This window comes from Chiloscyllium plagiosum, unplaced genomic scaffold (genome assembly GCF_037043375.1).
Source record: "Chiloscyllium plagiosum isolate Xiang-an unplaced genomic scaffold, Cpla_swu_hap1 HiC_scaffold_7, whole genome shotgun sequence".
In the NCBI taxonomy this organism is placed as follows: domain Eukaryota; kingdom Metazoa; phylum Chordata; class Chondrichthyes; order Orectolobiformes; family Hemiscylliidae; genus Chiloscyllium; species Chiloscyllium plagiosum.
In genome coordinates, this window is record NW_028270145.1 from 72,841,067 (window position 1) to 72,985,245 (window position 144,179).

Genomic DNA, 144,179 nt, shown 5'->3' on the forward strand with positions numbered 1-144,179 from the left:
CAGTACTTGACATAATTATGAATATGTTCTATTACTTACTAAAAGTGGATCATATTAGGTGGATCTGCACTGAAGCTGCACTGAATTGATATTTAGAATACAGGCAAGAAACGTTAGACCAGTAAGAAGGTCTTGCAATACCTGTATGTTTTTAAAAAAAAGCACAAAATGGAGCAAAGGATATAATATTCCTCCACCCCTCATACAAAGATATTGAAATATTTGGTAAGGTAAGGAACGTTGTATTATAACTTCCAAAAGCAAAATCTGACTAATTTAATAATATTCAAATAGTGTAATTTTAAATGAAACATTGGCAATATTAATAAAATCTTACAATTATAATCAATATACTGCATGTTTCATTTATGGTCTTCAAAATAGAAGAAAACACAATTACTGCTCACTTATATTACAACAAGGCATTGATTTGGTTCATGTTTTATTTCATGTCAATGAAAACTTAAATAGTAAATTGTCTAATCAGGTGTAATGGTTATTATAAGAGTAATAATTATAATGCTTTCAAAAATGGATTTGTCTACTGTTCATAATATTTGACATTTATAATGCAAACATTGAGCAATGAAAATGACTTTACTTATAGACCAAATTGTACACGTTAAATTACAACATTTGTTCAATTTTTATAAATATAAAAATACATATTCATATTTTACAAACCAAGTGCAACAGCTGCTAGCCACTTGTGTTTATACAATGAACTTCCAAGCATACAATTATTAGGACACAAGCTTAGAAAAAAAACCACACTGGATATATTGCACATAATTTTACCTTCATCAGATTCATGCTGGTCAATGACATATTTGACTAGAAAAAAATCTGGTACGTTCACAGTTTAATACTGAGAAGAAAAAACTTTTATCCAGTATACTGATAAATACTGAAACAGATATGACTTCAGATATTCACAGTTAATCACCTGAGATAAGATGACTACATTCTTGAGACCTGTATCAAAAATATTCAGAGTTTAGATCAGAGTGATACTGGAAAAGCACAATAGGTCAGGCAGCATCCGAGGAGCAGGAAAATCGACGTTTCGGGCAAAAACCTTTCATCAAGAAGAGCTTTTGCCCGAAACGTCGATTTTTCTTGCTCCTGAGATGCTGCCTGACCTGCTCTGCTTTTCCAGCAACACTCTGATCTAAACTCTGGTTTCCAGCATCTGCAGTCCTCACTTTTGCCCTTAAAAATATTCACTCAATAAAATCTATTCTAAATGTGATGCCTCACCAATATGCTTCAAGTAACTGCTAAACCATATAACACTTACGTTTTTATGCATTGAACAGCATACTGTCTTCCTAAAACTAAACCAACAGATTAACAAAACGTAGCTAGGAACAGGACGCACTGCATCGTTATAAAAACGTGATAACTTTTTATTGATAGTGTCAGATAAGATTATTTGGTCTACATTGCTACCTTGTGAAATATATGACTTGGTGGAATATAGAGCTGTGATCTAATATGAAATCTGTTCCTTTTAACAGCAGTAATTTTTGATGTACAGTAATTCTTCATCCAGCTTATCTAACCGACATGTTCTGAGAGAGAACAGTTTTTGATTCACTCCCCTGTACCCAACTAATAATATTTTGCTGATTAAGCAAAATAAACCGTAACTGACTAACATTAATTAATGCTTGCAAAACATGTATTGCACAATCATAACTCTTTACTATTCAACTCTCCAATATAAATATATGAGGAGATATCCTGTGGAAACTCGATTTATCTATTCAGAGCTGTTTTTTGATTAGTATAGTTATCGCAATTCTATGATTAAATTGTATCATTAAATGATCACAATATAGATCTATTATACAAATAATTTACATGTTTTAATTTCAATTTAAATAAAATTTTAAAAGTTGACAAAAGTAAAAGCTTTTTACCAGATTTTTCTCCTCCTTTAAAAGTGCCAATTTCCTATTGGGTCAAAGGGGTTAGGCACCCATAAAAGTTACTCAAGTGACCATACTCTACTCTCAGGTCTTCCTATAAGCATTAATTCAATGTTGGGGAGTGCCACAACTCCACCTGGCTCAACTTGAGATCTATTCAGTGCTTCAATTTTTAAAATCCACTGAGCCATTAGGACAGCATAAAGGAAAAGTGGAACTGTTATCCACTTGGATTAAAATAAAATATTGAAGACATGTTACAAATCCTGCTTCTATGGTCCCCAGAATTATTGACATCTTAACATCTGATTAAAGAACCAGCAAACAGGAAAGGATTACAAGATGGACAACAGTGTGCTCCATTACTTATTGCGATACATGACATCCAAGGCAAACTTCTTGGCCGAGAACAGAACAATAATCAAAACAAATTTTTGATGCTCACATAATCATTATTATAGAAGTTCTACTAATCATTTACAATTGTGCAGGATTGCTTTTTTTGATAAAGCTGAGGCACAAACTGCAAACCAAGCAACATAAGTGCAAATAGTGACGGATTGACATGCTTGTGAATCCTATTTGACAATCTGTGCAAGTCATTACCATTTACATATAACATTCAAACTCTGAAAAATCAATGTGCATGTACAAGGGATCCATGAAGGGACTGCATTTAGCTCATTTTACTATGAAATATCTTCGAGGTAGTTCAGTATCGTTCAATGTACAAAGTACAGTAGTAGCACCCTTGTCATTTGACGTAGCCGTAGTTTCTTGGAGTGTTTAATCAACTGAGATTAAATGTTACAATCAATCCTTATACGTATCACAAAAAAAAGAGTTCAGTCTTTTCGGTAAAAGCACCTAATGTATCCTTTTGCAAAATGATGCTTAGCTGTGGCAGTGTTCAAACTGTACAACCTTAGTACATCCTTTAATGGAGTTAATTCCACACACAGAGGAAGAAGCCTACGACCAGTGGGAGGAAGTTAGCCACGAGCAACCAAAGAGTAACCACCAGTCCTGATGACCTGGAGCAGGGATCTAGGATGACAAAAAGAAAACATATGTAACAATCTTTCTAAATTGCAAAACTAAATCATACTTGAGTTAATTTTGACTTTCTGTATCTGCTTTTTACTGTTTCAAAAACAATGTTTAAATTTATCAGGTGTGTTTCATGCTTCAAATACTCATTTACAGGACTACGCACATAAAATTACATTTTCTGCTAATCATGGTAAGAAACTTTTCTATATAATAAGTTACATTAAAACAGTCCACAACTATCTCACATATGTTTCAAAGCAATTTTTCATATGGGAACTGAATAGTTTGCTATATGTTATCCCCAATGCACGAGAGCTACAATATTCTTCCAGGGTAAAATTACAAAATTAATATCCAATTACATTGTGAATTTTAGGTTATGAAACTTCTGACATCACATAGAGTCATAGAGATATACAGTGTAGAAACAGACCCTTCTGTTTGACTCGTCCATGGCACAATCATAACTCTTTACTATTCAACTCTCCAATATAAATATATGAGGAGATATCCTGTGGAAACTCGATTTATCTATTCAGAGCTGTTTTTTGACTAGTCCCATTTGGCATAAATGGATATGTCCCATTTGGTTCATATCTCTCTAAACCCCTCCTATTCATTTACCCATGCATTTGGCTGTTAAATATTGTAATCGTTCCAGCCTTCACTTCCTGGCAGTTCATTCCGTACACACAGCACCCTCTGCGTGAAAATGTTGCTCATTAGGTCCCTTTTAAATCTTTCTCCTCTCACCTTAATGCAATGCCCTCTAGTTTTGGACTTCCCCACCCTGGGGAAAAGATCTTGTCTATTTACTCTATTCATGCCCTGATACTTTTATAAACCCCTATAAGGTCACCCCTCAGCATCTGACGCTCGAGGGAAAACAGCTTCAGTTTATTCAGCTCTCCCTATAATTCAAATTCTCCAAACCCGGCAACATTCTTGTAAATCTTTTGTGAACTTTCTAGCTTCACAACATCCTTCCTATAGTAGGGAGACCAGAATTGCACACATAATTTCAATAACGGCCTGACTAATGTTCTGTGCAGCCATAACATGACCTCCCAAGTCCTATACCCAATGTACTGACCAATAAAGGCAAGCAAACAAAATGTTATTGTCATTATCCTACCTACTTGCGATTCCACTTTCAAGGAACTATGAACCTGCACTTCCAGGTCTTTGTTCAGCAACACTATCCAAATCATTTAGATAAATTAGGAAAAGCAGTGGACCCAGCACCGTTCTTTGTGGCACATCATTGGTCACAGGTTCCCAGTCTGAAAAGCAACCCTGCACCAACACCCTCTGCCTTCTACCTTTGAGCCAGTTCTGTATCCAAATAGCTAGTTCTCCCTGTATTCAATGTGAACTAATCTGGCTAACCAGTCTGCCATGAGGAACCTTGTTAAATCCCTTCCTGAAGTCCATTCAGATCATGTTCTTCAAAAATCTCAGTCAAGTTAGTGAGACATGATTTCCCACGCACAAAGCCATGTTAACAATCCCTAATCAGTCATCACCTTTCCAAATACATGTAAATCTTGTCCCTCAGGATTCCTCCAAAACTTATCCACCATCGATGATAGGCTCACCAGTCTATAGTTCCCCGGCTTTTCCTTAGCACCTTTCTTAAATAGTGGCACGTTAGCCAACCTTCCAGTTTTCTGGCACCTTGCCTGTGGCTATCGATGATACAAATATCATCAAGGGGACCAGCAATCGCTTCCCTGGCTTCCCAAAGGTTCTAGGGTACGCCTGATCAGGTCCTGGGGATTTATCCACCTTTATGCATTTTAAGAAGTCCACCACCTGCTCCTCTATAATTTGGACAATTTTCAAAGTGTCACTATCTAGTCCCCCACATTCTCTATCTTCCGTATCCTTCCTCACAGTAAACACTAATGCAACATACTGATTGTCATAGAGATGCACGGTACGGAAACAAACCCTTCAGTCCAACTCGTCCATGCCGACCAGATATCCTAACATAGTCTCGTCACATTTGCCAGCACCTGGTTCATATCCCTCTAAACCCTTCCTATTCATATACCCATCCAGATGTCTTTTAAATGCTGTAATTGTACCAGCCTCCACCACATCTTCTGGCAGCTCATTCCATACATGCAGCACATTTGTGAAAAGGTTGCCCATATATCCATTTTAAAATTTTCCCCTCTCACCCTAAACCTATGCCCTCTAGTTCTGGACTCCCTCACCCCATGGAAAATACTTTGTCTATTTATTCTATCCATGCCCTTTGTGATTTTATAAACTTTTATAAGGTCACCCCTCAGCCTCTGACGCTCCACAGAAAACAGCCCCAGCCTGTTCAGCCTCTCCCTATAGCTCAAATCCTCCAACCCTGGCAACATCCTTGTAAACATTTTCTGAACTCTATCAGGTTTCACAACATCCTTCTGATAAGAGGGAGACTGGAATTGTACACAATATTCCAAAACTAGCCTAACCAATGTCCTGTAAAGCCCAATATGACCTCCCTTCTCTTTACTCATTGCTCTGTACAATAAAGGAAAGCATACCCAACGCCTTCTTCACAAACCTATCGGCCTGCAACTCCACTTTCATGGAACTATGAACTTGCACTCCAAGGTCTCTTTGTTCAGCAACACTCCTTAGGACCTTACCATTTAGTATAAAAGTCCTGGCCTGATTTCCCATTCCAAAATGCAGCACCTCACATTTATCTGAATTAAACTCCATCTGTCACTTCTCAGCCCATTGGCCCATTTGATCAAGATACTGTTGTAATCTGAGATAACCACCTTCGCTGTCCACTACACCTTCAATTTCTGTCATCTGCAAACTTACGAACTATACCTCCTTTGTTCACATCCAAATCATTTGGTATCTCCTCCCATCTCCTGCAGTTCCACACACAGGCGGTCTTGCTGATCTTTAAGGGGTCCTATTCTCTCCATAGTTACCCTTTTGTCCTTCATGTATTTGTAGAATTCTGTTAATTCTTCTTAACACTATTTGCTAAAGCTATCTCATGTCCACTTTTTGCTCTCCTTGATTGCCCTCTTAAGCACACTCCTACTGCCTTTATAGTCTTCTAGGGATTCACTCGATCTCTGCTGCATATACCTGACATATGCTATTTCCTATTCTTATTCTTAACCAAAATGTCAAATTCTCCAGTTATTCAGCACCAGAGGGTTTACCACTTTTTTTTGATTGGATTCGATTCCCTACAGTGTGGAAATAGGCCGTTCGGCCCAACAAGTCCACATCGAACCTCCAAAGAACAACCCACCAAGACCTATTCCCCTACATTTACCCCTGACTAATCCATCTAACACTACGAGCAATTTAGCATGGCGAATTCACCTAACCTGCACATCTTTGAACTGTGGGAGGAAACTGGAGCACCCAGAAGAAACCCACGCAGACACCATGGGAAGAACGTGCAAACTCCACACAAACAGTTGTCTGAGGCGGGAATTGAACCCAGGTCCCTGGCGTTGTGAGGCAGCAGTCCTAACCACTGAGTCACCACTGCTGCCCTCAGTGTGACAACCTACATTTTCCTATTCAAGTCTTTGGGTTGGATTTGCATATGTCAGTTTCTGTACCAACCTTGTCCTTTATCCTAACAGGAACATACTGCCTCTGGACTCTGTCTCATTTTTGAAGATTTCCCATTTTCCAGCTGTCCCTTTACATGTGAACATTCACCCCCATCAACTTTTGAAAGTTCTTATCAAAACTAGCCTTCCTCCAATTTAGAACTTGAACTTTCAGATCTGGTCTATCCTTTTCAATCATTATTTTAAAACAAATAGAATTAGGGTCATTGGCTCAGTCACCTGCCCTGCCTTATTTCCCAACAGTAGGTCAGGTTTTGCACCGTCTCTGGTAGCTCCATCTATATAGCGAATCAGAAAATTTACTTCTACACACTTAACAATGTCCTCTCTATCCAAGCCTCTAATACTATGGCAGTCCCAGTCTATGTTTGGAAAGTTAAAATGACCTACCATAACCACCCTATTATTCTTACAGATTACTGTGATCTCCTTACAAATGTGTTTTTCAATTTCCTTCTGACTATAGTGGGGGGGGGTTCTGTAAAACAATCCCAATGAGCTGGTCATCGCTTTCTTATTTCTCAGTTCTACTCAAACAACTTCCCTGGATGTTTTCCCAGGAATATCCTAAGTACAGCTGTAACATTACCCCTAATGCAAGGTTTGTGAAGATTTGTAGCTCAGGTTGAGGTTTAGGGTGTAGGTTTGCTCGCTGAGCTGTAGATGTGATATCCAGACGTTTCATTACCTGGCTAGGTAACATCATCAGTGGCGACCTCCAAGTGAAGCAAAGCTGTTGTCTCCTGCTTTTTATTTATATCTTTCTCCTGGATGGGATTCCAGGGATTTGTGGTGATGTCATTTCCTGTTTGTTTTTTGAGGGGTTGATAGATCCAGGAGAAAGATATAAATAGAAAGCAGGAGACAACAGCTTCGCTTCACTTGGAGGTCGCCACTGATGATGTTACCTAGCCAGGTAATGAAACGTCTGGATATCAAACCTACAGCTCAGCGAGCAAACCTACACCCCATTACCCCTAATCAAAAGCACAACTCCCCCTCCTTTGAATTCCCCCATTTTCTATCCTTTCTATAGCATCTACACCCTAGAATATTAAGCTGCCAGTCCTGTCCATCCGTGAGCCATGTCTCAGTAATTGCTATGACATCCCAGTTCCATTTTCCCAACAAGGCCCTGAGTTCATCTGCCTTATCTGTTCAGCCTCTTGAATGAAATAAATGTAGTTTAATTACCAGACCTACCATGTTCTCTGTTTTGTTCCTGCCTGCCCTGACCTGCTCCTTTTCCCACTAGTCCCTCTCCCCTTTGAGAATATTCAGAGAGGCAATAGACCATTCTGATGTCTCGCTATCGGCTGCAGAAATGCCTGTCTCTCTGACGAGAGAGTTTCCTATCACAATTGATCGCTTGGAACTTGACATACCCCTCATTACATTAGAGCCAGTCTCGGTACCAGAAACCTGACTGCCAGTACTATATTCCCCTGAGAGACCATCACCCACTACATTTTCCAAAACAGTATACTTGTTTGAGATAGGAATAGCCACAGGAGACTCCTGCCCTAACTGCCTCCCTCTCCTACTTTTCTGGAAATCACTCATCTACCTGACTGTAAATTTGGTTTATATCCCTCCTTGCAAATACCATCCCTAGCTCCTGTAAATATTCATTGCCACTAACCGCTGTTCCATCTGATCTATGTGATCTGATAGGATTTGCAACCCAACACACTTCCTGCAGTCAAAATCCTCAGTAACATGGAAACTCTCCCTAATCTTCCACATCCAACAGGAAGAGCACATCACTCTACTAATGGCCATCTTTGCACCTTAACAATCTACAGACCCAGCAGTCTTACTGCTCTAAAAACACTGTGCCAGGCTGACTTAGTACCTTTGTTTTTATATTTTTAAAGTTTAATCAAGAGACATCTCAATAAAAACACAATCAAAAATAAAACCACTTTATTCACTATTGTAAATTTACAAAAAAGTAATAAGGTTACACTTTAAAACTAACCACTTAACTGCTTCCCTGCTGTGAGCTCCCCCATACAGGTTTCTTCAAGATCAGCTGTGAACTCCATTGTTTGTTTACTTTTCTTAGAACAAACTCCATAATCCAGAGATACTTGAAACTAAACAGTTAAGGCAGCAGCAGTGCAGATTCACTGTTTGTCTACCTCTTTTTTTAAAGTCCCACTGTCTTGATTTTTTTTCCCCCAAAGTACCAAAAATTGCAAAGCATTAATTACTGTTCTTAGAATTTGAGAAAATTAGCTCGAGCACAGAAAATACCTCAAAAAAGGAGTAGCACTTCCAGCCACAATTTTTTTTGTGCATGTGACATGAAGGCAGTGACATCAAGATAGTGCATTGGAAGCTAATCTTTCATACTTGTTCTTAAACTTATCTGACAACAGTAAATTAAAAGTAAAATTGGAGATTAAACACATATACACTGAACCAAAGTTATACTTTGAAGCTCACAGATGCTTACAATTTATTTGTTGTACGAGTATATGCAAAATACGATTAGCAGGCCTTTGGAGTGTCATTGACAGTGATTTTAGGATTTGGATGCTAAGTAACAAAGACATGCTCAAAAGAAATGTGAGGAGATTTTCCACTCAAATTCCCGTGAATCAAAATACATCATAGCACTGTTGTGGGTATCAGTATAGTGTCTACCTCCACTGCAGTTTCTAGGGTCAGCCAACACGAATTCTCTTTCTCATCACCCCACCGCACCAGTATTGTAAGAGCAATTGATGCTCCCTTTTATATTATGACTATTTTAAAGTTTGCTTACATGATGTCAGCAAACAGGAGAACAATGCAAAAAAAATTTTGCTGATGTGCAGGGTACTGAGATTACGGTAAATATGCTTATGAACTCTAAGAAACAGAAAATAACTTTATATTTTATGCTTCAGTGTTTCAAATTGAAGGAGTGTGACATGCAAACAGCACACTTATCCCTTCATTTAGTAACCAGTAACTAACTATTCATGAGGCCTAGAAAGTAATACAACTGCTCAACATTGCATATTTCATTTAAAATACAGGTGTTGCACACAGATTGCTTTAGTTATCTCACATGTATTAAAACTACTGCATTACCACAGGTGTACACTTAATTTCCAGAACATATACTAAATCCTAATAATGTGGATGGATATGAAAACACAATTCTCAATTAATTATTATTTTCAGTCCAAACTGTGGCCACTAAATAAATTAGCACAGGCTCTCAAAAGAAAAAAACTGCAAGAAAGACAAACATATTACCTATTGGAATTGTCCTTGTGAAATTACTTAACGGCGGATCACGCTCTGGTGGACATGTACTGCAGAAGTCAAAACAAGATGGACATACCAGGCTTCCCGTGTAGACCCAGTCATTCATCACAACATTAATAGAAAGTACCTGCCCTGTTCGACTGCATAAATAGAACTTATCAGAAACCCAAACGATTAGTCCCTCAATTGTACAGGAAACCTAAATAATGAAACAGAAGGTATTTCACTGATTAATTTATCCTCTAAATTATCCTCCAAATTAGAAAAGACACTCTGGAAATATACTGGTTTTGTAATAGAATATAAAACAAAGCTTTCTTTGTGGCCCTTTCCCTCTCAAGTTATTAAATGCATGCTCCCATTTAGCAAAGTCACAAAATTATTACTGCACAGCTGTAGTCACGAACATACACAAAACATCAATTTAAACATGTCTAAGTTACATGCAGGCCTTTCAACCTGGGACAGTAAATCAAATTTCAAATATCCATTTCCTTTGTTAACTTGCAAATTTCTGACACTAATTAGTGATGTTGAAATTCGATGAGGTAGTTTAATAATAAATGCAGTACTACAGTGTGGCTCAATAGATGTTTAGATAGCTGCATTGCGTGTTCAACAGAGACTTTTTCATTATTTTAATTACTCTGCATTTATATATTTTTCAGTCATGTGATTAACGGACATTTTATTTCTAACTGAATGATATATTTTAGTGGTTTTACTCTTTTGTATTTGCTATATTCCTATAACTTTATTTCTCATTCTTAAACATTCTAAATTCCTTGAATGCTACTAATTTTTAATGACAGAATCAAACATCCATCAATGGGTTTGCATCCATAGTTTTCGTGCTAAAATAAAAATACTGAAAAGCTTGACGTTAGTCAGCAGTTGTTGGCAACATATTTTTTGAATGAGATCCTTCAAATGAAACACTTTGGACAGAAAGTTTGTCCATCTTTCTTTTGTAAATGGGCCACTAGTCTCATTTACATTCTATATGTGTCTGTGTTTCAAATTGTGATCAAATTTTTAAAACATGAAATGCTATTTTAATCACATGCTCACTCCAAGATGAGCACCAATAATTAGGTGCAAATAAAGAAGAGTTTAAAAGGCTTGATTTGTAATTTTCATTTGCAATTTATAACCATTTCTTTCTCTACTCCCATAATAGTATGCTTTTCAAATTTCCAGCAGTTCTTTTATTTTATCTAGTCTATAGCTGTATTCATTTCAGACACTTTAGAGCAAATGTACTATCTGCATTAGGTTTCCTGTTAATGTTCTTGTTTGACACTGGAAAAAATTCTGTAGTGAAACAGATAACACCACTCACTCTATAACATCCACTACCCCAGTCTGGAGAGCCTGGACTCTTGTTGCATTGCTGCATTACAAAACGAGACTTCTGAGCAAGGCAGACAGAGGTTGGTCCATATTCTTCAGCACCATAGTTTCGAGAAGGCTCTGCAATGCAAACAGATTAACATATTCGCCAGTCAACCACATCTTAATATATGTAAGACACAATAAGATAGCTATCACTCAGATCAAAATTCATAACCCATTGCATAAGTCATCTGCTGCTCAAATGTTATAAAGTATTACACACAATTGGGAGGTCTATCAGTTAATCTTATCAAATAAAACTAGTGACATTCTTGAACCTCTTCCTTTCAAACTACGAAAAAATGCCAAACCAACAGTAATTTCTATTTATTTGGTATTCTTGAGTAGAACACCATTCCAAAGTGCTTCAGAAAGGTTTTCATTCAAGACACTAGCACATGTTCCATAGAAAAACCAGTTAATAGAATATTCAGGACATATAATAAAAATCTATCATGGGGACTGAATCGAGATTTACAAATTCAAGGTTGAATTTCTCTGGGTTCACAATAAATTTGAGACAACTGAAGGTCAGAGAGGTAATACTTTACAAATATCAATTAAAAGATCCTGTAAAGGGACAGCTGGAAAATACCTTCAGTGCATATTTCCCTTATAATGATCGTTCCTAGTTTAATGAACAATCCATTATAATTTTCTTGCCAGTCTACAGGAATAGTGCCAGAACACTGAAAGATAGCAAATGTTGTTCCCTTGTTCAAGAAAGGGAGTTGAGGCAACCCTGGAAATTATAGACCAGTGCGCCTTACTTCAGTTGTGGGTAAAGTGCTGGAAAGAATTATAACAGATAGAATTTATAACCACCTAAAGAAGAATAAGTTCATTAGGGATAAGTTTATTACGGTTTTGTGAGGAGTAGGTCGTGCCTCACAAACCTTACAGAGTTCTTTGAGAAAGTGACCAAACAGGTGGATGAGGGTAAAGCGGTTGATGTGGTGTATATAGATTTCAGTAAGGCGTTTGATAAGGTTCCCCACGGTAGACTGTTGCACAAAATACGGAGGTATGGGATTGAGGGTGATTTAGTGTTTTGGATCAGAAATTGGCCAGCTGAAAGAAGACAGAAGGTGGTGGCTGATGTGAAATATTCATCCTGGAGTTCAGTTGCTCTTGGGGTACCGCAAGGATCTATTTTGTGTCCACTGTTGGTTGTCATTTATATAAATAACCTGGATGAGGGCATAGAAGGATGGGTTAGTAAATTTGCAGATGACACTAAGACCAGTAGAGTTGTGGATAGTGACGAAGGGTGTTGTAGGTTAGAGAGAAATAGATAAGCCGAACAGCTGGACTGAGAGGTGGCAAATGGAGTTTAATGCTGAAAAGTGTGAGGTGATTCACTCAGAAATGCAAAGTACTGGGTAACAGGTGCTCAGGTGACAAGAATGCAAAGTACTGGGGTAATGCCAAGACTCTTGGTAGTGTAGAAGAACAGAGAGATCTTGGTGTTCAGGTACATAGATCCTTGAAAGTTGCCACCAAAGTTGATAGGGTTGTTAAGAAGGCATACAGTATGTTAGCTTTTATTAGTAGAGAGATTGAGTTTAGGATCCATGAGGTCATGATGCAACTGTGCAAAACTCTAATGTGGCCACATTTGGAGTATTGCGTTCAGTTCTCATCACCACATTATAGGAAGGATGTGGAAGCTTTGGAAAGGGTTCAGAGGATTTACTAGGATGTTGCCTGGTATGGAGGGAAGGTCGTATGAGGAAGGGCTGAGGGACTTGAGGCTGTCATTGGCTAGGCATATGGACGAGAATGGACTAGTGTGAGGTTAGACAGGCTTCAGATTGGTTCCAAAGGGCCTGTACTACGCTGTAATGTTCTATGTTTCTATGTTCTAAGTATAGAATTAGCTAACAAAATCAAAATGAGTAATCATGAATAAGAAAATAGGAGGGATAGGCCATTCAGCTGCTCAAGCCTGTTTCACCATTCTAGATATTAAAATGAGGTGCTGAAGAAACACACCAGGTCTGACAGCACCTGGAGACAGAGAGAGAAGCACACGTAACATTGAGTCCAACACGGCTCTTCTGAAGAAGTAATATCAGATTTGAAACATTGAGTGTTTCTCTCTCCACAGATGCTGCCAGACCTACTGTATTTTTCTAGTACATTGTTTTTATTTCAGATTTCCACTATCCAGTGTTTTGCTTTGAATTGCAACCTTTCTCCTTTACATCGGATTGTCTACTCTGATGCCATATTTCTGCCCATATCCCTTGATGTCAAAAGAAACAAGAAATCTGTCAACCTTTGCTTTGAACTAACTTTACTGAACTTCTACCACTTTATGTGGTAAAAAATTCTAAATATTCACCACTCTGAGTGATGAAGTTACTCCTTGTCTTTGTCTTCAATGGTTCATTCTGAAACCATTTATTCTGAAACTGTTCCTTTGGGCTCTAGACTGCACAGTCAAGCAAAACATTCATTCTGAGTCTTTTTTTTTATATCCCTAAAGAATTTTAAGTTTTTACGGGGACACCTCTCAGTCTCCTGAAATCCAGAAAAAACAGACTCAGTCTCCTTAATCTGCCCTGATGGTGAATGATCAGTCTGGTGAACCTCCATTGCACTCTTCTATGGCATATTATCCTTTGTTAGGCAAGGAGGCCAGAACTGTATACAATACTCCAGGTGCAATCTCATGCATAACTGAAACAAAACTTCTTTGCTAAGGGACAATATACCTTTGCCTTCCAAATTTCTTGCTGAATGTCCATGCTGGCTTCTGGTTACTTGTAAGCAAGGTAATTAGGTGCCTTTGTGCATTAACACTTTCCAATTGCTCACCATTCAAGAAGTACACTGCACATCCGTTCCTGCTACACAATTGGATAACCTCACTCTTATCCACACTGTATTAACTTGGCATACGTTTGCTTACTCAATTAGTTTGTCTAAATTTCCTTGAAGCATCTTTGCATCCTCCTCAAAACTCATATTTCAATAAAGTTTTAGATTATCTACAAACTCAGAAATATTGCAAATGGCCTCCACATTCAAGTTAATTATATAGATTATGATAAAACTAGCATAAAAGTATATCATCATAGTACCCACTGGTTACAGCCAGTCAACCTCAGAATGGTCCATTTACTCCTATTCTCTGCTTTCTGCATGTTAACAACCCTCAATCCATGCTAGTATGTAGTCCCAATTCCATGTGACTTCATTTTGCTTTCCAACCTCCTGCATCGAAAGCTTCCTGAAAATCCATATAGAGCATATTCTCTGGTTGCTCCTTATTAACTCTGCTACTAATATCCATAAAACCTCCCTCTGGTTTGTCAAAAACTACTTGGTCTTCATAAATCCACATTAAGACTGCCCAACCAATTATTTTCTACACATTACAAGAAAAAAAACTTATAAAATTCTGTATCTAAAATCTCAGCCTCGTTAGCCCAACATGAAGACAGAAAACAGACTTTTTGATTTTAATCAAAGTTATTCAGTGAATCAAAACCGTCAAAACATTTCCTGCTTAAGAGAACAAGAAATACATGACACTGAAATTATTGCACTCAGTGCATTTTGACATCAATAAAATCTAAATACTAAATGATCATTTTCAAGGTAAATTTCCAGATATACAGGCATGCATTGTTCATCATTATTTCTTGAAATCTTTTAAAACTTGTGCAATAACAAACTGAGGGAAAGGAGGCATGTGGATAGCAATAACAACCTAATTTCAAAGTCTCTGGAAATTTATCAGAAATTTCACAGTCCTAATACAGCAGATCACTATGTCATAGTTCAAAAACTATTCATAGAATGGACAGAGAAACCAACCTGGTTGATTTTGAGAGATTCTGCAATCAGAGCCACGCTGGAATTCACCACTTATATACCAACTGAACTCCTGACTAAAAGGGCAGTAGTCAGCTATTTCCACTGATCCACCATAGTACTGCAGCTCTCCTTCTGGTACACCATCAAGGTAGTCAAAATACTGTTAAAAATAAATACAAGCCCTCATTAACTAAATTCGAGTAATGCTGAAAAAGACATTTTGTCTAATTTTTTCATCTTGCACTTACCAGGACGTTTTATAAGAATGAAATTTCAAGATAAAAACTAATACTAATCCTATATGAGGAGAGTGCTGTTGATTGGTTGGCAAGTGATTTCTGATTGGTAGAGGCATTGAAAATGCACCAATTAATCCTGATTGACAGTTAACATCCATGCTTTGTTAAATGTTCTGATTAATGCAAGATGAAAAGCTTCAGCAGAATGTGTCTCTTTTTTCAACAATGCTCAAGTTCTAGGTAAATTATTAAAATTTTGTCTTGATAAAATTAAGGGCTGAAAGAAATACAAAATATAACAAATGACGTAAAGGCAAAATACAGCAAATGTTGGAAATCTAAAATACGAATAATGTCATCAAGAGAAGCAGAATTAACATTTAGCATAGTGGCCTTCCATCAGATCTTGAAACTATTATAGTATTAAGGTTTTCAAGCCAATTTTACACACATGATGTAAACCTGAATGTAAAAAGGAAAGTATTTTATTATACCTGATACTCTGATGGTAGATGTGCTGGGAACTTCTCTAAATTACAGACTGCTACAGCCTTCTGATCCTGCCGACATGTTAACCGTAATGGAGATGTCCTCAGTGTGTCACAATATGGAGTTATATTCTTATTCCTGGAGAAAACCATGTACAATTTCATTACTTATTGCAGTTCAATAACAATCACTTTGGACAAACTTCTACTGTCAATTTTCATTTCCTATTTATAAAGATAGAAAGTAGCAAAGCAAACTAATCTATTTTATTCTTACTTAATTTTGAAACATATTCAAGAAAATTTTTTAAGGGATAGTAATGGATATAATAACATTATTACATACCAATCATCAATTTTGCGGAATATCACTATCTAAGCAGAAGAAACCATGCTATGTAATGATGTAAAATGATGTAATATACAATCACTTTTAGATCCCATTATCTCAAGAGATAGCTGATGCATGATGTTTACAGATTAGATACCAGTCCTAATGTACTTTATTAGAATAACTGTGCTCCATGTATTTAATTATAGTTTCTCAACATTGCAGATGTTTAACCACAACATATTTAACGCTCTTGAAAGCCTTAATATTAAACTCATATATAATAGCAACAGATTTGACCTTAGGTTCTGAGGAAAGGTCACCGGGCCCAAAACATTAACTCTGAATACTCTTCACAGATGCTGCCAAATCGAGTGGGTTATTTTCCAGCAACTTCTGCTTTTCTTGTTGATATCAGGTGATACTTCCTTTCCCAGACAGTAATGAGCCAATAGACTACATTTGCAACTGGTACAGAAGATGTTGGCTCTGCATGCCTTCGAAAGCGAGGTGAACCAGTTTGTCACTAAGGTAAAGTTTACATCAGACAGAATGCATGTAAATATCCTGAAGTACAAAACACTTGGTCTATTTGAGCATTGACTGGTTTCGATTGTGAGAGTGAATCAGAGAGAAAAATTCCAGAGTATTATTTTCCATTGTTGTCCCTTTTCTACTATTTTACTGTCTCTACTAAAAATTTTCTTACTAGCAGGGAAAAGGAGAGCAGGGTTTTATAAAGAAGTGCCCAATCATGATGCTTTGACGGAACAATTATGAAATATAAGTTAAATATATCTCCTCAATGTTATCAAACAAGAAAAGAAATAACCAAAACACCCTCTTATTAGAGGATACAACCAACAAAACACACAAAAAAAGGAAAATTATAGGCAAAATAGCATTTACATTATAAATCAAATATCCCAGTCCTCACATCGTCCACCAATCACAGAAGGCCTTAAGTATACTGACAGATATGGTCTGATACTTTTCTGGGGGTCAACCAAGGTTGGACAAGGAGGAGACATGCAGCCTGATTAATTACCCCAAGGGCTTGCACCCAACTTGAACCTGTAGATGGCCAAGACATTCATTCATTCATATTGACATTAACTGTTCAAAGCAGAGCTCATCTTACTGGCTAGTAAGTGCAGAAAATGCATCTACCCAGGTTGCAGAAAGAAAAACTAAGTTGATTCTTGGAAGGGTTTGACAACATGAATGTGGAGAGTTTGTTTCCGCTTGTGGGAGAGTCCAATACCACAGTGCATAAGCTCAGAGTAATAGGTTTCTGTTCAAGACAAGAGGTAAGGAAGAATTTCTTCTCAGTGGGTCATGAACATGTGGAATTATTTCATGCAGAGGATAGTTAAGGCCAGGTCATTAAAAATCTTCAAAGGTGAGATAGGTTTTAATCAATAAGGTGATCAAAAGTTATGGGGATAAACAGGAAAATTAGAATTAAGGATTATCCAATCAGCCTTGATGTCACTGAATAGCAAACAGACTTGATGGGCAAAATAGCCTACTCTATTCCAGCATCTTATGGACCACATTTCTAGCCTTTGGCATTTTAATTAGTTTAGTCCTTTCTTGACTACACACAGTGATGTCTGTGTTCAACTAAGACCATAAGACAAAGGAGCAGAAATTAGGCCTAGAGGCCACCATCGAGTCTGCTCTGCCATTCAATCATGGCTGAGGAGCACTCATCCCATTTTCCCACTTTATCCCCATAATCCTTAATCTGCTTGATATTCAAGAACATATGTATCTCAGTCTTCAATGATCTAGCCTCCACAGCCTTCTGTGGCAATGATTCCACAGATTCATCACTTTCTGGCTGAAGAAGTTTTTCCTTATCTCTGTTCTAAAAGGTATTCCTTTTACTCTAACGCTATGCCCTTGGTCCTGGTCTCTCCAACCAATTGCACCATCTTCCCAACATCTACTCTTTACAGACCATTCAGTATACAAACCTTCACAAACCTTGCAAAAATTCAGTATTCTGTATATTTCAATTAGGTTCCCCCTCATCCTTCAAAACTCTTTCAAGTATAAACTGAAGTCCTCGAACATTCCTCATATGTTAAGCTCTTAATTCCTGGAACCTTTCTCATGACCTCCTCTGAACATGCTCCAGGACCAGTATATCCTTCCTGAGATATGGAGCCTGAACTGTGCACAATATACCAAATGTTATCTGACAAAAATTCTAGTCTCCCCTAAAATTAATAAAGTTTGCAATCAGTTATTGCATAAGGTATCCAAGTATTGTGAAAGTTAATATGAGTGACTGGTCTGTCAATAGAAATAGGCATTGCTAGTGAATCGATTAACGTTCCTTTGTGATACTCCTTTTGTATTCATCCAACATCAGATCATCTTCAATAAGAGACAATATGATATTCAATGGTATTACCATCTCTGAATCATCCACTACCAACATCCTGGGATTACAACTGACCAAAAACACAACTGGACTCGCCACATAAATACAGTGGCTAAAAGAGGCGAGAGATACCACAGCAGGAACTCACCTCCTGATTTCCTAAAGCCTGTTCACCATCTACAAAGCACAAGTAATGTGATGGAATAATCTCTAAATGCCAAGATGAGTACAGCTCCAACAAACACTCAAGAAGTTTGACACCATCCAGGGCAACTTGCTAGATTGGCACCACATCCATAAAACATCCATTACTTCTACCACAGACTCTCATTAACAGCAGTGTCTCCTATTTAAAAGATGCACTGCAGAAATTCACCAAAGAGCCTTAGACAGCACTTTCCAAACCTACAAGCATTTCCATCGAGAAGGACAAAGGCAGCAGACATATGGAAACATCATAATCTACAAGTTCCCCTCCAAGCCACTCACTATACTGACTTGGAAATATATTGCCGTTCCTTCACTGTCACGGTGTCAAAATCCTGGAATTCCCTGGGTAATGGCACTTAATGCCTACCATGGACTGCAAATGCTGAAGGTAGCAGCTCACAACCATCTTGTCAAGGGCCAACTAGGATGGGCAATAAATGCTACCAGCTAGTGAAGCCCATATTCCCATGAGTGAATAAAAATAAAAGTGTGATGTTTGAAATACCTTGCACATTGAAACTTTAATTTTCTTCTAACTGTAATGGTAGAAAGGCAAGAGGCAACAGAGTCAGTCTTTCCTATACAAATGCTTTTCTTCATAGTTATGGGATCCAAGATTATAAGATTAACAGAAATTCAAATTTAAAGTTTCACTAGAAATTTATTATAGTCTTAGCAAAACATTATTTTGTTAATCTTTACTTAACAATACTCAAACTTCATTCATGGTTTTACCTTGAATCAATTTACCAACAAGGAGTTGATGAAGGGACAGTGCAATTTCACACTAATTCACAGTTACACATTGTCCCAGTTCTTCAGCTGTAAGATCACATTTTAGATGGTTGAAATAAAAGTTTGCCTATGGAAGGGCAACAAGTATTGGGAACTCAACTAAATATTACAAATTATAGTAAATAATATTAAGAATATCTGCATAAAAACAGCTTCAATCAACACTCCAGACACTGCTCCATATATCATGTTAGACTGCTAATAGTTATTAAAGGCACCAGATCTATTAACAGCTCTGCATATAAAGTACAATACTTACACCTTCCGTTGTTGGTCAATCCAATACTTGCAGCTTTTCATTACAAAGTCACAGCCCATGCCTTCACCCCATTCCAGTCTCTCTGCCATACTATAATTGGCTTTGTACCATCTGTTGGTGGTGGTGGTGGTGGCAAATGATGTTAGAAAAAGAAAAATATTACTATTAATACTTTTAATGACTATTGCCATACATTTGTAGCAGATAAAATCTAATCCACATTGATATAATTGAGCTTCAAACTCAAATCTACCTTTCTACAAATATACTATTTTCATCAGAGGCCACTTTATTTAGGCAAGTCACAACAGCTTTTCATGCATCCTGATCACTGAATGCTCCTTTTTAATTAACATAATAGTTGGATTTTAAGATTATAACACACCAATTTGCGATAAAGCATGGCTCTGTATTAATGGATATCCATCTGACCTATGCATAAGTCATACTTGCAGATGGCGAAGAATAAGATATTAGGACAGTTATTTTCCCTTTTTGCCTCAGGTATTGATTACTTTTCGTGACAGTCTCAAAGTCTCACTCTACCTCAACAATCTTCCAACATAAAGTGGAATGACAGGAAGACGAGTCAACTCATATTCATATGCAAACTATAAACTGGTTTCAGTGGATAGATTGTCTGAAATGTTGTTGTAAACAATGCTTTTTAACTTTGCATTGAGTTAACACCACATTACATTCTCACGATAAATTAAAGTGCTTTGCAGCTAACGTTTAATAAGGAAGTAGTAGTACTATAAAAGAACCCAATCCTAATCTAATGTCAAAACCCATTAAACCCAAACAGCTTCTGGCTTGCTCCTGAAAATGATGCAGCAATTTTTTTTTAGCAGGTACAATATTTAATGTACTTGATAGGTTACTTAATTTATAATTGCAAAGACTGAATTATTAATGCAGAAAATCTGGAAATTAAAGAAGTTAATATCACTAATTGTGAAATTGTTGAATTTTCATAAAAGCCCAAGTAATGTTCCTAAGGGAAGAAAATCCTTCCATGTGCACCACAGCTAACCTCTGTGACTCAGTTCCACAAGGACATGGTTGACATTTACACGCTCCCTGAATTCATGTAAGTGGAGATTGTGCTGTAGTGATAATGTCACTAGACTTGTAATCCAGAGCTAATGTTTTGAAGACAAGAGTTCAAATTCCACCACAGCAGCCAATGGAATTTAGATTCAATTAAATTCATCTGGAACATCTCAGGAAAGGTAAGTCAGTAATAATCAGCTGTTGTACAAAAGAAAATTCTGACTCACCAATGCCCTTTAGAGAAGGAAGTCAAACATCCTTACATGGTCTGGTCTCTTGTGCAACAAGATCCGTAAGATTTACTTAGTTAAACATTACTTAACAGTTTGTAACAGCAATTAGGGATGGGCCTTTCAGTGACACACACATCCCATGAACAAATAAAAGAAGCCATTTATTTGTAAACAAATTTAAACAATGATGAATTGACAATAAGTGTAGGTTTGGAAAAGCACAACTGGTCAGGCAGCATCCGAGGAGCAGGAGAATCAACATTTCGAGCATAAGCTCTTCATCAGGAATTACTGCATTCCTTGACTCTGATCTCCAGCATCTGCAGTCCTCACTTTCTCCCAAGTGCAGGTCTTGCTAAGTGGTATAAAAGCCTGAGAATTCCTTCTCAAACTTGACTGAAACTGCATTGCAAAATGACCAGGTGATGCACTGTAACTGAAGACTTTATGAATTTAATGTTAGATAAATACAGGAACTGGATGCTCCTAAACATGCTCCAAGAAAATGGAATCAGCAAACTGAGTGAATGAACTCTGTACAGACATCCTACTCTGCCAAATCATTTGATCACTAATATGATTCAAATGTGCTAGCTGCATAACTCACTTCCTAAATTTGTGCCCAGACGCTTCAGTATGACTAATATCTGAAATACAGATGTAACAAACAAATTTAAGAAGCTAGAACTGCGCAAGATTTGGATTTTCAACTCTTTCAAGAATTAGTTAACGTGCATTTGTCTACCCATACAATCTATAAAAAATTGACACAAGCTCACCTGTCACATAAGCAAATGAGTGTAAAAGGGCATTTTCAGCAATTTACATTCTGCATAAAGCAAGTTTTCTAACACCATTTTCCATTCTAATTTTAAACACTTTCTTTAGCCAGAAAGATCCAAGATTTTAAGTGTTGCGCAAAAGCTGGAGGTCTGTTGGAATCATTGTTAGAAATGCTCTGCGCACTTTTTCTCTTTCCCAGTGTTTATAACTTTGTTTTTAATCCATACTTTTTGAAATGTTTTAAATATTTTGATTGAACTTAGAATTAAAAAACAGAAAAAGGTTTCCCAAGCCGTTCCACAATGTGAAAATCTGCTTACATGTGACCCATCTTACCCTGTATCTTCTAAAGCTGCCAAGGTTAACCTGGAGAAAACTCTGTTTTGTGTGTGAGATCCTGTCATTGCTTCATTCTGGGTAGAAACAGAAGAACAAAATATCATCAAGAACTTAAAAGGATAATCAAATCAAATAGTTCTGCCTTTCTTTTTGAATTCAGTGATTATAAAAATGAAGCAGTTATCAGGAGCCCACATTTTCCTGTTTTTCTCTTTTGGCAAAGATAAAGGTCCAACTATCTTTAAGTAGAGACTCACTAAATTCATGACAAGCTGGGAGATTCAAATCTCAATCTTGATCAATGCTTGACTGAATTCAGTCGACAGCAAATTATTTCTTCAGCCTTTCCTCATTTTGAAACACTTTAGCAAATGGAAGATTAACCTATCATCTTTTATGATGTGGAGTTGCCAGTGTTGGACAGGGGTGGACAAAGTCAGAAGTCACATTACATCAGGTTATCATTCAACAGGTTTAATTGAAATCACAAGCTTTCGGAATGCTACTCTTTTGTCAGGTGAAGCCGTGCTTTGAAAGCTTATGATTTCAAATAAACCTGTTAGACTATAACCTGACTATCATCTTTTATGGCATTGCATCACATACTGCTGCTCAGTGTAAAATACACAATCAAGTTAAAACCTACATTACTTGGTAAAAGCAAATCTACAAAGGGAAAATATTATCAGTGTTCAAATCACATGAAAACAACGGACAGAGAAAGATATTTTAATTAAATTATTCACTAAATATTGGTGATGCACACATCCTATTAACAGACAGTTAAAACTTTCCCTTCTGAAATTTGTGATGCAATTTTATTTATAAGATTGCACACACCCTAGTCTGAATTCCAGTTTATCCGATGGTTTGGAATAAATCGCCATTAATTTCATTAGGGAGGTGACGGCCTCGTGATATTATTGCAGGGCTGTTAATTCAGAGACTCAGGTAATACTCTAGGGACCTGGGCGGGAATCCTGCCATAGCAGATGTTGGAATTTGAATTCAATGAAAATATCGAATTAGAAGTCTAATGATATCCATGAATCCGTTGTCAAATGTCAGAAGAGTCCATCTGGTTGACTGGTGTCCTTTAGAGAAGCAAACTGCCATCCTTATCTGGTTGCACCGACCTGTGGTTCAGGACATAAGGTAATGTGGTAGATGGGAAATAAATGCTGGCCCAGCCAGTGGTGCCCTCATCCCGTGAATGTGTTTTTAAAAAATACTGCCCATTAACCAAAGATCTGTGATTGGGTAAACTGGGACATCGGAAATCTGGCTCACTTTATTCTCCAAGCTTACACATTATCCCAGGTTGAGAAATCTAACCTTTCAATCTGTGGTCTAAGACATTCCAGCAAAGATCTTTTAGATTTCATTAGAACTTTTGTTTTTTTAATTCACTCATGGGATGTGGGCACCCTTGACTGGGCCAACATTCATTGGTCATCCTCAGAAAGTGGTGGTGAGTTGCCTTCTTGAACTGCTAAATTCCATTCGGTTAGGTAGACCAACAATGCCATCACGGAGAGTTCCAGGATTTTGACAGTGTGCAGAAGGAATGATGATTGATTGCCAAGTCTGGAAGCACAGTGGTTTAGAAGGGAATTGATTTGATTGATTTATTACTGTCACATATACCAAGGTACAGTGCAAAGTGTTGTCTTGCATGTTTTACAGGCATATCGTACTATACAAGTGCATCAGGGTAACAGAACCAAGTGCACGATACAGCTGCTGAGAAAGTACAAGAGAAATCAACCCTAACACTTAAGAGGTCCATTCAAAAGTCTGGTAACTGCGGGAAGAAGCTGTTCTTGAATCTGGTCATATGTGTATTCAAAATTTTATACCTTCTGCCCAATGGAAGAAAATATAATCTGAATGGGAGGAGTCTTTGATTATGTTGGTTGCTTTCCCAATGCAGCAGGAAGTACAGATGAAATCAATGGTTGGAAGGTTGGCTTGCGTGATAGACTGGGCTGTGTTCACAACTCTCTGTAGTATCTTGTGGTCTTGGGAAGAGCAGCTGCCACACCATGCCACTGAGCACTCTCTCTCTTTCCTGTACTCGGTCTTGTCATTGTTTGAGATTGGTCCTACAATGGTGGTGTTGTCATATAACATGTAAATGAAGTTGGGGCAGAATTTGGCCATGTAGTCACATGTGCATAAGTGGTACAGTAGGGGGCTAAGTATGCAACCTCACGGGAATCTGGTGTTGAGGATTATCATCAAGGTGTTGTCATCGCCTATCCTTACTGACTGCTGTCTGTTGGTCAGGAAATCACAAATCCAGTTACAGAAAGAGACTTTGGCAGAACAAAAGTCAATAAGGAGGAACCTGATGTAGACATTCTTGTTATCCAGATGTTCCAGAATAAATGTAGACCAGGGAGACAGCTTCTGCCATGGACGTGTTGCGTTGGTATGTGATTTGCAAAGGATCAAGGCAACCTGGGAGGCTACAGTTAATGTAAGCCATGACCAACCTCTTGACACTTCATACTTCTGACTTTATGATGGCGAGAAAGTCTTGATGCAGTAGCTGAAGGTGGTTGGGCCAAGGTCATATTGTGAGGAACACTTGTAGAGATGTCCAAGTATTGAGATACTTCATAATTATCAATTTGTAGGTGGTGGTGTTCCCATGTCTTTGCCATCCTTGTCCTTCAAGATGGTTGGTGGTCCTGGGATTGGAAAACACTGACTAATAAGTCTCGGTGAATTTCTGCAGTGCATCTTGCAGATAGTGGACACTGTTGCTACTGAGCATCAGTGGTGGAGAAACAGAATTTTTGTTGCCAAACATGTAGGCTGCTTTGACCTGGATGGTGTCAGGTTTCTTGAGTGTGACCACAGTTGCACTGATCCAGGCAAGCGGGGAGTATTCTGTCGCACGCCTGAATTGTGCCTTTCAGACTGTGTTTAGATTTTAAGAAGTCAGGAGGTAAGTTACTTGTTGCAAAATTCCTAGCCTCTACTTATATAACTAGTCCAGTTCAGTTTCTGCTCAATGGTAACTCTCAGGATGTGGATGGGTGGGGATTCAGTGATGGTGATAATCTCTCTTCTTGCAAATGGTCGTTGTATGGCACTTATGTGACTTGATTGCTGCTTGTCATGTGTCAGCCCAGTCTCTGTTGCATTTGGGCACTAGACTGCTCCAATATCTGAGTTGTTGTGAAATATGCTGAACAGTGTGTAATTATCAGTGAACATCCCCACTTCTGCTGGTGAGAAAGTCATTGGTGAAATAGTTGAAAGTGGTTAGGCCAAGAACACCACCCTGAAGAACATTTGCAGAGACGCCCAGGCACTGGGAGGACACAATTCTAAGCACAACAATCCTTTGTGCCAGGTATAACTGTAGCTAGTGGGGTACTTTCCCCTTGATTCCCACTGATTATAGTTTTGCTAAAGACACGTTGGTCAAACGCAACCTTGAGGTCAAGGGCAGTCAGCCTCACCTCATTACTACCTTGAAATTTAAAGATCATGTTGTTCTACTAGCTTTATTCACTCTACATTTACAAATATAGTCTACATTCACAAATCATATCAGGGAAGTCTTCCTAAGTGAGTAGCATCAGATCTGAACTATTTTCAAAGCTTGGTTACAAATTCTGTAGTTTTCAACTGTAAATGATGAACAATTAAATCAGAATGTAACTTTCAAGAATAAAAAAAATCCAAAACATTAACTTCACTATCTAATTAGCCTTTGCAAAACCACATGTATGTGCCACATAGAAAGAAATGAACTATGGGACTCATTTTAACATTAACTGACATTTTAATGTAAAACCCACAAACAGGAGCTCTTAGCAGTGATTAGGCTTTGTAAAAGAAGTTGTTATAGTTTCTGCTGCTCTGCTTAAGGACAAACACAGCTGTTCACTACTAAACCAATTTCCTTCATGTCAAAATTGTTCAGCGTTTTTGTTCTATCTGAATGAGATATTTGTGAAAACTAACATTTTCACTACTATTATGAATGCAATCCTCAGCAGAAATAATTTGTATAGACTGTAGCTTCAGTGAAACATTGTTTCTTAAATTAACTTAAAAATCACAAATCAATCTTACCTCTAGCAATCTCTTTTCCCAGTGATTCAGTTCAGTACCCATTCCACCTTGATTCTCAAGTTCCATTCCTTCGAGACTTGGGCAGTTAAAGTGGTTCTGAGCTTCTTTCTGCATAAAACATAACCAGATTTAACTGTTACAGTAAAAATAAATTTTCCACCAGCTAAATAACTTTTATGAATTAACTGCAAAATAGATAGAGGCGGGGCAGTCACAGTAATGTCATTGGACCAATAATCCAGAAAGCCAGGCTAATATTCTGGGAACACAAAGCCAACCACAGCAGCTCATGAAATTTGAATTAAATAAAATCTGGAATTAATAACAAGTCTAATGACAACTATTCTAACAACTGTTGAATGCCATAAAAACCCATCTAGTTCACTAATGCCCTTTAGAAATTTGCTGCCCTTATTTAGCGTAACCTACACCTGATTCCATACTCTCAGAATATGCCTGACTGTAACAGGCCCTTTGAAATTGCCTCGTAAGCCAATTAACTGCATCAAACTATTATGAAATCTGAAGAATGGCATGAAACCAGGCAGACCACCTGGCATCAACCTTAGCACTGGAAATAATGATGATAACACTGCAAAATTTTTCTTAAACATTGGAACTCCTGGAACTTGAGCCAAAATTGGGAGTGCTCTTCCACATACTAGTTAAGCAACAGTCTGACAGTGTGATACTCTCAGAATCATATCTTAAAGATAAGGTCCAGGGCACCCAATATCACCATTCCTGAAATTCCAGCAGGACAGGACAATCAGCTGTGATGGCACAGTGGTATACTATGAAGAAAGAATTGCCCTAGGAGTCCTCAGTGTTGACTGTGGACCCTGTGAAATCTCACAGTATCAAGTCAAAACATGGGCAAAGCTATTGCCTGCTGATTATGGCCTCCTGCTCACAAAACCACCTGCAATCAGCCTCCAGTACTCCTCCAATCTGTACACCATTTGGAGGAAGCATGGGGTAGTATGAAAGAGCACATTCGGTCATATCAATACGTGAAAAATACATTTACTCTTCTGCTGTTTTCTGTCAATCAATCCTCTATTAATTCCATCATTTTGTCTCTCTCAGAACGCTTTATTGAAAAACTTCTAACGTCAATATGTCATCTACTGCAATCCCATTTTCCAACATGAAAGTTTAAAACAAAAGGTATTTTTGTTAATACTCACAACAACACGTGGTGTTACAAGGAGGAGGACCTCATGATTAAGTTTTTTGTTTCCCCTTGTATCCCATAACCTTGATGCCTTGCGTGCAACTTTGTCACTCCACTGATACAATCCAAGCCTATTCAAATAAAAATGTGCAAGCTGTGATTACAATGCGGTTCAAGGTATTTTAAAAAAAATCTAACCAGCAGTGACTACAGATGATAACTTATAGCTCTGGTAAGTATTTTGGCTTACGATTGAGCAAACAAACATGTATTCAAACTACAAGATGTATTTTAAAACACACCTTACACTAGATGACAACAAAATGTGTTCTCTCAAAGTTTAAAAAAATGTACAAAACATCCTGCTTACGATTCATTAAAAGATGGAAGACCATTTGCCTTTCTTGCAGTTAAAGGTTTTCCCTCATCATCACGGTAGAAAGCAAAAAGTCCTGCAGAGAAGCCCTGAAATGTAACAGAAAAGAAACATCTTTTCATATTTGGAATAACTGTATCTTAATAAAACTAGGCACATCATATCCCTCATGGTTTCAAAATAACATTTAATGATGAGCTTTGCAAATTGAAAATGAACATAAGTCGCAGTGAACCTACCAAAGCATGGACAATTTCATGCTTCACAGTTGACAACATGCCCTTGAACTCTTGTGGCTCAGTGGGAATCATACCTGGACACAGGTTTGCATATCCTGCAATAGGCCTGCAAAGTCAAGGGAAGTAATTCATTCATATAAATAACAATAATAAATAATATTACAAATGCTAGCTTTTCTAATGTTTCATTTTAAAATAGTTTCTATATTGAACTACTTGTTCATTAAAAAATCTATAAAACATTAATAGTACAGATGCATTTTATAGATAAAGACAATTCTTATGCTAAATAATAGTATCATTTACATACCAGAAGAACTTACTAGACTTTGTTGTGCCAAAATTCTAGGAGGTTAATAATTCAACAATTACTTTTGTGAGCAAAAAGAGATTTGGAATGGAAACAGATCAAAACATGACCACCATTATAACATCACTGCATTTTACCTTTTTATATTTTGTGGAAAAAGACTGCAACAGCTGAATCAGATTTTGAACATTTTCAATCTTCACAACTTTTCATGAGTATTCTGCTTCTAATTTCTGGCTGCAGAATAATCTAGACTGGGATCTGAATATTGAAGGGTATGTGACACTTAGGAAGGACAGGAAGCTGAAAAAGTGTGCAGAAATGACTCTGGTAATTAAAGTTGATACTAACACAATAGATGGAAATGACTTTAATTCAGGAAATCAGGATATGGAAGCAGTTTGGGTACAGATGAGGATTTTTTTCATGGGAATGAGTGGGTCGCTGGCCAAGCCAGCATTTATTCCCCATGCTTAATTGTCCAAAAGGCAGCTAAGAGAAAACCACATTGCTGTGGGTCTATAGTCACATGTAGGCCAGACCAGATAAAGATGGCAGATGCCTTCCCTAAAGGACGTTAATGAACCAGGTGGATTTTTCCAACAATTGACAATGGATTCACGATCATCATTAGGCTCTTACTTCCAGATTTTGTTGAGTTCAAACTACACCATCTGCCATGGCATGGTTCGAACCCGGGTGCCCAGAATATTATCTGGGTCTCTGGATTAACAGTCTAGCAATAATACCACTAGGCCATTGTCTCCCCTTTAATAAAGGGGAGAGGTCTTGTTTGGGAGCTGTGTACAGGCCACTAACAGTAACGACGTGGTAGGAAAGTGTATCAAGGAAGAAATAATGGGAACTTGTCAAAAGTGTACAGCAATTAGCACACGGGATTTTGACCTACACAGGGAAAAGTAGTCTAGGAAGGAATTAATTGCATGTTTTTGAGATAATTTCTTAGACCAGAATAGTATGGTACCACCCAGAGAGCAGGCTATACTAGACTTGGTTTTGACCAATGAAATAGGAATAAGTACTGATGTCATTGTGAAATGGCCCTGGGTTACAGCAACCATAATATGATTGAATTTTACATATAGTTTAGGGAAGAGAAGTGTAGGCCCAACTATTATTTTGAATGTAAATAAGAGCAATAATGAGGACATGAAAGCAGAGCTAGGGAAAGTGTACTGGGAAGTTAGGTTAAAGGGTAAGTCAATAGTGACAAACATTTATTCCAGAGAGTATAGAATAGATATTTTTCAACAAGTAAGAAAAATTCCATTGGATGGACCTACCACGTGTAGTTAACTAAACCAAAAGTCAAAGATGGGTTGAAACTCAAAGGGCACCATATAATTCGGCAAATATAGATCACAGCTGTATGAAGATGTAGGTGTACTGTACCTTTAAGAAAGTTAAAAGCTAACAGAACTACCTGACACAGTATCAAATGTTCTGAATAAGGTAACAATGTAACACTTGGTCGAAAGCTAGATTAGCTGGGTTGCCTGGAAACGACAAAAACAAATTCGAACTAGGCCAATCAGTTTAAATTATACCCTGAAAATTACCAAACTCCAATCAAGTTTGAATTTAGTATATTGACAATCTTAAAAGCCAATGAAACAATTCAATGCTTTGGGGTGTAAGACTGGGGAAAATTGAATAGTTGAGGAGAACTGCAAAGCCACCAGCATCTGCAGACTGCCCAGAGAATAGCTCTCTTAAAGGTCTCTCACAGAATAGCTCTCTCTTAGTGATTAGTGACCTGTGAAACAGAAAACCCCAACAAGAAAAGAAGACTGAGGAAGAGAAGATTTGACATCTAGCTGGTTTTGAAAACTTGAATTTTTGGTAAATCTTAATTGGGGGGGTTTATGGGACTATTATTGTAGAAAGGGAAGGTAAAGGATAGGTTAGAGGAAGGAGCTGTAAATAATTGCTAATTATTCTCTATTATACTTTAAGAAATAAAGTTGTTAATTTTTATTTTAAATAGTTCTTGGCCTCTCGAATTTTCAAAGATTACTGCATGGGATAATTATTTTCTGTGTTGCTGGTTTAAATTAAGCAGGAGGGTTTACCCAGTGTCGTAACGCAGGTCATAAGATGTGCTGCTGTGGCTTAATGGATTAAAGTGCTTGCTGTGTTCATTTCTCAGTAGTGCCTTTCTGTCTTCAGGAGAACTTTTTTATATCGACAAGTATTTGGTCTTACAAAAGATGCTACAGTGTTAGAGCTAATTCTGGGAAACGAAGCCAGATAGGTTCTCGAGGTTGCGCCATAGTGATAGCAACCACAATACAAAAAAATTTGTTATTGAAAAAGAAAAAGATGGCATGCAGATGGATTGGTTGGCGGGGGGGGGGGGGGGGGGGGGGGGAGGTAGATTATATTAAAATAAGCTCAAAGTAGACAGGGTACAGTTCCTGGAAGAAAAATCCATAGCAAAAGAGCAGGAGGCATTCAAAGAGAAACTGAGAGTACAGGTACAAGATGTTCCCATTAGGGTTGAATGTACAAGCAACAGCCTAGGAAAGACTGAATATCTAGGAATATTCAGAACAGGATACAAAGGATAACAGAGGAAACAAATCAATGGAAGACTTCGTGATGCACTGAATGTGCAGAGATGGAATTTAAGAAAGGAAGTAGAAGAGTGAAGAGAGAGAGAGAGGGCATAAAAAAAAAACATTGGTGGACAAAATTAGGGAGAATCCCAAGATATCCTAAAGTATATCATGAGGAAGAGAATAACCAATGAAGTAGTAGGGCTCTTTAGGGACTGATGGGAATCTGTGTGGAGCCAGAGGACATTGGTAGAGTATTAGTTAAGTACTTCATATCTGTTCACTAGGAAGGAGGAGGATGTAGATACAGAATAATGGCCAAAAGGCCGCTTCTGCATTGTATGATTCTAAGATTGGACAGAATATAAAGAACTATTAAAAGATTAATAAGGAGGGAAATATTAGTGGGAAGCCAGAGGATTGAGAAGCATTTAAAAACCAGCACAGGACAACTAAAAAGCAATAAGAGGGGAGAAGATGAAACATGACAGTAAACTAGCTTGTGACATAAGAGTTTTTATCAGATATATAAAAGGTAAAAGAGAGGCAAGAGAAGACATTGGACCACTGGAAAATGAGGCTGGAAATATAGTAATGGGAAAACATAAAATGGCTGAGGAAGTGACTAGATACTTTGCATCAGTCTTCACAGTGGAAGACACAGTAAAATATCAGAACTTCCAAGAGATTCATGTGCTGAGGTGAGTGTAGTGGCCATCACTAAGGACAAGGTGTGAAAGGTGGATAAGTCAGCTGGATCAGATGAACTAGCCCACAAGGTTCTGAAAGAGATAGTTGTGGAGGCATTGGTGGTAATCTTTCAGGAATTGCTGGAGTCAGAGAGAGAGTCCGAAAAGACTGGATAATGACTATTGTGACACGTCTGATAAGGGAGGGAGGGAAACAGAAAATGGAAAATTATCAGCCAGTTAGTCTGACATCGGTCACTGATCAAGTTTTAGAGTTCATTATTAGTAAAGTAGCTTTAGAGTTGAGAGTAAAGTAACTTTATTTGTTATTTCTACCATATACAGCTGGTACAATAACAACAAGACAGCATTCCTCCAGGACCAAGATGCTATATGAAAACACAGACTACACAGGGCAGCATAAAATACATGGAAAAGTGCAAAACATGCAAGACAGCACAGTAATTCCTGACAAAACAAGACAATAGGTACAGTGGTGGATAAATTACACTAATAATGAATGATCATTAAGAAAACATTGTTTTAGCAGCAATTCAAAAATTTGTCCAAGAATTGCAAAATGGAATAGAATGTGATCATATAGTGTTAAGGAGTCTGATGGCTTGGGGAAGAAATTATTGCACAGTCTGGCTGTTAAGAGATGGAATGCTCTGGTATCTTCTGCCAGATGGCAGGAGGGAGAAGAATTTGAACGAAGAATGTGTGGGGGTCGTCCACAAAGCTGTTAGCCTTGCGAATGCAGCGTGTGATGAAAATGTCTGTAATGGAGGGAAGGGAGGCCCTGTGATGTTCTCAGCTGTCCAGTCTTATGGTCCGACATGGTTCAGGAATTGCAATTCCTGAACTAGACAGTGAGACAACTACTCAGGGTATTCTCAATGAACCTTCTGTAGAATATGGTGATGATGGAGGATGGGAAATGGGCTTTTCTCTACCTATGCAGCTGAGCTTTCTTGGCTATAGAACTGGTATTGAGGGACCAGGTGAGATTCTCCGCCAGGTGGACACCAAGAAATTTTGTGCTCTTCGCGATCTCCACGGGGGAGCTGTCGATGTCCAGCAGAGAGTGAATGCTCTGTTTCCTCCTGAAGTCAACAACCATCTCTTTCATTTTGTCCACGTTCAGAAACAGGTTTTTGATGCTGCACCAGTCTGTTAGCCACTGCACCTTCTCTCTGTATGCTGACTGATCGTATTTGCTAATGAGACCCATTACCGCCATGTCATCAGCTAACTTAATAATATGATTTGAGCTGTGCATTGCCACATGGTCATGTGTCAGCAAGGTGAACAGCAGTGGACCGTGCACACAGCCCTGGAGGGCCTTGGATGGCATTGGAGATGCTGTTCCCTATCTGGACTGACTGAGGTCTCCCAGTCAAGAAGTCCGGGATCCAGTAACAGAGGGAGGTATTCAAGCCCAGCAATCTCAGCTTTCCAATCAGGTGCTGAGGAATGATAGTGTTAAATGCAGAACTGAAGTCTATGAACAGTAATCTGACATAGGTGTCCTTCTTGTCCAGGTGGGTAAGGGCCAGATGGAGGGTGATGGAGATATCATCTATTGAGCGGTTGGGATGATAGGCGAACTGCAGGGTGTCCAGTGAGGGAGACAGCAGGGTCTTGATATGCCTCATCATGAGCCTCTTGAAATACTTCATGATGATGGGTGTTAATGCAATGGGGCAGGAGTCATTAAGGCAGGACACTGAAGACTTCTTCGGCACGATGGTAGCGGCTTTGAAGCACATTGGAATTATGGCGCAATTCAGGGAGATGTAAAAAATGTCCATGAGAACGTCTGCCAGCACATCCAGAGTATCCTCTGTGCACTCTGCCAGGGATTTTACCTGGTCCAGCAGCCTTAAGTGAGTTGACTCTGCACTGAGTTTTCCTCACGTCAGCCATGGTAAGACACAACACCTGGTCATTGGGAGGGGAAATGGTCTTCCTTGCTGCCAAGTCATTTCGTGCCATAAACCATGCATAGAAGTTGTTCAACTCATCCAGGAGGGCGCGGCATGACCAGCACAAGCAGGCAATGCTGCTCTGTGGTTGGTGATGGCCTGAATACCCTTTCACATGCTCCGCATATCACTGCTGTCCTGAAAAGGGCTGCATATTCTTTGTGCGTATGCACACTTTGCCTCTTTGATGACCCGGGGCAGATTGGCCCTCACTGTTGTTAGGGCTGTCTTGTCATCTGATCTGAAGGCTGAATCACGCGTCCTCAGTGGTGCACACACTTTCGCGGTCATCAATGGCTTCTGGTTGGGAGAAGTGATGGTCTTAGACACAGTGATGTTGCCAATGCACTTGCTAATGTAGCAAATCACTGAGGCTGTGTACTCCTCTAAGCTTTGATGTAGGTTTGCTCACTGTGCTGGAAGGTTCATTTCCAGACGTTTCGTTACCCTACTAGGTAACATTTTCAGTGGGCCTCAGGCGAAATAATGCTGAAAATTCCTGCTTTCTATTTATATGTTTGGGTTTCTTTGGGATGGTGATGTCATTTCCTGTGGTGAAATAAACAGTCATGAAGAGCAGAAATAGCTCCTGCCGACCAGGAGCTTTCACCTGCTCCAGAACCGTTTTGACACATCTGACGAACACTGTATGCTGGAATTAGCAGAACAGAGATGTGGTCTGAAGAGCAAATGTGGGGGCAGGGCTGTGCCCTGAATGCATTGCGGATGTTTTTATAAACAAGATCTGGCATGTACCCCCCTCGTGTCACAAAGTCCATATGCTGATGGAATTTAGGGAGCAGTCTTGAGATTCGCATGGTTAAAATCTCCAGCAACAATAGACAGTCCACAAATTAGGGTGTACGTTCTGCAGTTCGCAAATAACCCCATACAGTTCACAGAGTGCCTCCTTAGTATTGGCACTGGGAGGAATATATACCCGATGATAAAGACAGCAGTGAATTTCCATGGCAAATAACATGGTCTGCATCTAACAATCACAAACTCCACCAGTGATGAGCAGTAATTGGAGACTAGCACAGATTCCTTACACCATTTTTGTGTTGATGTAGACACACAGATTCCCACCATGAGCCTTACTGCACAGAGCTGCATTTCTGTCAGCACGAAACAAGGCAAGCTGTCTACTTGGATGGCAGTGTCTGGAATGCTGCTGCTAAGCCAAGTTTTTGTAAAAACAAGGACACAGCAGTCTCTAACCTCACTCTGAAAAGCCTGCCACAGTCGGATGCAGTCCGGCTTGTTGTCCAAGGAGCAGACATTGGAAAGCAGAACGGAGGGGAGATCTGGCCAGTTAGGGTTTGTTTTTAGCTGAGCATGAACTCCTGCCCACTTACTGCACTTCCACCTCCTTGCACACCACTTCCGATATCTCAACACCCGGCCACCAGCATCAGACGAGGCCAAGGACTGGAGGCCTGGTCTCCTCAGCAAGCCAAGATGGCATAACTCCTTCAACAGCTCTCCATTCAGGTTTGTTTTCGGCCAGTTCCTGGACCGTAGCAGCGTTTGTCGACTGTAACACCGGGTTCACTGTTCCTGTTCCTCCTGTGGCTTAGAAAACTGATATTAAGTAACCCCATGTCGGGAGAGGCCGCAGCGAGCTGCCGCCGCACCACCATTACAGAGCACTGACTTTAACGATGAGACTGCAGAGTACTTGGAAGTGGATTGTAAAATTGGGCTGAGTTAATACAGCTTTGTCAAAGGGAAGTCATGCCTGACAAATCTGTTAGAATTCTTTGAAGAAGTAATGAGCAAGTTAAACTAAGGCAGGTCAGTGGACATGATCTATTTGGATTTTCAGATGGTGCCGCAAAGGAGGCTGCCAAATAAGACAAACCCATTGTGTTAAAGGCAGGGATAGAAGATTGGATGACTGGCAGAGTACAAATTAAGAGTCTTTTTCAGGATCACAGCCGGTGACTAGTAAAGTTCTGCAGGCATCAATGTTGGGACCACAACCATTCATGTTATACTTTAATGATTGGAACATAGGAACTGAGGACATTGTTACTAAGTTTTAAGATGACACAAATATTGGTGGAGGGCTAGGTGGTGTTAATGAAGTAGAAAGGTTGCAGAAGGACTGGAAAGGCTAGCAGGAAGGGCAAAGATGTGACAAATGGAACAGTGTCAGAAATTGAGAGGTTATGTACTTTGGCAGGAAAAAAGGTGTAGACTATTTTCTAAATAGGGAAAGGCTTTGGAAATCTGAAGCACAAAGGGACTTAGGAATCCTAGTTTAGGATTCTCTTAAGGATAGCATGTAGGTTCAGTCAGCAGTTAGGAAGGCAAATGCAATGTTATCTTTAATTTCAAGAGGACTAGAATATAAGAGGAGAGGTACTGCTGAGGCAATATAAGGCTGTGGTCAAATAACATCTGGAATATTCTGAGCACCCATATCTAAGGAAGGATGTGCCTGGCTTGGAGAAGGTCTAAAGGAGGTTTACAAGAACGATCTGTGGAATGAATGGCTTGTCATATGAGGAATGGTTGAGGATTGTGGGTCTAGTACTCGATGGAGTTTCGAAGAATGGGGGAGGGGCATCTCACTGAAACTTTTACAGCAGAGAAAGAGGCATGGTGAAAATGTTTCAATTTGCAGAAGAGAAAGAGGATCTAAGAGTGTAACCTCAGAGTGAAGGTGTGACCTTTTTGAACTGAGGTGAGGAGAAATTTCTTCAGTCAGAGGGTGGTCAAACTGTGGAGCTCATTGCCACAGAAGGTTTTGGAGGCCAAGTCAATAAGTGCATTTAAGACAAAGGTGCGTAGCTTCTTGATTACTAAAGGAATGAAAGGTTATAGGGACAGGGCAGGAGAATGGTGTTGAGAAATATGTCAGCTATGATTAAATGGCAGATCAAAGATTGATGGGCCAAAAGGCCTAAATTTGCTTTTTTATGGCTTTATCAGGCTGACAGGATATCAGAAATGCTATGCCACAGGGCTCATGACTAGGCCCTTAGCTCTTTACAATTTATGTAAAATAATTTAGATTAAGGGATTGAAGGTATGGAAGAAAACTTTGCTTATGACACAATGATAGACAGGAAAGTGAGTTATGAAGATGGCATTTGGATCTTACAAAGAAATATAGATAGGCTAAGTGTATGGACAAAGATTTGGCAAATGGAATAGATGAAAAAAATGTGAAACTGGCAAAAAAAATGAAAAAGCATATTACTTATATAATGAGAGTTTGCAGATCTCTGGTATCAGAGATCTGAGTGCCCTCATCATTGATTCACACAGTTTAGTATGCATTCAGCAAGTAATCAGGAAAGTGAATAGACTTGCTATAGAAAGGATTTTATTAAATTGGAAAGGGTTCAGAAAAGATTTACCAGGTTGTTGCAGGACTGGAAGATTTGAGCTTGTGGATAGGCTAAACACTTTTCTACTGAAGCACAGGAAGTTGAGGGATGACCTTATAGAGGTTTATAAAATTATGGGTGGCATAGAGTAGGGGAGGGTAGGGGAGTTCAAAACCAGGGGCACATTTTTAAGATGTGAGGAAAAAGATTTAAATGAGACCTGAGAGACACCTTTTTCACAAAATTCATATGTGGAATGAACTGCCAGAGGAAGTGGAAGGTGCAGGTGCAGTTACGAAATTTAAAAGACATTTAGATAGGTACATTAATAGGAAAGGTTTTAGAGGGATATGGACCAAACGCTGGCAAGTGAGACTAGTTTAATTTTGGAAACTTGGTCAGTATGGACTAGTTGAACTAAAAGGTTTATTCCCATGTTGTATGACTATCATATCATGGTTTATTGTGAGGGGAATTAATTATAAAAGCAGCGAGGTTTGGCATCAGTTATACGGGGCATTTTTGAGTCCACATTTAGAGCACTGCATAAAGCATTGATCACATTATATTTACAGAAAGATGTTAATGTGTTGGAAGCATTTGAAAAGGTTTACTAGACTAATATCCAGAATGGAGTGGAATGCCTTATGAGGAAAGGCTAGACCTACATCCTTAGAATTTAGAGTCAGACGGGATTTAATTAAAATCCTAGGGGATATGATCAGGTTGATATTGGAAACAATTTACACATGCGACAATGTAGAACTAGTGGTCATAGTTTAAAAACAAGGGGCACCCATTCAAAAGAGATGATGAAGCACTTTATCTCTCAGAGGGTTGAAAGTCTTTGGAATGTCCCACCTTAAAACAGATTTGGTGCAGAATCTTTAAATATTTTTTAAAAAGAGGTAGATATATTTTTAATTACCAAGGGGGTAAAAGATTATCGGGATATGTAAAAATATGGAGTTGAGGTCACAATGGGATCAGCGTCATTTTACTGAATAGCAGAACAGGTTCAAAAAGCTGAGTGATCTACTTTTGTTCCTTGTTTGTAATTTCCATTTTAAAATAAACTCTGCTGATAGTTTTCTCTTTCTCTACTTCTGACCTGCTAACTAACCTTCCCAAATCAATTTAGGATTTAAATTAGTACAATTTCAGTTACATGTCAGTATAACAGGAGCATTGAACAAAGTTTACTGAATGTTATTGAGATATTACAGCAATACTTTGGGCAGTTGATATAAATAAAGAGTATTGGAACAGTAGCTGAGACAGGGTTTTCCTTTGGAAAGCAATCATAACATTTTGGGATTCAGTTTGAGAGTGAAAAGCAGGAGTCAGAAACAATTCTGCTAAACCTAAATATGGGTAACTATAAAGGAATGAGGGTCACATTGGCTAGAATAGATTGGGAATGAAGTTCAGTAGAAAAATGGTTGATGAACAATAGTAGATGTCTAAGAAAATTGTTCATGGCATAGAATAAAGATATAGCGCAGTGAGGAAGGATTGTAGGAAGAGGGTAAACTGATGCGGAACACCATATGAAAGAAAAAAGACTTATGATGTGGCAAAGATTAGTAGTAGACCAGTGGATTGAGGAAGCTTAAAAAACCAACAAAAGCTGAGCAAAAAAATTAAAAAGAGTAAGAAAATAAACTATTACCATAAACTAATGAGTAATAATAAAATGCACAGCAAGAGTTTCTTTAAACGTTTAAAGAAAAAGTCATAGTTAACATAGGCTTTTCAGAGAATGAGACTGAGAAATTATAATGGAGACACAGAAAATTACAAAGGAGCTATATAAATACTTCACGAACTTTCATTGCAGAAGACATTAAAAGCAGTTCAAAAATTCTAAACCAAGAGCCAAAAAATAGGGAAGAAAATACTTGAGTACAAAGGAAACCAATGGAGTTAATGCTGATCATTCCCCTGGACCTGATAAGTTACCTCCCAGGATCCTAGTTACAATGATAGTGAATGCACTGGTTGTAATCTTCTAAGAATCCTTGGATTCTGAAAGAGTCCCAGACAACTGGTAAAATACCAGTGTAACACCCTTATTAAAAATGGAAGAGAAAGAAAACACAAAAAAACTATAAATCAGTCAGCTTAACATCAAACACTGGGAAAATGTTCAAGTCTAAAATACAGGATGCAATGGCTATGCATTTAATAATCAAGCACAGTTAGCATGTCTTTACCAAGGAGGAATCATGCCTGACAAATTTATTAGAATTCTATAAGGAGGTAACAAGCAGGATAGATAAGAAGGAACCATTAGGTGATTTCCAAAAGGCATTTGATAAGGTACTGCACATAGAAGCTTCTTAACAAGATTAAAGCCCATGGGTTTGGGGAGTGTATCAGTATGGAAGATTGGCTAATTAATAGAATGCAGATTTGGGACAAAGACAGCATTTTCAGAAAGGCAACCTGTCACTAGAGGATTGTCACAAGAATTAGTGCAGGGATCACAATGATTTATAATATTTATTCATGACTTGGATGAAGAAAGTGAATGCACTATCGCAAAGTTGGCAGATACTACAAAATGGGCACGAAGCTAAGTACTGAGGGTGACACAAACAGTGTGTACAAGAACATAAAGTCACAGATTATATAGCACAGAAACAGACCCTTTGGAATAACTCATCTGCACCAACCAGATTTCCTAAACTGATCTAGCCCCATTTGTTTGCATTTGGCCCATATCCCTCTAAACCCTTCCTATTCATGTACCCATCCAGATGCCTTTTAAATGTTGTAATTTTAGACGAGGATTAAGGATGAGATTGCAGAGTACTTGGAAGTGCATGTTAAACAGTCATGATTTGGAGATGCTGGTGTTGGACTGGGGTGTACAAAGTTAAAAATCACACAACACCAGGTTATAGTCCAACAGGTTATAGTCCACCTGATGAAGGAGCGGCATTCAGAAAGCTAGTGTGCTTCCAATTAAACCTGTTGGACTATAACCTGGTGTTGTATGATTTTTAACCATGTTAAACAGAGCTGAGACAGCAGGCTTCATCAAGGTGAGGTCATGCCTGACTAATCTATTAAAATATAAGCTGGTTATCTAACTTGGCAGATGGAATACAATGTGAGAAATTGTGACGTTTTGTACTTTGGCAGGAAAAGGAACTGAATATTACTTAATGGAGAAAGATTGCTGAAATCTACAGCACAGAGAAATTTGGGGGTCCTTATGCATCAACCACAAAAAAACTAGCATTCAAGGTCAGCAGGTAATAAAGAAGGTAAATTGACCATTGACCTTTATCAGAAAGGGAATGGAACATAAAGAAAAGGAAGCTTTGCAAAAACTACACAAGCACTAATCGAACCACAACTAGAATACAGTGAATAATTCTATCACATCCAGCCCCAGTCGACCTTGAGAAGATGGTCGAGTGTATGGTGCTGGAAAAGCATAGCAGGTCAGGCAGCATCTCAGGAGCTGAAAAATCAATGTTTCAGGCAAAAGCCCTTCATCAGGAATGATGAAGGGCTTTTGCCCGAAACGTCGATCTTCCTGCTCCTCGGATGCTGTCTGACCTGCTGTGCTTTTCCCAGCACCACAGTCGACTCGAATCTCCAGCATCTGCAGTCCTCACTTTCACCTTGAGAAGATGGTGGTGAGCTGCCATCTTGTACAACTGCAGTTCATTTGGTACAAGTAGACCTACAATGCCATTCAGGAGGGAGTTCTAGGATTTTGATACTGAAGGAACATTGATATATTTCCAAATCTAGATGGTGAGTGGCTTGAAGGGAAACATGAGGTGGCGGTTTTCCCATGTATCTGATGTTCTTGCTGTTTCAGATGATAGTAGTAGTGGGTTTGGAAGGTGCTGTTTAAAGAGTACAGCTGAACATTTTTGGTCCCCTTATTAAAAGAAAGATATACTGACATTGGTGGCAGTCCACAGAAGGTTCACTAGGTCAATCCTGGGTATGAAAAGGCTTTTTTTATGAAAAGAGATGAAGAGCTATGCTTGAAATGTCAACACGTTCCTGATGAAGAGCTTATGCTTGAAACGTTGACTCTCTTGCTCCTTAGATGCTGCCTGACCAGCCATACTTTTCTACCGCCACACTTTTTTACTTTGATCTCCAGCATCTGCAGTCCTCACTTTCTGCTAGGTCAAACCCGTACTCATTGCAGTTCAGCAGAATAACAGGCAATCTTATTAAAACATAGACTTGGACAGCACATTTCCCTCTTGCTATAGTCTAAGACCAGAGGGCAAAATCAGCGGACTGAAATAGGGGTCAAATAGCCTACTTCGGCTCTTATATCTTACGTTTTGAAGTCACTTGTGGAATTCAGAATTTTCTAGATTGCACAAAAATCTCATAATTCCTAACCCCAACTGTGAGAACTGCAAACTCTATGAAGTTAAATATTTACCTGAAGCATAAATAATGATAAAACATGATAAAACTGTAAAGAAAATAATTTACTTATTTAAATATGTATTTTCACGCTTCGACTTCCAAAGAACCATGCAATAATGACTCTGATGAGATGCTTGGATCTGCTCAGAAAATCTTTGGAAAACTGGCATTTCTGAACAACAGATTTTTGGACTGGTGAATTGGAATAATATAAATTCTCACTTGTGCTCCTGCATGCAGATGAAGTGCCTCCCTTACAGTCTAGAACAAGGATAACAAACAATGCTACCTAAATTTATTTCATAATTCTGACCAATTGAGCCAATGTCAAAAATTGTCAAATTGCTAGACATCTGATATCAATAATTTAGGACTAAAACTTAACATTTGAAGTTTAAACTTGGCAGCATTTTAAACTTGGATCATACCTGCTGTACACAAGCAATTATTGTTGAGTAGCAAATTAAGGTTCCCGTTTAGCTTTTATGAAATGTGGTTACTTAAGAATAAGCCAATTCGAAATCAAGATAGAGTTACAATTACTTACGTATTAAAGTCTAGTCATAAGCATCCCCACCTGTCCAATTCAGCTTCCAGCTGACAGTATGCTGCATAGGCTACAATATCCTCTTGTCCACAACGTTCTGTAGTCAGTGCACTCACATAAAGCAAAAAGTCAGCATCTGTGACACCTGGACCAACGGTTAACCCTGTAGACCCACAGGATTTTCCATTTTCACTACACACCCTGCATTGCTGGATAGATATCAAACAAATGTTAATAAACCAGACTATTTATACCTGAATTATATTTAGAATATAATTCTATAGAGATAAAAGATTGGTGCACACCAAATTTCATTTATTATGCCATCTAGAAAATGTTTTGGGCACAGCTGTGCTTCCTCATATTAACACCAACCTTTGAATAATAGACATATGATTTCAAAAGAAGAAATGGTCAAATAAAGAAAAATGTTCCTGATGTGTATACTATTGTGAGTGAGGAGCAAAAGCAAAATGTACCAATGATATGAAATATCAACAGGTAAAATATCAGTAAACAATGGATGCCTTCTCAACTTCCAAATTGCAGAACTCATTTCAACAAAGAGCAATGGAGGTGTGATTATTAAATACTTTTAAGCCTGAGTTACATAGATTCTTGGCTGACAATGGAATTAAAGCATATATTGGGAATTTAGAAAAGTTGAGGCCATACTCAGAACAGCCTCGACCTTATTAAATGGCACAGCAAACGTAAAGAGCCAAATTTATCTCTCCACCCTGGAGGCTTCCTGCTTCAATTCCTGACGAAGGGCTTTTGCCTGAAACGTTGATTTTCCTGCTCCTCGGATGCTGCCTGACCTGCTGTGCGTTTCCAGCATCACTGATCTAAACTTAAAGAGCCAAATGGCCTAACCCTGCTTCTAATTAGAGTTATAATGTACAGAAACAGGTTCTTTGACCCAAGTATCCAAGCTGACCAGGTTTCCTAAACTGAACTGGATCCATTTGACTATATTTGGTCCATATCCCGCAAAACCTTTCTGACCCAGTACTGCCGTAAACATCTTTTAAATGTTGAAATTGCACCCATCTCTAATTCTTAAGATCTTATGTTAAACAGAATGAGGACTTAGCAGAAAGTAGAAGAGAAAGATCATTCTAACTGTGAATAAATACCTTGCTTAACGAAAAAACATTTTGCAATTTACTGTAATATAAAGAGTTGATTGACTTAGAAATGAACACGTGAAAGAGTTGATTGACTTAGAAAATACCAACACGTGAAACAACACTGAGGATCTAGGATTTACTCATTTTAATTCAAAATCCATCAAGTCAAACGATCTATCACCATAGACCAATTTCCATAATGTTACTCATTTGAATTCAGCAATGTAACATTTTTGTTACAAAAAGAGTTACATGAATTATACTGTATACCTTGTAACTCTTCATGTCTCACTGTGAGTCTACATGAGAGAACCAGTAACATCAATGGGCTGCAAGCAATGGGAATTAGTTGTTTTACATAGAAAGCAGTAAACAGATACATATCAGAACATGAATATCATTATGGTTTCCACACCTGAGGCAAATACTGTATGGAAGAGGCTCCTACTGTAATCGGTGATACAAGCGAGCCACGAGGTGAGGATTTAAACAGGGACACAAGGTGTCTAAATGGTGTGTTTGGCACATATGTTAACATGAATGCTGATATCAAATATCCACTGAATTTAAATACAAAGCTAACTTCTGCTGCCATTGCAAATAGATTGTGAATTGAGGAAGGAAAGCCATGATGAAAGTAAGCACAAGTCCATCACTCAATCATGTGAAACCCAGGGAATATATTTAATTATAGTGCCTGTTATACCATACATGGTATTGCAATAAGGTGCTTTTAAAATGCTGTCTGGCTATGTTAGTTCTAAAACAACAGGTGCATCTTTTTTGCATTACTACCAAGTAGAAATTATGAGCGGAATTAAGAGTCATACCAGATGCAAATGTTAATGCTGTTCCTCTTTTCACAGATGTTGCCAGATCTGTTGAGTTTCATGAGATTCTCTGCATGCACTTCAGATTTCCAGCATCAGCAGTATTCTGCTTTTAGCCTGCTGTTGTTTAACCAACAGTCATGAAGGACTCACTATCGTTATTGCTCACCCAACAAACTCTGCTTCAAAAATCAGGAAAGCCCCAAGAAAAGCTACTCCCATCCTTTCTTACAAATCCTCTCACAACTCCAGACAGTGATCATTGTGGTGCCTAACATCCACCCACACTCAACAATCTAGGGATGCGTGCTTCTGCCCAGATAACTGCCTGATTACTCGGTAACTGCATAGGTTTACAAAGAGAAGCAACACAGGGTTCCAAGCAGTTTTCTAAGCAGTGGGCAAGACACCCATTGCACATATTAAATTCTGCCCTAAAATTCAGGATTCTATTAAGAGTAAATTAAGTTTGAAGAAGTGGAAAATGACCAATGTAACAGATTTTGAAAAACTGTCGATCAGGTAGATTAACATTTATAATAAAGGAGTCATAGAGATGTACAGCATGGAAACAAACCCTTTGATCTAACTCGTCCATGCTGACCAGATATCCTAACCTAATCTACTCTTATTTGCCAGCACTTGGTCCATATCGCTCCAAACCCTTTCTATTCATACACCCATCCAGATGCCTTTTAAATGCTGTAATTGTACCAGCCTCCACCACTTCCTCTGGCAGCTCATTCCATACAAACACTAACCCCTGTGTGAAAATGTTGCCACTGAGGTCCCTTTTATATCTTTTCTCTCTCACCCTAAATCTCTAGTTCTGGATTGGCCCACCCCAGGGAAAAGATTTTGTCTATTTATCCTTCCCATGCCCCTCATAACTTGATAAACCTCCATAACATCACCCCTCAGTCTCCGATGCTCCAAGGAAAACAGCCGCAGCCTATTCAGCCTCTCCCTATAGCTCAAATTCTCCAACTCTGGCAACATTCTTGTAAATCTTTTCAAGTTTCACAACATCCTTCTGATAAGGAGTCCAGAATTGCATGCAGTATTCCAAAAGTGGCTTAATCAATGTCCTGTACAGCTGCAACATGACCTCTCAACTCCTATATTCAATGCACTGACCAATAAAGGAAAGCATACCAAACGCCTTCTTTACTATCCTATCTACCTGCAACTACACTTTCAAGGAACTATGAACCTGTACTCCAAGATCTCTTTGTTCAGCAACACTCCCCAGGACCTTACCGTTAAGTGCATGAGTCCTGCTCTGATTTGCTTTTCCAAAATGCAACACTTCGCATTTATCTAAATTAAACTTCATCTGCAGCTCTTCAGCCCATTGGCCCATCTGATCAAGATCCCACTGTACTCTGAGATTACCTTCTTCGCTGTCCATTACACCTTCAATTTTGGTGTAATTTGCAAATGTACTAACTGTACGGCCTACGTTCACATCCAAATTATTTACATAAATGAGATGAATCAAAAATAATTAGAAGCACACAGCGTAGATTTCAGAAACAAATCTTTGCGTCATCTACAAACTTAGCAACGCTGCCTTTAGTTCCTTTGGCCAAATTGTTGGCAAATTGGATCAAAACGTTTTAAAAGGAAAGGAAACATAAGAATTACAGACAGTCTCTCACAATCATTAAAGAGAGCAATAGTGTCCCAGAGAAGTTGTTTGGATATAGGCAGTGAGGAAGTGATCTGATTTTGATATACATCTGACGGAAGTGGCATTCACATTTGTTGATGCGATTGAATTGGGCTGAAATGAAGTTTAAATAAACGAGGAGAGATTAAGTAGCTTAGGCCTATATCTGGCAGAGTTTATAAAGATAAGTGTAAATCTAATTGATTATTGTACAATACTAAAGGGGCAATAAGAGGTCACAGTTTTAGGCTAAAGGGCAGCATATTTAAAATAAACATGAGGAGGAATTACTTCTCTCAAAGTGTCGTGAATCTGTGGAATTCACTACCCTAGAGTGCGGTGGGCACTGAATATATTCAAGATGAAGAGAGACTGGCTTTTAATTAGTAATGAGTTGAAGGGTTATGCAGCAAACAAGAAAGTGGAGTTGGGTCAATAGTCTGAGAGGTGGGAAGGGAGTTTAATTTGGATAAATGTGAAGTGTTGCATTTTGGTACCACGAACAAGGACAGGACTTAGAACATAGAACAATACAGCGCAATATAAGCAATACAGTACTGAACAGGCCCTTCGGCCCATAATGTTGCGCTGACCTGTGAACTCATCTAAGCCCAACCCCCTACACTATCCCATCATTATCAATGTGCTTATCCAAGGATTGTTTAAATCTCACTAATGTTGCTGAGTTAACTACATTGGCAGGCAGGGTATTCCACGCTCTTACCACTCTCTAAGTAATGAACCTGCCTCTGACATCTGTCTTAAATCTATCACCCCTCAATTTGTAGCTATGCCCCTCGTATAAGCTGATGTCATCATCCCAAGAGACTTTCACTGTCTACCCGAACTAATCCTCTGACCATCTTGTAAGTCTCTATCAAATCCCCTCCTAATCTTCTTTCCAATGACAACAGACCCAAGTCTCTCAGCCTTTCCTCATAAGACCATTCCTCCAGACCAGGCAACATCCCGGTAGATCTCCTCCGCACCTTTTCCAATGCTTCCACATCCTTTCTGTAATGGGGCGATCAGAACTGTACACAATATTCCAAGTGAGGCCGCACTAGCGTTTTGTATAGTTGCAGCATGACATCACAGCTCCGTAACTCAATCCCTCTACCAATGAAACCTAACACACCATATGCCTTCTGAACAACACTATCAACCTGAGTGGCAACTTTCAGGGATCTATGTACATGGACTCCAAGATCCCTCTGCATATCCACACTACCAAGAATCTTTCCATTGACCCAGCATTCTGCCTCCCTGTTATTCTTCCCAAAGTGAATCATCTCACATTTATCTGCGCTGAACTCCATTTGCCACTTCTCAGCCCAGTTCTGCAGTTTATCCAAGTCCCCCTGTAACATTCTTCCACACTATCCACCATTCCACCAACTTCAGTGCCATCTGCAAACTTACTAACTCATCTATGCCTGTGCCCATTTATAAAAATGACAAACAGCTGTGGTCCCAAAACAGATCCTTGCAGTACACCAATAGTAACCGGACTCTAGGCTGAATATCTTCAATCAACCACCACTCGCTGCCTTCTTACAGAAAGCCAGTTTCTAATCCAAACTGCTAAATCACCCTCAATTCTATGCCTCTGCATTTTCTCCAACAGCCTATTATGTGGAACCTTATCAAAAGCTTTACTGAAGTCACATACATCACGTCAACTGCCCTACCTTCATCCACATGCTTGGTCAGCTTCTCAAAAAACCCAATGAGGTTTGTGAGACATGACCTGCCGTTGACAAAACCATGCTAGATGCTTATCAATCTTATCTCTTATAATCCTTTCCAAAACCTTTCCTACAACAGGTGTAAGGCTCACTGGTCTATAATTACCTGGGTCACCTCTCTTCTCGAACAAAGGCAGAACATTTGCAACCCTCCAGTCCTCTGGTATCAAACCTGTAGACCATGACAACTCAAAGATCAAAGCAAAATGTTCCAACACCTCCTCTCTAGCTTCCCAGAGAATCCTCAGATAAATCCCATCCAGCCAAAGGGACTTGTCTACTTTCAGTCCTTCTAGAATTGATAATATCTCTTCCTTACTAACCTCGATCCTTTCTAGTCTAATATCTCATATCCTATTCTTTTCCTCTACAATATTCTCCTTTTTCTGAGTGAAAACTGATGAAAAATATTTGTTTAGCACCTCTTCGATCTCCACAGGGTCCACACACAACTTCCCACCACTGTCTTTGACTGGCCCTATTCCTATCCTAATTATCCTTTTATTCCTCACATACCTATAGAAAGCTTTAGGGTTGTCCTTTATTCCATCTGCTAATGACTGCTCATGTTCTCTCTTTGCTCTCCTTAACTCTCTCTTTAAATCCTTCCTCGCTAATTTGTAACTCTCCATCGCCTCATTTGAACCATCTCCTCTCATCGTCACATAAGCCGCCTCCTTCCACTGAACAAGATGCAATTTCTGTCATAAACCACAGTTCCCTTACCTTATCTTTCCTCCCTGGCTGACAGGTACACACCTATCAAGGACACATATCTCTTCCTTCAATCAGCTCCACATTTCAATTGTCCCCATTCCCTGCATTTTGCTACCCCATTCTATGTCTCCTAAGTCTTGAAAAAAGCATTATAACTGCCCTTCCCCCATCGATAACTCTTACCCTGTGGTATGCACCTATCCCTTTCCATCGCTAAACTAAATGTAACCGAATTATGGTCACTTTCTCCAAAGTGTTCACCTATCACTAAATCAAACACCTGGCCTGGTTCATTACCAAGCACCAGATCCAGTGGGGCCTCCCCTCTTGTTGGCCCTTGGACATACTGTGTCAGGAGACCCTCCTGCACACAATGGACAAAAACTGATCCATCCAATGTACTAGAGTTATAGTATTTCCAGTCAGTGTTGGGGAAGTTAAAGTCCCCCATAATGACCACCCTGTTCCTTTCACTCCTACCCAGAATTATTTTGCCGATCCTCTCCTCCACAGCCCAGGAACTCTGCAGAGGCCTATAAAAAAACTCCCAGCAGTGTGACCTCTCCTCTCCAGTTTCTAATCTCAGCCCATACTACCTTAATAGATAAGTCCTTGTCAAAAGTTCTTTCAGCCACCGTTATATTGTCCTTGATTAACAAGACCACACCTCCCTCTCTTTTACCACCTTCCCTGTTCTTAATGAAAGATGCAAATCCTGGAACCTGGTCATGTATTCCTGACCCTGCTCTATCCATGTCTCTGAAATGGCCATAACATCGAAGTCCCAAGTACCTATTCATGCCACAAGCTTACCTACCTTATTTCAGATACTTCTGGCGTTGAAGTAAACACACTTCAAACCAGCTTGCTGTCTGCCAGCACATTCCTGTGACTGTGAAATCCTATCCATCTCCCTACTCTCATCCTTCTGCGGACTGGAGCTACACCTCAGGTTCCCAACCCCTTGCTGAGCTAGTTAAAACCCACCAGAATAGCACCAGCAAATTTCCCACCCAGGATATTAGTTACCCTCTGGTTCAAGTGAAGACCATCCTGTTTGTAGAGGTCCCACCTTCCCCAGAATGAGCCCCAATTATCCATGTACCTGAAACCCTCCCTCCTGCACCATTCTTGCAACCATGTGTTCAGCTGACATCTCTCCCTATTCCTTGCCTCAGTTATACAATTAATGACAGGACCCTGGGTAGTGTTATAGAACAGAGACCCAAGGGTTCAGGGTACATAATTCTTTGAAATTTGTGTCACAAGTAGACAGGGTGGTTAAGGAGACATTTAGCCCCTGTGTCTTTATTGCTCAGACCTTTGAGCAGAGGAGTTAGGACATCACATTGAGGCTGTACAGGTCATTGAGAGGCCTCTTCTGGAGTATTGCGTGCAGTTCTGGTTGCCCTATTATAGAAAGGGTATTATTAAACTGGAGATGGTTCAGAAAAGATTTACCAGGATTTTGCTGGGAATGGAGAGTATAAAAATAGACTGAAATAGATGGAAAGGTTTGCACATTTTTCACTGGAGCATACTAGACTGACGGGTGACTTTACTGAGGTTTACAAAATCATGAGAGACATAGATAAGGTTAATAGCAAGGATCCTTTCTCTATGGTGGGGGAGTTGAAAACTAGGGAGCATATTTATAAGGTGAGAGGTGAAAGATTTAAAATGGACATGAACAGCAAATGTTTTACACAGAGTGGTTTGTGCGTGAAATGAACTGCCAGAGAAAGATAGGTTGCAGATACAGAAAGGTTGCAGATACAGTTACAATGTTTAAAGGACATTTGCATAAGTTGATGAATAAGAAAGGTTTGAAGGGATATGGGCCAAGCACAGGCAGGTGGGAATATTTTAGTTTGGGAACATGGTTGGTGTGGACTGATTGGAACACTTTGTATGACTATGACTCCATGTGATTTTCCAAAATCATATTAAATGGTGAGGCAGGTTCAAGGGAGTGAATTGTCTATTCCTATTCCTGCTCGTCATATTCAACTAGGAAGCACAGTAAATAATCTTAAGGATTCACATACGGTTGCTGGGTGGAAAATGATAAGATGGTGGAATGAAGAAAATTGTTGCAGAGAGAATCCAATGACAAAATTGCAATATTTTAATGGATGAAGACTGGATTTGTAGAAAGAGAGAGAAATTCTGAGTCCAGGCTCATGTAGTTAGCACTGCTGCCTCACAGCACCAGGGACCTGGGTTCAATTCCACTCTTGGGCGACTTCCTGTGTGGAATTTGCACATTCTCCCCATGTCTGTGTGGGCTTCCTCCCACAGTCTAAACATGTGCATGTTGGGTGGATTGGCCATGAAAAATTACCCACAGTGTCCAGGGATGTATGGGTTAGGGGCATTAACCATGGGAAATGCAGGGTTATGGGAATGGGTCTGGGGGGGTGCCCTTCAGAAGGTTGATGTGACTTGTTGGGCTGAATGGCCTGTTTCCACACTTTAGTGATTCTATAGATCCTATAAAGGGTAAATAACTCATCAATGAGATAAAGCCATAAAATCTAACTGAATAATGGATGGTATGGCAAGAAGTCGAGAATAAAAAACACTAAGATGCAATTGCGGCATTAAAATGTAATAGAATCAGTTTTATTTTTATTATTTCCTTCTCTGCACCATTTTATTATTCATTCATGGATATGGAATTCACTGGTAATGCCAATATTTATTGTCCATAACTAAGTGCCCTCGGGGAAGATAGTTGCTGAGCTGCCTTCTTGAACTGTGCGCAATGTTAAGTCTTACTTTATGGGAAGAAAGTTGAGGCACAAGGTATAGTGTAAATTCATCAGGACAATGCTTGACAAGAGAAAATACAAAATGAAAGAAGATTGGGACTGGTGTCAATGAATAGAGAAAATGAATGAGTGATTTGGTAGAGAGGTTTAAAATAATGAAAGGATAGACATAGTATAGGAGTAGATTCCATTGTTTGAAGGGGTCAGAGTAGTAGATTTACATACAACTTGCAATTCAATAGAGTTAAGATAGAGGGTTTTTTTTGCCCATGAAGAACTGTTAGGCTGCAGAATCACTGGGGTTCATTATCAAGACAGCAACTGTGCATAAAGCAGAATCAAAAACAGCAAGCACATAACGTTGTACAATTCTTGCATGGTTGACAAACTCTTAACACAAATTGTTTGGGCTAAACAGTTCATTGTCTTGTCATTTTATAGCAATGAATCTGGCCTATAGCAAGGCTCCCATAAACATTTTGAGCTTGCACTGACTTAATCCCCAGTCATATTTAGTAAAGACAAACAAAAAAAAGAAAATTAAAACACATTGTAAATATTTAGTTTTCCTATAATTCTATTTCAATTCATTGCTTCCATCCTAATTAAGTAATTTTCTGTAGGATGTCCAAACGCCAAAAAACAGGGAACCTCTCCACTCAAACACAACATTAAACCCTTTGATCCTCCCTTGATAATTCAGGGTAAATTAACCCTGTTTTAGGCATCCCACTCAATGAAAGGGAAATTGATCTTTTTCCTTTGATTCCCCCTACTCTGCTTCCAAAAATCTCAGGGAGCTGTGGAAAATTGTCCCAATCATTCACGTCCTCACTTTCCCATCACACTCCAACTACTCCCCCCTTGCTATTAACTACTTCCCTCCTTCTCCATCTTCTTCACTCTCTTTCTCCTCTCCAAATTCTCTTTATCATTCTTCAAGCCATCCCTATCCACGTTGCCACACTCTTTGCACTGTTCCTATATTTAGCTTTCCCCTGATCCCAGCCTCACTAGGGTCTCTGCCTATCTATCTTCTTGTTCAACTTCTAACTGAAAAACAAAGAACTGCAGATTCTGGAAACTGGAAATAAGAACAAAAGTTGACGGAGAACTCGTTCATGAGTCACAGAAAGGTAGCATGCAGGTACAGCAGATAATAAAGAAAGTGAATGGAATGTTGGCTTTTACAGCTGAAGGAATAGAATATAAAGCATATAAGTAAACTATAGAAGGTATTGGTGAGACTGCACCTGGATTATTGCGCACAGTAATGGTCCCCTTATTTGTGGAAAGATGTAATGGCACTGGAAGCAGTTCAGAGGAGGTTCATATAACATACATCAAAAACAAAACAGTACAGCACAGTACAGGCCCTTTGGCCCTCGATATTGTGCTGACCTTTTATCCTATACTAAGATCAAACTAACGCACATACCCTTCATTTTACTGTCACCCATGTGCCTATTCAAAAGTCACTTTAATGTCCTTAACGTATCTGATTCAACCGCCACCTCTGGCAGTGCATTCCACGTACCCATCATTCTCTCTGTCAAGAACCGACCTCTGACATCACCCCTAAACCTTCTTCCAATCACTTCAAAATTATGCCCCCTTGTGTTAGCCATTTCTGCACTGGGAAAAAGCCTCTGACTATTCAATCTATCTGTGCCTCTCATCATCTTGTACACCTCTATCAAATCTCCTCTTATCCTTCTTCACTTCAATGAGAACAACCCCGCTCCCTCAGTCTTTCTTCATAAGAAATGCCCTCCAGTCCATGCAACATCCTGGTAAATCTCCTCTGCACCCTCTCTGAACCTCCACATACTTCCTATAATGAGACAACTAGAACTGCACACAATATGCCAAGTGTGGTCTAACCAGGGCTCTGTAAAGCTGAGCTCTATAGACCCCCATCACCAAACCACCATCTCCCAGACCATACACCACCTCAGGGGATCTCCCACCCTCAGCTTCCAACCTCATAGTTCGGGAACCCAGCACCGCCCAATTCTACCTCCTACCCAAGATCCACAAGTCTAACTACCTCGGCCGACCCATTGTCTCAGCCTGGTCCTGCCCCACCGAACTCATCTTCACCTACCTCAATATGGCCCTGTTCCCCCAGTCCAGGAACTCCCCACATATGTTTGGGATACCACCCATGCCCTCCATCACCTCCATGACTTCTGTTTCCCCGACCCCAAAGCCTCATCTTCACCATGGATATCCAGTCCCTCTACATCTTAATCCATCATGACCAGGGCCTCCGTTTCTTCCTCGCCTGACATCCCCACCAGTATCCTTCCACTGACATTCTCATTCATTTGGTTGAACTGGTCTACACCCTCAACAATTTCTCTTTCGAATCCTTCCATTTCCTCCAGACGATAGGGATAGGCACGGGCACTCGCGTGGGCCCCAGCTATGCATGTCTCTTTGTCGGCTACGTAGAATAGTCCATCTTCTGTAGTTACACCGGCACCGTTCCCCATCTTTTCCTCTACTATATTGATGATTGCATCAGCGCCACCTCATGCTCCCATGAGGTGGTTGAGCAGTTCATCAATTTCACCAACACATTCCACATCAACCTTAAATTCACATGGACCGTCTCTGACACCTCCCTCCTCTTCCTAGACCTCTCCATCTCCATCAATGATGACCGACGCAAGACCGACATTTTTTACAATCCTACCAACTCCCACAGCTACCTGGATTACACCTAATCCCACCCTACCTCCGGCAAAAGTGCTATCCTGTATTCCCAATTCCTCCGCCTCTGCTGTATCTGCTCACAGGAGGACCAGTTCCACTGCAGAACACACCAGATGGCCTCCTTCTTTAAAGACCATAATTTCCCTTCCCATGTGGTTGAAGGTGCCCTCTATCTTATCTCCGTCCTCAAACCCCACCCCTCCAACTGCAATAAAGACAGAACCACCCTGGTCCTCACCTTCCACCCCACCAACCTCCACATAAACTGCATCATCCGCCGACATTTCAGCCACCTCCAAACAGACCCCACTACCAGGGATATATTTCCCTCTCCACCCCTTTCCACAAAGACGCGTTCCCTCCGTGACTACCTGGTCAGGTTCACGATTCCCAACAACCCACCCTGCCCTCCTGGCACCTTCCCCACCACCGCAGGAATTGCAAAACCTGCATCCACACCTCCCCCTTCATCCTCCATCCAAGGCCCCAAAGGAGCCTTCCACATCCATCAAAGTTTCACCTGCACTTCTACACATCATTTATTGCATCGGTTGCTCCCGATGAGGTCTCCTTTACATTGGGGAGACTGGACGCCTTCTCGCACAACGCTTTAGAGAACATCTCCGGGACACCCACACCAATCAACCCCACCGCCCTGTGGCTGAATATTTCAACTCCCCCTCCCAATATGCCAAGGGTATGCAGGTCCTGGGCCACCTCCACCAGCACTCCCTCAACAGCTGACGCCTGGAGGATGAACGCCTCACCTTCCGCCTCGGAATCCTTCAACCCCAGGGCATCAATGTGGATCCTGGAACTTCACCAGTTTCCTCATTTCCCCTCCCCCCCACCTTACCCCAATTCCAACCTGCCAGCTCAGCACCATCCTCATGACCCGTCCCACCTGTCAATCTTCCTTCCCCTATCCACTCCACCCTCCTCTCCAACCTGTCACCTTTATCCCTTCCTCCATTCACCTGTTGCACTCCTTGCTACGTTCTCTCTAGCCCCACCCCCTCCCATTTATCTCTCCACCCAGAGCTTCCAGGCTCATTCCTGATAAAAGACTCCTGCCCGAAACATCGATTTTCCTGCTCCTCGCATGCAGCCTGACGTGCTGTGCATTTCCAGCACCACTCTAATCTTGACTCTAACCTCCAGCATCTGCAGTCCTCACTTTCGCCTCCTCTATAGAGCCGAAGCATGACCTCGCAGCTCTTAAATTCAATCCCCCGTAATGAAAGCCAACATTCTGAATGCCTTCTTAATAACCCTACCAGCTTGGGTGGCAACCTTGAGGGATCTGTGGACATGGACCCCAAAATCCCTCTGTTCCCCCACACTGCCAAGAATCCTGCCTTTAACTCTGTATTCAAATTCAACCCTCCAAAATGAATCACTTCACACTTTTCTAGGTTGAACTCCATCTGCCCCTTCATCCCAGTTCTGCATCCTGTCAATGTCCCGTTGCAGCCTACAACAGCCCTTCATACTATCCACCATTCCACCCAACCTTCGTGTCATCGGCAAACTTACTAACCCACCCTTTCACTTCCTCAACCAATTCATTTATAAAAATCACAAAGAGCAGAGGTCCCAGAACAGATGCCTTCAGAACACCACTGGTCACTGAGCTCCAGGCTGAATATTTTCCATCTACTACCGCCCTCTGTCTTCTATCGGCCTGCCAATTCTGTATCCAGACAGCCAGACTTCCCTGCATTCCATGCCTCCTCACGTTCTGAATAAGCCTACGATGGGGAGCCTTATCAAATGCCTTGCTAAAATACATGTACGCCACAACCACTACTCTACTTTCATCAATGTGCTTTGTGACATCCTCAAAGAATTCAATAAGGCTTGTGAGACATGACCTGCCCCCTCACAAAGCCATACTGACCATCTCTAATCAAATAATGATTTTTAAATAATCATAAATCCTGTCTCCCGGAATCCTCTCCAATAATTTGCCCACCACTAATTTAAGACTGACTGGTCTGTAACTCCCAGGATTATCCTTATTCCCTTTCTTGAAAAGGAATAACTTTGCCACCCTCCAATCATCTGGTAGTACTTCAGTGGACAGCGAGGATGCAAAGATCATTGCCAAAAGCACAGCAATCTCTTCCTTCACTTTCTATAGTAACCCTGGGTATATTTCATCTGGCTTGGAGACTTATCTATCCTTATGTTTTTCAAACTTTTCAGCATATCCTACTTCTTAACATCAACCTGTTCTAACATATCAACCTGTTTCATGCTGTCTTCACAAATGTCAAGGTCACTCTCAGTAGTGAATACTGAAGCAAAGTATTCATTGATGATCTCCCCTACCTCCTCCGACTCCAGACGCAAGTTCCCTCCACTATCCCTGATCAGCCCTACCCTCACTCTGGCCATCCTCTTGTATCTCACATAAATGTAGAGTGCCTTAGGGTTTTCCTTAATCCTCCCCACTAAAGCTTTTTTATGCCCCCTTCCAGGTCTCCTAAATCCATTCTTCAGTACCTTCCTGGCTACCTTGCAACCCTCTAGCGCCATGTCTGATCCTTGTTGACTCAACCTTAAGTAAGTTTCCTTCTTCCTCTTGACTAGATGTTCTATATCCCTTGTCACCCAAGGTGTCTTCACCCTGCCATTCCTTCCTTGTCTCAGTGAGACAAACCTATAAAGCACTATCAGCAAATGCTCCCTAAACAACCTCGACATTACTGTCATGCATGTTGCTGAGAATATCTGTTCCCAAGTTAGGCACCCCAGTTCCTGACTAATAGCATTGTAATTCCACTTCCCCCAATTAAATAATTTCCCATACTATCTGCTCCTAGCTCTCACCATAACTATAGAAAAGGTCAGGGAGTTGTGATCACTATCACCAAAATGCTCTCCCACCAAGGGATCTGACGCCTGGGCAAAGCACCAAATCCAATATGGGATCCCCTTTCATCGGCCTATCTACATATTATGTCAGGAATTTTTCCTGGCCACACCTGACAAAAACTGCTCTATCCAGGCTATTTGAACTAAGGAGGTTCCAATCGATATTGGGGAAGTTAAAGTTACCCATGACAACAACGTTGTTACTCCTGCACCTTTCCAAAATCTGCCTCCTAATCTGCTCCTGTGTCTGTGTTGCTACTGGGGGTCTGTCGAGAAGTCTCAATAAAGTGACTGTTTCTTTCCTGTTTCTACCCATACTGATTCTGTGGACAAACCCTCTTTGGAGACCTCCCTTTCTGCAGCTGTGATACTATCTCTGATTAGCAATGCCACTCTCCACCTCTCTTACGTTCCTTCCTGTTTCTTTTGAAACATCTAAATCCTGGAACATTCAACAACCATTCCTGTCCCTGTGATATCCAAGTCTCCGTAATGGCCATAACATCATAGTTCCAAGTACCACTCTATGGTCTAGGTTCATCACCCTTATACCTGATATTTCTTGCATTAAAATAGACACGCTTCAACCAATTACACTGACTGCAAATTTGTCTTATCAACTGTCTATTCTTCCTCACAGACCTTCTGCACCCTGTATCTGACTGTTCACTGGCTATTCCATCCTCAGATCCGTGGCTCCGGTTCCAATCCCCCTGCCAAACTAGTTGAAACCCTCCCAAAGAGCTCTACCAAATCTCCCACCCAGGACATTGGTGTCCCTTCAGTTCAGGTGCAACTCATCCTTCCTGTATAGGTCCCACTTCCTGAAGAAGGGCTCATGCCCGAAACGTCGATTCTCCTGCTCCTTGGATGCTGCCTAACCTGCTGCGCTTTTCCAGCAACACATTTTCAGCTAGGTCCCACTTTCCCCAGAAGGTATCCCAATGATCCACGTATCTGAAACCCTCCCTCCTACATCAGCCCTGCAGCCACGTGTTCATCTGCACTTGATCTCTGTTCCTAGCCTCACTAGCCTGTGGCACCGGTAGCAATCCCGAGATTACTACTCTGCTTGTCCTGCCTTTTAGATTCCAACTTAAATTCCTATATTTTCTTTTCAGGTGCTCCTCCCTTTCCCTACCTATGTGATTGGTAAAGACGTGTACTACGACTTCTGGCCGCTCTCCCTCCCCCTTATGAATCCTGTAGACTTGTTCTGAGACATCCATGACCCTGGTACCCAGGAGGCAACATACCATCCGGGAGTCTCGTTTGCGACCACAGAATCTCCTGTCTGTTTCTCTCACCACTGAATCTCCTATCGCTATCGCTCTCTTGTTCTCTCCCCTTCCCTTTTGAGCCACAGGTTGACTAGATTGATCCCACAGATGAGAGTTTGTTGTATGAAGAGAGATTGAACAGTTTAGGCCTATACTCCCCGGAATTGAGAAGAATGAGGGGAGATCAAGTTGAGATTTCAAGATGATAAAAGGTATGGATAAAATAGATGTGCAGTGGAATGCTCCCTCCTGTGGAGCATTCTAGGACAAGAGGATCTAGTCTTAGGATAAGGGGTAGCAAATTTAAAACAGAGTTGAGGAGAAACTACTTCTCCCAAATGGTTGTGAATCTGTCAAATTCACCACCCCAAAGTGCAGTGGATGCTGGAACAGTGAGTAAAATTGAGGAGGAGACAGATAGATTTTTAATTGGTAATGGGGTTGAAGGGATAAGGAGAGAAGGCAGGAAAATGGGAGTGTGGAGCATAACAGCTGTGATCGAATGACGGCGCAGACTCAATTGGCTGAATTGCTTAATTCTGCTCCTATATCTTATGAGTTTATGAACTTATGAGAAACTCAGCAGGTCTGGCAGCATCATGGAGAGGAAGCAAAGTCAGTGTTTCAGGTCCACTGACCTTTCTTCTGAACGGCACAATTCTGAAGGGACACTAAACCGGAAATGTCCAGTTCTTTAAAATCATTCATTCAATGACAGCGCCACTGGCTAAGCTATCATTTATTGCTCATCTCAGATGGCTGTTAAGTGTCAACCACAATGCTGTGCTTCTGGAGTCACATGCAATTTAGATCAAGTAAGGATAGTAGTTTCCTTCCATAAAGGTCATTAGTGAACTATATTGGTTTTTCCCACAATCGTGAGGCGGCATGGTGGCTCAGTTAGCACTATTGCCTCACAGTGCCAGGGACCTGGGCTAGATTCCAGCGTTGGGCAACTGTCTGTATGGAATTTGCACATTCTCCCCGTGTCTGCATGGGTTTCCTCCAGGTGCTCCGGTTTCCCCACACAGTCACAAAGATGTGCAGGTCAGGTGAACTGGCTATGCTAAGTTACCCATAGTGTTAGGTGCATTAGTCAGAGGGAAATGGGTCTGAGTGAGTTACTCTTTGGAGGGTCGGTGTGGACTTGTTGGGCTGAAGGGCCTGTTTCCACACTGTAGGGAATCTAATCTAATAATCGATAGATTCACGGTCATTGTTAGATGTTCAATTCTAAATTTTGATTGAATTCAAATTGAATCCGGATCCCTAGAACATTACCCGGGTCTCTGAATTAACAGTCCAGTGATAATACCACTAGGCTATCGCCTCCCCTATTAAGATCTGCTGAGTTTCTCCAGCAACATCTGTTTTTATCCTTGGTCAAATTCTCTTCCACCTCATCTGTTTTGGGAATTCATTTTCTGAACAAATTAAGGTTTTCCGAGTCGCTCTTTCAGTAACAACTGGCTGTTTTTGCATTGAGGAGAGAAATGTGTGATATCATTTTAACAGTAATACAACCAACCTCTCTCATCTCCTACCTTTCATTCTCAGCTCTTCCACATTATCTAGACAACATATTAATCTCAGTGACTGTCCATGAACTGCTTCCTCTGGGCATAACATTGCTCCACCACTTTTCAGCACTCTTCCAGCAGCACTCTTGCTGTCCTCTTCCTTTGTATTACTTTCATCATCTACTGGCACCAAATAGTCTTGTACTTTAACTGCTAAAAGAGGCTTGTAATCCACTTTATGTTATTCCTCTAGCCTGTTCTACTTCGGTTACCTCTACAAAATTTCATTGTGCTCTACCTTCTTACTACAGTTACCTTACTCCTCCTACCACTGCTCTTCCTTCTCCTGAATCTCTTCTAACTGAGTATTATCTCAGTTCTATTTGAATTATTCAGGCCCCGAACTTCATTTGACTGTGCAGCATTACTCTCTATATTCAACATTACTGGATATTAACTGGATTGAAAATAAATTTACTCTCAAAATACAATACTCAACTCTTGCAAACTAAGATCAATATGATGTATAAAAAGATTAAGCTGACTTCACTAATACATTTAATTCCACAACTGCAGGGGTTTTACCTGTAAATGTTCTTCCGGAACAACTACCGGGCCGCATCTTGTAATGGCAGCACAGGCACCTTGACAATACATATGTGGGTCATCCTTCTTTCTTAAGTACTGATTGGTTGCACATGGCCTTGAGAAAACATTAACAGTTTAGTTTAGAAAGGTTAATAATAAATGTTAAATACTTAATCCATACTCATATGCAGAGTCAAGGAATCTATATATTAGCAGTTATTTATTTCATCTATATATAATTTTTATTTAGCATTGCTAAATGACAGGTGGACACTGAACACAGTTAATATTATAGAACATAGAACAATACAGCGCAGAACAGGCCCTTCGGCCCTCGATGTTGCGCCGACTTGTGAACTATTCTCAGCTCGTCCCCCTACACTATCCCAAAATCATCCATGTGGTTATCCAAGGATTGTTTAAATCTCCCTAATGTGGCTGAGTTAACTACATTAGCAGGTAGGGCATTCCACGTCCTTACCACTCACTGCGTAAAGAACCTGCCTCTGACATCTATCTTAAATCTATTACCCCTCAATTTTATGCCCCCTTGTACAAGCTGACGTCATCATCCTAGGAAAAAGATTTCCACTGTCTACCCTATCTAATCCTTTGACCATCTTGTATGTCTCTATCAAATCCCCCCTTAGCCATCTTCTTTCCAATGAGAACAGACCCAAGTCTCTCAGCCTTTCCTCATAAGACCTTCCCTCCATACGAGGCAACATCCTGGTAAATCTTCCCTGTACCTTTTCTAATGCTTCCACATCCTTCCTGAAATATGGGGGCCAGAACTATACACAATATTCCAAGTGTGGCCACACCAGCATTTTGTATAGTTGCAAAGTTTGTATAGTTGAATTATTCAATTGAATTGCAGTTAATGAATCTTACATTAGTCTATGTTACAAAAATACAAAAGGAATATATTTCAACTGAGATGCATTTGTACTCATAATGGTGAGCATGTCAGCGTTGGTGAACAGAACACTGTCTACTTTGAATATACAATTCAACATTAAGCACTCACAGGTCGGGTACAGAACAATTAATTGCAGATTAAATCTCTCTTTCTGCACCCTAACAATGTGTGTTGTCCCCTCTTCAGCAGAGATGCCTGTTTCAATACATTTCCATTTGCAACACTGCTAACCTAAGAATGCAAAGTTAGCACAGTGTCACAATTACCAGTTTGACTGGAAGCATCCAAACTCATTTAATTTAAGATTTTTTCCAGCCAGTAGGACATAGAGGCTTCTCATTCTGTTAATGTGGCTTGGATGTGAACTCAGTTCTCATTAAGTGAAAAGCTAGCGTTGCACTTCATCCTGCAATCTAGTTAAAAATGAGTAATTTTCCAGATGGCAGACTATTACTAGTGGTGTACTACAAAAGTCAGTGCTTGGACCCCAGCTATTCACTATATAGGTGACCTTGCAACAGAACTAAATGTAACATTCTCCAAGTTTGCTAATGACACAAAACTAGGCTTGATTGAGAGTTGTGAGGAGGATTCAAAGAAATATCTGGGTAATCCCGGCAAGTTGAGTGTGTGGACAAACACATAAAATGTTCAGTATAACATGGATAAATGTGAAGTTATACGCATTAATGTGAAAAACTGAAAAGATTATTAAATGAAGATTATATACAGAAATATGGGTATAAAATGGGATCTGGGTGTCCTTGTGAATCAGTTAATGAAAATAAATAGACAGTTGTAGCAAACAATTAGGAAGGCCATCATCACCAGAGGAGTTTAGAAGTAGGGATGTCATACTGCAATTATAGAAGGCCTTGGTGAGACCACAACCAGAATATTGAGTGCAGTTTTGGATTTCATACCTAAGAGAGGACATCCTTGTCACAGGAATGCAGCAAAGGTTCATTAGGCTGTTATTAGGGATGGCAGGACATTCAAATGAAGGAAACATTGGTTTGAGTGCATCTGTATTCCTCAGAGTTGAGAATGATGAGAGGGGATCTGATTTTAAACATATGAAGAGTGGATGCTTGCCCCGGCTGGGGAGTCTTGAACCAAAGATCACAGCGTCAGGATAAATGACTGAGATGAAGGAACATTTCTGTAATTTCACGACCACAGAAGGATGTGGAGGCCAGATCACTGACTGAATTCAAGAAAGAGATTGATAAAAGTTTTGGATATTAAAGGGGTATTAAAGGATATGGAAGAGAAGGTGGGAATATGGCATGGAGATGAAAGATTAGCCATAATCATGTTGAATGTCAAAGAACCTTCATAGGGCCAAATGGGCCACACCTGTTTCTAATTTCTATGTTTCCAAAAATACTCATTCTTTTTCTAAAATCAAAAACTTTAAAATGGCAGATTATAAAGACCATACCTGTTAAGCAGAATTGGACCAACAACTTTACGAACTTGGAATGTTTCTTGTAAATATTTAATCGCTTTTGGGAACAGTTTATTCTAGCATGGAAAAGAAACAGCAATAAATAGTCATTTGGCAGGACAGAACTTGAGAATTGCTAAAAACAAAGACACATTTTGTTGAAGTTTTCATCTAGTGCTCAGCAGGACAATTTACAAGAATACTAACTCAAGGGCAAAGGCAATATTTATATGGAATGAAGGGAGAGTGTTGATTCGTTGGCAATTAGACTCTGATTAGTAAAGGCATGCCACGGAGAATGCACAAATTAACATCTAAAATAATCTCTATTTCCTCTTATTCCTAATACTAAACTAAAATACGGGATCTCAGACTATAAACATCAGCTCAATATTGCAACATAATTGACATTTGTTTGGCAATAGCTCAGCAATGTCCCAGATAATAATTCTGGAAAAAATGTTGAAGTAAATATCAGCTGAATATCCTTACCACCTGTAATTCTTCAATTAAAACATTGATTCTTTAATTTCAATTAGCAGTTTGGCTCAAACACTAGAAAGTAATTATAAATATGAAAAAAAAAACTCAATGTATAAAAGCTTAAAAATATTTACAAAGTTTATATAGGCTCTTATGTAATCAGCACGCATTAGTAATTTGCCTAGCAGAATTGTATTGTATGTAAAGGTCACCACCAGCAAAGATATCCAAACTTATAAACCGTCAAGAACAAATTGGGGAATAATAAATCAGGAATTTCAGGATTTAAAGTAATTTTATTGTTCTAGCATAGGAAACTGTATTTTTTGCAAATTTTTGTTGATTTTGTATTTATTAATACATTTAATCTCGGTCGTTGTATCCAAAACTTAGTAGAATATAATTATGTAGAATGCACAGAACTATATTTCCCTTTTTATTAAAAAGGTATGACAGAATAAAATAATTTAATAACAGCAAAATACACAAATTTTAAATACTGACTTTACATATCAAAACGTACTCATTTACAAATTGCATTGAGCTCAGAAAGAAATCAGTTTGCAACAAGACAGCATGAGGTAGCTACTCAATTAGAAGTTGCAACTAGCAGGTTTTTTTGGGATGTAGGTTTGCTCGCTGAGCTTGAAGGTTCATTTCCAGACATTTCGTTACCCGACTAGGTAACCTCTTCAGTAGGCCTAAGGCAAAGCATTGCTGAAAATTCCTGCTTTCTATTTATATGTTTGGGTTTCTTTGGGTTGATGATGTCATTTCCGGTGGTGTTCCTGCTCCTGTTCCTTTTCTCGTGGGGTGGTAGTTGGGTCTAACTCAATGTGTTTGTTGATAGAGTTCCGGTTGGAATGCCATGCTTCTAGCAATTCTTGTGCGGGTCTTTGTTTGGCTTGTCCTAGGATGGATATGTTGTCCCAGTCGAAGTGGTGTCCTTCCTCATCCGTATGTGAGGATACTAATGAGAGAGGGTCATGCATTTTGTGGCTAGTTGGTGTTCATGTATCCTGGTGGCAAGTTTTCTTCCTGTTTGTCCAATGTAGTATTTGTTACAGTCCTTGCACAGTATTTTGTAAATAACATTAGTTTTGCTCGTTGAATGTAGAGGGTCTTTCAAGTTAATTAGCTGTTGTTTTAGTATGTTTGTGGATTTGTGGACTACCATGATGCCAAGGGGTCTGAGTAGTCTGGCAGTCATTTCCGAGATGTCTTTGATGTAGGGGAGAGTGTTTTGTCTGCTTACTTGGGTTTGTTGCTGAGAAATCAGCAGACTGTGTTTATTGGGTACCCATTCTTTTTAAATACATGGTGTAGGTGATTTTCCTCTACTCTGGGTAGTTCCTCCGTGCTGCAGTGTGTGTTAGCTCATTGAAATAATGTTCTGATGCAGCTTTGTTTGTGGGTGTTGGGATGATTGCTTCTGTAGTTAAATATTTGGTCCGTATGTGTTGTTTTCCTGTAGACGCTGGTTTGAAGCTGGAATGAACTTGAAAGACCCTATACAGACAACGAGCAAAACTAATGTCATTTACAAGTTCATAATGTTGACATCACACTACGTCTTCCAAGTTTAGAAAAATAGCATTTATACTACAGTTTTTGACTTGGACAAGTCTTTTAGAATACAGCATGAGTGAGAAGAGGTTTTAAATGCGAAGTATAAAAAGCAAACATAAAATGTCAGTTGAGATGTACAGACATGTTTAAGGATATAAAGAAAGCAATAAAGTTAAATAAATTTGCTAGCTAACATCAAGAGTGGAAAACGTCTGTTTGCAAAAAAACGTAAGCAGTATCATGATTGAAAAACTAACTAGATGACAAGGAAATAGAGATGATAGGGAAATTTAAACAAAATCCTAATTGTTCTAGCTACATGGAATCTTTCCATGTGAGCTTTCCCTGTTTATTTGCTCACTACTCAACATTGCAGAACATGTTTCACTCATAATCCTCAAGACTGACCTTGTATGCCAATATAGTTAAATATACACTTCACCATATGAATATTTTCACAAAACATAACGATGATAAAAATGCAAATTCATTGAAACAAATGAACAAGATCTTTAATTAGCAGCCACATAATAATAAAATAAGATGGTTAACTGACAAAGGAACTGTCAGCTCTTAGAAATAGACCATATCAACACAGAGATGAGGGTAGTTTGTCCTCATCAGCTGGCAGCATTCAACCGTCGACTGTCTTCTTCAGATGGATGGTGGTTCAAAAAAGGAGGAAGGCCCAAAGAGTCCCCTAACACTTCAGCTAGATAGTAGGTTTCTGTCTTCACAAATTTAATAAAATTGATGCACTCTATGCCAACTCCTTGCTTGTGTATTGGTATCAGTGAATTATTTGGAATATTTTTTTCTGTCTAATTAACCAATGTATCGTATCTAAAATGCTGCATCTGCTTATGGATGATCTATTGCCTACATTTGGCAACTGTGGTCCCAAACTGCAAAATCTTATACTACTAATAACTTATCTTAATTACATGAAAGTTCAATGGTATCAATAGTTAATGAAAACTGAAGTGTAAATGAACCATCACAAGGAGAATATTGCTTCAAGGTGAAAATGTTATCTGCTTTTATACTTGCCACGTACATACTCTATTAAATGGTTAAACAAACTTTAATTTTTATTCCAATATTTGTATTAGGTAGATTTTAAACTTAACCACTAAAATCTCTCAGACTGGAAACAGATACTTGCCTAGGAATATTGCCTATACCACCAGACTCTCGAAAGCTAGTTTTACAAATACCGTCAATGACTTTTAGGTTCGTAAAACAAATTATTTTTACTTTAATGATCTGTTTATTAATTTTTCATTCATTTTGTTTGATTAATAATTTGACACTTTACTGCATCTAGTTGACTTGATGTGTCATTCATTGTACAATCAAAACATTTCATCCAAATTTGCAAGTAGTGACTTTGAACAATAATTTGAAAACATCAACATCTGGTCAACCCAGAAAAATAGGTGCAAATTTCACCCTTTCTTATTCTGCAGCTTTACTGAGACATAACACTTAGTTTTACGACACCTTAGAAAATGCTAAGAACACACAACACCTACAGAGACAAGGTACTATTAACACAACCCAGTTTGGCAAAGAACCATTAAGATTAAAACATTATCAATACATTTCTTTATGTTACAAAGTTAACTGCATTGTTCTTACATTGTAGTGTTATTTTCAATCTGAATGAGGCACATTTGGATTTCATTTTGTCTCTTAGAAACAATAATGCCAAATAATGGATTTAAAGTACAGCACATTACAATTTATCATTGAATATACTTTTATAGTTACATATTGTAGAATGCATGAATTTTATACATACCTTAACTAAATGTTTTTTATCCGTGGGTAAACTAGAATATAAAAAAAAATTAAAAAGCTATCAATGTTAAGAGTTAAAATCAGTAATGTTATTTAGTAAATGGCTGTCAAGATGACAAATTATAATACTTACTATTCAATGCTTAAATCATACACAATTTTTATTCTTAGATGCTGATCAATACTCCTTCTGGTAATTCGACTTGGTTCTAAATATACTTGGTAAATCACCTAAAATGATAAAGTTAGCATTGTTTTAAAAAGGGATCAATACTTTTAAACGTTACGTATAAACGTTAACAGGTAGGCCTATCAGCTCTGCACACATAGCTTCATATTTGATAAATGTTTCTTTAATGTCTAATTAAATGAGTTCATGCCCTTCAATGTATTCCATAAAAATGATGTGGATGTGCCAGTGTTGAACTGGGGTGGCCAAAGTCAAAAATCACACAACACCGGGTTATAGCCCAAAAGATTTATTTGAAACAGCAAGCTTTCAGAGCCAAAAGCTTGTACTTTCAAATAAATCTGTTGGATTATAACCCAATGTCATGTGATTTTTGACTTGATTATATTACATGGATTGACCGCCTGCATTGATTATGTGCAGGTTATGCACTTTTTGAGCAAAATAGAATGTATCTGCAAATATAATTCTGCAAATCCAAATTCACCCCATAGACTTATATGTAAGTATGCATGTATGTAGGTATGTGTGTGTGTGTGTGTGTGTGTGAGAGAGAGAGAGTGAGTGAGTGAGTGAGTGAGTGAGTGAGTGAGTGAGTGAGTGAGTGAGTGAGTGAGTGAGTGAGAGAGAGAGAGAGAACATGCATGTGAGTGAGTGCAAGTGAGTTTAAGAGTGTGTGTGTGTGTGTGTGTGTGTATGCATGCTTGGCTAAGCGTGATGGAGTATCAGCCTGTGAGAGGGTGTGTGCGTGGGTGGATGTGGGGGGTGGGGTGTATGCATGCGTGTATGAGTGTGTGTGTGCGTGCGTGCGCGCATATTACAGTGTGTGTGCATGAGAGAGTGTATAATGTTGTGGGGTCACTGTTGTGTGACATGAACCCAAGGTCCCGGTTGAGGCCAAACTCATAGGTACCGAACTTGGCTATCAGCCTCTGCTTGGCCACTCTGCATTTTGCGTATCCTGAATCCATCTTGGAGGATGGTCATTCAAAGATCCAAGGCCAAATGTCCCTGACCATTGATCTGTACCCTGACTGGGAGGGAACATCCCGGTCTAGTGGCTGTTGCATGCAAGCACACACTCTCTCATGTGCAATCACACTCATTCTCTCTCCCTCACGTGTGCACGCGCACACACCCACAGACACAGACACACACATATGTCTATGGGGTGAATTTACATTTTCAGAATTGAATTTGCAGATACATTCTATTTTTGCTCAAAAAGCACATAACCTGCAGGCAGTCAATCCATGTAACATTTATAAATTCCTAATTTGGAAATAGACCCAGTCTGACTCAAGATTGGATACAGACAGACTCTAACCTCACACCTTTACATTGTCTGAGCTGAGATGTCTCTTTTTTTGTATAAAACCTCAAGTTATCTCGAGAATGTGACTTTAAAGTAGTTCTGGGATTTACATATTAATGAACCAAAACCTGTAACCTGTCTAAAAGTTGAAAGACTTAACAGCAATCTAGTTTTGTTCAATATATAATTTCAGTTGCATGACACTACAATCTTTTGCTATAAATTCTGTGTCTTATGATCTTGTCTCACAGCTACCTGATGAAGGAGCAGAGCTCCGAAAGCTGGTGCTTCCAAATTAACCTGTTGGACTATAACCTGGCGTTGTGTGATTTTTAACCTAATCTCTGAGGCCAATCTTTCCATTTCTTTCTTAGTCTCTCTCCAATCCAGTCACATCCTTGCCTACATCAATGCTGCTGAGGTGGAGATTGTCAAAAGTGTCAAGTTCCTGGGAGTGAAAATCACCAACAATCTGTCCTGGTCCACCCATATCAACGCAACTATCAAGAAAGAACAACAACATATCTACTTCCTGAGGAGGCTAAGGAAATTCGGCATGTCTGCAAGAACGCTTCCCAATCGTTATAGATATATAACAGTAAGTATCCTTTCTGGATGCATCACAGCATGGTACAACAACTGCCCTTCTAAAGACAACAAGAAACAACAGAGTCATTGACACAGCCCAGTCCATCACACAAACCAGCCTTCCATCCACTGAATCATCTACACTTCCAACTGCCTCAGGAAAGTGAGCAATATAATCAAAGACCCATCCCAATCCGGTTATACTCTCTTCCACTCTCTTCCGTCTGGCAGAAGTATACAAATTTCAACACATGGATGATCAGATTCAAGAACAGCATCGTCCCTGCTGTTATCAGACTTTTGAACAAACCTCTCAAATCTGATTTCTCTCTCTCTGCAGCCATAACACTGTGTTCTACACTCTGTTCAGCTACCCTGATGCACTTTGTATGATATAATTTGCCTGTACATCACGCAAAAGAACATTTTTCACTGTATTGCGATACATGACGACAATAAATCAAACTCAAACCGTCCTGCTCTCCCAGTGTCTCTCTCCCTTTCTGTCCGTCTCCGGCCTAGTCTCTACCTCGTTCTCTCTCTACCTGAATTCCATGGTGGGTTTGAACCCAGAACATTATCTTCAGATTATAGTCTTGCAATAATGTCACTGGGTATCGCCTCTGCCCCCTTTTAAAAAATTTTAAATTTTTTTTAAAGTCATATTCTCCAATCAAGTTAAATCCTGGGCTTTTTATCAACATATCATAATACACCAGTGGAAAGAGGCTTCCCCTAAATAAGGAAACATAGCAAGCTAGAAAGTGGGGTACAAGTCCAATCCCAAGTCCCATTTACCTAGTTGTAGAGTACTTCTTCCACTTATGGATTCTATCACTTTTCATTCATTAGGTTAACAAAATACAATGTTACTGAATTTCATGGGAACTGTCATGATGTACTAAAATTGACTCAAAAAAAAACGAACAGATGCAAACATTAGATTGAAAATTGATTTGAAACATTTTACTCCTTGGAAACATCTACACTGAAATTTCTCAAACTTAAAAAATAGAGATGGGATTGCAATTAATGGGAAGCAACAACTTTGATACGGGGATATAAGTGATGCTGCAATTCATTAATTGATGATGCTATGACCTCACTTTTCACCTAGCATCCTGCACGGAGATGTGTCCTGTGTCCTTGAGAACAAACATTTGTAGAACTTGGGTTCTGTAAGGATGACAAATAGCTGAAGTAGGGATTGTGCAAAAATATCAGATAGGTAAAATAGTAAAAAAAAAAGCCTATGGCATGCTTGCCTTCATTGGAAGGGGCATTGAGTACAGGATAGGCACGTTATGCTGCAGCTTTATGGAAGTTTACTTAGGCCACACTTGAAATATTGTGTACAATTCTGGTCACCGCACTACCGGAAGGATGCTTTGGACAGGGTAAGAAAAGGCTTAGCAGAATGTTGCCTGGTATGGGGATTTTAGCTAAGAATAAAGGTTGGATAGACTGGGTTTGTTTTCACTTCAATGCAGGAGGTTGACAGGGCAACCTGATAGAAGTCTATAAGATTGTGAATGGCATGAATCGAGGGGATAGTATGAGGCTTTTTTCAGGGTGCAGGGGTCAATTACTAGGGGACACAGTCAGAAGTCACACAACACCAGGTTTATTTGAAATCACAAGCTTTCATAACGCTGCTCCTTCATCAGGTGAAGTGGAGGAATGCACATCGGCACAGAATTTATATGCAGACAGATAATGCCAAGATAATTCCAGGAAATTAAGAGCATCAAAAGATAAGTACAAATAGTGTGAGTGGAATGTTGACAGGCTGAATAACAAGTGTTTGCAGGTGATCAAAAATGTCAAACTGTGTGTGTAAAGTATCAACAACTGAATAACAAGTTGTGGGATGATCTATGATCAGATTAATTAAGGCACAGAGATCATTATATAAAATTCAAAAGAAGATGGTGCCAGAGACAAACCAAATGGCTGGACTAACATGATAGGTATAAGAGTCGCATTATGAGGGTCTAACCAAAATAACAAGTAATCCAAAACTGTCCAAGCTAATTAAATTAGAGAGATAATAGCAAGTTATCAAGGTGATGGTGTTAAAACAGAACCGTAAGGAAGATTTAGAACATAGAACAATACAACGAAGAAAGGCCCTTCGGTCCTCAATGTTGCGCCAACCTGTGAACTATTCTTAGCGTGTCTCCCTACACTATCCCATCATTCATGTGCTTATCCAAGGATTGTTTAAATCTCCCTAATGTGACTGAGTTGACTATATTGGCAGGTAGGGCATTCCATGCCCTTACCACTCTCGGAGTAAAGAACCTGCCTCTGACATCTGTCTTAAATCTATCACCCCTCAATTTCTAGTTATGCCCCCTCGTACACGCTGATGTCATCATCCTAGGAAAAAGACTTCCACTATCTACCCTATCTAATCCTTTGACCATATTGTATGTCTCTATCAAATTCCCTCTTAGCCTTCTTCTTTCCAATGAGAATAGACCCAAGTTTCTCAGCCTTTCCTCATAAGACCTTTCATCCAGACCAGGCAACATCCTGGTAAATCTCCTCTGCAACTTTTCCAATGCCTCCACATCCTTCCCGAAATATGGTGACCTGAACTGTACACAATATTCCAAATGTGGCCACACTAGTGTTTTGTATAGTTGCAGCATGACATTGCAGGTCCGGAAATCAATCCCTTTACCAATGAAACCTTATACACTGTATGCTTCTTAACAGCACTATCAACCTTCAGGCAACTTTCAGGGATCTATGTACATGGACTCCAAGATCCCTCTGCACATCCACACTACCAAGAATCTTTCCATTGACCCAGTACTCTGCCTTCCTGTTATATTTTACAGAGAACAGTATGGTAAAGTTACATGAAGTATGACACGAACCCACGATCATGGTTGAGGCTATCCTCATGGATAGTAAACTTGGCTATCCTGCAATGTTGTGTATCTCAAAGGAGGATGCTTACCCGAAAATTGGAGGCTGAATGTCCTTGATCTCTTAACTATGCCCCGAATGGGCGGGAACAGTTCTGCCTGGCAATTGCTGCGCTGTATCCATTCATCTGTTACCACAGCATCTGCATTGTCTCGCCAATGTATCATGCAACTCAGGACATACATTCCTACAGCATTTAAGGGAGACCGTGTCGGCCAATTCACATGCATGCGTACTGTGTATGTGGTGGGTGATGTTCCCATGTGTGATGGTCATACCCATGTCAATGATTTAACATGTCTGGCAGAAGTTATCGTGGCAGGATTGTGGTTGCTGTTGTCTTGAAGACTGGGCAGTTTGTGGTGAACTTCTGGGGAAGTACTGGAAGACGAAGGGTATTCTATTGGTCGTGTCCCTTGTCTGTCTTGAGGAGATTGTTGCGGTTTCTCGCTGTGGCACATTGGAATTGGTGATCGATGAGATCAGCATCACATCCCATTCTTATGAGGGTGTCTTTCAGTATTTGTAGGTGTGTGTTGCGTTCCTCCTTGTCTGAACAGTTCCTGTGTATAGGGCCTGTCCATAGGGGATGGCTTCTTTTAACACTTTTAGGTTGGAAACTGGAGAAATGTAGCATCGTGAGGTTATTTGTGGCTTGGAGTGGAGTGAAGTACGGAGGTGTCCATCCTTAATAGAGATGTGTGTGTCCAAGAATGAGTGTGATTCTGAAGAATCCATGTTAAGTCTGATGGTGGGATGCAACTCGTTGATATCGTCATGTAGTTGTTTCAGTGATTCCTCCTATGAGTCCAAAGAAAAAAAATGTCGTCCATGTATCTGGTGTATAATGTTGGTTGGAAGTGGAAGTCCTGTGCAGCAAAGACATCTTGCTTGAACTTGCGCATGAAGATGTTGACATATTGGGTTGCAAATTTGATCCCATGGCTGTTCTATCAGTCTGGATGAAGAGCTGTTTGTCGAAGGTGAAGATATTATGGTCAAGGATAAGGCAGATGAGTTGTAGGATGACTTTCAGGAATTGACAGTTGCTGGTGTTAATTACTGAGGCAGGTGCAGTGTTGCCATAATTGTGGGATGTGTGGCGTAGCATGCCGAAAATTCCATTGTAATGAGGAATGTTTCTGGTTTGACTAGTCTGTGGGTGCTGAGTTTGCGTAAGAAGTCTGTAATATGGCGACAGAAGCTGGGGGTTCATTGTACAATGGGTTTCAAGATGCCCTCGACATAGCCAGAGAGAATGTCACACGGTCCCAGTGCCTGATATGGACCTGTCGGCGGTACTGATTAGAGCCTTTATATAACGAGGGCCATATATGGTGGTTCAGGAAGTGTTGGTTTGTGTAACGTCAGAATGCAGTAGAAGTCTCCCACAAGAGATATAAGCGGGATGAGAGCGCACAGGATATTCTGAAGGTCTTGATTGTCTGTCGATGTTCTTTGATTGGATTAGCAGGTAATTGTCTGTAGTGTTCCTGGTTGTTCAGTTGTCAGTAGGATTCTTTGCAGTAGCCTGTTCTATTGTATATAATGATGGCTCCTCCTTTGCCTTCTGGTTTGATGACAATGTTGTGGATGGTCTTCAGACCATGGGTGGCATTGCGTTGCGCTTGGGTGACATTCTGGGCTGTCTTGCAAACGCGGCTGATAAGTCTGGCGTTGACACATCTCCTGATAACTTGATCATACATGTCAAGTCTAGGGCAACGGCCTTCTGGAGGGGTCCAAATTGACTCCTCCTTCTTTGGTTGCTGCACTGCAGCTTTCTCTGTTGACTACTCTTGTTCTTTTTTAATGTATATATTTGTTGAAAAAATGTTTCACTCTTTTACAAAAAAACCCAACAAGTTATAAAAGTACAAGGTACAGAAAAGTAGAAATAGTATCGTACTATGATATTACAGTAAGGTTAACAATAAACTGCCTTGTACTCTTCAAGACATCTCATATTTACTTAAGCCAAATTAGAATAAATTCAAATTAAATAAAATAGCATGAAATTAAATTACAATCCACTAAAATCAAACTACATTGCATTACACCACTCGCCGCACCTCCACCGAAGCTCCCATCTATGGAAGCAACAGTTATCATACCCGTATCTACTAGGCCTCTACCACCACCCCCGGACCACCATATATGGCCCTCATGGTTACATAAAGGCTCAGTACTGCCGACAGGTCCATGTCTATGTAATTTAGAAAGGGCTGCCATGATTTATAAAATTGTTCTGTGCCACGGCTCACCATACTGTCAGATAATCTTGAGGATGTACTCCATCACAAGTCTGTGCCACCCTGCAAGACCTGGAGGTTTTTCTGATATTCAATTCATTAGGATGTTCTACCTCGCAGTGTGTAAGAATATTGAATAACCTCTTCCCATGCTCACCCAAAGAGGACAGATTCAGTACTCCCAGAAGGAGGGATACCAGATCTTCCTTAACTTCCATTCCCAGGATCCTCTCCAGCTCATTCACTACGGCACCCCAGTATCCGCGAATCTTGTAGCAGGACCAAAAGCAATGTATAACAGTGCCTATACATTTGGGACATTTCGGAGAAGATCCTTTCTTAAACTTTGCTAAACTTTCTGGCATTGTATGGGCCTTGTGCAGGATCTTCACCTCCCATGTTTCTGATGACATTTCTTCCCCTAACTTCTGATCCAAATCTCATGGAGTTTCTCCATAACCTCCAAGGTGTTTCCTCTCTGCAAATGATATATGGTACTAACTGAGAGAGCGTCCCCACAACAGAGCACTCTTCTTTCTATATCTGACTTGTACGGCTGGTCCAAGAGCATGGTCTTCTTCTATTTATAATCCCTAACCTGGAAGTATCGGAAAAGGTCCCTATTAGGGAACCCGTATTTCTGACCTAATTGGTTGAAAGACATCAAGACCTCTCCCTCGAATAAATCTTCCAGACAGGAGATTCCCTTACCCTCCCATGCTCTGAAGCTGAAATCCATTGACTCTGTTCCAAATCCTGGGGTTCCCACTAATGGGGTGAATGGCGAAGTGTTAAGCAAATTGCCCTCACCCTACCACACTATCCTCCACGCTTTCACCCGTATTTATAATAAACGGACTCTCACAGTGTCCAACTCCAGATCTCAACTTATCCATAAACTGTAAGTTTATGAGGATACATCTCACCTGCAATGCCTCAACATCAAGCCATATTGTCTTCGAGTCATTACGCACCCATTCGCCAACACATGACAACAGGGCGCCCATTTGATATCTCTTCAGAACCAGGAGGTCCATCCGCGCCATATCCTGTGGAAGTTGCAGCTTGGTAAATTTAATTAGGGGACACCTACCGTATCAAATAAATGATCCAAGCCACCCAGCAAACCTCCGCAGCACCTGTTTGGGTAATAACTATGGGAGCATCCTCATGGGATATAACAACCAACGAAGAACATTCTTTTTAATCAAGGCTATACAACTTAACCATGATATGGGTATTCTCTCCCATTGCCCTAAGTCCTGCTGTATTCTCTCAAACAACCCGTACAAAGTTAGCTCCGTACAGCCGCCAAAAGGTAGGAGTAATAAACATTCCCAGATAGAGAAAACTTTCCTCTGACCATCTAAAAAGAAACTCCATTCCATCCTCCAGCTTCGGTACTTCCACCAATCCCCCCACAGGCATGACTTTTGACTTTATCCTGCATCCTGAAAAGCTGCCGAATGATTTAATTTTTTGTATTATCTGGAGTTAGCCAAACTCCATCATCCGCATAGAGAGTAATTTTGTGTTCCCTAATTCCCACCTTTGGTGCCAGTACTTCAGGGTCCTTTCGGATGGCCTCCACCAACAGTTCAAGTACCAAGGTAAACAGCAGCGGCGACATTGGACATCCCTGTCTGCTGTCCCTCCCCACACCAAACTTGCTCAATTTAACCCCATTTGTGATAACTGCCGCTTTGGGGTCTTTGTATAAAACTGCCACCCACCTGGCGAACGCCCCTCCCAGGCTAAAGTGATCTAGAACTGCAAAGAGATACGACCATTCCACCCGATCACAAGCCTTTTCTGCATCCAGGGAGACCACCAAACCTGGCATCAGTCTCTGCTGACATATTTGCATTATGTTCAGTACCCGTCTGACATTGTTGGAGGAGCTGCTGCCCTTGATAAAACCAGTTTGGTCCTCTTTTATAATAACAGGCAGCATCTTCTCCAACCTCAGAGCCAACACTTTTGATAGGATTTTAAAATCCACATTCAACAGCGAGTCGGGTCTGTATGGTGTGAAATCCTTGGGATCTTTCCCTTTCTGTAAAATAAGGGAGATATTAGCCTCCCTAAGAGAGGGCAGAAGGCAGCCCTGACTATACGAGTGACTGTACATTTCCAGAAATGGTTCAGCTAACATGTGTATAAACGCCTTGTACAATTCACTCGGGTACCCGTCTGGACCAGGTGCCTTGCTACCCTTGGAGTTGCCTTACCGCCTCTTGTGCCTCCTGTACTGTCAGAGGTATTTAAAAGGGAAGCCTGATCTGCGTTTATTTCAGGGAGGCCAAAAAAAGGTTTCCACTCTTTCAACTCCATCCCCACAGCCCTCCGACCGGTATAATACTGCATAGAATTCCCAAAATCTGGCACTGGTCTTTTTCAGTTCACGAGTGACGTTGCCAGTTCTCTCCCTGATAGACACGATGGACTGTGGGACACTTTCCTTCCTAGCCAGGTATCTACCTGACTTATCCCCATATTCAAACAGCCTTTGCTTTGCAAAGGAGATCATTCTCTTCACCACTTGTGTGAGTACTATGTTCACAGCCACCCGGAGAGTTGTGACCCGTTGTAATTTGACCACAGATAGTCTGGTATAATATGCCAATTCAGCTGCCTTCAGCAGGGCCCCAAGCATCATTCTCATTGTCAAGTATGAAATAATCAGACCCCTTAAGAACACTTTGGTGGTCTCCCAGAGCACTGATGGATTACTGGCCATACCCCAATTGATGTCCCAAAAAGCCCTGAACTCCCTTGTAATGTACTGTACAAAGCTGCCATCCTTCAACAGAAACGGATCCATACGCAGTGCCGTGTGCCTACTCCACTCTCCTTGCTCTTAACATCTAAATACAGTGCTGCATGGTCCGAAATAGTTATGCCCCGAAATAGTTATGCTCCCAGTATTGCAGGCCAGCACCAAGTCCAAACAAACCGACGAAACAAAGAACATTCCGATTCTTGAGCGGATTGGACTAAAAGATAAAATTCCACCCCCCCATTAGGGTGGAGACATCTCCATATGTCCACTAGCTCTAACTCCTCATACAAGTCCACTAACTGTCAAGACTGCAGGCATGGACCCAACAGTCCCTTTGGCGTCCTGTCTACCCCAGGGTCCATGAGATGATTAAAGTTTCCTCCTATAACTATACGGCGAACCCCAACAGCCATTACCTTAGAGACCACGTCAAGTAAAAATTTATGAGGATGCGCCGGGGGACAGTAAACTTTCAGGATACCACACTCTTCACCGTGTACCAGAGCTTTGAGAATGATAAATCGTCCATATTCATCTTTGATTTGATCTGTCACCTAAAATGGGTGGTTCTTTCGTACCAGTAAGGCCACTTGTCTGCTTTTGGAGTTAAAGGAGGAGAATACCCTATTGTACCACCACCGCACCCCCCACCCCACTCCCCATTACTTCAGATGCTCCCTATCAGTCAAATTTTGTCTTGCAACAGATTGATGTCAACCCTTTCCTTCTTAAAATTTGAAAACACCTTTTTCCTTTTAATGAGGGAATAGCTCCCCTTTATATTCTAGGTGCACCGCCTGAACAGATCCTTAGCCACGCCTGCACACAACAACCCGCTGTCCCCCCAAGAGGAAGAAGCCAACTCAATGTGCAGCGAGTGGAGAAAATACAGACTTTATCAAATCTAAAGTCTATTCCTACAAACACTACTAAAACTAAGAAACTAACCACTACCCCTAATTTGAACGAATAAACACAAAAAACACAAATCTCCAAAGATCTCCCCCCTCACATAGGGGGCATTCACTCTCAACCTTACAGCCATCCTTGCACCTTCCAGTTAAGACCGTACCCCAAACCCAAGCAATGGGGGAAAAAAAGCAATTATTTACACTCCTGCAAGTTAACAATGGACGCCCACCCCTCCCCCTCCACATCTCAACCCCACACATCTTTATATTAAAGAAGTAACCACCCCTCATCCAGCAAAACCGAACAGTAGAACAACAAATATGTACCAAACAGATATGATATAAACATACCGAATTTTACACTAAAGCAATACCAAGCTTGTAAGGCCTGAGTCCCCAAAAAGGAAAAGAACAAAGAAAGAGAAAATAAAAAAAAATTATGCCATTGCCCACACACACAGCTTTTCCTCTTTCTTCCTTGGTCAAAGTATATTATTTCAGCGAGTTCAAAAATTATTTTACTTTTTCCGCCAAGTCGAAGTTGTTGACAGCTTCCCCATAATTGAAACGTAGCACTGCCCGGTACTTCAGAGAATACGGAATGTTTAAATCTCTTAATTTTTTTATTTACATCATCAAAGGTCTTTCTTTTCTTAATTATGGCCCCAGAAAAGTCATGAAAGAACATTATCCTAGAACCTTTATAACCAAATCCTGTGGATCTCCTCCCAGTCTTCTTGTTGTTTCTATTATTAATTGCTTTTCTTTATAGTGCTGGAGTCACACTAGGATTGGGCGGGGGTGCTGAGCCAGGCCGGACCTGCGCATTGCGATCCAATGGGCCCGTTTCACACTCACCTGGCCCGACTCAATTTCCAGCTCCAGGAACTCTGGAAGTCACCTCCTGGGAAATTCAGCAAGCCTTTCGCCCTCCTTATGCTCTGGAAAACCCATGATCCATAAGTTCTTTTTCGTTGACCTTGGTTTTCGAGGTCATCTACTTGTTGCAGCAGGGCCTGAACCTGGCCTTCCAAGGTTCAGACCTGCCACTTCCAGCTCTCCATCACGGCCTCCGAGGTCGTGGTCCTTTGTTCCACTGCTTCTATGTGCCAATCCAGAGCCTGGATCTCCTGTTCATGCTTTGTCAGCATGTCAGTAATCGGTTCCAGCGCTTCTTCGAATATTTTCACAGGGTTTTGCAAACTCAGTGAGTAAATGCTGCTGTTCCACTGAACTTAAAGGCGCTGCCACAGGAGTCGAGGCAATGGCTGCTGGTGTGCCCGACATAGTAGGGGAGTGCCCTGCCTGTTGCACTCCCCTTGCTCCCTTTCCTTTAGATGTCTTCATTTCAGCTCCAGATCCAAATTTAAAGGGCCTCTAGGTGCTCTACCTACCTACTTTATACTACAAATATTCCTCAGGGATGACTAATGGGTGTGTGTGTGTGTTTGTGTAGGAGCCCAAATTGCCTGGGATATGGCACAGAGCACAACACAGCAGACTGTTCAGACTGCCGCTATCTCGACTCTCCAATTGTTCTTGTTCATTGGTTGTCTCACTGGGCTTGCTGCTAACACCTTGGGGTTTGTGGAAGAATTCCACTGTGTCTGCCGTGAGGCCAATGAGGTCCATTTTGGTAGTGAGGTAGAGGACACAGGATCAAGGTGCCGAGGCGGGCAAATTTAAAAGAGATGTGCAAGGCACATTTTTCCATACAAAGGGTGGTGAGTACCTGGAACATGCTGCCAGAGGTGGTGGTGGAGCTAACACCTGGACAAATACATGAATAGGAAGGGAATAGAGGGATCCTATAAATGAAGACAATTTTAGGATGCGTAGGTGCAGGCTTGGAGAGCCAAAGTGCCTGTTCCTATGCTGTAATGTTTTTTGTTCTTGATCTCTGTCTCCGGCCCGGTTCCCTGTATGCATCTTTCTCTCTGCCTCCTGCCCGGTCCCTGTATGCACATCTCTCTCTGCCTCCTGCCCAGTCCCTGTATGAAGATCTCTCTCTGCCTCCGGCCCGGTTCCCTGTATGCATCTCTCTCTCTGCCTCCTGCCCGGTCCCTGTATGCACATCTCTCTCTGCCTCCTGCCCGGTCCCTGTATGCACATCTCTCTCTGCCTCCTGCCCGGTCCCTGTATGCACATCTCTCTCTGCCTCCTGCCCAGTCCCTGTATGAATCTCTCTCTCTCTCTCTCTGTGGTCCAGTCTCTCTCACTCAAACAAAAACAGATTGCGGGAGAAGCTCAGCAGGTCTGGCCGCATCTGTGAAGAGGAATCAAAGATAACGTTTCGGGTACGGTGACCCTTGCTCAGAACCTGACCTGGAAACTTTAACTCTAAATTCCCTTCACAAATACTGCCAGACCTGCCGAGCTTTTCCAGCAACTTTCGTTTTTGTTTCAGGTTTACACCATCCGCAGTTATTTTCGGTTATTATCTCTCTTTCTCTATATATCTGAGTGTGTCTCTGGCCCAGTCTCTATCTGCGGTTGGACTCTGAGCCGTAACCAACCCCTTTTTTTCAGAGCTGGGATTATTTTACGGGAGTTGTCACTCACCTCTCTCCGATCCGGTACTCTGTGTTTACATGTGGAGCAGGTAGTGTTTTCAATGACAGTGCAGATGATGCCGGTAATGATGTAAAACGCCCAGCTCCTCAGTCCCGGACACGGCGCGACAACTGCCGCCATTACTGCGGCAACGCGCGTGCGCACGCCTGCCCTGGGTGGTGGGGGAGACGCGCAGAATCAGATGGACCACTTCATTCTCACAGTGCTCTCCCCCCCCCCCCCCCCAGGGAAGAGCAGCTGATAGTACAGTGTGTGTGAGTGAGGACCCCCTTCATCCTCACAGTGTGTCCCAATGGAGCTGCAGCTGATAGTACAGTGTGTGTGAGTGAGGACCCCCTTCATCCTCACAGTGTGTCCCAATGGAGCTGCAGCTGATAGTACAGTGTGTGTGAGTGAGGACCCCCTTCATCCTCACAGTGTGTCCCAATGGAGCTGCAGCTGATAGTACAGTGTGTGTGAGTGAGGACCCCCTTCATCCTCACAGTGTGTCCCAATGGAGCTGCAGCTGATAGTACAGTGTGTGTGAGTGAGGACCCCCTTCATCCTCACAGTGTGTCCCAATGGAGCTGCAGCTGATAGTACAGTGTGTGTGAGTGAGGACCCCCTTCATCCTCACAGTGTGTCCCAATGGAGCTGCAGCTGATAGTACAGTGTGTGTGAGTGAGGACTCCCTTCATCCTCACAGTGTGTCCTAATGGAGCTGCAGCTGATAGTACAGTGTGTGAGTGAGGATCTTTTTTATCCTCACGGTGTGTCCCCATGGAGCTGCAGTTGATAGTACAGTGTATATGAGTGAGGACCCCCGTCATCCTCACAGTGTGTGCCCCCAGGGAACTGCAGCAGACAGTACAGTGTGTGAGTGAGGTCTCTCTTCATCCTCATGGTGTGTCCCCATGGAGCTGCAGCTGATAGTACAGAGTGTATGAATGAGGACCCCATTCATCCTCACAGTGTGTTGCCGGGGAACTGCAGCTGATAGTACAGTGTGAGTGAGTGAGGACCCCCTTCGCACTCACAGTGTGACCCCCAGGCAACTGCAGCAGACAACACAAAGTGTGTTAGTGAGCACTCCCTTTATCCTCACTGTGTATCTCCCAGGGAACTGCAGCTAATAGTAGTGTGTGTACCCCTTCATCCTCACAGTGTCCTATCTGTGTGACACACTGTGAGGATGAATGTGGTCCTCACTCAGACACTCTGTACTCTGCACTTCCCTGGGGGACACACTGTGAGGATGAAGGAGGTCCTTACTCACACGCACTGTACTATCAACTGCATCTCCATGGGGACACGGAGTATGCGAGTGAGGACCCCATTCATCCTATCAGTGTGTCCCCCTGGGAACTGCATCTGATAGTACAGAATATGTGAGTGATGACCTACTTCATTCTCACGGTGTGTTCCCATGGAGCTGCAAGAGACAGTACAGTGTGTGTGTGTGAGGAACTCCTTCAACCTCACAGTGCATCCCCAGAGATCTGCAGCACGGCAGTGTGTGTGTGAGTGAGAACCCCCTTAATCCTCATTGTCTAGGGAACAGCAGCAGACTATACAGGGAGTGTGTGGATCCCTTTCATCCTCAATGTCCCCCGGGACCTGCAGCAGACAGTATAATGTCTGTCAGCACGTGAGTAGAGGACCCCTTCATCATCAAGGTGCATCTGAAGGCAGTGCGGCAGACAGTACCATGTGTTTGTGTGTGTGCACATGCGTCTTCCATCCTTACTGTGTCATAAGAACAAGGAACTTAGAACAGTGCAGCACAGGAACAGGCCCTTCTGCCCACCATGTCTATATCAACTATTCTAAACTATTCCCATCTGCTTGTGCATTGTCTGTATTCCTCTATTCCCTGCCTGTTCTTGTGTCTGTCAACATGCCTTGTAAACATTGCTATCATATCTGCTTTTACCTGCTACCCTGGGAATGCTTTGCAGGTACCTACCAACCTCTACATAAAAATCTTGTTTCACAATCTCTTTAAACTTCACCCCCTCACCTTTAACCCATGCCCTGTAATATTTGACAGTTCCACCCTGGGAAAGAGACTCCAACTATTCACCCCATCCATGCCCCTCATTATATTATATATTTCTATCAGGTTGCCTCAATACCTTGACACTCTAGCGAAAACAATTTAAGTTTGTTCAATTTCACAGTATTGTTAAGACAGACTTATCCAGGCAACATCCTGGTAAATCTCTTTTGCACCCGCTCCAAAGCCTCCATCTCCTTCTTCTAGCATGGTGATCAGAACTGCATACAATACACCAAATGTGGCCTAACTAAAGTTTTATAAAGTTGCAACATGAGTTGCCAACTTATAAACTCAATGGCTTGACCAATGAAGCAAGCACTTCACATGCCTTCTTTACCACCTTATCCCTTTCAGGGAGCCATGGACTTGCAACCCAAGAACCCTCTGTTTATCGATATTCCTCAGGCTTGTGTCATTTACTATATATTTTCATTTTGAATTTGACCTCCGAAAATGCCATCACCTCACAAGTGTCTGGATTAAAGCCCATCTGACCATTTCTCAGCTCAACTTTCAAACTGACCTATGTTTGGCTGCATCCTTTGACAACCTTGCTTGCTATCCACATCTCCACCAATTTTTGTGTCATCTACAAACTTACCAATCAGACCACCTACATTTTCTTCCAAATCATTTATATAAATCACAAACAACAGAGGCCCCACCACTGATTACAGTCCTCTAATCAGAAAACCACCACTCCATAATTACACTCTGTCTTCTATAACCAAGCCAAATTTGTATCCAATTTATCAATTGGTCATGGATCCCAAATGATTTATATCTTCTGGAACAGTCTATCATGAGGGACCTTGTCAAATCCTGTAGTAACGCTCATGTAGACAACATGCACTGCCCTAGCTTCGTCAGTCATCTTCATCACTTCCTCAAAAAACTTGATCAAAGTTGTGAGAAAGCCCTCCCTGCACAAAGCCATCTTGACTACCCCTAATAAGTCCATTCTTTCCCAAATTCAAGTAAATCCTGTCCCTAAGAATCTTCTCCAATAATTTTCCTTTTACTGATATAAGGCTCACTAGTCTATAATTCCTAGATTATCACTGTTGACCTTCTTAATAAAGGAACAACATTGGCTATTCTTCATTCTTCTGGAGCCTTGCCTGTGGCTAAAGAGGTCTGTGACAAAGATCTACAATTTCTGTCTATGTTTATGATTTCCAGTTCTGTTTATTGCAATGAGTGCAACTCCCAAAACACTCCCAAAGCTTGGTACCATCTAGGACAAAACATCTTGCTTGATTGGCACCACATCCACAAACATCCAGTCCCTCCACCCCAAACACTCAATATCAGCAGTGTGTACTATCTACAAAATGCATTGCAGGAACTCACCAAAGATCCTCAGACAGCACCTTTCAACCCATGACCACTTCCATCTCGGAGAACAAGATTAGCAGATACTTTGACAACCAGCACCTGCAAATTACTCTCCAAGCCACTCACCATCCTGACTTAGAACAATATCACCATTCCTTCACTGTTGCTGTATTAAAATCTTGGAATACCCTCCCTGACGACACTGTGGGTCAACCCACAATGCATGGACTGCAGCGGTTCAAGAGGCAACTTACCGTCACCTTTGTAAGGGAAACTAGGGATGGGAAATAAATGCCAGCCGGTGAATCCCACCCCCCACAAATGAATATAGAAAAAGGTTAGCATTAAATTTAAGAGGCATAAAAATTGACCAAAAAAAGCAGCAGACCTGAGATGCAGGGAACATACAAACTAAATGCAAAAGTTTCTATACATCTGTGAAGAGAAAAAAGATTAGTGAAGAGAAAAAAGATTAGTGAAGAGAAATGTAGTACCTTACAATCAGAAACAGGGAATGATATACTGGAGAACAAAGAGATGGCAGACCGCCTAAATACATATTTTGGTTTGGTCTTCACAAAAGAGGACAAAAATAACATCACATAAATGTTGTGGAGTATATAGTCTAGTGAAGAGAGATGAAGTGAAGGAAATCAGCATTTGTAGGGAAATGGTGTAAAAGGATTATGGGGAGCAGGCAGGCATTTAGGCCAAGATGAAATCATCCAGGATCATACTAAATGGTGAAGCGGATTAGACTGGCTAAATGGCATACTCTTGCTCCTGTTTCTTTTGATCTTTTGATGTTGGAGAAATTGATGGGATACCATTAAATCCCCAGAACCGGATGATCTACATTTAAGTGTGCTTAAGAAGTGACCGTACAAGTAATGGATGCATTTATGGCCATTTTTCAAGATTCTATAGATTCTGGAACAGTTCCTATGGATTGGAGGATAGCTAATGTAAACCTATTATTGAAAAAAAGAGATAGAGAGAAATCAGGGATTTATAAAATCAGTTAGCTTGACATTCATAGTAGGGAAAATGCTTAATCCATCATAAAAGATTTAACAGCAAGGCACTTGGAAAACAGTGACCAGATAGGACAAGTCAGCATGGTTTTACAAAAAGGAAATCATGCTTGACAGATCTACCATAATTTTTCAAGGATGTCATTGGTAAACTTGATGAGGGGGAGGCAGTGGATATGGTTTATTTAGATTGTCAGATGGCTTCTAATAAGGTCCCACACAAGACCTTAACATGTAAAACTAAAACTCATGGGATTGGGGGTTATGTACTAAATGGATAGAGAAAACTGTTTGACAGGAAACAAACAGTATGAATGAACAGGTCATTTTCCAACAAGGTAGGCCATTAAGGACAGTGGGGAAATTTCTTCATCCAGAAACTGGTGAGCCTGTGTAATTCTCCACCATAGAAAGCAGTTGAGGCCAAAACATTGACAATTCAAGAAGGAGATTTTATAGTGGCATATTTAGGATGGGAAGAAAGAATTTTTTTCCCTTTAACACAATAATCAATAATCCAGAGCATAGATTCAGGTTAAAGGGAGGTTAAATGGGGATGTAGGGAAGAATGCTTTCACCCAGAGTGTGGTAGGCATTTGGAAATCACTGTGTGAAAGGATGGTAGGCATGGGAACAATCACAACATTTAAGAAATATTTGGAAGTTCACTTGAAGCAATGTAACATACAAGATTGCAGTCCAAGTGCTAGAAATGGAATAAAAACAGAAGCTTCTTGAGAAACTCAGCAGTTCTGGCTGCATCTGTGCGGAGAAAGCAGAGTTAAAGTTTTGGATCCAGTGACCCTTCTTCAGAATGGGGTCACTGGACCAGAAGCATTGACTCTCTTTTCTCTCCACAGATGCTGTTGGACCTACAGTGTTTTGCTAGTAATTTCTGCTTTTTTTCAGATTTCCAGCATCTGCAGTTCTTTGGTTTTTTTTGCTTGAAAATAGGGCTAGATTTGATAGGTGCTTGATGGGACACAATGGGCCAAAATGCCTCTTTCTGCGCTGTAAATCTCTACAGTGCTATAAGATGTGATTCATGTTACCATGGGAACAGGCTTTAGGAAGGGAGAAGTCCATAGGCAGTCATTCTAGGATTGGGTTGCAGGTTTTCCTAAGAGATCAGAGTAACTCTGCAAGATTTTGTAAGAGAAAACTGAAACACAGAGGCAGCTTAGTCCTGCAATTTAAGAAGAGAAAATGTTCATTTTATTGGTCATCAGGTGAAATGTAGATGGGTGTCTACACTCAGTCTGAAGACACTAACTTAATGAAAACTTCAACAAGACTGGAACATTTCCACACTGTAAGTAATCTAATCTAATCTAATCTAATTTGTCTAGCTGAGTTAGAGGGAAGAATGTCCCAATTTATTCATCATTGTAAAAGCTAATTTTGGGATTCAAAGGGAAAAGGTAAAGAAAGGAAGCAAGCCATTGGGAGCTAAGGATCAATTGGACAGGTCCCCAGAGAATCAATTATCCACTTGAAGGACTGATTAAGTACAAATGTAATGTAGGCATTCGGATGTATGAATGGATAAGTGATGAAGTTCTTTTCTGTATTTTAAAAAAATAAGTTGGTTACAAAAATAGTGTTTAGCTAATGTTGTTTACAATTTATTACAATCTTTAAAATTGAAATCTTGTCTTTTAATCCTTCCAGTTACGAGAGTTTAAAATATCTTTTGATAGTTATTGATTACTACAAATATTGTAATAATGAGATTGACAAGTAGGTTTCATATTATGGATAGTTTAATAGACAAAATGATTTCAGGTTTGCTAACGGCAAGTAGATTTTAATTTTCAGATGTTCGTAGTTTGAATTAATTGTCTCAGGAATTGGTGGTGCTGCATTTTAACTTATTTCATCGTGAATTTATATTCAGTCAAAAGCAAAGAAGCAATACAAAAACTGACATTAATGTGGCATGACTTCAGTAAAGGACAAAGGAAATTTCATCACAACTGTGGTTATTCAAATTAATAACAAACCACTTATCAATTCAATCAAAAATAAAAGAACTGAGAACGCTGCAAGTCAGAAACAAAAACAAAAATCACTGGAAAAGCTCAGCAGGTCTAGCAGCATCTGTGGAGAGAAATCAGAGTTAAAGTTTTGAGTGAGTTCTGAGGAAAGGTTACTTAACCAAAAACATTAACTCTGATTTCTTTCCACAGATGCTACCAGATCTGCTGAGCTTTTCCAGCAATTTCTGTTTTTGTTTCTTATCAACTTAATCTTTCAGAACCTTGACTAACAGGTTGCTCTTTCTCCTCCTGTCCTCCAAGGTTATCAAGGATACTTATATTGACACAGGCCTGGAATGAGAGAAGTTTCGGCACTATATCCTCTACCTTGATGAACAAAAAAGTTAATGAATTTATTTTGGCACCACTATGAGAAACATTAGTCAATGACATAAATCAAGAAGAAAACTTTGCCAAGACACTTTGCAAATTCTAATCCTAGGAAAAATTAAAAGAAAATGTTTAGATGTTTTCACATTGCTGAGTTTTGAGAGAACAAACTAAACATTTATTCTACACTTCATTTATTATCTGCTCCTTGTTATTATCTGTAGACCTACTACACAGGAGACATTGGGACAATATTTCTATAGAATTGGATGGAAAAAAATTACAGATCACCCACAAGTTTTTATCTCTAAAGTTTTCACTTAAGAGTATGGTAGGTGGGAAATATGTCTGTTTTCCACATATGTAAACAAAATTTGGTGCATGTCGAGGAATACGCTTTTGTAGCACAGCATTTTGGTGAACAGACTGTCCAACAAGCCGAGTAGATTCATGCCTGTTAAGAGCAGATGTGATTTCTATTTTGGCCTTTAACAAGGATGCAATAAAAGGCAAAATGAATGAAAAGTACAGAGGAACTGAGTGACCTTGGACCATATGTCTACATATCCCTGAAGGTGGCTGAAAATGTGTTGCTGGAAAAGCGCAGCAGGTCAGGCAGCATCCAAGGAACAGGAGAATCGATGTTTCGGGCATAAGCCCTTCTTCAGGAAGAAGGGCTTATGCCCAAAACGTCGATTCTCCTGTTCCTTGGATGCTGCCTGACCTGCTGCGCTTTTCCAGCAACACATTTTCAGCTCTGATCTCCAGCATCTGCAGCCTTCACTTTCTCTCGAAGATATCCCTGAAGGTAGCAGGATAGGTTGATGGGTATTTAAGAAAGCTTCATTTAATTTGTGATAATGGTTGGCATGGATTGGTAGATCAAAGCATGTTTCCATACTGTATGACTCTATAGAGTCAGAGACGTACAGCACGGAAACAGACTCTTCAGTCCCACTCGTCCATGCCGACCAGATACCCCAACCCAATCAATCCCACCTGCCAGCATCTAGCCCATATCTCTCCAAACCTTCCTACTCATATACCCATCCAGATGCTTTTTAAATGTTGCAATTGTACCAGCCTCCACCATGTCCTCTGGCAGCTCATTCCATACACGTACCACCCTCTGTGTGAAAAAGCTGCCTCTTAGGTCTTTTTCATATCTTTTCCCTCTCACCCTAAACCTATGCCCTCTAGTTCTGGACTCCCACAACCCAGGGAAAAGACTTTGTCTATTTATCCTATCCATGCTCCACATAATTTTATAAATCTCTGTAAGGTCACCCCTCAGCCTCCAACGCTCCAGGGAAAATAGCCATAGCGGAATATTTTCCTTTATTTGCCAAGGCATGTAACAGGAGGAGTTGTGCTGAAGCTGTGTAAAACACTAGTTGTACACAATCTGAGTACAGTATTCAATTTTGGTCACCCCATTACAGAAAAGAATTGAAGGAGATTTGCAAGGATATTGCCAGGACAGGAAATTTGTAGGTACGAGGATAGATTGGCTAGATTTGGATTGTTTTCCTAGGACCAGAGGAGGCTAGGGAGAGATTTAGTTCAAGTGTAGAAGCTGGTGAGGGACTGAATAGAGAGGATGGGAAAGATCCATTTCCCATAGTGGAGGGGTCAGTGACTAGGGGGCAAAGATTTAGTGAGTGGAAGGGATTAGAGGAGAGATGAAAAAAAAGTTACTTTTCACTTAAATGGTGCTAAGAGTTTGGAACTCACTGCTGTAAAGGTAGTAGAAGCAGGAACCCTAACTCATTTAAAAGGCATGATTCGGAGATGCTGGTGTTGGACTGGGGTGTACAAAGTTAAAAATCATACAACACCACTAACTGCTGGCTTAAAGTGGAGAGGATCTCCAAGAAGATCGCACGTATCGACACAGACATCAAGTTTCTACACAATCACCTGATGAAGGAACGTCGCTCCGAAAGCTAGTGTGCTTCCAATTAAACCTGTTGGACTATAACCTGGTGTTGTGTGATTTTTAATCATTTAAAAGGTGTCGAGATAGGTACCTGAAATCCTGTAATCTCCAAGTTTACTCACCACGTGCTAGAAAATGTGATTAGGCCATTGTTCATTTAAGGTGGCCACAGTGTCCTCTTTCTGTGCTGTAGATTATTTAGAAAATGGAGAAGAGTTGAAGTGTCTGGAGAGGAGAAATATGTGGGATGGAAGAAGGGGTGGGGTTAGGTGAATTGTTCCTCAGGAGGGCAGCAAAGACACAATGGTTCAAACATACTTTTTCTGTGCTGTATCGATCTGATGGTCATAAAAGGACATAAACATCAGAGCGAAGATGTAAAAATTCCTCGGGGGCATATTTTATCCAAAATGGCAATTTCACCCCTTTGGAAATTTTTCTTTTGAAACTTTTGACATTGGCCTGCTCTCAGTTTACTCCATAGATTATCAGCATCCTTTTTAATATTCCAGGACTTGATGGAGCATTGAGGGAAAGGGCAGTGCATGGATAGTTTGTCTCTGTATAAGCAGACAGCCCACCCTGACAACATATTATTGATGTTGATCACTTATTCACTTCTTGCTGCCTTGTCAATTGTCATCTAAAGCCTCACTCCCTCATGGGATGCCAACACAGGAGAGGCTGAATTTGGTCAGCTCCTCAGCTGTGTCAATCCACATGGAGAGTCTGGCTTCCAGACATTGGAATGCAAGATGAAGGAGGCAATGTAAACGTGAGTGTTTATTACACAGCCATTTAAAGGGCATTATGCTTGCATGATGCAGATGTGAATGAGATTGCCATTTACCTCTCTTGCATGTCTTATTAACCTGTTCCATCTGCTCAGCCTCCTCCTTCACATCATGCACATGGAATGAGTAATGGTGATTAATTCGGTCAATGTGAAACAAAACCTTCCCCTCAGCAATACCAGATTGTGCAGACCATATCACAATAACACAAGAGAATCTGACTGAGGCACTGTGCAGACCTTTCCTGCCTGGATTAGGAAGCAGAATCTCATCCTTTGCAGCACAGAGATCTGTTTAATGGTTGTTTGGGTTCCTCATAAATGTGAGTGGCCATGTTGCTGAGGATCCATTCCTGAAAGTGTGTAGTGTTTGGGAGGACAGGCCGACTGCATCATTAGGCACACCTGGGAGTGATGAAGTATGTAAACATCATGGTTGCTTCCTGGTAACCAGGCACACACCTAAAGAAATCAATTACGGTGTTCACAGATCAGGTGGATGAAATGGAGTTGCTCCCTGTTGATGAAGGTCGCTCAGTGACGATGTTTACATGGGATCAACCAATGACAACTTGCATCTGGGGGATGGCAGCAATGGCTCTGAAACAAATAAACCTTTCCTCTTTGCTGTCAGAGATTGTCTGATACTGTATGTAGATAGCACAATTGTCACTTTCCTGATCCAGGCAGCAGCTCACTATTGCAAGACCCAACACAATAACCCAATAGATCCTTTGAAAAAGTCAAATACATTTATATTCAGAGCCATGGTGATGTTCAATGCCATCAGCATTGGCCATTGGCAGCTCACTCCATACCAATACACACAGGCCTTCATTAACAGTCTTATTTAGGAATGGACAATTAGAGATGGGTGAGGCAAGTCCAGTACCCTCAGCAGCTGGCCCTCTTGCTCCTTCTGCTCCTCATTCACTGGAGTCTGGTTCTCCCTCTCTCTCCAGTGCTACTCCTCCTCCAGAGGCAAAGAAGATTGGCTGTCTAATTCCTATGGCAGTTTGTCTCAGTTTCATGTGTGGCATTCTTGGAGTTGAACATGCCTTCTTCTTGTTATTCTGTTCTCAAATTGCATCAATACCTCTCTGCAGCCCTTGCTGAGAGTCCCCAATCCTAATCAGACCCCACAGCAACACAACCCATCACTACAAATGGCTCATAGCACAGTAGCAGCAGTGTGTACCATCTACAAGATGCACTGCAGAGATTACCAATGTCCCTTGGACAGCACCTTCCAGACCCTTGACCACTTCCAGATATAACAACAAGGGCAGTAGATACATGGGAACTCCACTACTTGCAAATTTCCTTTCAAGCCACTCAACATCCTGACTTGGAAATATATTATCATTCCTTCACTGTTGCTGAGTCAAAGTCTTGGAATGCTAAACAGCACTATGAGTCTACCTACACCAAATGCACTGTTGTGGTTCAAGGCGCCAGCTCATCACCATCAAGAGCAATGAGGATTGAGCAATAAATGCTGGCTCAGCAAGTGAAGCACCAATTTTCTGAATTAAAAAAGATTTGAATCCTTCCACCGCACAGTTGGCAATAGCTTCCACTTCTCTGTCTCTCTTGCCCCCACCGAGGGAATGAAGAATAAACCAACAAACTCAATCTGACTGACCTCTAGAAATGACCTCAACTTGGTGCACCCTGCTTTATATGAGTGTGATCTTAAGGTCTGTGATCCTTGTGCACGCATCGTAAATTACACCAAGTGAACTTCAATTAAATTCCCAGTGATATACATGCAATTATCATTAATTACCCTGTCAATGTGCTTACTATAACTAGGGAGAAGGTATAAAGTAAACTGATGAGAGTAAAGTCAGATAAGTTCCCGAGGCCTAATGGCCTGCACCCTAAGGTTTTAAAGGCGGTGGCAGTGATAGTAGATGCATTAGTTATGATTTTCCAAAATTCACTGGATTCTGGTAAGGTACCAATAAATTGGAAAAATGTTAATATGACACCAATATTTTAAAAAAGACAAAAAGTGGGAAACTATATACAGTAGTGGGAACATTACTGGAGTCAATCATAAAAGAGAAGATAACTGAACATTTGGACAAACAAACCTCATTTCATCAGTATCAACATAATTTCATGAAGGACAAGTCATGCTTGACAAACCTGCTGGAGGGTTCTTTGAGAATGTAACCAGCAAGGTGGGCAATGGGGATCAAGTGAATGTGGTATATCTAGAATTGCAGAAGACATTTGACAAGGTGCCGCATAAAAGACTGAGCCAGAAGGTTATATCCCACCGGATTAAAGGTAGAGGGTGGCTTGGGTAGAAGATTAGCTGACTAACAGAAAGCAGAGGCTCAGGATAAATGGGTCCTTGCAGACTATAACTAATGGGGAACCACAGGGTTCAGTTTTCAGACCTCAACTCTCTATGATCTATATCAATGATCTTCCAGCAGGGACAGAGTGTAACATAACATAATTTGTGGATGATACTAAAATAGGTGGGAAAGAAGGCAATGATGAGGAGATAAAGAGTTCACAGATGTTGGTAAGCTAGGGAAATGGATCTGAATCTGACATATGGTGTTTAATGTGAATAAGTCAATTTTCACGAGAAAAGAAAGGCAAATTATTATTTAAATGGGAAACAAATTCAAAATATGTCAGTACAGAGGGACGTTGGCGTCTTTGGCATGAATTGCAGAAAGTGGGTATGCAGATGCATCATGTAATAAGAAAGGCAAATGGAATCCTGGCATTTATTGCAAATGGACTGGATTATGAAAGTAATGCAATTATATAATAGCCATGATGTGGAAGAGCCAGTGTTAGACTGGGGTGGACCAAACTATAAGTCACACAACACTGGTTTATTTGAAATCATAAGCTTTCGGAGTGCTGCTCCTTCATCAGGTGAAGTCCTATGAGGCTTTACTTGACAAAGGAGCAGCCCTCCAAAACCTTGTGATTTCAAATAAATCTGTTGGACTACAAACTGATGTTGTGTGACTTCTGATTTTTTACAATTATATAATGCATTGATGAGGCTACACCTGGAATATTGTATCCAGTTTTGGACTCCTTACTTGAGGAAGATTGTGATGGAACTGGACGCAGTTCAGACGAGGTTCACCAGGATGATTCCAGGAATGTCATACAAGGAGCAGTCAAATAACTTGGACGTACTGAGTGGAGCTCAGAAGAATGAGAGAGAATGTGATTGAGGTATATAAAATGCTCATTGATTGATAAGGTGGATGTTGAACAGATGTTTTCCCTTGTGTAACAGTCTAGAACAAGAGACCATAGATAAAGAGAAAGTAGGTTCAAAACTGAGATGAGGAGAAATTACTTTTCTTGGAGGGTTGTGAATCTGTGGAACTCTGACCCAGAGATCAGTGGAGGCAGAATAAATCAACAGATTCATGAAAGAAATATTACAGAGGAGGAAGTGCTGGATGTCGTGAAACACATAAAAGTGGATAAATCCCCAGTACATGATCAGGTGTACCCTAGAATTCTGTGGGAAGCTAGGGAAGTGATTGCTGGGCCTCTTACTGAGATATTTGTATCATCAATAGTCACAGGTGAGATGCCAGAAGACTGGAGATTGGCTAACACGTTGCCACTGTTTAAGAAGGATGGTAAGGACAAGCCGGTAAGGACAAGCCAGGGAATATGGACCAGTGAGCCTGACATCAGTGGTGGGCAAGTTGTTGGAGAGAATCCTGAAGAACTGGATGTACATGTATTTGGAAAGGCAAGTACTGATTAGGGATAGTCAACATGGGTTTGTGCATGGGAAATCATGTCTCACAAACTTGATTGAGTTTTTTGAAGAAGTAACAAAGAGGATTGATGAGGACAGAGTGGTAGATATGATCAATATGGACTTCAGTAAGGTATTCGAAAAGGTTCCCCATTGGAGACTGATTAGCAAGGTTAGATCTCACAGAATACAGGGAGAACTAGCTATTTGGATAAAGAACTGGCTCAAAGGTAGAAGACAGAGGGTGGTGGTGAAGGGTTGTTTTTCAGACTGGAGGCCTATGACTAGTGGAGTGCCACAAGGATCGGTGCTGGGTCCATTTGGATGTCAGCATGAGCTATAGTTAGTAAGTTTGCAGATGACACCAAAATTGGACAGCAAAGAAGGTTACCTCAGATTACAACAGGATCCTGATCAGATGGGCCAATGGGCTGAGAAGTGGCAAATGGAGTTTAATTCAGGTAAATGCGAGATGCTGCATTTTGGGAAAGCAAATCTTAGCAGGACTTATACACTTAATGGTAAGGTCCTAGGGAGTGTTGCTGAACAAAGAGACCTTGGAGTGCAGGTTCATAGTCCTTGAAAATAGAGTCGTAGGTAAATAGGATAGTGAAGAAGACGTTTGGTATGCTTTCCTTTATTGGTCAGAGTATTGAGTACAGGAGTTGGGAAGTCATGTTGCGGCTGTATGGGACATTGGTTAGGCCACTGTTGGAATACTGCATACAATTCCGTTCTCCTTCCTATCGGAAAGATGTTGTGAAACTTGAAAGGGTTCAGAAAAGATTTACAAGGATGTTGCCGGGGTTGGAGAATTTGAGCTATAGGGAGACGTTGAATAGGCTGGGCCTGTTTTCTCTGGAGCATTGGAGGCTGGAGGGTTACCTTATAGAGGTTTACAAAATCATGAGGGGCATGGATAGGATAAATAGACAAAGTCTTTGTCTGGCGTGGGGGAGTCCAGAACTAGAGGGCATAGGTTTAGGGGTGAGAGGGGAAAGATATAAAAGAGACTTAAGGGCCATCTTTTTCACGCAGAGGGAATGAGTTGCCAGAGGACATGGTGGAGGCTAGTAAAATTGCAACATTTAAAAGGCAACTGGATGGGTATGTGAATAGGAAGGGTTTGGATGGATATGGGCCAGGTGCTGGCAGGTGGGACTATATTGGGTTGGGATTAGATTGGGTTGGGATATCTGGTCAGCATGGACGAGTTGGACCGAAGGGTCTGTTTCTGTGCTGTACATCTCTCTGACTTTAAATAGATATGATGAAAAGAGGGATAAACGGCTATAGGTAGCAGATAGGAAAATGGAGTTGAGACCAGGTTAAGACCAGCCATAATCATGTTAAATGGCAGAGTGGACTTGAAGGACTAAATTGCCAACTTCCACTCCTAATTCCTATTTTTCATGGTGTCATAGCATAGTATTCTAAATGAGTTCTAAATGAACTCAGTTCTATTCCTGAGTTTCTGACCTCACCACTTTCTATCCCACTTTCAAATCAGGGTGACTAATTCTGAAGGAAAAAATTAATGGACAACTTTCCAGTGTTGTGCAGTAGCTGGTAAGATCTGGGGAAACTTGTATGGATGACTGTACTGTTCAGATCTGGGAGTAATGCAGTTCGGACTACCAGAACCTAACACCTGCTCCCCACACTTGGGCCTTCCTAGACTCTTCTCTTGTCCCTCCCTATATCCCTCAAGTCCCCCCCTCCGGCCTCCCTGGGATCCTCCCGTTCTCCATAGGCTTGCCTAGATGTCTGTCTTGTTTTGTAATGGATCTGATCTCTGAACTTGGTACTTCAACATCCAGCTTCAGAACTCAGAATGAGGCATGTTCTGAATCCTCACCATCACCACAATGCTGGAGCCTGCAGGAACCCCACTCCCACACTCACCCATTCACTCAGTTGTTGACACTGGGAGGACAGTGGTGCTGGCTAATATGCTGCTGCTTTCTGTGGTCCTGTCTGTGCATGCAGTATAGGTGTTGAGTACAGGGGTTGGGATGTCATGTTGAGTTTGTTAGGGACATTGATGAGGCCTCTTTTGGAATACCGTGTCCAGTTCGAATGGCCCAGTTATACTAAGGATATTATTAAGCTTGAGAGGGGTTCAGAAGAGATTTACCAGGATGCTGCTGATGGAAGGTTTTTGTTATAAAGAAAGGCTGGATAGACTGTGTCTTTTTTCACTGGAACTTAGGTTGATAGGCAACCTAATAGACATTTATAAAATTATGAGAGGTATAGGTAGAGTTAATGGTAGTTGTCTTTTCCCTAGGATGGGGGATTTCAAGACAAGGGAGCACAGTTTTAAAGTGAGAGGAGAGAGATTTAAATAAAGACACGAGAGGTATTTTTTTTTATACAGAGGGTGGTCCACATCTGGAATGAACTTCTTGAGAAAGTGGTGGATGCAGGTACAATTACAATGTTTAAAAGACATCTGAATAGATACATGAATATGAAAGTTTGGAGGGATGTGGGCCTGGAGCAGGCATGTGGGTTTAGTTTCCTTTGGGATTATGTTCAGCATGGACTAGTTGGACTGAAGAGTCTATTTCCACATTGTATTATTCCATAGCACTATGCATAATGTGCCTGCTCTGGATCGCAAATACATAGCAGCACAGTACATATTTGGAGCTATTAACAAAGATCGAGCGGCTGGGATGAGAAATCTGACAGAAACAGCACTCCTGGAAGTCCTCCCTGGGATGGGAAGCCAAACTCTACAATATTCTGGGAAAATTCAGGATGGGTAATCACTCTGCCTGATGGCCCACCAAAACTGAGCCCTTCAGTTACAACACGTACCAAAATCTGAATATGGCTCTTAATGAGTTCTCAATCATCTCTTCAATTACATGAATTAGTCTCATTAACAGATAGGGCAGGTTCTAAGCTGCTTTTGAGGCACAGTGGTAGGGTGCTACCTCTGGACCAGGAGGTCCAGATTCAAGCACCATGTGCTCCAGAGGTGTGTAATAACATCTGTGAACAAGGCAGGTTATCATAGCTGCCATTACCCCCACACTGGTGAAATTGATGATTATGTAAGGATCAACAGGAAACTTGAACGTCATTTGCCTCCATTCCTACTTCTGGCAGAACCTTAAAATACAGTCCAAGATATTTTTGTGCCTTTTAAAATCTATAGTTCTTCTTATTCAAGTGTGAGCTGAGATTGATTAATTCTCTTTGAAATCAATGAACTCCAGTGAAACTGAAGTTGTAATAGGGGAGTAGAAATCTCTCCATTAGCTGGAGTCATACTGACCAGCAATTAAGCTGACTGTTTTCATTCAAGTTCGATCATCTCCATTTCAGGATTTCATTACACTTGTTTGTCTTAAGGCAGGAGCAGGATGTTAGCTGATGATTTCAGTTTTCAGTATGATTTGTAACTCCTCGGATATTGAAACAGTTTGTAATTGTATGGGACAAGACTTGACAATGTTCAGGCTTCAGCTGATAAGTCGCAAAAAATGTCTCCACAGGTGTCAGGCACTAACCATCTCCTTTTGACTCAATAGTACTACAGTCCCTAACATGAATATCTTGGGGCTTTTCATTGACCAACCATATAAACACAGTGCAGGTTAGAAGCTGAAAATTCTACAGCGGATAACTCAACTTTTCACTCTTCCCTGTTTACAAGCAGTGTGATGGAATACTCGCTCCTTACTGGATGAATGCAACTTCAATGAATCTCAATAAGATCAATATCATCCAGGATAAAGCAGTTTGTTTAACCGATATCCCACGTACCACCTTGAATAATCACTTCTCTGATGCAGCGTGTACCATCCACAAAACTTGCCATATCTCCTTTGACAGCACATACCAAATTCAAGAACTCCAATTAGAAAGATTAGAGCAGAAAATGCATTCAAACACCACCACTTCAAAGTTACCCTTCAAGCAATACTGCATCCCAACTTATATCATCATTCCTTCACAGCTACTGGGTCAAAATCCTGGAATTTCCTTCCTAGCAGCACTGTGGGTATCTCTACACAATATGTACTGCAGCAGTTCCATAAGGCAGCTCACCAGCACCTTTTGAAAGGCAAGTGTGGATGGCCAACAAATGCTGGCACAGCCAGCAACCATTCCATCTAATGAACAAATAAATAAAATGACTATAAAATCAACCAAATCTCTCAATAGTTCTGTTTAGGAGATATCCAGTAGTTTTATTAATTCTGTATAAAATACCTTACAAGCATGTCATAAACCTTTAATCAGAGCATTAATACAAAATGAAAATCACATTTCTAATTTTGCATGACAATCATGAACATAAATTGCAAACAGGAAGAATGTGATATATTTGAATATTTCAAAGCAGTCACTGATAGTTAGTGAATTTGGCATCAATAGGTTTCAGCAATTCTTTCTTTTGTCAAAAATTATTGAAATCCATTAATTACTAAATAAAGGAGAATATTAGCAAATACTAATGGTTCTTTGCATATATTGTCTTCGCAGTTATGAAGGCCTAAACTATAGCTTTACACCAAGAGAGAAAATGATCAAATGAGATTGAACTTTGGCCTTGTCAATTAAAGTTGAAAAGATGAGTTGCTTTTATATGATTGCAAATAGAAACACCTCAACCAATGAGTTTATTAGCTTCATGTCTTGAAGTACTCCTCTCAGACAGTGCAGTTAACCTAATTTTTAAAAATGAAAGCTGAAGTTTCCTCTACTCTAGCCCACCTGAAATATGTTCACTTTCCCTGCGTCATTTTCTATGTTTCTGAAACCACCTCCAGTCTTATGTTGAGTATTCAGACAAGCCCAGATCCAGTGGGTCATCTCCACTTGAATTTCTGATTTCTGCTTCCCCATTAAGTGTTCTAATTAGGAGCATTTTCAAATAAAGTTAAACCACAGGCATACATATCAGTACTGGCCTTACCACTGCTTATTTATTCATTTTAACCCATTCACTTTCACTTTGAATGAGCAATTCCCAACCAAGGAAGCTAACATCAGAAATGATCATGGATCTGCTCTAGTTAACTGTCAAGTAGTTCACGGATGCAAGAATTATCACAATTACATCCAATATTGGTTGCCAAATAAAGTTACGGGAATTCACCTGGTGATGATCTAATCAAAAATGGCAAGGACAAACATCAAATACCAGCAATTAAGCTACAGTTAGACAGCGGGGCTTTCCTTTTAACTTCAATATTTTGTGAGGTTTTTCAGTAATGTTGCCCTGACATCAATGCGTGGACTTGAATTATTTTGGGAAACTGCACTTTACTAAAAATACGTGGAAACATTACAGCAATTTCAAGGGGAGCTGATATAAATTTTGCTCCTGAGATTTGGAGCTCCAAAATTCAAAAAACTCTCAACTTATATTTCAAAAATACTATGTAAAGAATTGGTATAATCTTTATTTGCTAGAATAGAGTTATTTCTCTCAGAAGTTTATTCTTAAGTCCTATGCCAATTAGAAACTGGCTTGAGACTGTCCAAGATAATTTTGTGTTAGATACTTAAAGATAGCAAATTCAGAAATTAATCTCAATCTGATCAGGATTGGATCTCATTGTTCAGACCTGAAATAAAGTTTTCTGGTCCTGCTACCTAATAATTTCAATAGCTATTCAGAGTTATTTTCCTGAACTAAAATCTAATTTCAGGATAGCAATACTACTATATTGACTGAAAGATTAAGAAAGTTGGAACCAATTTTAGTTGAGTTATACAAATTTAAGAGAACACATATACGCCAATGTAATGGGCTTTTCTATCTGAAATGATTCTATAATGTGAAGGTGATTAAGTATTCTGGATAGGCTTGAATATCATTGAAAATGACAAACATTGTTGGGTTTTGCTGATTATCAACAACGCTGTCATACAAGTCTGTAGGATTTGTTGGAGACTTTGAAGGGGGAGTCACCATTCCTGACTGTCCTTGACAATACATTCCAGTAAGTACTCGAGCACGATACATATACTTAAATCCATTAGGATCAGTCCTTGAATACGTTTCCTGAGCAGAGTAAGTTGCACTTACAGCAAAATAGGTGCCCTTCCCCAATGCTGTGGCTATAAAAGAAAAACAAATAATGTGCAGTCATTTTGTATACCAAAAGCATCAAATGACATATTCAATTTGTCTTTTTGAGAAAACTCATTTGCTTTGACCATCTTTAAATGAAACACTTTTAAGACTGTCTTCATTAAAAACGTTTTTATAAATAAAACTAAGAGGTTCAGAGAAATGTGAAGCTAATTTTATTTGGATATGGTCCTGCTTGCAGTGCAATCTCACATACAGCAAGAGCAAAGACCTCTTTTAAGACCTACTGGAAAATCAAGTCAGCTGACACATTTATCATATTTACTTTAGCTCACTGATCTATTTCACAGTCTAAAAAGATCAACAACCATCCAAACATCAGACCAGTTTATTGATAACAGTCAAAATTAAGATTGAACATTTTATAAACCATCAGTAGTTCTGAGAGTTACCAGATCCAAAATGTTAACTCTGATTTTGCTTCACAGATACTGCCAGATTTGCTGAACTTTTCCAGCAATTACTGTTTCTTTTTTGTACTTCATAATTAAAATGTTTTGATAAGATTTGACATATAGTAAATACCAAATAGTGACAGTCTTTTCAGCATTTAGATTTTCCATTTTGACTATTAGGGAAATTCTGTTCCTTACCATTCCTTCCTGCATAACTACGATTAAATCCATGATGGTTGATTGATTCAAGGGTGTCTTGTGATGTTCCATGAAATAGGATGTGTTCATTATTAGTGCCAGGAGGATTCTTATCGTCCAGCTGTTGCTTTTTAATCATATAATTTTTCCAAAGACACATGCTTTGCAATCTTTCGATCTGTTCAATAAAATTTCTTTGTTACATTTTATAGGCAGTTTAATTTTAAAACAAGACTCAAAGTAATTAAAAAAAACACAGTTGGCTTCAATAAAATAATGTATTCATTCCTGAAGTGTTAACTCATCTGCTCTCTCCTGATCTGCTGTGTGCAGAATATTTTTGGCCTTACAGAGTTCCTGCATCTGAGGTTTCTTTCTAACTCTTATTACAATCATTCAGTCATGAAACTTATAGCAATATGAATCCAGCATGACTATGTTGCTGCTAATAGTAGTAAAAGACTTAGTATGTATCTGTAGTGTATTCACATACTAATACTCAATCAAGTGATAATATTATGGATGAGCTACATATTGATCTTATTCAACCACTTTCGCAGGAGGACTGAGGGGTGCCTGAACTTTGTCAATTGATTTTAGATTAGATTCTCTACAGTGTGGAAACAGGCCCTTCAGCCCAACAAGTCTACACCGACCTTCCAAAGAGTAACCCACCCAGACCCATTTGCCTCTGATTAATGCACCTAATGCTATGGGCAATTTAGCATGGCCAATTCACCTGAACTGCACATCTTTGGACTGTGGGAGGGAACCGGAGCATCCAGAGGAAACCCACGCAGACATGGGAGAAAATGCAAACTCCACACAGTCGCCCGAGGCTGGAATCGAACCTGGGTCCCTGGTGCTGTCAGTCAGCAGTGCTAACCACTGAGCCACCGTACTTGGAATTGGAAAATCAGCTAGCCTACAGACCTAGATTTAGTTTAGATTTTTCTTTGGTTCCATTGGAAAGGAAATTAATTATGAAGACCTCCTGAAGAGAGCGTTGATGACCTTAACTCAGTGCTAAACTGGTAACTGATTAATGCAACACAATATGGACTTCAGTAAGGCATTCGACAAGGTTCCCCATGGGAAACTGATCAGCAAGGTTCGATCTCATGGGATAAAGGGAGAACTAGCCATTTGGATACAGAACTGGCCCAAAGGTAGAAGACAGAGGGTGTTGGTGGATGGTTGTTTTTCAGACTGGAGGCCTGTGACTATTGGAGTGCCACAAGGATCGGTGCTGGGCCCTCTACTTTTTGTCATTTACATAAATGATTTGGATGTGCGCATAAGGGGTACAGTTAGTAAGTTTGCAGATGGCATAGGTTTAGGGTGAGAGGGGAAAGATATAAAAAAGACCTAAGGGGCAACGTTTTCACGCAGAGGGTGGTACGTGTATGGAACGAACTGCCAGAGGATGTGGTGGAGGCTGCAACATTTAACAGGCATTTGGATGGATATATGAATAGGAAGGGTTTGGAGGGATATGGGCCAGGTACTGGCAGGTAGGACTAGATTGGGCTGGGGTATCTGCAGATGACACCAAAATTGAAGGTGTAGTGGACAGCGAAGAAGGTTACCTCAGATTACAACAGGATCTGGACCAGATGGGCCAATGGGCTGAGAAGTGGCATATGGAGTTTAATTCAGATAAATGCGAGGTACTGCATTTTGGGAAAGCAAATCTTAGCAGGACTTATACACTTAATGGTAAGGTCCTAGAGAGTGTTCCTGAACAAAGAGACCTTGGAGTGCAGGTTCATAGCTCCTTGAAAGTGGAGTCGCAGGTAGATAGGATAGTGAAGAAGGCGTTTGGTATGCTTTCCTTTATTGGTCAGAGTATTGAGTACAGGTGTTGGGAGGTCATGTTGCGGCTGTACAGGACATTGGTTAGGCCACTGTTGGAATACTGCGTGCAATTTGGTCTCCTTCCTATTGGAAAGATGTTGTGAAACTTGAAAGGGTTCAAAAAAGATTTACAAGGATGTTGCCAGGGTTGGAGGATCTGAGCTACAGGGAGAGGCTGAACAGGCTTGGGCTGTTTTCCCTGGAAAGTCAGAGGCTGAGCGGTGACCTTTTAGAGGTTTACAAAATTATGAGGGGCATGGATAGGATAATAGACAAAGTCTTTTCCCTGGGGTCAGGGAGTCCAGAATTCGAGGGCATAGGCTTAGGGTGAGAGGGGAAAGATATAAAAAAGACCTAAGGGGCAACGTTTTCACGCAGAGTGTGGTACGTGTATGGAATGAGCTGCCAGAGGATGTGGTGGAAGCTGCAACATTTAAGAGGCATTTGGATGGGTATATGAATAGGAAGGGTTTGGAGGGATATGGGCCGGGTTCTGGCAGGTAGGACTAGATTGGGTTGGGATATCTGGTCGGCATGGATGGGTTGGACTGAAGTGTCTGTTTCCATGCTATACATCTCTATGACTCTAGGTCACTCAACAAGCAGTAAATTGCAATCTTGACCAGTTCATGCAATGCTTTACTCATGGGCTGAGAGTCCTCAGTCAGCATCTGACATATTTTCAAAATTATCTATGAGCTAACTTGGTATTCATAGAAATTACATTCAAAGAAATTTACATAAGACCTTATCAGTCTGTAGCTCCCAGCGAGAAGGTAGAAATGGTAGAAACACATAAGGAAAAGATGCATTCGTGAGACCTGACTGTAAAGTCTCTGACATGGCCATGTAAAATCCGGAGGGTTATCACTTACCAGAAACAGACCTGGACTAGTCATACAAATACTGTAGCTACTAGAGTAGTTTAGAGGCTCAGAATCCAGCAGTGAGGACCTCACTTCCTGTGTACCTTAGGCCTGTCTACCATCTGCAAAGCACAAGAATGTGACAGAATACTCCCCACTTGCCTGGATGAATGGAGCTCCCACAACTCTCAAGAAGCTTGACACTATCTAGGTACTAAATTCACAAACATTCACTCCCTTCACCATTGACGCTAAGCCGCAGCAATGTATACCATCTACAAGATGCACTGTTCAAAGGGAAACAGTTACACGGAACTTCGTCACCCGTAAGTTTCTCGTCAAGCCACTCAAATTCACTGCTCCTTCAATATTGCTCAGTCAAATTCCTGGAATTCCATCCCTAAGGGCACTGTGGGTCTACCAACATGATATGGACTGAAGCAATTCAAGAAGGCAGATCACCACCTTCTCAAGGGCAACTGGAGAAGGACATCAAATGCTGCCCAGTGATTCCCACATCCCATAAATAAGTATTTTAAAATCTGTCTGTCATGGAAATCTCAACTTTGATCACTTTAAACATCTCCATGTGTGCAAATGATTCTGCTCACAATTAGCCACCATGTTTGAAATCTTTTCCATTCATCTGAACTGAAATTGCTCTTTGGGGTAGCCACTTGATAATACATATTAAAACTAAAGATAAAAATTGAAATGTGGTTAGGTAAACATGTTTTTAAGGAATATTACCTACTGCTTTCAATAACATTAAAAAAAAGGACATTTCCATAATGAAATCCATGTCTCAATTGGAATTCCAAAAGATAGTCTTACTGGAGTGGATGTTTGGCTCTCCTTTTCCACAGATCCTGCCCAGGGTAGCCAAATTTCTGCTGGTTTTATTTCAGAACCCAAGCTTCAACTGTATTTTGCTTTTATTATATCGCTGGATCTGGCACTGGGGAATGAGGTGGGTCAAGTGTGGGAGGGTGTGCAGTTAAAGAACAACGATCATTGAATCATAAGGTTTCAATGTGAGTTTGAAGAGCAAGCAGCAATCAAACAAGACTGTTTAAACTGGAAGTGGACTAACCTCAATGTGCATCCAGCTGTTGGAATGAAGAATTAACAGGATCCATGTACTGGATCAATAGATGGCTTTCAAGAAGCAGAGATTTCATGTATTAATCCTAAATATATTCTAATATGGGTGAAAGGCAGATGAATCCAAAGCCAAGGCTTCTTAGATAATGAATGCTTGGTCCCCTTCTGTCTGTTTGGATGAGAATTTAGAAGGCATGGATAGTAAGTTTGCAGATAATACCAAAATTGGTGGTATAGTTGACAGTGAAGAAGGTTATCTAAGATTACAAAAGGATCTTGATTAATTGGGCCAATGGGCTGAGGGGTAGTGGATGGAGTTTAATATGGATAAATGCAAGGTATTGCATTTTGGTAAAACAAGGGCTAGATTTTGACAGTTAATGGGAGGGCCCCGCGGGGGTAGTTCTGTCGAACAGAGAGACCTAACGGTTCAGGTACCTCGTTCTTTGATAGTTGCTTTACAGGTAAATTGATCAGGCCATTGACTATAGAAGTTGGACATGCTGGCGAAGCCATTTTTAGAGTACTGCATACAGTTCTGGTCGCCCTGCTGTAGGAACGATATTAAATTGGAGAGTTCAGAAAAGTTTTACCAGGAATTGGAGGATTTGAGTTATAAGGAGAGGCTGGATAGGCTGGTACTTTTTGCAATAGGGCATAGGAGGTTGAGGGGTGACCTTCTAGAAGTTTACAAAATCATGACGGGCATAGATAAGGTGAATAACAAACGTCTTTTCCAAATAATTGGTGACATATTTTTAAGGCGAGAGAAGAAAGATTTAAAAGGGAACTGGGGGGTAACTATTTCACAATGAGGGGAGTTTATAAGTAGAACGAACTAACAGAGGAAATCAGATGCAGGTACAACTGCAACATTTAAAAGGTATTTGGACAGGTGTATGAATAGAAATAATTTACAGGGATATGGGTCAAATGCAGGTAATTGAAATTACTTTAGTTTGGGAAACATGGTCAGAATGATTAGTTGGATCAAGAAAAGACAGAAGATGATGAAATGAGCAAACGTCTACAATAAAACTTGCCACTTCTATGTTTTTCCAACTAGATCTATTTTTTGGGTACTATGTTTCTAGGTTTTCCATTCAAAATCTAGGTTTCTTTCACAAGACTCTGTTGTATATATGCTCATTCATTCAATCTGGAGAAAATCTATGCATTTAAATGTCAGATTTTATAACTTATTTGCATTATCCCATGCTGATCATGATGAAATTGCATAGAATGGTTCTTTCATTGGATTTGGTGCCCAGCCCCAGTACATGCACACGCCCAAGGAACCATTTCCATTTTGCTTTGGAAATTAAGTTAACTCCTTGAGTCGTCATTATGTTACATTTGTGTGGGTTTTTTTCACAAGATGTAAAAACGTGGTGGTATCTTTTAGTTGTTCATATGACATTATTTTGAAAAACAATTTGGATTACTTCATAATATTATGAACGAGTCATATAATTTAACCATGTAAATAGGATAAATATCTCGGGATAGCCCAAGTTAAAACTATCTATATTTCTCTATTTCTTACTAAAATCACTGTCGAGGTTTTTGCCAAAACGTATGGTGGCAACACTGTCTACAATATATGTCAGGTGAATTCTTCATAGGTAAACCAGAATAAAATGATATGTTGAAAGGACAAGTGATGGGGAAAATAAGACTGTGAAAGAGAAAATATGAGAATAGACTGCCGTTAACAATAAAAAGGAACCCCAAAGGCTTCTCGCATATAAATAACAAGTAGGTACAAAGAGATGCAGTGAGTACCATTAGGTTTAAAGAGATTGTACGTATGTATAGTACAGGACAATAATAGAATAACAATAACATTGAATATTGGAGCAGGAGTAAACTATTTAGCCACAAACATCTTCTGCCTTTTTAGATTATGACTAGTCATTTACCTCAATGCCGTTTTCCTGTGCTATTTTTTGGGTACTGTGCATTTACTAAGGAAGCAGATGCTGATTAAACATTCAAAAAAAGGTCAAGGTAACGGAAAAGATGAAACTTGGTAGGAAATGTGTGGGAAAAGTCTTGTTATGTTTAGAGTAGATAAGTTGTCTGATCCAGGAAGCTTGCTATCCCAGAATACTTAAGAAAATTGGACTGGAGATACTGAATAAGCTTGTCACTCTTTTCCATTTTTCCCTTGATAGGAGGAGGTTCCAAGAAATTAATAGTGGCAATTATGACATCCTTATTCAAACAAGGATCCCTAATAGTCACAAGATGGTCATTTTGATTGCAGTGATGGGTTAGGTTTCATAAACAATAATGAGATAAGGAATCAACAGCCACTTGGAAATGTTTAAGTTAATTAAGGATAGGCAACATAGAGATGTAAACATTCATTTCGCGTGTCTATTGGTCAGGTACCAGGTATAGTAGCTCTCACTGCAACTGCTAGTGCATGTGTGGTTTCTTCCATTACAAACATCATTGTTGTGAGCTCATCTATTGTGACAGTCCTGCTTTAGGCCTGCACTCCCTCTGCCAAACCTTCTGCCCCTTGACCTCTACCTTTTCCAGAGCTCAAGCAGCCCATGCCAGGAAGAGAAAGGAAACCTTCAGGGAAATTAAACGGACACATCAATATGGGATAACGGGACTGATTGGACAGCAAACATGAAATCATTTTAAGGGCCAAATGTACCTTCTATACCATCATGACTATACCATCACCATTCCTTAAAGAAGGAAATTCACCATCTTTATGTAGACTGACCACACATGACTCCAGACACACAACTTTTACATGCAATTAGAGATGGGCAATAAATGCTGCCCTCACTAGTGATACTGACATCCACTGAAAGAATTTTTTTAAAGTTGTTGGTTTCTTTTTTGGAAGGATTTTAGATGGTAGCTTCCAAATTCCATTATGTTTATTCACTGCTCAAATCCCAAACAAAACATCTCTAATTCAGAAGAATATCCCTTCATTTCCTTGGCAACGTATGCCCAGCAATTATTTTCATGCCAATTTTTTACGATACACACCACAAGATAGGGCCCCATATGTTAATACTGATAGTTGAGAGAGAAAAACATAGTTAATGCTTCATGATTTGCAGCTTCAAAACAATCATATATTAATTGAAAGTTTGTTCACTTTCACATATTGTTGCCCAAATGCCATGAATGAGGATTACATTATCAACAAGTATTAAAATACCTTCACAATCTTAATCTGTCTTCTTAATCCCAAATTCTCTGACTTTGTTACTGACTTCACGACATCATGAAATTCTTGGGATTGTTGTTGTAACTGCACAGATTTGTATTGTGATTTTTGCATGTCATGCCAATGGTGTGGAATGTTGTCTGTTGTAAATCCTGTAGATAAATCGAATGAATCACATATTTTATCATCATTTATATGCTAGTCAATTTCTTTTTTAGCCTCAAGAATTGGTTGTCATTGCTCGGATATTTATTCCAGACTTAAGCATCCAATGTTATTATTAACTTCTACCATGTTAGTTATAAGACAAGTCAAATACTTACAGTTTTTGGATTAAAAGGAATGATGATTTAATTATATAAGCATTTGAGGAATAATTTTGTTCTTGTACACCACAAACATGAAGTATGACATCTTCTGCTTGCAAAGTAATTGGACACATTAATTGAATCTCCAAAAACATCCAATTCTTTTCACTTTCCCTTCTGGACAAATTTAAATGTTTGCAAAGCATTTAAAAAATGACTGAATACAATGTCCTAACATCTCCAAGTCAGAAAATACCTCATTGCATCAGCTAAATTATTTTTGTTCACCACACAAATCATATGGAACTCTTGATATTGCTTTTTAATTTATATTTATGATGCAATCATGGAGTTTTGTATTATGGACTAATATGCACTTGAAATCGAATTAAGATTGGCTAAGGCGATTTTATATAGGTTTCTTTTCTGGCATGCCATTGTTCGTAAGGCAAAATAAATGAACTGATCTACAGCAATACCCACTCATCTTTTGTAGAAAATATATCTAAATGAATAACTATGAACAGTATTTGTTTTATCAAGACAAAAAGATTTACCTTCTGTTTTCAAAACCCTTTTTAATTTAATTACATTTTCTTTACTGTCAACTGCAGTATTTTTTCTTAAATCCACCTTCCAATGTTTGGCTTGCCAATCAATGATGAGTTGAGTTTTGTCTTCATTGAATGCCTTTTCCAGATTGAGGTTGACAGCCTTGTCAAAAGGCATGAACTGTGCGCCTTGTTCAAAGGACCATTCTACTAAATTGTTGAGAAGTTCTTCATCTCTTCTTCTGAATTCGCTTTCTCTCAGATTATTAATCATTTCTTGAATTTTCAAATAAGCAGATGAAACATCCTTAGCGGTGCCAGAAACAATGGCCTCAGCTCCAGATGGTTTCAATTTCAACTCTATTTTGATTTCCAGTTTCTTCTGGAGTGCTGTTAATTCTTCTTCTTCTTTTTCAGAGAACTGAAATAAGTAATCACTGCTAATGACTTTCATATCATGTTCTGAAAAAATTAACTGTTCGATCCAGGATTTTACCTTTTCTACAGTTTGCTCACTTGCTCCACAGATTTCAAACGGAACAGGATCTATCTGATCTTTGAATACAATATAGTCTTCAGTAAAGTGTTGTTTCTTCTCTTTACTTTGATCAGGCCAAAAAAATCCTGCAACTGCATCTAGGTGTGCCAGAAATATTACATTTTAGAACAAGGCAGTTCTTATAGAATAAAACACAAGCAGAAGAAGAAAAATCTTTAGCAAATTGTTCTGAGACTTACTTTTTGCTTTATTCCACAAAGATTCTGATTCTGTCAGATTAGACCTATCATGTTTTTGCAGATGGTTCTGAAATTCACTGAACATTTGTGGTTGAAAAATAACAATGCGAATCTTCCGCAAATAAGTTGAAGATTGTCTGCTTACAAAATCACCGACTGACTCAATCATTGCATTGGCAACTTGGGAAGGGTTTACTCGTCCTTGTCCTATGTATTGGAGCAAAGAAAGATTTAAAATTTGTATGCATGATTTGGCCTTCTAGTCATCATGAAAATAATTATTTTGTTGAGAAGTCAATTTCTTTTATCCCTTTCCATGCCTAAAGTTAGTTCTTTACTTAACGGTCAAGTTCCAGACTTTTAAATTTTTAATGCAAATTCTTTCTTTTTAAAGGATTTCAATTCACAACCCATGATATCATATAAAAATCTCTGTTACATGTATTTATGTATCAAGAATAACATTGTTACGCATTGTGCCAAACAACTAAAAGATACCAATTATAAAAGATGTACTTCAGCTCTGATTATCATCTTGTCCCTTTTCATAGATGTTACTTTAACTTCTTTTAACATTTCTCAGGACAATGCCTTGACCAATCAGAGTCAATATTTAAACAAAGCTTGGCAGTTAACTGTCAATCATCGTAACATACAGCATTCTCCATGTCAACCTCTATCAGAGTCCACTTGCCAACTAGTCAACACTCATCTCTTATTTAGTATAAACATTGCTTATTCTGTGTTTTAGATTAGATTAGATTAGATTACTTACAGTGCGGAAACAGGCCCTTCGGCCCAACAAGTCCACACCGACTCGCCGAAGCGTAACCCACCCAGACCCATTACCCCTACACCTAACACTACAGGCAATTTAGCATGGCCAATTTGCCTAACCTGCACATTTTTTGGATTGTGGGAGGAAACCCACGCAGACACAGGGAGAATGTGCAAACTCCACACAGTCAGTCGCCTGAGGCGGGAATTGAACCCGGGTCTCTGGCGCTGTGAGGCAACAGTGCTAACCACTGTGCCGTTTTGATTTTTTGTTTTGCAAGTTGTCCTGATGACTTGGAATTGATGGAAATACAACAGAGACCAAGTCTTTCAAGCAGGCAGTCATAATAGGTAATTATGGGTGAGTGTTTTTAAAAGCAGCTTGAACATATAAAATCATGGAAATAACTTTGGAATTGCAAAGGGTGTATGAAAATACTTGAACCTCAGAGAGAGAGAGGAGAAAGCAAAGAGTCAGTATTTAAGTGCCTGGAACTTGAGAGCTGTAAAGTAAACCAAAGAGAAGTAATGGAAAGAGAAAGAGGAAAAAAGAATACTGGCTTAAAGAGTTGTGGGTTAAAAAAGAAGCCTCAGATGTAGAGTAAAGTTCTAATGAGGAAAATCCTAGTCATAATCTAAATCCAGTAAGGAATTCTTTTTTATATGCCGAACCAAAGTTCAAGGGAAAAGTACATGGGCTTAATCTTTATGTTAATTTAAAAGGTACTGAAATAAATGAAATGGCTGGAGGAAAACTGGACATGGTGCATGCAAAGCAGGTTGAAAGGTGAAACAGTTCTACATATACATCTCTGTCAGCGGAGATTACTATGGATTATGATGCTGCAAGAAAGGCTACTCTAAGCACATACAACTTAGTTCCTGAGGCATACAGGCAAAAGATTTAAAACTTAAATTAACAGCCCACGTAAACCTACCTTAAATCTGAAAGAATAAAGCAAAGTTACTTTGATTGGTTGATATGGTCATTTTGGAGTAAATACCGCATGTGAAGTTCTTATTGAAATCATTCTCTTGGAATATCTAAAAGCTCACTACCTTTCACAATTAGAACCCTTGTTAAAGACCAGAAGGTAGCCACTGTGAGTCAGATGGTGGGAATGGCTGACAATTATGAACTGATCCATAAAACTACACCATTTTCCAATTACCCTCATAAACCCAGAAGGGATAGAGGGTGATAGAGGGAGGTCAATAAGAAGCACCAGCAATGTGCACAATTCAGCACAGTGAGTTGAAGACCAAGTGAGACTATATTATTGGAATTACTGAAATTAGGAGAAATTTCTTCATCTAAAGAATGGTAATCTTGTGAATTTCATGGGTACATGAATAGGAAGGATTTCGGTGGATATGGGCCACATGCTGGAAAATGGGACAAAATCAGTTTAGGATATCTAGTTGGCATGGACAAGTTAGACTGAAGGGTCTGTTTCCATACCGTATAACACTATGATTCTATGAGTGGCTTGCTAGGCCAGGTTAGGATGGCAGATTTCTTTCCCTGAAGGACATTAGTGAGCCAGACAGATTTTTGATGGTCATCAGTAGATTCTTTATTCTAGATTCTTCGTTATTAAATTCAACTTCCAGCATCTGCACTAACAGGATTTGATTCTGGGTGCCAAGAACATCAGCTGACTTTCTCTATTAAAAGCCAAGCAATACTACCACTGGGTAATCACCTCTGCATGTCAGAAGCTCACAGAAGAGAAAACTAAGTGGGGGTGTGGGTCTGAGTGGGATGCTTTTTGGAAGGTCAGTGTGGACTCAATGGGACAGAGAGCCTGCTTCCACATTGCAGGGAGTCTATGATTCTCAGAAGTTTTAAGTACTACTGCCTTTATCCGAGTGAACTGAAAGGTGACCCTGATTAATAGTTTCAGAAAATCAACCAAGAAACCTGCAATTATGCCTGTGGAACAGTGGACTGTGCAAACGACCGAAGGGTATTTTCTTTTATTTATCCCTTTACTTTGTTTGTTGTCTTCTTTTTTTTTTAAATGCAGAGCAATTAGATAACTTGTTGTTTAAGGTTATTCTACTAAAGTTACTATATTGTTAGTAAGTTGCTAAATCCTTTGTTTAAACTACAAACCAGTGTCCAGAATTAGTCATTTGCAAAGTCTGGAATTGGTTATTCAAAAGTCTATGTAGGAACTATCGAGGTCAATTTTGAGGGCCTTTGAGGGTTTAATTTTACTGTGTTGCAAATACAGAGGTAGAAAGACTGCTTTGGTAAAGCTATCAATCCCCATGTCATAACATGTTGACATTTCAAAAGGAATGAGTCATGGTGTCTCAATGTTAGGAGGGATAGAATCAGAACACATTGAATTGGAAGACATAGATTTTAATTGGGTGAAGGTAAGAAACAAAAAGGGGAAGAAGCAATCTTTAGGCCCAAACATGAGCTATTCAATGGGACAGAGAATAAATCAGGAGATTATGAGGGCTTGTTTAAAAAAGGCAATGCAATAATCATAACTGAATTTCATCTTCAAGTGGATTAGGAAAGTCTGGGAGAGGTAGCCATAATGAAAAAATTAAAATGTGTATTCACAACAGTTTCCTAAAACAATATGATGGGAATTCAATTAGGCTATTTTGAGTCTGATGATGTGTAATGAGGCAGGTTTACTAAAAGATCTCCAAGTAAAAGAACCCCTTGGAAATAGTGACTGTGACGTGGTAGAATTTAACATTCTATTTAAAAGGGAAAAACTTGAGTTAGAAACAACTGTGCTAAATTTAAAGATAATTACAAATGATAGAGGGCCAAACTGGTTAGAATGGATAGGGAAAGACATTTAACAGCAAAGGTGACTTGAGGGAAAAAAAAGGCAGATCCTTTAAGAAAATATTTCATGGCTCACCTCAAAGATATTTCACAATAAGAAGGGATTCTAGGAAGTGGATAAGTCAACAGCCAGGTTAACCAAGGAGGTGAAGTATAGCATTAAATTGAGAGAAAAAAACACATTGTCAGAATTAATGGTAAACTAGAGGAACTGTAAAAACCAACAAAAGGTGACCAAAAGAAAAGGGGAGCAGAGAACCATTGAGGGTAAATTTGTAAGTAATATTATGACTGATAGCAAAAGTGTTTTTTCAATACAAAAAAAAGGCCAAAGTTAGCTTAGGCTGTGGAAATAAAATGGAGAACCATAAAGTGGGAAAGGGATTGAAAGAAATGCTTTGCATTTGTCTTCATGGTGGAAGACACTAATAGCATTTTAAAATTCCTAAATAATCAAGGGGAAAAGGTGGAGAGGAAATAAATTGAACAACTATTGTGAAAGGAAAGAAATATTAGGGAAATAATGGAACTAAAAACTTAAGTCCCCTGGTGCTGATGGGATGCATAAGAAGAAGATAAAGAGACAATGGATGCACCAGTACTAATCTTACAAGAATTCTTGAATTCTGAAAAAGTTCCCTATGATTGGAAAACTGTCAACGTATCATCTTTATTTGAAAACAAAAGTAAACAAAACAGTTAACTAAAGGCTAGTTAGCTTAATGTTTGTTATTGGGAAAATGTTGGAGTCTATTAAAAAGGATGCATTAGTGCAGCATTTAGAAATGCATAATATGATCAAAAAGAAAAAACATGGCTTCTTGAAGAGAAGGCTACATTAGGCTATTTAATAAGAGGCCACATTGTCAGAGGTAATATATTAGCATGGATAGAGGATTGGCTGAGATTTGGAATAAGGGGGAAAAGATATCCGGATGGCAAGCTGTTACTAGTGGAGCATCACAGGGATCAGTGTTCATAAATATTTACAATATTAATTAATGACTTGGATGAGGAAAGTGAATGTGATACAGCTCTGTTTGCAAATGACACAAAAATAGGTAGGAAATAGGTAGGATGACTCAAAAAGTCTGTAGTGGGACAGAGACTGATAAAGTAAGTGGGTAAAAGCTTAGCTGATGGAAAATAATGTAGATTATAGATAATAAATGTGAGATATGCATTTTTGCAGGAAGAATAGATGACCTGAATATTACTAAAATGGAGAACTGCAGAAAGCTACAGCACAGAGGGATTTGGCTGTCCTCAAGCATACATCACAAAAAGCTAGCATACCAATTTATCACACAACACCAGGTTATAGTCCAACAGGTTTAATTGGAAGCACACTAGCTTTCGGAGCGTTGCTCCTTCATCACGTGATAGTGGAGGGCTCAATCCTAACACACAGAACTTATAGCAAAAATTTACAGTGTGATGTAACTGAAATTATACATTGAAAAATTGATTGTCTGTTGGCCTTTCATCTGTTAGAATACCGTGATAGTTTCACTTCTTTCATGTGTAAATCACAAAACCTTTTTATAAAAAGTTGCATTCTCAGGTTAGCTGTTAACAATGGTGATAGCTAGACAATATGTAGAAGGTGTTGGCCCTCTGTGTTCTCTGTCTATGCCATGATGTTTAGATTGATTCTAATCTAAAAAGTGAGATACCAGAGTTCTACATGAATGCATGCAGTTTTTGAGCAAAGTACAATGTAACCCTGCAAGTACAAATTCACCCCACAAAATATATGTGTGCATGTGGGTCTTTGTCTGTCTGGGTTGGGGGTTATGAGTGTGAGAAAGTGTGTGTGTGTGTGGTAAGTGTAGAGTGTCCTACGTCTGTGAAGGGGTGCATGTGTGAGTGTGTGTGTGTGAAGGGTGTGTGTGGGTGTCTGTGTGCGCATCTGTGTATATGGGTGTATATGGCTACGACAATGGATGAATGGGCACCACACAACAATCAACAGTCAGGAGTGTTCCCTCCCAGTTGGGGAACACTTCCGTGGTCCAGGACATTCTACCTCGGACATTCGGGTGACCATCCTCCAAGGTGGACTTCGGGACAGGCAGCAGAGAAAAGTGGCCGAGCAGAGGCTGATAGCTAAGATCGGTACCCATAGGGAGGGCCTCAACCAGGACCTTGGGTTCATGTCACATTACAGGTGACCACCATTGCACTATACACACATATACAGATACTCCTACACACACACACACACATTCTGACACACACACAGGCACTCCTATACACACGGACACACATATACACAGACATTCACACAGATACCCACACACACCCTTACACACACACACACTCCCACAGACTTAAGACACTCTACACTCACTACACCACACGCATACGCTTTCTCACACTCACAACCCCCAACCCAGACAGACACACACACACAGACAGACAAAGACCCACATGCACACATATATTTTGTGGGGTGAATTTGTACTTGCAGGGTAACATTATACTTTGCTCAAAAACTGCATGCATTCACATAGAATGCCCCTCCAAGACCGTGTTAGGGAACTGGAGCTGGAGCTGGATGAACTTAGGATCATTTGGGAGGCAGAGGGGGTCATAGATCGGAGCTTTAGGGAAGTAGTAACTCCAAAGTTGGCAGATAGATGGGTGACAGTGAGGGGGACTGGGAGGAAGCAGCCAGTGCAGGGACCCCCTGCGGCCGTTCCCCTCAAGAACAAGTATACCGTTTTGGATACTTGTGGGGGGGGGGGACTTACCAGGGGTAAGTAACGGGGCTCAGGCCTCTGGCACGGAGCCTGTCCCTGTTACTCAGAAGGGAAGGGTGGAGAAGAGCAGAGCAATAGTAATTGGGGACTCGATAGTTCGGGGCACAGATAGGCGGTTTTGTGGGAACGAGAGAGACTCACGTTTGGTATGTTGCCTCCCAGGTGCAAGGGTATGTGATGTCTCTGATCGTGTTTTCCGGGTCCTTAAGTGGGAGGGGGAGCAGCTCGAAGTCGTGGTCCACATTGGCACCAATGACATAGGTAGGAGGAGCGCTGAGGATGTTAGGCAGGCTTTCAGGGAGCTAGGTTGGAAGCTCAAAGTTAAAACGAACAGAGTTGTTGTCTCTGGTTTGTTACCCGTGCCACGTGATAGAGAGTCGAGGAATAGGGAGAGAGAACAGTTAAATGCGTGGCTACAGGGATGGTGCAGGAGGGAGGGATTCCGGTATTTGGATAACTGGGGTGCTTTCTGGGGAAGATGGGACCTCTATAAACAGGATGGTCTGCACCTGAACCTGAGGGGCACCAGTATCCTTGGTGGGAGGTTTGCTAGTGCTCTTGGGGGTGGTTTAAACTAACTCTGCAGGGGCATGGGAACCCAGACTGTAGCTTTAGGGTGCAGGACCTGGAGTGTAGGGAGGTTAGGAACATGGCATCAATTTCAAAGGAGGGTGCCTGTAAACAGGAAAGTGGCTTGAAGTGTGTATACTTCAATGCAAGAAGTATACGAAATAAGGTAGGTGAACCTGCAGCGTGGGTTGGTACCTGGGACTTCGATGTTGTGGCCATTACGGAGACATGGGTAGAACAGGGACAGGATTGGCTGTTGCAGGTCCCAGGGTTTAAATGTTTTAGTAGGGTCAGAGGTGGGGGTAAAAGAGGGGGAGGTGTGGCATTGCTTGTCAAAGATAGTATTACAGCTGTGGAAAGGACAATGGATGAAGACTTGCCATCTGAGGTAGTTTGGGCTGAGGTTAGGAATAGGAAAGATGAGCTCACCCTGTTAGGAGTTTTTTACAGGCCTCCTAATAGTCCTAGAAACGTAGAAGAAAGGATTGCGAGGATGATTCAAGAGAAGAGTGAAAGTAATAGGGTGGTTGTTATGGGGGACTTTAACTTTCCTGATATTGATTGGGAAAGCTATAGCTCAAGTTCGTTAGATGGGTCAGTGTTTGTCCAATGTGTGCAGGAGGTTTTCCTGACACAATATGTAGATAAGCCAACAAGAGGTGAGGCCATACTGGATTTGGTTCTGGGTAATGAACCAGGCCAGGTGTTAGAATTAGAGGTAGGTGAGCACTTTGGGGACAGTGACCACAATTCGGTGACTTTTACTCTAGTGATGGAGAGGGATAAGTGTGCACTACAGGGCAAGAGTTATAGCTGGGGGCAGGGAAATTATGATGCGGTGAGGCATGACTTAGGATGTGTGGCTTGGAAAAGTAAGCTTCAAGGGAAGGGCGTAATTGATATGTGGAGCTTGTTCAAGGAGCAACTATTGAGTGTCCTTGATAAGTATGTACCCGTCAGGCAGGGAGGAAAGGGTCGTGTGAGGGAGCCGTGGTTTAATAAGGAATTGGAATCCCTTGTTAAAGGGAAGAGGGCGGCCTATGTAAAGATGAGGCGTGAAGGTTCAATTGGGGCGATTGAGAGTTATAAGGTAGCCAGGAAGGACCTGAAGAGAGAGCTAAGAGCAGCAAGGAGGGGACATGAAAGGTCCTTAGTTGGTAGGATTGGGGAAAACCCTAAGGCTTTCTATAGGTATGTCAGGAATAAAAGAATGACTAGGGTAGGAATAGGTCCAGTCAAGGATAGTAATGGGAAGTTGCGTGTGGAGGCTGAAGAGATTGGGGAGACACTGAATGAATACTTTTCGTCAGTATTCAATCAGGAACAGGACATTGTTGTCAATGTGAGTACTGAGTCACAATTAAGTAGAATGGATGGCTTTGAGGTATGTAGAGAAGACGTGTTGGAAATTCTGGAAAGGGTGAAAATAGATAAATCCCCTGGGCCTGATGGCATTTATCCTAGGATTCTCTGGGAAGCAAGGGAGGAGATTGCAGAGCCATTGGCCTTGATTTTTATGTCCTCGTTGTCTACAGGAGTAGTGCCAGAAGATTGGAGGCTAGCAAATGTGGTTCCCTTGTTCAAGAAGGGGAGTAGGGATAACCCTAGTAACTATAGGCCGGTGAGTCTCACTTCTGTTGTGGGCAAAATCTTAGAGAGAATTGTAAGGGATAGGATTTATGAACATCTGGATAGGAATAATGTGATCAAGGATAGTCAGCATGGTTTTGTGAAGGGCAGGTCGTGCCTCACAAACCTTATTGAATTCTTTGAGAAGGTGACTAAGGAGGTGGACGAGGGGAAAGCGGTAGATGTGGTGTATATGGATTTTAGTAAGGCGTTTGATAAGGTTCCCCATGGTAGACTACTGCAAAAAATACGGAGGTATGGCATTGAGGGTGAGTTGGAGGTTTGGATTAGGAGTTGGCTGGCTGGAAGAAGACAGAGGGTAGTAGTTGATGGCAAAGGTTCATCTTGGAGTGCCGTCACTAGCGGTGTTCCGCAAGGATCTGTTTTGGGACCATTGCTGTTTGTCATTTTTATAAATGACCTGGAGGAGGGGTTAGAAGGATGGGTGAGCAAGGTTGCGGATGATACGAAAGTCGGAGGAGTTGTAGACAGTGAGGAAGGATATGGCAGGTTACAGCGGGATATAGATAAGCTGCAGAACTGGGCAGAAAGGTGGCAAATGGAGTTCAATGTAGCTAAGTGTGAGGTGATTCACTTTGGTAAGAGTAATCAAAAGATGGGGTACTGGGCTAATGGTCGGATACTTGGTAGTGTGGATGAGCAGAGGGATCTTGGTGTCCATGTACACAGATCTTTGAAAGTTGCCACCCAGGTAAATAGTGTGGTGAAGAAGGCATATGGCGTACTGGCTTTTATTGGTAGAGGAATTGAGTTCCGGAGTACTGAGGTCATGTTGCAGTTGTATAAGACTCTGGTGCGGCCGCATCTGGAGTATTGTGTGCAGTTTTGGTCGCCATATTATAGGAAGGATGTGGAGGCACTGGAACGGGTGCAGAGGAGGTTTACCAGGATGTTGCCTGGTATGGTAGAAAGATCGTATGAGGAAAGGCTGAGGCACTTGGGGTTGTTTTCATTGGAGAAAAGAAGGTTTAGGGGTGACTTGATAGAGGTGTACAAGATGATTAGGGGTTTAGATAGGGTCGACAGTGAGAATCTTTTTCCACGTATGGAGTCTGCTATTACAAGGGGGCATAGCTTTAAATTAAGGGGGGGTAGGTATAGGACAGATGTTAGGGGTAGGTTCTTTACTCAGCGAGTCGTGAGTTCATGGAATGCCCTGCCAGTAGCAGTGGTGGACTCTCCCTCATTTTGGGCATTTAAGCGGGCATTGGATAGGCATATGGAGGATAGTGGGCTAGTGTAGGTTAGGTGGGCTTGGATCGGCGCAACATCGAGGGCCGAAGGGCCTGTACTGCGCTGTATTCTTCTATGTTCTATGTTCTAGAACTCTGAGCTCAAAAACTGCATGAATTCATGTAAAACTCTGTTATCTCACTTTTTAGATTAGAATCAATCTAAACATCATGGCATAGACAGAGAACACTTTCAACATATTGTCTAGCTATCACCATTGTTAACAGCTAACCCGAGAATGCAACCTTTTAAAAAAAGGTTTTGCGATTTACACATGAAAGAAGTGAAACTATCATGGTGTTCTAACAGATGAAAGGCTTAACAGACAATCAATTTTTCAATGTATAATTTCAGTTACATCACACTGTAAATTTTTGCTATAAATTCTGTGTGTTAGGATTGAGCCCTCCACTATCACCTAATGAAGGAGCGATGCTCCGAAAGCTAGTGTGCTTCCAATTAAACCTGTTGGACTATAACCTAGTGTTGTGTGGTTTTTAACTTTGTACACCCTAGTCCAACACCGGCATCTCCAAATCATTTCAATAGGTAATAGGGAAGACAAGTGGAATGATGTGCTTTATTGCAAAGGTAGTTGGGTAAAAAATAAGGAAGTTTTGCTAAAAATCATGCAAGACACTAGTGACACCACAGATAGAATAGAATATTGCAAATGCTTTTCAGTTTTTTATATAAGGATAGATATAATGGACTGAGGCAGTCCGGAGAAGATTCTTTAGGCTGATTTTAGTTATTGAGGTACTGTTTAGGAGGACAAGTTGAGTGGATTGGAATTGTACATATGGGAGTTTAGATGAATAAAAGGTGAATTTATTGAAATATACCAGATTCTTAGGAGAGGTTAGATGTGGAGAGGTTGTTTCCCATTGTAGAAGAGTTTTGGACCTGAAAGCATACCCTCAGGTTAGGAGGTCACATATTTAAAACAGAGCTGAGGAGGATTTTAGTGTCTCAGACGGTAATAAATCTACAGAATTCTTTGCGCAGGGTGTTGTAGAGTATGGGTCATTAAGTATGCTCAAGGTTGAGAAAAATAGATCATTAATCAGTGAGGGAATCAAGGGTTCAGGGGAAAAAGCAAGAACCTGGAATTGGAGATTATCAGATTAGGCATGATCTCACAGAATGGTGGAGCAGACACAATGGAACGGCTTACTTCTGCTTCTACCTGTTCCGGTCTTATGATGAAAGGAAAGTAGCCAGGCCAAAGAAAGGACTGCTGGAAATGACCTGAGATCCCCATCCAAGACCAAAATAAAGATACTGAAGGTGAAAGTGAAAGTTCTGGTCTTAAGAGTACATTGTCATAAACAGGGACACTTTCATTCAGATTGCTGGATCTGCACAGTAAGCTCATGGGACTTAAGAGTTTGGGAGTGAGTTTGAAGAAGGGCTTATGCCCGAAACGTCGATTCTCCTGCTCCTTGGATGCTGCCTGACCTGCTGCGCTTTTCCAGCAACACATTTTTCAGCTCTGATCTCCAGCATCTGCAGTCCTCACTTTCTCCTAGTGAGTTTGAATAGACAATTCAAAAGGAAAATGCCACAGATCAAATTGTAGCTTTAACCACAAATTTGAAACTAAAGGTAAACACTGTTTGGAGAGGTGAATTAAGTAGATGAGAGATATAGACTATTTTTGTCAAAAGGAATGGTAACTCCTTTTTCTTTAAAAGAGAAAGCTCAATCCAAAGATTTTAAACTAAAAAAAATCCTGAATGTTGCATTAACTGCCCATATTTCTTGAAGACTCACAGGAACATGCAAAGTAGTAGGTGTTTTGAAAACTCTGCAGGCAACAATGAAATAATAGGCAGACAAGCATCTTACAAGTGGACCATTTCAAACAGGAGATGAACTGTTAGCATTCATACTTCTACAAGGTAGATCTCTGAAAGAAAGATTCACCAATTCATATAATTTAATTGAAAGTGATATAGTGACTTGAAGTGACTTATCTGGTCATAGGAAGGCAAATTGGTTATGGTACATAGACTTGCCAAAGCTATATTGTCACAGGAAGGGAAATAAGAAAGATGAAGTAGGTCAGGTGGTAAGAATAGAAGAGGCCAAAAGAGAAAGCAAGAGTGAGGTAGACAATTAAGGAATCATTGAATCTCTACAGTATTGAAGCAGGCCATTCAGGCACATCAGGTCCACTCCAACTCTCTCAACACCCCTACCCCATCCTGTAACCCTGCATTTCAATAGCTAATCCACCTAATTTACACATTCCTGGACACTGTGGGCAATTTAGCATAGCCAAACAACTTTATCTGCACATCTTTGGACTTGTGAGGAAACCAGAGAACCCGGAGGAAATCCACATAGATACGGGGAGAATGCGCACGACTCTACACAGACAGACAGTCACCTGAGGCTGGAATCGAACTCGGGTCCCTGACACTATGAGGCAGCAGTGTTAACCACTGAGCCACCATGCCACCCTGAACTTCTCTGCCATTTCACTGTTTTCCATAATGATCTCACACCAGATTCATTTCCTAAGGGGCCAATGCTCACTCTGACCTCTCTTTTTCTTTTTAAATTTAAAAAAACTGGTCAACACACAGCCCCAACAATTCGTTCAGTACCATTTCCTTGGTGTTTGTGATTTTATTGAATTCGCTCTCTTCCATTTCCTGATTATCAATTATTTTTGGGATGTTATTTGTATCCACTATACTAAAGTCTGTTGTAAAATTATTTCCTTAACAAACTCATGTCTTTCATCTCATATACTGAGTCATAACATTTAATCAAATTAAATATACAACTTGCGCATGCCAGTTCTGCCAACCTTAATTGGGGTAATAACTATTTTTTTGGATTTCTTTGTTCTTCTTTGCTCTTCAAAATAAAACAGAAAGTCAACAAATAAATGAATGAATAAAATTCAAACCTGTTCCGAGTGCAGGGAAAGCAACTGAGGAAAATTTCTCATCTTCACACTTCCGAAGAATTGTACCAATAAAAGCTCGTATTTGATTTGGGTCTGTTTGTCCAACCATGTGAATTATCTTTTTACACGCTAAGTTTCCTGCATTTGTTGTTATTATTCCATTATTTGGCTGGATGCCTTGAAGTAAATAGAGAATTACCTCAACAATTTTTTGGAAATTTCATTTTAATATGGAAACAATGGAGAAAGTAACAGTTCTGAAATTAATATTGCATGTTTACTATACATAAAATTTTAACTGTTTTTTATGGTACATTTATTATTTTCTGTTGCACTGTTCATATTTAGTCCAGGACACAGACAGGTATTGGCCAATTAGCTGGGAACGTAGCAGAGATTAGGGGATTACAAAATCAAAACAAAAAGCAAATGGTTGGATGAAATGTTAATTGTAAAATGTAAAACATGTAAAATGAAGATGTAGCAGGATGTGAGGCCCCGAGTTGAATCAAGGACAGAGTGGGCCTAGTTTTTTGTTTTCGTGCCACTGCAAGCACAAATGCTTGGGACCTGAAGCGGGTGACAACGGCAGATTTAATTCATCAAGAAAATATACAACTACAATGAGCGTTCATCAGGTTCAGGAAGGGAGCAGCCTTAATTTGAATTCTGGGGCACACAGTTTGCAATGCATTCTTGCATTTATGCACTGCAACCTGGTGTACTTAGGTTAGATGACAGTGATCATGTGACAGTTGTGGAAACTCCATAAACTCAAATATTGTACCAGTAATGTTTAAAAAAAAAGTCATGGTCCAAATGGAAATGTTATTACTTTTAAATAGTTTGGAACATCAAAGAAAGTGTAAGAATAGATTTGGTGATTTACGGAACTTAAAAAATTACAAACTTTAACTTTGGTACTCTGCTCTCAGATAAGTGACAAATGGATGGACTGGGAGGCAGAAATACTCTTAAAATGGATTCAGAAAGCATTGGCAGGAACCTAAATTTCTTCCCAATGCTATCAAGTATTTTGAGAATCAGGTACAGTAGCATTACAGCTACCCACTAACTGGAGGAGGGAAACAACAGTTCATTAAGTGGACCAATTAGCAGTCACAATGCTCTCTTCTCCATTGCAGACATTTTGCTGTGATATGTATGAGATGCTGTGAGTAGAGAAACCACCAGGTATATCAAAGCAGCCTCACAGAGAATTCCCAAGAGATTGAAGTAGGGTTCTTCCTTAATGATCCTGTCTTAGTCTATGTAAGGATCTTCCCCAGCAGTAATAGCACAAGATGGCAGTTTCACCATTCCAATCGCTTGAGCCTACCAGCCTGGTACAGACACTCTAGAAGAAATTCTTCTTCTAGAATTCTGCTTACAGATCCAATAGTGGCCTTCTCTATGAATAGTGCAAATAAGCTATTGAGCAGCTGACCTTTGATTTGACCAGAAAAGCTGAGAAATGGGCCATTGTCCTTAATTGAATGGCAGCCCTGGTGTGATTATTTAATTTGCTGCTGCTTGTAAAAATCCACCTTGGTAATATTCAAGGAAAATAGAGGAAATTTCAGGTATTTAGAGAACATGTGAACAGGGGTCCAGAGAAAATGTGGAAGGGGTCCAAAGGCCTAGGCACATGAGGAAAAATCTTGGAAACTGGTATCACTGGTATGCTTTAGGAATGACCACCAAGCAGATTATGAAGTAGAAGGGGTAATGTTATTGAGATCAACAGCTTAGAAGCATTCTGAGAATCACAGCTTAGTGATATTGTTGAATAAGGTCTAGGAGTTTTGCAAGGAGTACAGTTGAAAGGAATTTGATTCAAACTACTCTCAGCATCTTTTAAGAAATCTGGCATTACACATACATCCAAAATTTCTTTGCATGCCACACTGCTCAATAGTTCTCCTGATTCTGTCTTATTGTAGTGCTTGATGATTTTGTTTAAAATCTATGTTTTAGTACAGAAATTTGTTAACCAGGAATAATTGCAAGTGTAAATTGCATTATTTAGCGTAAGTTATAAGGCAACAAAATATATCTCTACAGTAACTATACCAAGGACTTTGCATTCATCTTCTACAGTTTGACCCGCAGCATCTAGTATCGCCTTGGAAACACCTGAAATTTAAGTTTAAATGAAGGAATTAATTTATAGCAGCATAAAATAATCTCTTATGTTATAAATGATCACTAAGTCAACCATGGAATAATCATATCCACTCAAATTTGTGGCATCTGTGAATAAGGCAAGAAATAGCAAAGCTCTTCAATCAGAGTGGCGTCTTAAGTGAGAAACACAGAGCTCAACCACAAAGAATAAAACGAGAATAAAGGTAAAGTCACCAGAGTCCCCGAGGACCATAGGGCTGGTTTCTGATTAGGGAGAGACTACTGGTGGAGGTTTAACCTGATTTCCATCTGCAGAAAATGCAATGTGGATTCAAAATATTGGTGGATTCATCGTGACAAAATAGTCAAAAATATTAGCATTTAAAAACATTATTGCTAATAATGTTTTTTCTGAATTTGTGCAACCTCACACTTGTAAGACTATATTCTTGGGATAGATAGGTTATTCAGTACTAATCATCATTTATTAGGCCATTAAAATCTCACTTACTTTTGAATGCATGAGCTTTTTTTTACCTTTCTTTCATATTCAATGAATGGATTAGTATCCCTACCTCATGCCAACACACCAAATTTATTGTCAAGTTGGTCAGGGAGAACTGTAAGAGTCCATCTTCTGGAGAAGCAACTTTCTCCCGCAGCAAAACCTGAATTTGTGCGATGTGGCCACGAGACTCCTATGACAATAATGAGTGCTAAATTCCCTACCATTACTATTATAATAAAGTTCAAGTCATTCTCAGCTGTGTTGTATTTTCATGCGCAAAATCTGGACAGGAGTTAAAGATGAATAATTATATTTTGCAACTTTAAAAAACTTTTGAACACTGTACATTATACCTGCTCTCAGAGTGAAGTTACTGTTTGTTGAGTTGACAATGACATCAGTTTTCTCACACGTTATGTCTCCTGTTACAACTTCCATTGAAATCGGTCCTATTTGAACTTCAACATGATTTGATGCATGTGAGGAAACTGTTCCAAACACATTCTCTGTGAAGTGTGACAATCAATAAAAGCACCAATGTTAATGACATATTATTCCTTCTATTTAATGAGAGAGTTATCTGCTAAAAGAAACTGCATGCATGAGTTTGTATTAATATATGGACTAATTACATGTAAAATATGTAACAATAAACACAGACTCAGAGATGGAAGATATTAAGAGTCAATGACTAATCTAATAATCATAAATGTCAATGCTCAGACATGTTATCACAGCATTATTAAAATGCAGGAGGCTACCAATCGGCCCATCAAGTCCATTCTAGCCCTTTGAACAATTTAATTTATGAGCAAACTCTTGCCTTTTTCTGTAACCCTGCAAAATGTTTCTATTTAAATAACCCTCCAATACCCTATTGAATGGGACACTTCAAGGCAATGCATTCCAGACCCTCACAACGGACTATGTGAGAAAGTTATTTCTCTCCTCACATTTGCTTCTTTTGCAAAACAATTAGTTCTTGATTCTTTTACAGTCTTCACTCTATCATTTATGTCTGGACACCTCATGATTTTGTGTCAATTTTCTCCTCAGCCTTCTCCTTTCTAAGGAAAATACTCCCAACTTTTACAACCTTTCTTCATAACTGAAGTTTTTCATTCTTCCGTACGCTCACTGATGCAATCACATCCTTCCTAAAGTGTGGAGTCCAGAACTCTGTACAATATTCCTGTTGAGGTCTAATGAGCTGTATAACATTATCATGACCTTTTTCCTCCAAAACTCGTTGCCCCAAATACTGAAGCCCAGAATGCTGAATGCTTTATTAGTAGGTCTCACTGCCATCTTTATTAACTTAAAATAGATATACACCCAGGTCTCTCTGCTCTGGCACAACCTTTAGAATAGTACCCTTTGTTTCATATCGTATCTCCAACTTCTTTGCACCATAGTGTATTAACTCACAACTTTCCACATTGAATTTCCTTTATCACTAACCTGTCAGTTTCTTTCTGAAATGCTACACTCTCCTCCTCACAGTTTACAATTCTGACAAGTTCTGCATCATCTGCAAACTTTGAAACTGTCCCCTTCAAAGCAAAATCAGGAAAAGCTAGGATACCAATACTGACCCCTGAGGAAATCCACTAAGAACTTCTTTCAGATCAAAGAATATCCATTAGTCAGTGCTCTCTGTTTTCAATCCCTTTGTCAATTTTGTATCCATGTTGCTACTGTCCCTTTTATTCCATAACCTATAAGTTACCTCACAACTCTGTTTTATGGGACTGCACCAAATATCCTTTGGAAAATCAAGCGCACACATCAACAGCCTTAGCCTCCTCCAAGAAAAACTTTTTAGAATTTCCAGCAAATCATTTAGATACGCTTTTCATTCTGAACTAATGAATATTAATTCTATCCCTAACAATCATTTCTAAAGGGTTTTTCCCAACCAAAGTCATTTTCTTAAAACCTGTTTGGTAATTGCTAGGCTTATTTTTACAAGCCGTGTTAAACAATAATGCAATTGTTTGGAAGCGTCAAGTCATAGAGTCAAAGAGATGTAGAGCATGGAAACAGACCCTTTGATCCAACTTGTCCACGCCAACCAGATATCCTAAATTAATCTAGTCCCATTTACAGCATATCCCTACTCTCTTCCTATTCATATTCCCATCCAGATGCCTTTTAAATGTTGTAATTTTATCTACCTGCACCACTTCCTCTGGCAGTTCATTCCACATACACACTACTCTCTGCGTGGAAAAGTTGCCCCTTAGGTCCCTTTTACATCTTTCCTCTCTCACCTTAAACCTGTGCCCTCTAGTTCTGTACTCCCCTACCCTGGATCTTTAGCATGCCTCCAAATCAAGTAAAGATGGCAAGATTATTGCCAGTATCTACACAGCTCCCACTGTCACTTCCTTCAACATTGTAAATGTTCAACATCAATGTCCCTGGATGCATCTCATCTAGTCCCAGTGTCCCTTCAACTTTAAATACTGACAGCTTAATCAATGGTTCCTCACCATCAATCTTAATCTCTTCTACTGAGTTATCTCCCTTATCACAATTGACTGGACAGCACCTGCCTCAAAGATAAAGACAGGTTCAAAGTATTCACATGACAACCCATGCCAACTGCCTCCATGTAGGTTCTGATTTTACTACTGATGTGCTTATAGAAAACTTTGGGATTTCCCTTTGTGTTAGCTTCAAGTCTTTTCTTAATACCTCTTCATTTCTCTTATTTGCTTTATCACCTCCTTTCTGAGCTTTCTGTATTCAGCTTAGTTCCTAAATGTTTTAATACCTGACACCTTCTTTAACTTAATTTTGATCCCTTTCATCATCCAGGGAGATTTGATTTGTTTATCTTACCAATCACTTTTGAAGTAATATACCTTGACTGTACTCAAACCATTTCTTCTTCAGATAGCCCATTATTCAGCTATTCTTAGTTTATCCAGCCCAGCTTCATTCTTGTTCCATTGAAGTCATCTATCCACCAGTTTTTATTTTTTGACTCTGCACTGCCCACTATCATGCTAAACATGATAATACACTGACCCCATCTCCTAAAGGTCCCTTCACTTGATCTACTTTACCCACCTCATTCCCAAGAATCAGATCTAGCAGTCCATTATTATTTTTGTTGGATTGGACACGTATTACCATCAGAAATTCTCCTGAATAAAGTCTAGGAAAAAGTGAGGTCTGCAGATGCTGGAGATCAAAGTTGAAACTTTATTGCTGGAACAGCACAGCAGGTCAGGCAGCATCCAGGGAACAGGAGATTCGACGTTTCGGGCACAGGCCCTTCTTCAGGAATTTCCTGAAGAAGGGCCTGTGCCCGAAACATCGAATCTCCTGTTCCCTGGATGCTGCCTGACCTGCTGTGCTGTTCCAGCAATAAAGTTTCAACTAAAGTCTAGGAAAGCCTGCCCCTCACAACTTTTATGCCACCAATGTCTTAGCTGATATACAGATTATTCAAGTCCTCCATTACAACTAAACTATGATGTTTACACCTCTTCATAATTCCTTAGCAGATTTGTTCCTCCACATGGTTCTCACCAGTTGATGGTCTATAGATTTCACCAATCAACTTAATAATACCCTTTCTATTTCTTAGCTTAAGCCAAATTGATTTTATCCTCGAATCCTCTGAAACATCCTTGTTCCCCAGTACTACTCCCTTTAACCAAAAGTAACACCATTGCTTCTTTTATCTTGAGTTAGTTTAAATCCTCCCTGATAGCACTAGGAAAACATCCTGCAAGGAAGTCAGTTCCAGCCTTATTTAGATGCAGCTTGCCTAGTTTGTACAGGTGCTATTTCCCCATAGTGACCTAGGAAACTAAAACTCTCCTTCCTGCACCATTTTTCAAGCCATCTAGAAAATTCATCTGGTTTGTCTTCATTTTTCTATGTACACTTGCATGTGGAACTGGGTGTAATCCAGAAATTACTGCTTTAGATGTCCTGCTTGCCAATTTTCTACTTAGCCCTCTAAATTCCAATTGCATTCTCCTCCTACCTTCTTTCTGGAACTAATGTGGTCTATGAATCTTTGGTTGTTCACCTCCCCAAGAGGAATATCCTGCAGCTGCTTTATGATATCCTTGACTCTAACACCAGTGAAATAGCATACCATCCTGAAGTCACATTGTTGGCCACAGAAACTCCAATCTGTTCGCCTGAATAAATGACTCTCTATTCATACTGCTTTCCCATTCTTTTTCCTCCACTCCTGTACAGCTGGGTGAACTGTGCTGCCAGAAGCTTAGCACTCCTTCAAGGATACATCATCCTCACCATTCTCCAGACAGAAAATCTAGCTCGTGAGTCTGCAGACTCCTGCACTGTCTGCCTGCCTTCTCTTGGACACCTGGCAAGCACCCATTTTCTACTTGCCTGCTTGCTTTTGACTTGAGGTATGACCACCCTTTTGAACATGCTATTAACATATTTTTCCACCTTGTGGATGCACTTCAGTGAGTTTAGCTGCTACTCAGGGTATGAAACCTAGAGCTCACTTTTGTGCAATCAGTGACTGTTCAGCTCACGAGAAGTGTCCACTACTCCCCATAAGCCACTGGAGAGGCATACTACATATCTGAACTGCTCTGTCTTGCCTTAACCTCATACTTGCAAATTATTTTACCTACTTTAAATTTAGGTACTTCGACTTCATTTAATGCACTTTAATGTTACTCAAGCAAACTATAGAGGAGTACAATGCAGGACCTCTTTGATCTTACAAGTCAGGTTTCTCTATCTCTCTCAAGCCTCTAAATTTATACTTTCCCCACGTAAGTTTAAAAATTTAGCTTCCAAAATTACTGGAGCTAAAATACAGCCCCCAGCAGCAGCTGCTTGAAAATCAATCGATTCTCAAATTTCCTATGATGTCACTCTTAGAATATTCACTCTCCCTCCTCATGTAGTTTTATCTAGTTCACCATCTCTCCTTGTTCGGTTTTCCTGGTCCCCACTCCTTCTCCTCATGGTGGTTTGTAAAGTCTGCTTTCATTTTGCTCATTTCGAAGTGACAATATTGAATTAAATGAATGAAGTAATATGATTGCCCCTTTTGATGATTATGCGAAAAACATATCATAAAATCCCATTTAGTGTGAAAACAGGCCATTCGGCCCAACAAATCCATGCTGACGCTCCAAAGAGTAACCAACCCAGACCCATTCCCCTAATTTTCCCTGACTAATGCACCTAACCTACACATCCTTGAACACTATGGGCAACTTAGATTCGATTAGATCCCCTACAGATCCCCAACAAGTCCACACCGGCCCTCCGAAGACTAACCCACCCAGACCCATTCCCCTACCCTGCTTTTACCCCTGACTAATGCACCTAACACGATGGGTAATTTAGCATGACCAATTCACCTAATGGCACGTCTTTGGATTGTGGGAGGAAACTGGAGCACCTGGAGGAAATCCACAGAGACATGGGAAGAATGTGCAAACTCCACACAGTCAGCCAGCCGAGGTTAGAATCTAATCTGAGTTCCTGTCAGCGTGAGGCAGCAATGCTAACCACTGAGCCACTGTATCTGACACATAAATCACTTTGTAACTTTACAGTTCTTGAAGAGATCCAACGATATCATTATAATATAAATTGGACACACTGTGACTTGAGGGAATTTTCGACCAATTGTGTAAGCCTCAGCTGTGAGAAATGGGCTGGGCTGTGAGATATTTGGGATGCAATTTCTAAATTAGACATATTCAAGTCCTGGAAAGGTTTGTTAGACTTTACTTTTCATACTGAAAATTAAAACCTAATAAGATGATTGGGTAAATATGTACATAAGGTAAAGACGTTTTCTGAAATTTGTGTGTCCTTCATTGAATTGTTTAGTAAGATTACAGTACAGTATTGAGATTATGTGAGGGTGTGCACACCCTGCAGTATTCTTTGTTGGTGAATTGCAACTCTGTAAACATTTCTGGTGAAAAATGCTTAAGAAAAACTATGAAAAAGTTCGAAGTGGGTATAATGTTTTGTGTAATATTATTAGTAAATAGAAATTGTTGAAAATAATCAAATTGAGAAGTGACATGACAGACTCCCAAGCACTTGCCAAATCGTACAGAAAACAAATCAGAAGCAGTTTTTTTTAATTTAACTTATTTTACTCATCAACCCATTCAGAGATGTTATTACACAGCTTTAGAGCAGATGGGTCTTGAAACTGGGTCTTAGGAGTAGGGATACTACCACTGCACCACAAGAGAATACAAATCACTAAGTTTTTTTTAAATTTAACTCATTTTCCTAATCAACCTGTTCAGAGATGTTATTACACACTTCTTGAGCAGGTGGGACTTGAACTCAGGCCTCTTGGTTCGGGGTAGCGACACTACCATTGCACCTCAAGAATCCTAATCAGTAAGAGCTTAACCTAAATGGCAAATTCAGTGCACCTAATGAAACACAAATCTTAAGGTTTTGCAGATGAACTGCGAAAACCTTGACTATAGCAAACTACTTAAAAAAGTTGTATGTGTTTGGCACATCATTTGCCAAAATTGCAGTCAAATGCCCATAGATTTCCAGGGCTCACAGACATTCCTATAAAAATATAACTTAATACTTTTTGATGGTTGAATATAAATTTGGTGTTATGATATAAGTATTCAACTTTAGAATTCGTTTAATTGGAATGTGGAGATGAATACTGGACTGGGGAAAAGGAGAACAACATACATAAAAACAAATATAAGAAAACACTACATGTGCTGAAAATCTGTAAATTTACAGTCAGCTTTCATTCAATATTTCATTATATATTATACAATTTCCAGGACCTAAGTAGTGACTTGACATTAACTTATTTAATTACAGTTAAAAAAAAATCAGTAAAAATGAAATGTGTTTGACAGTGCAACTACATAAAAGGAAGCACAAAAATATTTTGCTTGTATTTTTTAAAAAAAAGCGAAATATTTATTTAATCCATCTTTAGAAACTAACAGAAGGAAAATACAATCTACAGTATACTCTTTTTTATTATTAAACTGTACCTGGATCTAACAATCGCTGAATGATAGAAGGGAATTAGTTGTGGTAAGAAATGTTTCTTTCAAACTTAGTGTGCTTGCTAGAATAAATCAATTCAATTAGAATGTGACTTGAATAATCACCAACCTGAGGGTTTCTGCGTCATTTTCTGCTGGGGGTTAAAAGTTCTTTTGAATTCGTGGGACATTGCCTAAGTTTAAAAATATTGTTAATATTGCAAACAATACAGATACCTTTCACAACAAGTACTCTAAGAAAATGAACTGCTTTGCATTTGCAGCATGATTTTTACATGAACAAAATCAAAAATGTTGAATAAAATGAAAGCTAATAATGAGTAATGACACAAACATTTTCAATGAAATATAAGAAAAAGTTGAATTACAACATAAAAGTAATCACCAACCAAAGTAAAATATTGTGGGTGCTGAAAATAAGAAACAAAAAAATGGAAACCCACCCAATTCATTCGGGAGAAATTACAAAAAGGAAATCAAAATTCATTGGGGATGGGTTCAGGAAGATGTGTGGTGTAGATTCACTGCTTTCTTGTCTTTGATTTAGTCCAGGATTGGAGTGCTCAACAATTGCCTTCTCCCCTGGAGATAACTTTATTTGTTTTAGCCATAGTAATGCTTTCCAAGAACATGCCCATTCCAAATGTTAACCTGTTTGGCCTCTAGTTTCCTGGTTTATCCCTCTTCCCCTCTTCTTGTATTTTGGCACAACATTAGGTGACCCTCCAGGTCCCTGGCACTACGCCTACATCCAATGGCAATTGAATGACTTTAACCAATGCCTTTGCCTTGGTCTTTGTTAACAGGCTTGAAATTCTTCACTCTTCCCTGAAGCCTCTTTCTCTCTTATCCTCCTTTGTAGCCTAGCTGTTATCTGCTCTGAAGCCTTCTCTCTCCAAATCCCCTTGAGATCTCCTTCTCTTCCATTATTCCTCTTTGTGGTCCTCACAAAGCTTCCTCACACCCTTTCAGTCCCCTACTGTCTCCTTATATATCCCACCAGATTCCTTGTAGTCTCCCTGTCTCTCATCAATCCTTTTTGATGACTCACTATCTCTCACAATCCTAGTGCAGTCTTGTTGTTCCTCCTAGTCCCTGTGGACTCTGTCTCCCCCAAGCCCATTCTCATTTTCTCCAAGCCTCCGTGCATTCTTCGCTACAGTACTCTTGCAGCCTCATTCATCTCCGCAAATCTCAGACCTCAAAAAGGCTGTTCCCAGCTGTGGCTACTCCTCCCAGCCACAGCAAAATGGAGGTGGGCACATGGACAGATCCAACCTTTGACCTCTTGGACTTCCACACAAACCTCCCACTGCTCATAACCTTCCAGATCCTGGACCTAAGTCATCAGACTCCTGCCAGTGTCTTCACGGAGTTGAGGAGAAATTACCTTTCCCAAGGGTTGTTATTCTGTGGAATTAGCTATCCCAAAGTGCAGTGGATGCTGGGACAGTGAGTAAATTTAAGGAGGAATTAGGCAGATTTTTAACTGTTAATGGGTTGAAGGGATATGGAGAGAAGCCAGGAAAATAGAGATGAGGAGCATATCAGCCAGGGTATGCTCAGGCTCCTTGGGGAAAATAGCCTAATTCTGCTCCTATCTTTTGAACTTATCTCCTCTCCATTCTCTCTGAAACTCCTCAACAGCACTGCTTACTTACTCACTTCGAAAAAAGAACAGTATAGCACAGCAACAGGTCCTTCAAGCTATTTAAACTATACCAACACATGATGCTTTTCTAAACTAAAAACCTTTTGCCTCTACATCGTCAGTACTCTTCTATTCCCTGTCTAATCATACATCTGTCAAGATACATCTTAAATGTTGCTATTGTTTAGTGTCCAAAGAGTGTCCAAGCCTCTGCTCAAAGCTCAGATGCTCCAAACCAGACAACATCCTGGTAAACCATTTCTGTACCCTCTCCACATCCTTCTGGTAATGTGGCAACCAGGACTATGCACAATATTCTAAATATGGCTTAACTAAAGTTCTATACAGCTGCAATACAACTTGATCATTTTTATGCTCTATGCCCCGAATTATTAAGGCAAGCATGTTAGATGCATTTTTGAGCACCTTATCCATTCGTGTTGCCACTTTTAGGGATCTGTGGATCTGTACACCTAGATCGCTTTGTATGTTGATGCTCCTAATGGTTCTGCCATTTACTGTGTACTTCCCTCCTGCATTTGATCTCCCAAAACACATCGCCTCACATCTGCCCAGTTCAATTCCATCTGCCATTTCTCTGTCCAACTCTCTAGCCTATTTATTTTTAATTATTTCCTGCGATGTGGACGTCACTTGCTGGGCAGTGTTTATTGCCTGTCCCTAGTTGCCCTTGAGAAGTTGGTGTGAGCTGCCTTCTTGAATCGCTGCTGTCCACCTGCTCTGGGTTGACCCACATTAGGGAGGGAATTCTAGGATTTTTATCTTGCAACAGTGAAGGAACAGCAGTATATTTCCAAGTCAGGATGGTGAGTGGCTTACAGGTGAAATTGAAGGTGGTGGTGTTCCCATATATCTGCTGCCCTTGTCCTTTTAGATGGAAGCGGTCGTGGGTTTGGAAGATGCTGTCTGAGGAATTTCTGCAGTGCATCTTATAAACAGTACACACAGCTGTTACTGAGTGTCGATGGTGGAGGGAGTGGATGCTTGTGGATATAGTGCCAATCAAGCAGGCTGCTTTGCCTTGGATGATGTCAAGCGTCTTGAGTGTTGGGATTGCACTCATTCAGGCAAGTGTGGAGTATTCCATCACACTCTTGACTTGTGCCTTGTAGATGGTGGACATGCTTTGAGAAATCAGGAGGTGAGTTACTTGCCACAGTATTCCTAGCCTCCGATCTGCTCTTGTAGCCACTGCGTTTATGTGGCAAAACCAGGTGAGTTTCTGATCAATGGTAATCCCCAGGATGTTGATAGTAGGGGATTCAGTGATGATAACACCTTGAATGTCAAGGGGCAGTGGTTAGACTGCCTCTTATTGGTGATGTCTGGCATTTGCGTGGAGCGAATATCAGTTGCCAGTTGTCAGCCCAAGCCTGGATATTATCCAGATCTTGTTGCATTTAGACACAGACCACTTCAGAGCCTGAGGAGTCGTGAATGGTGCTGAACATTGTGCAATCATTGGCGATCATCCTGACTTCTGACCTTTATGATAGAGGGAAGGTGACTGATGAAGAAGCTGAAGATGGTTGAGCCTGGGGCACTACCCAGAGGAATTCCTGCAGAGATGTCCTGGAGATGAAATGACTGACCTCCAACAATCATTGCCATTTTCCTTTGTGTCAGCTATCACTCTAACCACTGAAGAGTTTGCCCCATTGATTCTCATTTTGCTAAGGCTCCTTAATGCCATGTTTGGTCGAAAGCAGTCTTAATGTCAAGGACTGTCATGCTCACCTCATGTCTGGAATTCAGCTCTTTTGGCAATGTTTGAACAAAGGTTGTAATGAGGTCAGGAACTAAGTGGCCCTGGCAGAACCCAAACTGGATATCACTGATCAGGTTATTGCTCAGCAGGTGCTGCTTTATAGCACTGTTGCTGACACCTTCCATCACTTTACTGATGATTGACAGTAAACTGATGGGATGGTAATTAGCCAGGTTGGATTTGTCCTGCTTTTTATGTACAGGACATACTGGGGCAATTTTCCACACTGTCGCTTAGTGTTAGTGTTGTAACTGCATTGGAACAGGTTGGCTTGGGAAACAGGAAGTTCTGGAGCACAAATCTTCAGTAATATTGCCTGAATATTGTCAGGGCCTGTAGCCTTTGCAGTATCCAGTGCCTTCAAACATTTCTTGATATCACGTTGATCTGTATCCTCACAACCCTATTGGCAGCAAGCCTGGAAGACAACCGGCCTATGATTGGAGAACCAACTCTTCACCATTTCCTTCCACTGAACTTATGGAAGCAACATTTCTTCAGTTGGTTAGCCCTGAGAGTCAATTTTTCCAGGGAAATTTGGGAATTTTTGCAGGATTCACCAGTTGCTCCCATGTAACTTGAGTTGAAAAGTGTGGTGCTGGGAAAGCACAGCAGGTCAGGCAGCATCCGAGGAGCAGGACAGTCAATGTTTTGAGCATTCGCCCTTTATCAGGAATTGGTCACAGTTGTTGGAGGTCAGTCATCTCAGCTCCAGGACATCTCTGATGAAGGGCTTATGCCTGAAATGTCGATACTCCTGCTCCTCAGATAGTGCCTGACCTGCTGTGTATTTCCATCACCACACTTTTCAACTCTGATCTCCAGCATCTGCAGTTCTCACTTTCTCCCTTGTATTTTAAACACAGTTTCTGCCCTTCTGTGGTTAGAGAAGCTGTGAGTGAGATGATATGCAGAAATCAGCAAAGTGCTTTGGAGAGGAAATGCTCAGCAGGATAGTGAGGCAGTCAAAGGTTCAGGAGCGTTGGTCAGTAGGAAGACCTTGGGACTTCGGGTGAGTTGACAAGCAGGAAGCACAGGGTCAGGAGAAGCTGTGAGTGGCAGTGAAAGAGACGGTTGGAAGAAAAGGCAAGCAGAGGGGAGCAAGGTGTAAAGGAGAGGCAGCTAATGGAAGTGAGTAAAAGAGGCTGGAAGACTCAGGGAGAAAAAGTAATGTGGGGATTAGCAGAGGCAGCAAGTGGGAGAGAGAGGGAGGATTAGGGACAGCCAGTGAGTGAAAAGATTCAGTGAGATCCCAAATGGTCTGGAATGTGAAGATTGGGAGAGGCTGTGATTGAGAGGGAATGAGAGGATTGAGAGACCCATTGAGCAAAACAGAGTGTATTCAAGAACAGATTCAGCAACCCCACTTACAACAATGCTGTTAGCACATGTACAGTAACTGTACTAAAACAAAAATATAAGCACAGCTATTCAACTATCTAATCAAACTGGTTAAGCTAAAATGTTTCAGTAAAAGGTACAAGATTATTTCTTCATATTTCATTTCAATATATTTTGTTATCCGAATCAACGTATAAACTAGTCACCCATTTTTACAAAATTTGGCTTCACTAGATTTGAAACAAGAGATTTGAAAATGAAGTTCATTATAATAAATTCATACCTGTAAAGTAGAATCATCATCAGGATGTATCACAAAATAAACGTTCTGAAGGTGTTTTATATTTCTCTTACTACTGAACTTGACAACAATTTCAATCATCAAGCTTGCAACAAAATCCTTTGGAAAACACAATTTTCCTGTTCCAATTGCTGGGAATGCGATGGAAGACAGCTGTAATGCTTCTATATTCTTTAGACAGTCTTTGATTATATTTTTTAACAACTGCAAAGTAATTTCACATGAAGTGTTTTATTCAATAGTGTAATACTTCATAAACATATGTTATTGTATTGAAACTGTCATTAAAATATATATTACCTTGCATGCATCTCCCTTCCCTTGATCCCAACCAGGAGCAATAACATGAAAGACTTCAGTACAGTTAAGATTACATCCTTTTGTTTCGATAATTTTTCCTACAGCATGCTTTTTACTCATCTTTTCATGTAACAGTAACTGTTGGAGTTTCGGACCAGCTTTCTTTAACAGTGCTTGGGAAACTGCACCACTGCTAAGATCAAAATCCATTCCAATTACATTTACAATGACGTCAGTCTGGAAATAGAAAGCAAATGATTAGAATAATGGTAAAAGAAGATATTTGGAATGAGCATAACAGATAAAGCAAATTAGCTTAGAACCTGAACTCGTACATAGGATTATAATGTTATATCTGTGACAGAAACTTGGTTGAGAGATGGCCAAGGTTGGCAACTCAATGTTCCAGGGTTTAGATGTTCCAGAAATGATACAGAGGAATGTAAGAGGGATGTGCGGATTGCATTACTGATTAAGGAAAATGTCACAGCTGCATTAAGAGAGGACTCACCCAGCGAGGATTTAGGAAATAACAATGGTGCAATCTTCACGATGGGATTATACCACAGACCTTCCAAGTGCCAGTTGGAATTAGCAGAACAGGTATGTAATCAGATGTCAAAACAACAGGTTTGTAATAGTGAGTGATTTTAATTTCCCTAATAGTCACTGGGACTTCCTTAGTGCCAAGGGCTTAGATGGGGCATAATTTGTTAGTTGTATCTAGGATTCTTAAACCAATATGTAGGTAGCCCAACTAGGGCCATATTTGACCTTGGTTAGGAGAATAAGCATGGCCAGGTAATCACGCTTTCAGTGGGGGAGTATTTTTGGAATAGAGTTCATGATGCCGTAGGTTTTAAGGTCGTTATGTAAAAGGATAAGACTGGTCCTCAGCTGAAAGCTCTAAATTGGAGGAAGGCTGATTACATCAGTATTAGGCAGGAACTGAAAATATTGGAATGATGCAGCTGTTTGAAGATAAGTCCATGACATGTGGGAATCTTTTAAAAGCTAGTCGACCAGAGTTGAGGACAAACATGTTCATGTAAGGACGTAAGATAAGGATGGTAAGAGTCGGAAGCCTTGTATGATGAGAAAAGTTGTAAGTTTAGTTAATAAGAAAACGGAAGTGTATGTAAGGTTTAGGAAACAAGACCTTTGCCAACTTGTCATGAGTTCTGTGCAATTTCATCTTCTGCCTACCATGCAGAGCCTTGACAAATGCTTTAGTAAATCCACGTAGACAATATTCACTGCGTTACCAGTGTCAAAAAACAGAAAATAATTTACAAAAAGGAATTAGGAGGACAAGTAGGATTAAGCAAAGTCCCAAAGCATTTTATATGTATATTAGGAGCAAGAAGGTAACTCGGGAAAGGGTAGGTTCACTTAAAAACGAAGGAGTGAAGTTATGTATGAAAACAAAGTAAGTGAGTGAGGTCCTAAATGAGTTCCTCAAATCGGTATTCATTTGGAAGAAAGACACGGATGATGGTAAGTTTACAGAGGGATTTGTTGATACTGAAGGCATGTTGATATTAAGGAGGTGGTGGTGTTGGGTGTCTTGAAAAAAATGAAGCTATATAAGACCCCAGTGCCTGATGGGACCATAACATAATCCAGGCACACTTTGAAAAACATGCCTTGCATATTTCTTTTAAGCTTCCCCCTCGCACCTTGAACCGGTGTCCCCTAGTAATTGACCTCTCCACCTTGGGGAAAAAAACCTCATACTTAACACTCTATCCATGACATTCACAATCTTATAAACTTCTATTAGGTCACCCTTCAACCTCCTGCATTCCAGTGAAAACAAACCCAGTTTATCCAAACTTTATTCATAGCTAAAATCCTCCAAATCACTCAACATCCTGGTAAACCCTCTCCAAAATATCCACATCCTTCTGGTAGTGTGGTGACCAGAACTCTGCGCAGAGAAGATCTTGGATCAATCAGATGATCCTGAAGGTGGAAACTGCTGAGGCTTTGACAGAGATCTTTGTATCTTCATTAGCCACAGGTGAGGGCCCAGAAGACTTGAGAATAGCCAACGTTGTTCCTTTATTCAAGAAGGATAATAAAGATAGTACAGGAAATTATAAGCCCTTGAGCCTTATATCAGTGACAGGAAAATTACTGAAGAAGATTCTTTGGAACAGGATTTACTCATATTTGGAAAAGAATGGACTTACTAGAGATAGTCAACATGGCTTTCTGCAAAAGAGATCTTATCTCACAAACTTGATTCTGGTTTTTGAGGAAGTGACAAAACATTGATAGCGGTAAGGTAGTGGATGTTGTCCACGTGGATTTACTAAAGCATTTGTCAAAGTCCTGCATGGTAGGCTGGTCTAGAAGATGAAATTGCACAGAATTCATGATATGTTGGCAAGTTGAACACAAATTGGCTTGGCCATAGATGACAGAGGGTAGTTGTGGAGGAGTGCTTTTCCAACTGGAGGTCTATGACTAGTGCTGTTCTGCAAGGCTCAGTGTTGAGACCTCTGTTGTTTGTAATATATATATAAATGATTTAGATGAAAATGTCGGTGGTCTGTTTAGTAAGCTTGTAGATGACATGAAAATTGGTGGAGTTGCAGATAGTGAGGAAACTTGTCAAAGGATGTAGCAGGATATAGACCAGCTGAAAAGTTGGTATAGAAATGGTAAATGTAGTTTACTCAGGACAAATGTGATGTGATGCATTTTGAGAGGTCAACTGCAAAAGAAAATATGCAGTTAATGTTAAGACCTGCATTGATATACATAACAAAGAATAATACAGCTCAGGAACAAGTCCTTTGGCCCTCCAAGCCTGTACTGACACATTTTGCCCTTTCATACGAAAACTCATACTTGCCACTCTATCCATGACATTTACAATCTTATAAACTTCTATTAGGTCACCCTTCAACCTCCTGCATTCCAGTGTAAACAAACCTAGTTTATCCAAACTTTATTCATCGCTAAAATCCCCCAAATCACTCAACATCCTGGTAAACCCTCTCCAAAATATCCACATCCTTCTAGTAGTGTGGTGACCAGAACTGTACACAGAGAAGATCTTGGATGCAAGTCCATAGCTTCCTGAAAGTGGTAACACAAGAGGATAAGGTGGCAAAGGAGGCATACTACATGCTTGCCTTCATCAGTCAGGGCACTGAAAATAAAAATTTGCAAGTCATGTTGCATCTGTATAAAATTTTACTTTGGCCACATTTGGGGTATTAGTGTGTATTTCTGGTCACCACATAATAGGGATAATATGGAGGTTCTGGGGAGGATGCAGAAGAGATATACAAGGATGCTGCCTGCACTGCAATGTATTAGCTACAAGGTGAGATTGGATAAACTTAAAAATTTTTCACTAGAGGTTGGAGGCTGAGGGGCAACCTGATAGAATTATCAGAGGTATGGATTGGGTGGATAATCAAATGGACCTGTCAAATATTAGGGGGCAAAAGTAGGTGAGGGGGGACAGTTATTAGGAGATGTGTGAGGGAAGTTTTTTTACACAGAGGGTAGCAGGTGCTTGGAATGTGCTGCTGGGAGAGGTGGTAGAAGCAGATATGATAGGCAGGTTTAAGAGGTATTTAGACAGGCACATGAAAAGCCAGAGAATAGTTGGATATGGACAAGTAGGTAGGATTAGTTTAGAACACCATCATGGTGGTCTGAAGGGCCTCTTTCTGTGCTGTTCTGTTCCATGTTTCATAACAATCTCAACAAAATGAATTATAATGAAGACTTACAGCTACATCTTGGATTCCGCCTTTGAGAATAAAAACATTTAGACCTTCCTTTGTCTGGGCTTCATGCACACAATTCATGCTTCTGTTGCTTATCTTGCTGCCACTGTAAGGCGTTTTTGGAGGTGTGGGAGTAGGTCCAATAAGTGCAAATTCACCCAAGATTTTCTGAACTGCAACTGAAACGGCTTGAACTGTTTGTTCATCAAGATTTACTAAATGGATTTCTTTTATTGAACTGCCACCCCGTGAATTAAGATAGTGCTCTCTTATTGATCTGACAATGACTTCTGCACATAAATTCAATGGAAATCCAAATATTCCTGAACTAATAGCAGGAATTGCTATAGTCTTCAAATTGTGGCTTTCTGTAAGATGCAGACTTTGAATTATGGCCTTCCTTAAGTCTTTCTTAGCTTTGTCTGCATCAGTTGCCATCCATCTTGGACCAACTGCATGAATTACTCTGGAACATGGTAGTTTACCAGCACCAGTAATAACTGCACCTCCAGGTGCAAGGGATCCTTGACTGTGAACAATCCGGTTGGAATCAGTTTGCAATATTGGGCCAGCTGCTTTTAGTAGAGCTGCTGCAAGGCCTCCAATGTGCTGCAGTTCTTCATTTGCTGCATTGACAACCACATCAACTTCAGTCTTGCAGAGGTCTCCTTTATAAACAATTACTAAAGGCCCACCAGGTAACTGCACTTTATAGTGAGCTTTGCCCAATTTAGCATTGTCTCCAAAGACTCCAGGCTCAACCATCTTTAGAATGCAACCAAATTTATGCATCACTGTAGAAACATACATATCTTCTTTTTCTTTGAAAACCTTCTTTGTTCCCGGTTTAGTAATTTCAAAGACAGAACTAATTACCTTGGCAGCTTCACTTAAAAGATCATTCTCTATTTTAAGGACATACACTTGGGGACCAGATAGTAAAACACTTGAACTATTTTTCACAATATTAACTTCAATTTTCAGGTCCTTTGCTGCTGGGTGGAGAAAATCAAGTTTCTTAATATCCATCAAAAACTGCAGGATTCCAGCAGATTTCAAGGAAACTTCTTTTTGAATGATTGTGTTTTTCTTGACAAAATCTGAAAGCATTTCAAAAACATCCATGACAGGCCCAGAATAGCCAAAGATAATGACCTGCACATGGTCATCTAGTGGCATATCCTTGATTTCAACCTGTATCATGGGAGAATTTAGCTTCATGCACAATTTTCTTTTCAGTTGTGCCCACTCATGCATTTTAATGACTCCTGAATCTTCTACCTCAATATATTTGAAATTCAAATGTTTTCTGATCTGTTCCTCTGCTGCACGTAAAAAACAATCCTTACTTCCTATCAGTAGCATGTTGTTATCTTTAATGTCATACACAGCATTGATTCCATTTGATATGAACAAGCAGCAGGACATTTCAGTGGAATCTAATTTTTGTAGAAAATCAATAAGGTGAGGGTTCATATCAACTTGTTTTCTTTTTACTTGAACACGTTCTTCTAAAATGTCACTTTTGGCAGCATAAACATCTTTAGGCAAACCATATAACGTAATATGACCTGCAGATGCATTCCATTCCATTTTAATGTTTGGGAATGTTGTGGAAATACGCTTTTCAAGACCAGTGCTCAATAATAAATTATATTCAGCAGGATCACAGTTCACTTTCTCAGTCAAACTCTGTTTCTTTCTTTCCAATTCATCAATGGCTTTACACACAACTGATTGGAATAATTGTTGAAAAGTATCTACACTGTCAGATTCTCCAGCGACTATTACTTGTCCATTTGAAATAGCTGGTATTACAACAATATCTTGGTTCAAATACTGGTCAAGATCTCTCTGAATTGTTTCCCAGATATGTCGCCTCACATTATTTTCAACGGCTTTGTATTTTGACAGGATATCAGTTAAATTATCTGAAGCCACTTGATTCCACTTCTTAACAAGTTTTTTGAATGAATTTTCTTGTCCTGAAAACGTTGGAGATATCTTGATAGAATCTGACAAGTCTGTGTCAATGTTACAATGATGCACTGACATTTTGTCTTTGATTTCTGCAATTCGCCTTCTGTCTTTCTTAAGAAACTGTAAGACGTAGGGATTAATCTTGATGGTGAAGGGATCAGGCATTTTCACAACTGGTCCTTTGTTGCCATATAAAGCTGAACCCAAACTCTTGAAGTAGGGATAGACATAGACTGGAGTTTCCTCAATAATGTGTGTTTTAGCCAAGATGGTATCCAGAACTATAAATGAGACAAACAAAGTTATGTTCACAAAACATCTTCTTGGAACAATGAGCAGAATTAAACTCAATTAGCTTGACAACATCCAGGACAAAGCAACCTGCTAGGTGAGCACCACATCCATAAAATTCACACCCTCCCTCATCAACACTCCATAGTAGCAGTAAGATGCAGACTTTCACTAAGGTTCATTAGACAACACTTTCAAGACACATGACCACTTCCATGTAGAAGGACAAGGGTAGCAGGTACATGGAAATACCACAACCTGCAAGATCCCCTCCAAGCCACTCACAATTCTGACTTGGAAATATGCTGTCCCTTCAGAGTCACTAGTCGAAATCCTGGAACTTCCTTCACACTGGCATTGTGGGTGTACCTACATCAAATGAACTGTGGCTGTTCAAGGAGACAGCTCACCACCATCTTCACAAAGAAAACTAGAGAGGGCAATGAGTGCAGGACCAGACAGCTGCACTCACATCCCATGAATAATGAACGATAATTCATATCCTCTTCTATCACTCGAAAATAGGCATTTGGAAGGGGGTGTTGTTTCCAATGGTACCACTGGTATAAAATGTTGCCAGTCACTGTATTAGTCATCAATTGATAGTAGGACATCTGCACTGCAAGGTCCTGTGGACAGTTTGGGACCCTTATCTAAGGAAAGTTACACTGGCTTTGGAGACAGACCAGAGAAGGTACATTAGGGTGATCCTGGGTATGGAGAGACTGTTTTATGAGGAGATTGATCATGTACTCAATGAAGTTTACAAGAATGAAAAGCGACCTTATTAAAACATTCAAGATTCATAGAGAACTTTGCAGGGTAGATGCGGAAAGGTTGTTTCCCCATGTGGGAGAGTCTAGAATCAGAGGATATTATTCAAGAATAAAGGGTCACCCATTTAAAACTGAGATGAGGAGGACTTTAGTCTGTTAGTGGGTAATGAATCTGCAGAATTCTTTACCTCAGAGAGCTGCAGGGGCTGGGTCATTAAGTACATTCAAAGTTAAGAGAGATAACATTTTAATCAGTTAGAGGTTATGGGGAATGGCATAAAAGTGGGGCTGAGGATTATCAGATCAATGATGATCTTACTGAATGCCAGTGCAGATTTGATGAGCTTAATGGCCAACTGTGAACCACAAACCCTCATGTCAACCAATGCTTTTGGTCATTCAGGGTGCCTGGAAATGACCAAAGAGGGGTTAACATCACCTGTGGCCATTAAATCAGCTTCTTTACTTTAAATGGTCTACATTTTCCAATATGCAAATATTACCATTAGAACTTTCAAAAGAAACAATTGCTACATTGTCCTCAGGTGCCATTTCAATGGCAGTCACATCTCCGCTTCCATTTTTCGGATTTTCAAAGTACAGTTTTAAGAATTGGTCACTGACATTGGAAGGTAGATTCTCCACTCTCACACTTGTTGTTATCTCCAGCTGCTGTGCCATAATCTGTTGGCTGTTACTCAATACTTTTCTGGAGCACTTTTCAATGAAGTCATTTGTGTCTAAAAGTAAATTAAAACAAAAAAAAGACATGATACATTTTCTGGAAATATATCTGAGGATTCTTAATAAATAGAAGGTACAAATTGAAAGGATTGCTTAATACTCATAACACCTTTGATTATTAGGAAAGCAATTTAGGAAAAGAGGATGATGGGCATTTTTATAAGCAAATGCCAATTTTTGTGAATTCCATGCACATCAAAGAGAAGTCATGGTAGCAGAAAGTATAGTATTTTCTGTTACACTAGTTATACGTGATTGTATCCATTTTCCCCTAATTCTATCTTTTGAGATATTTCTTCACATATATTTCTTCACATCTCTAGCTCTCTGTCAACTTGGCACTAAAATTTGTTTTTACTGCTTACAAACATGCTCAACATAACACATTTGATTCTTTAATCAGAATATCCATGCTGTAATGTAATCATGCCATTGTAATTGTAGCCCAACCCTGCAATATTGACATTGTCACACTGAAGGGGGATTCTCCTGCTCCTTGGATGCTGCCTGACCTGCTGCGCTTTTCCAGCAACACATTTTCAGCATTGTCACACTGAATCAAAGACTGAAGATCAAAGGAATATTTGGGAATCTAGCCACTGTCCTAA

At 40.2% G+C, this 144,179-nt stretch overlaps 2 protein-coding genes across 3 annotated transcripts in view; both read right to left on the reverse strand.

Moving 5' to 3' along the window:
* Positions 1-256: 256 nt before the first annotated feature.
* Positions 257-79,738, reverse strand: lmln (leishmanolysin-like (metallopeptidase M8 family)). 2 transcript variants are annotated; one of them, XM_043693977.2, is made up of 17 exons: positions 79,607-79,738; positions 66,200-66,297; positions 66,068-66,098; positions 62,206-62,288; positions 59,837-59,954; positions 42,007-42,185; positions 28,107-28,212; positions 27,862-27,956; positions 27,505-27,622; positions 26,315-26,422; positions 22,217-22,293; positions 19,809-19,919; positions 15,825-15,957; positions 15,092-15,251; positions 11,211-11,341; positions 9,857-10,067; positions 257-2,981 (listed from the first exon to the last, which is right to left on the reverse strand). In XM_043693977.2, exons 1-17 carry the CDS (start codon positions 79,736-79,738, stop codon positions 2,881-2,883), a joined length of 1,992 nt encoding a protein of 663 aa, XP_043549912.1. In that variant the 3' UTR covers positions 257-2,880. The 2 variants fall into 2 exon arrangements, with proteins under 2 accessions (XP_043549912.1, XP_087845311.1); XM_087989185.1 differs by lacking the exon at positions 79,607-79,738 and adding an exon at positions 74,278-74,392.
* A 17,336-nt stretch (positions 79,739-97,074) lies between these two features.
* Positions 97,075-144,179, reverse strand: part of LOC122551674 (protein mono-ADP-ribosyltransferase PARP14-like) — a 74,217-nt gene continuing 27,112 nt past the window's right edge. Inside the window, exons 5-17 of the mRNA XM_043693978.2 lie at positions 143,331-143,567; positions 139,784-142,041; positions 136,029-136,265; positions 135,711-135,932; positions 130,756-130,819; positions 123,963-124,115; positions 123,048-123,110; positions 120,975-121,151; positions 108,236-108,442; positions 107,504-108,133; positions 106,630-106,790; positions 99,607-99,784; positions 97,075-98,979 (exon numbers count right to left, since the gene is read on the reverse strand). Coding sequence (XP_043549913.2) covers positions 98,690-98,979; positions 99,607-99,784; positions 106,630-106,790; positions 107,504-108,133; positions 108,236-108,442; positions 120,975-121,151; positions 123,048-123,110; positions 123,963-124,115; positions 130,756-130,819; positions 135,711-135,932; positions 136,029-136,265; positions 139,784-142,041; positions 143,331-143,567 — 4,877 coding nt within the window. The 3' untranslated portion in view covers positions 97,075-98,689. The remainder of the gene's footprint in view (positions 98,980-99,606; positions 99,785-106,629; positions 106,791-107,503; positions 108,134-108,235; positions 108,443-120,974; positions 121,152-123,047; positions 123,111-123,962; positions 124,116-130,755; positions 130,820-135,710; positions 135,933-136,028; positions 136,266-139,783; positions 142,042-143,330; positions 143,568-144,179) is intronic.

What these genes read in the sequence shown, in the direction of transcription:
- lmln (XM_043693977.2), bottom strand. Translation starts at nt 79,738, where the DNA reads ATGGCGGCAGTTGTCGCGCCGTGTCCGGGACTGAGGAGCTGGGCGTTT. An exon ending in TATGATTTAAGCATTGAATA is followed by an intron (nt 66,099 to 66,199) that starts GTAAGTATTATA and finishes TTTATATTCTAG; the next exon opens with TTTACCCACGGATAAAAAAC. An exon ending in ATCTACCATCAGAGTATCAG is followed by an intron (nt 15,252 to 15,824) that starts GTATAATAAAAT and finishes TATTTTTAACAG; the next exon opens with TATTTTGACTACCTTGATGG.